Here is a 105438-nt window from a genome sequence, read left to right on the forward strand (position 1 = left end):
CTTTCTTTCTTTCTTTCTTTCTTTCTTTCTTTCTTTCTTTCTTTCTTTCTTTCTTTCTTTCTTTCTTTCTTTCTTTCTTTCTTTCTTTCTTTCTTTCCCATCTTCTTTTCCTCCCTCCACCCTTAATTGAAAAAGAAAAAAATCTTTCTACAAGAAAGTGAGTAGCATGTTTCATTATAATTCCTCTGGCAGTGTAGTTGATCAGAGCACTGGAATCTATTACATTCTCATATCACTTTCCACTGTATTCAATGATTCAGACATTTAGCATTTTGTGATCTCATAGTTCCTGATAACAGAATAAAATGCAAAATAAATAAGAACTTTATTGTGTCTACATCCTCAGCTCTGTATCAGATTCTTTTGGACTGATGAGAAAGACCTCCCAAACTGGAGATTCTTTATCTTTTTGGGATTCTAGAGTCTTTTTGTAAGATCCAGTAAAGCCTATGAACCCCTTATCATAATCATATTTTTAAATGTATAAGATAAAATACAGAATATTAGAAAGGAAGCCAAAGGTAAGTGAAAATAAAGGTAATTTTTTTCCTTTCCAAGTTCACAAATCCTTTGAAATGATCAATTCATAGACTCCAGGTTAAGAATCCTTGCTTTATGCCATAGGCATGTATCTATGGTATACATACTAACAACTAGTTATTTGTATATTGTCTCTCTTATCAGAATATGACCTCCTGAGGGACTATTTCTTTTTCTTTGTATCCTAAGTGAGTACCAGAGTCAATAGCAGAGCTAATTTGATTTTTTGTTCAGTGATTTTCAGTTGTGTTCCAGTCTTTGTGACCTCATTTAGGGTTTTCTTGGCAAAGATCCTAGAGTGGTTTGCCATTTCCTTCTCCAGTTCATTGGCAAATAGGGTTGAGTGACTTTTCAAAGGTCACACAGCTAGTAAGTGTGTAAGGGTGAATTTAAACTCAGGTTTTCTTGACTCTAGGCCTGGTACTCTATGCATTGCTTCATCTAGCTGCCCTGTTAATTTGATTCTCTCTCTCTCTCTCTCTCCATCTATATATTGCTTTAAAATTTACAAGGCAGTTTATAAGTATCATCTCATTATATCATCACAACAACCCTGGAAGGTAAGTGCTGTTTCCCTCCCCCCATTTTGCGGATGAGAAAATGCAGCAAACAAAGGTTAAGTGACTTACCCTTTGATCACATAGCTAGTACATGTCTCAGACAAGATTTGAAACTAGGTCTCTCTGACTCAAGGCCCAGTGCTCTATCCATTTCCCAGTTGCCTATATCAGATTAGCCATAATTCTGGGGTTTGTAATAAGAAAAGGAGGAAAGAGCATTCACAACCATCCCCCCACTCCCATCTGTGGCATGAGGGTTGAAGGGAAAGTGGGGGAAGGCTATCTTCCCCATCTGGACAGTGTGAGGACCAAGAGGTATCTTAACCCCTAAGCTTCTCTTCAAAGTTACCAGTGGTCTTATAATTGCTTAATCAAATGGCATTATGTTTTTTGATGTCTCTGCAATCTTTGACTCAGCTGAACATCCTTTTCTCTTGGTATACCTTTCTGTCTAGGTTTTGGTGATGTGACTCTTTCTCTCCTGTTTTGTCTTCTACCTGACTGCTCCTTTTCTGTCTTCTCTGCTTTCTGTCTTCCTCTCAGTGGTTCCCAAACTTTTTTGGCCCACCGCCCCCTTTCCAGAAAAAATATTACTTAGCACCCCGTGTCACATACTATCACCACCCCCTTACACTTATTCACCACCCCCAAATGTACCTGTGGCCATCACTGCCTCCCTGGATCACTGCAGCACCCACCAGGGGGCTCTGGCATTCACTTTGGAAATCACTGGTCTAGATCATTAGCAGTGGGTGCCTCCCAAATCTCTGGGCTGGGGCTTTACCTCTTCTCTTTTCTTATTCTGTTTCACTTGGGGCTCTCATGAATTCTCTTAGTTTCAACTATCATCTCTATGCTGATAATTCTCAAATCTATTTGGCTAGTCCTTAACTCTCTTCTAGTCTAGTTGATTATGAAGTTCTTTCCTGTCCAATGTCCTGTGGTTCTAACGGCCTCCTAAGTCCTTCTTCATTGTTTTCGGCCATCTTCTTCCTTTTCTTTTTTTATTTTTGAAATTAAATTAGATTATTCTTCTGTCTTGGAACTGATACTAAGTATTGGGTCCAAGGCAGAAGAGTGGTAAGGGCTAGGCAGTGGGGGTTAAATGACATACCCACGGTCACATAGTTAAGAATTGTCTGAGGTCACATTTGAACCCAGCTCCTCTGACTCCAGGCATGGCATTCTATCCAATAAACTACCTAGCTTCCCCTTCTTATTCATTTTTAAAAGAATGTTTTTGGGTCCATGGGGACATGATTGGGGATGTAGACTCCAAGTGATCACCCTAATGCAAATATTAATAATATGGAAATAGGTCTTGATCAATGACACATGTAAAACCCAGTGGAATTGCGTTTTGACTAAGGAAGGGGGGGTGGGAGGAGGAGAGAGAAAGAACATGATTCATGTAACCATGGAAAAATTTTCTAAATTTCTAAATTAAATAAAGCTTTTCAATTAAAAAGTAAAAAAAAATATATAAAAGAATGTTTTAATTTTATTTTTTCTCAATTACATGTAAAACAATGTTAATATTAAAAAATACCCCCCCCTCCCACTTTCCGTGTTAGAATCAATACTATATATAGGCTTTAGGGCAGAAGGGCGGTAAAGATTAGGCAGTCCGAGTGACTTGCCCAGGGTCACACAGCTAGGAAGTGTCTGAGGCCAGATTTGAACCGAGGACCTCCCGTCTCTAGGCCTGGCTCTCAATCCACTGAGCCCTTACTTCTCATGTTTTATAAATTTAAAACAATTTCCCAAACTCTTTCCCTCCCGACGTCCTCTTTTAGCACTTTTCTATTGGTCTCCGTTCAGGTGGTAAGGACCCGGCAACCCCATTCAAATCCTGGGTGGCCTTGAAAGCCTTCCCTTCACAGTGTTGGCACGTGGATCAAATACTAGATGGCCATAGGCAGCACTCGCTATCACGTGACTAGATTTCCCCCAATAAGGGCCAAGTCTAAGGCAGCTCCTTGAGTCCTTTGGGACCGGCGTCGCGCCTTGGCGCCTCCACGGAGAGCAGGAGCCGGGATGGACCTCTTGAAGCCAGGGACCCCGGAGGGGGCAGCATTTCTCCACACTAAAGCTTGGCTGCTGGGGCTTAGAACGCTTGTCCAGACCCTTGAGATCCCTCGGCGCTCCCTCCCCAGCTCCTCCGCCGAGCCAACCAAGCTCTTCGGAGCTGCCTGCCCTCGCGATGCTGCCACACACATCTCCACCGGGATCTGCCCCAGACTGGCGGGGCGGACTGCCGCATCCGCGGATTAGCAGCCAGTTTGGGAGTGTGCGTGTTCCCTAAGGTAAGGGACCACCTCAGATTTCCTCCACTACAAAAGAAACGCTTGAAACACGCAACAGTAACAGGCAACAGCTCTTTAACACTTCAAGAACGATGACCGGATTTACTCTGATCTCCCACCTCCCCGGAGACATGAGTGCTAAGTAGTCACAAGCCAAGCCGCGGATGGGGATGGTAATGAGGATGGCTAGCATTTTTAGGTCTCTAAAGTATGCTCCTCAAAATAACCCTGAGAAGTAGGCGCTACTCTTATCCCCAATTTAGGGATGTAGAAACTGAGTTTGTGAGAAGGCAAGGGATTTGCCCAGGGTCACACAACTAATAAAGATCTTGGGCAGGATTTGAACTCAGGCCAGTATACTATCTATTATAGATATCATATATCTATAATGCCAACTAGCTGCTTACCTCAGAAATGCACATTGAAAAACAAAACATGAAAGAGTAAGCCCTGTTATTTTATTCTCCTGGGAGGCTGATCTGTAAAAACATATTAAAAAACCATGAAACATTCTCTGGGACAGCTGAGTTGCTTTGCCTTTGCTTTTACTCTCCTGTCTGAATATCCCCCTCAAGGTTCATGTCTTCTGGAAAAGCAGGGCATGGCTTGGACTCTCCTTTCCAGGGGTGCCTTCTCTCTTCTTCTTTTTTTTTAAAGCCTTACTTTCCATTTTAGAATCAATACTGTGAATCAGTCCCAAGGCAGAAGAGTGGTAAGGGCTAATCAATGGGGGTTAAGTGACTTGCCCAGGATCACACAACTAGGAAGTATCTGAGGCCAGATGTGAACCTAGGACTTCCTGTCTCTAGACCTGGCTTTCAATCCATAAAGCCACCTAGCAGTCCCCTACATCTCTCCTCTAAGAAGCATCATAGTAACTGCAGAATATTTGTATCATTTCACAGCTACTTCAGCACTGCATTCATATTTCTATTTTCCTGTAGCCCCTCTAACATTTGCCGTTTCCTGATGGGTGTGTTAATTGGAAATTTTGGGGTCCTTGAACTACATTTCCCATGAGCCCACTGGCTTCCTGTCTTACGCAGTGAGGTAGACTGAGGTAAAAGCTGAGGAGCTGGGGTTGGACTCTCTTTGCTCTCTATCTACCTTGATGGTGGCAGGCAATGGCGGGCCTTTTAAACTGATTAAGCTAGCATGGCATATGGTTTTAATTTCTAGAGACTACTAATGAATCTTTAAAAAACCCATAGTAATTTTTGTTATCCTTTTTATATTAATTTTATTTCTTACATGGTTATGAGGTGGAAATTCAGTTTGCTCTAATCTGCTTTTCTCATTCTGTCTTCACCAATTTTTTTGTACATTAGCCCTTTGATTTTATGTAATCAAAATTGTCTCTCTTATCTTTATGATCTCTGCTATCTACCTTGTTTAATTAAGACATTTTCCATTGTCTAAGTTGTAAAAAGTATCGCCTTCCATTCTTCTGTCATTTCTTTTTTAAAATAATATTTTATTTCCCCCAATTGCCTATAAATTTTTTTTAATGTTAATTTAAAAGTTTCGAGTCCCAAATTCTCTTCATTCTCTTTACCCTTCCTCCTTCCCTCTCCCCTCTTCCTCAGATAGTAAGCAATAGGATATAGATTTTATATGTAAAACATTTTCCTATATTAGTCATTTTGTGGAAGAGATATAAACAAAAAATGGTAGGAAGAAAGTGAAATATAGTATTTTTCATTCTGCATTCATGACTCCATTAGTTCTTTCTCAGAAGGCAGATGGCATTTTTCTTTATGAGTTACTGGGATTATCTTAGATCACTGCATTCCTGGGAATAACTAGGTCATTCACAGTTGCTCACCAAGAAATATTGCTGTCACTGTGTACAATGTTGTTCTGGTTCTGCTCACTTCATTTTACATCAGTCCATGTAATTCTTCCCAGATTTTTCCAAAATCATCTTGCTTATCATTTCTTATAGCACAATAATGCCATTACAATCATACCTCAACTTGTTCAGCCATTTGCCAATTGATGGATAACCCCTCAACTCCCAATTGCTTGCTACCACAAAAAGAGCTTCAATAAGTATTTTTGTACAAACATGCCCTTTTCCCATTTTTATGAGTTCTTCTCTCTCATCCACCTCTAAATGATTTGGCCTTTCAGGTCTCTTTTTTGCATTTATTATGGTACATAGTGTAAAATGTTGGTCTAAAGCTAATTTATTATTTATTATCTTTTTTTGCATTTATTATGGTACATAGTGTAAAATGTTGGTCTAAAGCTGATTTCTGCCAACTTGCTTTTAGTTTTTTTTTTTCAGAAATTCTTATTAAAAAACAAAAAGGAGTCCTTCTCTTAATTCATATCCATTCTGGAGGAGTTCACACATTCAAAGAATGATTGTGGGGTGAAAGGACTCACTGGAATATGAGAGAGTTGACTTTCTAGCAACCACAGACTGTACTTATTTCCTCTTTGAGGAGAGTCCAAACTATGACAGGGCACTATATATTTGGTGTGGGGAAGTACTTACCTGTGGGAAAGAAGGACATACTAGACCGTGGGGGCAGGAGTGATGTGTTTGCCCCATTGGCAACCTCAAGCTTGGTTATTTTCTGAGGGAATTTCAAGCCACAGGGTGCTCCTAAAGTTTAGAGGATTTTTAGGACCCTGTATTAAAATGATAAACACCATTAAGGGAGAAATGGGCTTATATATGGTTTGTTGTAAGTCTCAACATGATTTCTGTATTGCTTATGGGCTACTGGGAATTCTTGGTGTTTCCACATAATCTGTAGGATTAAATAAAAGTTGTCCAGTATGCTATAAATACATATTACCTTTAGTGCTTATATGGGATCTAGGGATTGCTTTTTCCTCACATCTGTGGAAGCTCAGACCTATGTTCAGATTTTTCCAGAGTTATATGAGTTGGTTACCCTCAAGGTCTGTTCTGAGCCATGTGAGCCCAGAAGGAGGGGTGTGTAGCCCTAGGTTTCATGTGTACATGCTGTCTACTGACATCATTCCTTGAACCCTGAGTTATTAATGCTGTCTCTCTCTCTCTCTTCTCAAATTGTCATGTACTTACTTATGTACATAAATGTTGCATTCCTTCAACTCCCTTCTCTATCCATCCCTCAACAGTATAAAAAATCTCTGAGGGCAGAAATGATATCCCCTTTTACATGTCTGTATTCCCTGCACAATGCCTTGCACACTGCAGGCACTCAATAAATTCCTGCACTGCTGAATTCTTAGACCTCTAAGTCACACTTTACAGAGTAATCTTCTTATCATCCAGAAAGCCCTCCCATCCCTTATCCTGGGTCCCTGTCTTCTTGAGCTGTAATTCCTCTATCTCTCTCTACAGAGGAAGCATCCAAAGAATGAGAACAGAGGTGGGGGGCTATGGGTATAGAATGCTGCATCCTCAGACAGCTATTCTTCTTATTAGTTTTGCATAACTGTTTTTCTTTGTTGCAAGGGAGATTTCACTTGGGGGTGGAGTGGGGCTATTGTAGGGGCAAGGTGGTGTATTCAGAAATGTCTCCTAAAAATAAAAGGCATCCGGAAAGAGAGGTGGAAAGAAAGAATAGATTCATTCATTACATTTCTTGTGTTGCATCGCTTTGATTTTATTTTTTTAGACAGAGGCATCATGAGCCACAGTAGGTCCCTGCCCCTCCCCCCCAATTAAAAAAAAATCATCTAGCAGGCTTCCTGAAGGGTTAAATTGTTGTTGTTTTTGTCCTGTTTGCAATTAAAATAAACACAAAACTTTTCAAGGTAACACAGGGGCAGAAAGTATTTTTTTAAACCTTTATTTTCTGTCTTAGTGACAACTCTAAGACAGAAGGGCAAGGGCTAGACAACTGGGGTTAAGTGACTTGCCCAGGGTCACACAGCTTAGGAAGTATTTGAGGCCAGATTTGAACCTAGGTCCTCTTGACTCCAGGCCTGGTTCTCTATCCACTGAGCCACTTAGCTGCCCCTACAAGAAATATTTTTAAGGCTTACCATGAACATAGCTTTGTGAGCTTAAACTTGGACACTAATCAGTCTCTTATCTAGGTCACTAAGGAGTCTCTCTGGCCTCCAAGGCTTTCTAGCTCTGGTAGCCTCAGGATCCTCTGGGAGTCACTGCCCCCAAATGGATGAGAGGTCCCTCCTGATGCTGGGTCACAATGCAACTGACTTAAAAGTTTCACAAGTTGCAAAAACCTTAGGAAAATCTATCACATGCGTAGGGGTGAATGTCTTATCAGGCTAGGAGTCAAAAACACACAAAACACAAACACACAAATCCACATATATGGTGTGGTATCCTGAAGCTCCCTCCCAAAAGAACCTTATAATAAGCACTTGGCATGCGGGGACAGAAACAGATGAGGCATCATGGGAGAGCTCAGATCTCAGCATCCCCAAAGCACCCAGGCCCATCACCTCCATGGAAAAGACTATAATTTCTGACAGCTCTCAGGGTGTTGTCTGTCTAGTGATACTGGCCCAGGCCAAAAAACTTCAAGAAATGTAGAGTTTATTTTGGGAGTTGGGAGGAACCTTAAAAATCATTTAATCTAGGGGCTGTGAACTTGTTTTAAAAAATATTTCACTCTTATTGGTTTCCTTTATCTGATTTTTATTTTATTCATTTAAAAACATTCTTCTGAAAAGGGGTCCATAGGCTTCTCTAGAATGACTACCAGATGGGATCTAGGACACACAAAAAATTAAGGACCTTTATAACGTGTCCAGCTTCTTAACTTTTAAGGGGTCGGACCTGAGGAATCTGAAGAAGTCCAAGGAGGCCATGAGATTGTAGAATCATGAGATTTAGAGATGGAAAGTTAGAGGTCATTGAGTTGAACTCCCTCATTAGAGAAGGGAGACTAATTCACCCAACATCACAGAGGTACCAAGGGGCAGGTAGAATTTGAATCCAGATCTTTTGACTCTCATTTTGCCACAATGCATCTGGAAGCTGACATTTGCTCAAAGTCATAAGGGTAAGGATTGGAGCCCAGGCCTGTTGACCTCCAGATTTTGATTTTTTTTCCCTTCTATTATAGGAATTTTTGTCATTCCAGACCACTGAACGTAGTGACAGTAGTGAATGATCACACTTTGGGAATCAGAAATGTGTGCAGTTTATCAGAGAATAAGGTCCATGTGGCTAACCAAATCTCTCTCTTCCTCAAAATTTGAATGGATAACCATTCCTGAAAGGGGTTGGTGTTTTTTAAAAATCCAAAATGGAGCAAGGACATAGTCATCCTCCCAGCAAATCAACTCAGCCCCAAAGGCACCTCTATGCATAGAAATACTGCTTAAAACAGAATTCTGAAAATTGACTCTCAACAGTTAGTGTGGTCAGTATGGCGACAAACCAACAGCTGGCCCATGGCTGGGTTCTGCAGCCTAATGAAGGCCTGGGTTGAGTAGCTTGCCCCAAATCTGAACCAGAGCCATGATTTATACCTGGGGTAAGTGGCAGTGGTAGAGGTAGGAATGGGGTCAGGCAGTGAACCAAGCTACTCAAGGGATAGGAAGCCCACCTCAGGACAAGACCACCATGAAAAGCACAGAGTGGGTTTTGATAGACTCTAGAGAGCTGTTGGCACTGTCCAAGTTTTCTCATCCTAGAGCAGAGCTCTGGTCACCCAGCCCACTTTACACTTCTGTTGAGGAATAAGGAGATGGCTGCCAATTTAGTCTTAAGGAGAAAGGGAAACAGAACAAATGGGGGAAAGGACTTTTCTGAATGAATATTCCACCAAATCCTATCTCTGGAATGCCTTAGTCTTAGGGCAGGGAAATTCCTTTTCATAAATTATCAATGTGGTTATCAGTTCAGCTGTCTGATTAATGGAGTCACACTGGGCCAGGGGACAAGCAACACACTATCATTCAATCCTAGAAATTAATTTGTGTTCAATGAATTGCTTAAGTCCCCTCCAAGGCAAGATGCCATAGGAGGATCTGGTCTGGATGACCACTCAATAAAGTTGAGTTTCTGTTCCCTGAGGGAAATGGCCCCAGGGAGGCTACATTCCAGGAGAATGTAAGCTTCTTGAGGGCAGGACTGTTTTGTATTTTATATGATATCCAGTGCCTTGCACATAGTAGATGTTTAAAGTATTTGTTGAGTGGAGCTAATAGAAAATAGGAAAAAGAGAGAAGGGAAAAGCCAGGGATGCATGGAAAGTCATTATATCTATATTCCATGCAGTTGTGAGTGCTTCCAAATTGTATACTTTTAATTTCTTGATGGGAGTTTGGGGAGAGAGCTAATGCATTTGTGGAAAAGAGTTTCTGTGAGAAAGTAGGGCAGGAATTGCACCCCAGGCAGACCTCTTGGAAAAAGAAGACCATCTTCTAGGAGTTATTTTAAGAAATGTCCCTAAATATTGTCCCTACACTCTTGGGGACAGATTCTGGGATTTCTCTCTTATAAGCCTCTTGGAAGGGTGGGGAAAGTAGAAGCGGGAATAGAGATCACAGGAACCTAGACGTTGAGTTGGAAGAGACCTCAGAGACCATTTAGTTCAACCACATCATTTTTATGTGTGTCCAGGGAGATTTTTAAGGGATATGCCCAAGGGCACACAGTTAATAGGATTTGAACTCAAGTCCTCTACCTCCAGACCCCCAACTCACAAACTCTGAGTGATGTTCCCATCACTCGGCTATAGTTAAAACAGTGATAAGGAACACTATATGCTTTCCTTTTTGGGGGAGAAGTGCTATTGGCTATTTAATCCTCTTGTCTTGGAAAGCAATTACCAGAACCTGGAAAACATATTGGCTGTTTGATCCCATCTCCAGGGTTGGACCCAACATGGTGGGAACCATAGAACCTCTGAGGACAGAGAAGGTCCTTTCCCACCCCCTGGTCCCAACCTTGGCCTCCCTCCAGAAAAAAGGCACAGAAGAGAGCAATTGGGATAATTAGAAATGGTCATGGGGATTCTTGGGCTGATATTCCCCAACAGGGCCCAGTATACCTTGCATCTATTCCCTCTCCCTCCCCCCCAATCCACATAGTCCCCTAGACCTGAAGTTAGCCTGGAGCTGAGTAGCTGACCCATCAGCTGATGGCTGATGAGGGGCAGAATGGAGAGATATTAAGGGATGTGCCTGGATCCCCTGAGGAGAAAGACAGGGACAGAGGTGTGAGAAGGGCTGGTGAAGAATGAAGTGACTAAGGCCATCCCCAGAGAAGCTAAAGGCAGCATTCCCTCAAGAGAGGGATCCTAAATGGGGCTTGTGGGTCAAAGTCAGGTTGACTTTGGCATCTGTCAGACCTTTTCTTGTCCGTAGAAGAATTGACCATACCCCTTTCCATTAGCCTGAGACTGGGAGACCTAGAGACCATCTCATGTGAATTTGAGTGGGCTCCAGAACCTCAGGCATGGGCAAGACATGTCACGTGTAGCTTTTCCCCAGACCCCATCCCATCCCAATAGAGATATCAAAATGGACCCAGCCCAATGAAGAAAAAGCAATTTTCAAGAAGGTATAAGACCTGGGAATATAGGAGGAGGTGGAGAGAAGGTGGAGGGAATGAGGGAAGGGGATGCCAAGCCCACTCATGAGGTCAAGGCACCACATGCCACCACTTGAAGGCGAAGGGCTTCCGGCAGACATTGGTACCACAGTGGACCTCGCCCATTAATTTGTGATAGGAGGAAATGTCATCGATGAAGGTACAGGTGAAACCCAGGGGCTGCAGAATCGAGCATATATGAGCCTCCAGGCAGCACTGTTCCTCAATCAGGGGCCCAAAAGGCTTGGGGATCCCCAGGTCCTTGTCAAGCACAATCATATTCACCTGTATGGGGAGAAGGAGGTACACATTTGTTTTTTGTAGGGAGAGAAGGCACGACGGAGAGTGTGAGTGTTGATGGGACCCAGCAGGGTAGGGAAGAAGCCAAAGTGGATGTCAGTAATGGAACAAAGGATGAACTTGGAGTTATAATTCTTAAGCTGTGGGATATGGGATCAGAGAAAGTCATTTAATTTCTCTGAGCCTCGACTCCTCTTTTGTAAGACGGAAATAAGAAAATGGGATTTTGGAATGAGAAGAGTTCATCTAATTTAGACCACTCATTTACAGATGAGGTCCAAAGAAGTTAAATGGCTTGTCTAAGGGCCCACAGGTGGTAAAGGTAAGATTTGAACCCAGATCTTCTGACTAAAAATCCAGTCTCTAATCAAAGGGTTGTTGTGGGGGAAGTACTTTATGAGTCACTAAGCACCAAAGAAACTTGAATTATCATTTTCTCAGATAATCCAGAAAATAAGAGGGCATGATAATGATAGCTAGCATTTATACGGCACTTTAAGGTTTATGAAGCACTTAACAAATGACCGTATCAGATGTCTGGACCAATCTGAAAAGCAGAGAATGTAATGTGATAGTGGTGACAAGATGGATGCTTGCCCCACTAGACAGGTGGAGGCTCATTCCCAGAGGCTGTCATTGTGGTTTCTCTTCCCTTGTGGATTTTAAAATTAATATGCAAAGAACTAATTATTATATTTTTATAAAGTTTTATTAATAATAAACTAACATAAAAGGTTAACTAAAAAAGGTACTAACCAGCCCACTCCCAAGAGCAAAAGAGAGAGAGGGAGGAGTTACAGCCAACCATAAAACAATAATGTGACCATGCAAACATGGAGGCGCAGGAGAGCTTAAAGGGAATTTTGGGAAATACTAAGGGACTTTTGGGGGATGCAGTCCAAGGTTCAAAATCTCCATTTATACACTCCTCATCCTCACTTTGATTGAGGTCATCGAATCATAGCTTCAGGATTGGATAGCACCTCAGAGCCCATCTACTCCAACCCCTTCATCTTATAGATAAGGAAATGGGGATCCAGAAAGGATCAGAGATTCAAAGCTGGATGGGCCCTTAGAGGTTATTTAGTCCAACTACCTCACTTTATAGATGAGAAAGAGGTTAAAGTCGAGGCAAGTTAATTTGTCTAAGTTGACACAATGGTGGAGGTAGGTCTTGAAACCAGCTTCTCTGACTTCAGAGCCAATTTCCTTTTTAGTATTATCATGGTGCCTCACTGATCAACAAAATGGGTTCCATTCCAGGCCTCAGGCACAGGCCTTCTGTTCTAAACAGACTGGGCTAGGGACTGGTCTTCAGAGGATCTTCCTCATGTTTAAAGAAAAGATCTTTTCAAGTCAGGAAGACTTGAGTTCAAATCCAGTCCCAGAAATTTACTAATTGTGTGATCCTGAGCATGTCACTTACCCACTGTCCACTTCAGTTTCCTCATCTTTAAAATTGGGATAATAATAGCACTTAACTCTAGGGTTGTTGTGAGGAAAAAATGAGATATTTATGAAGGGGATTGTGAAGCTTAAAGCAGTATATGCATGCTGATTATTATCACTGTCATCTTCATCACCAGAGTGCCATACTGGGCATGAGGGCACAGGACCTCAGGAGATGGAATAGAGTCTAGAAATAATAGGGTTGAGGGAGGAAAGAAAGGATAGGCAGAATTTCTGGAAGTCTAGTAGGTATAGCAGATCTTTAGAGACAGGAAGAAAGGCCACTTGTTAGGGATACTGAGGAAAGAGTGGCCATTTGTGGAAAGGCTGCCTTGATGTCTTCTGAAATTGCTTCTCAATTTGAGATCCTATCCTGCATTTCAGAACATCCATCAATCATGACCTTTCAATATTGTGAGAAGTTCTCAGCTCTGCCATTAACGAATTTTGTGACCTTGGGCAAATGACTTACCCACTCTGAAATGGGTCAATTCCCTTCTCTCTCCTTCCATCTCTTCCTTTTCGGTGTCCAGGCAAGAGTACCTCTGTTGTTTAAGTTCTGCTGTGATCTGAGCATAATACACTACCTATATCCCAGGGTGGTGAGGAACGTGAAGGCTGAAATAATATCTGGATGTGAATTGTTACTTATTTTCCTAAAGGGCAGGTCTAATTGTGCCACTCACGTCAAACCTGACTAGAAAGCCACCATGTAAAGGATAAGAGAAGAGACACTTACCAAAGCTGGCATTTCTTAGCCAAGTACCATGATTATCTGAATCTCCCATGCAGGTAGAGAGCACAGAGGAGACTGGGTGGTTGGGGGGAAGAGTAAAGGATAGTTTCAGTGTTGTGAGTATATTTTAGCTCAAAGGCAGCTCAGTGTATCTCACTAATCCCAAATTCAACAAACTCTTGTGGCTCCCAGTTACCTCCATGAGCAAATATAGAATTCATTGGATTTTTTAAAAAACCTTTACCTTTCATCTTAGAATTGTGTGGGAGTGAACAGAGTCCTGGATTGGAAGTGGAAAACCTGGATTTGAATTTCAGCTCCACTACTTACTAAAGATGTGACCTTGGACAAATCATCCAACTCCTTGGGGTCTCAGTTTCCTCATCTGTAAAACGAGGGTTTTGGTGGCTTCAGAAGTCCTGTCTGATTCTAGAGTTTAGGAATTCTGATTAACGCCTTCCCCCGTCTTGTGGCTTAGAGGGGGTGATGAGGAAGGGGACTGAGTTGCTTACCATGTTGGGGAAATAAGCCAAGGCTTGGCCTTCTTCGTTCAATTTGAACAGAGCTGGGATGTCAATGATATCCTTCTCTGTCAACCCTAGTTCCTTTTTCAGGATGTCCCGGTTCCAATCCAGGCAGCGCTGAGGAGAAATTGGGGTGAGAAAAGTAGGGGTAGAAATATAATTTGACAGTTAGGATAATGGCAGTGCTCACCTCTCCAAGCATTTCTAGAGCCCCAAGGTGGCCACCATGGGCAAGTCATGTCCAATCTTTGGGCCTCAATTTCCTGATTCATAAAATGAGGGGATCAGACTAGTTAGCTCCTTCTAGTTCTAGTTCTAGGATCCTATGGTCGGAAGTCCTATATGACCCAACCTCTAAAAGAGGTCTCTGAATGAGAGTTTAAGGGCCACTAGGACCCTGATATTGTCTTCAGTGTCTCTCTTCTTTCTGATTTCTATTACTCTCAGCTGGGAATGAGAAGAAAGAGAGACTATCAAACAAAGAAATGACAGTCTTAAATAATCTCTCTCTCTCTCTCTCTCTCTCTCTCTCTCTCTCTCTCTCTCTCTCTCCCTCCCTCCTCTTCCATTAATAATTAATATGCCAACTATTTTGTCAGGTAACCTACTGTTGTAATTGTTTTGGGGGATTGTGTTTATTGGGAAGTGTCTGTCATATAGTGTCAAAAGGAATGAATAAATTCTTAAAAGAAATGAGAGTCAATATAAAATGAATTGAAAGAAAAGACACAAGAGTCTTCAGGTAGTCACAACAAAGTTAAATTTGGAAACTCTGTACCATCCATGCAAAAGTTTGCAAATGAACATGAAGTTTAATAGCTTGAAGCTACACTAAGATTTTTAGTACAACCGTGACTGCTTCTCACATCTGGATGTGGCCCCTGGCGCAATTCTAAGAGCAAACTCTAGGCCCACTCACAAAAATATATCATTGCCTGCTTCTAGTATGTTCCCACCCTTCTATGGACCAAGGAATGCTTGTGTCATCCTTTACTTTCATACCCCTGATGAGTTGGCAAGGTCTGGGTAAAGCCCTGAGCGCTATGCTATCCCTCTCTTTGGATAACAGTTCATATTCTTTAGCCATTTATCTACGGGGAGTGGCTGCTAGTGCTATACATCTGTGTTCATTCCTTTTATACACTGGCTCTCAGACTTTCATCAGTGATGCAGGTATTCCTGGCCCCAAACCCCACCATTTGGATTTCTCTTTTTATTATCTTCATTGGCATTTGTGGGCAAATCTTTTTAAAAAATGGATAGAATTAGAATTAGCCTATTCTTCTTGCCATTCCTGATGGCTAAGCCATATAGGATCTGGGGCTGGTCCTGAGAGGCAGCCAACAGCCATTTATCTGGGCTCCAGGCTCCTGCCCTTACCTGGGCGTACAGGTTCTGCTGCACAAGATTCTCATTGGACAAGATCTTATTGATGGTAATCCGTTTGTTGCTCATGCCCCCCAAGCCTGCAGAGGGAGAAAAGACAGGACAGTCCTGGCTTGAGGCTCCTGGCACAATCCCAAATATCAGGTTCTTCTGTTATCTTAGTATCTAAGTGAGTCTCTGTCTCTCTGCCTCTCTCTCCAAGGCAGAAGAGTGGTTAGGGCTTGGCAAATGAGATTAAGTGACTTGCTCAGGGTTATAGAGCTAGGAAGCCATATTTGAACCCTGGTCCTTCTTGACTCTAGACCTTGCACTCTATCCACTGTGCCACCTAGTGGTCTCTAATCTTGAGCAAATTGGAGTTCAATTCCATTTCCTTTGCTAGTCTCCTAATAGCTGTATGACTTTGGGCAAGTTATTTGGCATTTCCGTGTCTCAGTGTTCAACATTTACTAATCTTCTACTATGGGTAAGACGTTGTTAGGTGCTGGGGATACAAAGCCAAAAGAAAAACAGTTCTTGCCCTCTAGGAGCTTACATTCTGGAGGAAAGATATACCATTTAAATATCTATATAGATATACCATTTAAATATCTATATAGAACATAGAGGAGAGAAGAAAGGGCTCCTATCAGGGTCCTCTGAAAGGTTCCTATTAGAGGGGGCTCCTTGGTTGAATCTTGGAAGACAGTTGAGGATTCAAAGAGGTGATGGTCAGGAAAGAATACCTTCCAAGGATGTGGTATAGCCAAGACAAAGGCATAAAGGTGGGAAACAACATACTCAGTTCAAGGAAAAGCAAGTAGGACAGTTTGGCTAGAAATGGAGAATAATATGAAATATTCTTGTCAGATTATGAAGGTCTTAAAATGCCAAGCTGAGGAGGCATTTTATGCCAGAGGCAATAGGGAGCCACTGGAGCTTTCAGACCTTAGCTTTTGGGAGATTATTTTGGCTTTGTGGATGATAGATCAGAGAGGGGAAAGTGGGGAGTCCAATTAGGAGACTATCACAATATCACAATAGTTAAGGAAAGAGGTGATAGGTTTCTGAACTAGGGTGTTGCCTATGTAAGTGTATTGCTCCACTTACATAGGCAACACCCTATGGATGGACACAAAAGATGCTGTGGAGTAGAATCAACTAGGCACGTTGACTGGAAATGTGGGGGTTGAGGAGGGTAAGGAGTTGAAGATAACTCTGAGGTTGGGAACATGGATGACAAGAAGAAGGATGGCAAGAGAAATGGTGAAGTTTGAGGGAGGGAAAGGTAATGAGTCTAATACTGGACATACTTATGGGATTTTCAGAGGAAATCTATAGTGGGCAGTTGGAGATGGATGACTAGAGTTCAAGGAACTCCGCCAAGGATGGTCCCAAGCCCGGCTGAAAAAGGAGGAGGGTTGGGCGCGAGGCTAGCAACCTCACCCTGTAAAAATCTCACTTGCTATAGAAACTGCAACCTCATTGAACCAACAAAACCAACGATCGCCTAGTCTGGAAGATTGCTCTCCAACAGAGTCCATGACGTGTGCTGGCAAAAGCCAACAAACTCCAGGTCTTTGTTGACGGGTGCCTGCGTCACATCTTGGACATTGGATGGCATGAGGGGATCTCCAATGCCAGACTCTGGGGGAGGGGGGGGAATAGTTCGGTGTCCCATCAGTCAGAACGCTATGAAAATCGGAGGACAGCGTTGCCGGACAGGCACTGCCAAAGCAGACCTGGCGGAGATATGCTGAGAACGAGACAGGGACCGTCGGAGTGACATGGGCCCAGTTGGGGGAAGTTGCCCAGAACAGAGTCCGTTGGCGTGAGATGGTTGCGGCCCTATGCTCCTCTCGGAGTCAATAGGAATAATAATAATAATAAAAATACAGAGGTTGGAAAGTCTCTGTTCTACTTCCAGAACAGAGACAATAATTGACTTCATGGGTGCTGATAAGATCACAGGACGGAGTCTTGTGAGATTGTTTGGGGATGGAACATGGATGATGATCCAGTAAAGAGATCATAGCTGGACAAGGAGTAATAATCCTGGATAATCCCACAGGACTTCTATGGGTGTCAAATGAAATAATGGATGTAAAGCATTTTGTAAACCAAGGAGCTAATAAATGTCATGATACTTTCTATTGTTTTGTAACCACCCCTGTGGGCTTAGCAAAGTGCCATGCATTCAGACCTTATCTCAGGGTGATAGTGATTAGGAACACCAAAATTTCTATCCTCCTTAGCTTCGTGGTCCATCTACCCTAGGACCTCTTTTGGATGGATTCACCAAGGGATGGCTTGCAGGGAGCTCTAAGAATCAACTATTGGAGACATCCTTCAGTACATCTTAGTTTATATCTCAGTGACACTTTATCCCATGGCTAGTCTTTCCTTTTACTCAAATGCTTCCCCTTGTCTCTCATTAAAAGCCTCTGTCCTCCCTCCAGGGCCCTTTAGCCACTTACCTTTGAACAAGATAGATTCTCCATGCCCCTCTTTCTGCTTTTGCCGGAAGAGTTTGTAGCAGGCAGAGGTACTGGCCATGAGTAACCGGAATTCCTGAAGGAGAGGACACCCAGGAGTGCCATGGAGCAGGAGGGAAGGAGACAAAGGATGAGAGTTAGGAGGAATAGCCTAATATTTCACCCTTCTCTAAGGGTCTCGGATCCCCTTTCATTCCTCAGCATATCTCTAGGGGGTAGGAAATCAGCAGAGAGATGATCCTCCCCTTTTCACAGGGAAGGAAATGCATGGCAGAGAGAGGGGATTTAGTCTTTTTAGGGGAAGATCACTGAAGAAGAGGGCACATAATCTATTTCTCTCGCCTCTCAATTCAAGGTAAGATAGATCTCTTTGAAAGACTATCTGAGGATAGAACCTTTTTGACCCTTTTCTCCTATGAGAGCAATGCAGGCCTGGATTTGGACTCAGAATATAAAGCATTTGTGGATAGGGTAGAAGACCTTCCCTCATAGAGGTCAGCCAGATGGAGAGCCAGGCCTAGAGACAGGTGGTCCTGGGTTCAAATCTGGCCTCAGACACTTCCTAGCTGTGTGACCCTGGGCAAGTCACTGAACCCTCATTGCCTAGTCCTTTACTGTTCTTCTGCCTTAGAACCAATACGTAGTATTGATTCTCAGTTGGAAGGTAAGCATTTAAAAAATAAATAAAAAATAAAAGATAAAATAAAAATAAAAAAATAAAAAAGAAGACCCTTCCTCCTATAGGTGGGCCAATTCCAGAAGGCCAGGTAGACTTTAGGAACCTAGGCCTTAGCCTTGGCTACTCTTTCTCTCAAAAAAAAAAAAAAAAAAGATCAGGCAGGATTGATTCTGATCTAGGGCACTAAGCAAATCTCTCATGATACAGTGATAAGAAGACTAACTCTGGAAGTAGGTAATTTGGTTTCGAATTCTACCCCTTATGTGTACTGCCTGTGTCAGAGCTTGGACCTGTCTCTTGGGCCTTAGTTTCCTCATCTGTAAAAATGAAGGGCTTGGACCATCTGCGTTGCCAAGGTTTCTTCCAGTGTTAGACCTAAGATGTGATGAATAATGATAATTCATGTGATATATATTGCTTTAAGGGATGCAAAACTCTTTCCTTGAAAGATCCTTTTGTGTGTGTGTATGTGTGTGTGTGTGTGTGTGTGTGTGCCATTATTCCCATTTTGCAGATGAGGAAACAGAATCTTAAGAGGATTAAATAGTTTAACCCATAGCCATGCAGTTAGGAAATGTCACAACTGGGCCTGAAACCTAGGTCTTTGGGGCACAAATTCAGAACCTTGGGATCATACGTCTGGAGCCAGAAGGACCTTAGAATAATCATCCCCCTCTCCTTTTAGCAGATGAGGAAACAGACCCTGAGGAATGATATTGCTCCATGTCGCATGGATAGTACATAGCAGAATCTGGATTTGAACTCAGGTCTTGGGACTCCAAAGTCAGTGCTCTCATCATGCTGCTTTTCCAAGGGTGGCATGAGCAAGCTTCTACCACAAACATCCAGCCACGTTCCTTCTTCCTCCCCTTCCCTGGGACACTGTCCCATGTTGACCAAAGCCAGCAGTGAGCCCCTAGGCTTTGATGAGCCTCTTGTCCCTGCTCACCTTCTTGCCTGGGATGGGGACGAAGGTCATAAATTCATCCACGTGGCCAACGATCAGCCAGTCCGAATACAGCTCCACAGGTGCCTGCACTAACTGGGCCTGGAGGAAATCTCTCACCACCTTTGTCATCCTCCTCCCTCCAGACCTGAGGATGGGAAGGTCGACAAAAAAGAAAGGCTTCAGAAAGACACCGGCGGGTTCCCTCCTCGCCCCTTCTCCTTCAAAGAGCCTGGACAATTCTTATCTGATTATAGCGCAGACTTATATACAAGTCTCAGAGTCTTAATCTTCAATAGCATAAATAGTAACTAATAAATCTTTTGGGACACCCTGGAGTGCCTTGAAAGTTTACAAAGCACTTTATTTTCAGTAATCCTGTGACGCAGATAAGTTGATATTCTGTTTCTCTCCACTCCTCCCATTTTACAAATGGGGAAAATGAGGCTCAGAGGAGACAAGCGACTTGCTCAAGGTCACACAGACTAGTAAATAGCTGTGTGGTTACATAGCTAGCAGGTATCAAAGTCAGAATTATACTAAGCTCTAGCTGTGTGTTCTTCAGTTGTGTCCAACTTTTCGTGACTCCATTTAGGTTTTTTCTTAATAAGATATTGGAATGGTTTACCATCGCCTTCTCCAGTTCATTTTACAGATGAGGAAACTGAGGCAAATAGGGTTAACTGACTTGTCCAGGGTCACCCAGCTGAACTCAGATCTTTCTGACTCTTAGACTGGCACTCCGTCCTACCTAGCAGTCACAGACTGACTTAGAAAACACAAATTAACAATATCTATATTGTACTATATTTTTATTTGTTATAGTACACATTTTTCATGTACACTTTAATATCTAGTTCAGGTCTTGAGTTTGACACTATTGATGAAGTGTTGAATTTGAAGCAAGGAAGACCTGAGTTCATATTCTATCTCAGCTGGTTGACCAGGGGAAAATCACTTATTAATGAGAATCATCATTTACAAAGTCTTTAAAGTCACATAGCTAGAAAGTATTAGAGGTGAAATTGGAATACAGGGCATCCTGACTCTGGACCGATATCCCTTCCACATCACAACTTTTTCCATTGTGGTTTTGATATATGGTGGGTTGGTATAAGAAACTCAATAGGAATTTTTTAGGAGTTTTGTGGAAGTGGCAGATGACAATAAGTTACTGTAAGCAGCCCATAAAAGAAAAAGAAAAAGATTCTGACTTCTTCTCTGGTATGAAGGGAGGGCCAAACATTTTTACATAGATTTTCTGGATCTGTCCCATCCCTAACCCCTGTGATGTGGAAGGGATAACCGTGCTTATAGACTGATTGATTCTTGTTCCATTTGTTAGGTTATTCTCTGCAACTTGTTTTCTCCATTGATATTACTTTACTGCCCTACAGGAATAAAGTGGGCATATCAAATTGTCTTTTTCCTTAAGTTTCTCAGATACTAGTCCAAAGATTAAGGGTCTTTTTTTTTTTTGCCTTGAGAGGGGCGAGACATTTAGAGATTTAATAATTATTTTACCAATAAGAGATTTAGAGGCAGCTAAGTGGCACAGTGGAATCCAGTCTTAGACACTTACTAGCTGTGTGACCCTGGGCAAGTCACTTAATCTCTACTTGCCTCAAAATAGGGAGAATATCTCTTGGGATTATTGTGAGGGTTTAATACAATAATACTTATAAAGCACTTAGCACAGTACCTGGCACATAACAGGTGCTATATAAATATTTACTCCTTTCCCTTCTCTTTATTTATTTATTAAAAGATCATTACCTTCTATCTTAAAATTGATACCAAGTATTGGTTCTAACGCAGAAGAGCAGTAAGAGCCAACGAGTGGAAGTTGGGTGATTTGCCTGCTAGGATGTGTTTTTGAATCCAGATTTGAACCCAGGACCTCTTGTTTCTAGGCCATTCTCTATCCCCTGAGCCATCCAGCTGCCCCCTTTCCCTTTTCTATAAGAGGATGCTACATTGATGGCAGCCATCAGTCATATCTCCTTGGGCTTAGCCGAGCACCCAGAATGGTCCCTTAATTCTAAATCTAAATCTAGTGTCCCTTCCATTATTCCAAAAACAGAGAATTCTCTCTTGAAATGGGGAGCCGAGTCAAAGCCATTGTGGAAGAATTATCCATCCCCTGGCTTCCATTCTGCTCATCTGAATGCCAGGATGGGATTGGAGATGATGAAATTAGTGAACTTGTCTCTTCCTATCCCTCCAACCACATCTTATGGCTCTCAGAAATCTCTTTCCAAAAGGCACAGAGTTCTTTCATCTCATCTTCTCTATTTCCTCTGCATCCTCTCAGGGAGGAAATGACTTAAAGAATCAAAACAAACACCAAAATAAATTCACTCTAAAGTGTTAGGGACTTAATGTGGACATGCAAATTCATATTACTAGCTATGTGCCCCTGGGCAAGTCATAGCCTTATTTGTCTCAGTTTCCTCATCTGTGAGATGAACTAGAGAAGGAAGTGACAAATCACTACAGTATCTTTGCCAAGAAAATTCCAAATGGGGTCATAAAGGGTCAGATAAGGCTGAAAAATGACTAAGCAACAAAGTAATATTATATAGGATAATAATATGTTAAGATGTGGTATATATATGAGATGCTGTTTTATTATATGTAATATATAATTTAATGTATAATAATATATTATGATGTGGTGATATAAGCATAGATGATCTAGAACAATAATAAATTATATAGTAAATTATATAAATATTTGAAATAAAATAATGTGGTATATTATATAAACACACCTCATGTAGAATAATAATATATTATATGGTGTAATATAAGCATATATAATATGGGATAATCTTATGTAGTATTTCATATAAACATGCATTATATAGAAGAATATATAGAATGTATATAGAATACATATAGAATATATAGAACATATAGAAGAATGCATTATATAGAATATATAGACTATATAGAACAGTGATGGGCAAACTTTTAAAAGAGGGGGCCAAAGGAAAGGAAATGCTCATCTGTCAGTCTATTTCTAAGACAACTCTTTCGAAGTTTTATTGTATTGTATCCTACTCGTATTCGTCAGGTTAGGAATAATGTCGCACAGCCGGATAGAATACTTCAGGGGGCCGCATCTGGCCTGCAGGCCGTAGTTTGCCCATCGCTGATATAGAATATATAGAATACATATAGAATATATATATAGAAGAATGCATTATATGGAAGAATATATAGAATATATAGAAGATTGCATTATATAGAAGAATAATCTATTATGGATTATATTATAAAATGTATGTAGAATAATATATTCTGTGGTATGTTATATACACATATATTTTAGGGGATAACAATAGTACCTATTGAGGAGCATCTATCCCAGGAAATCTGCATTTAGAATATAAGATCCATGATAACAGGACTGTTTTGGCTTCTTTACTGTATCTTGCAAACAGTACACAATAAATGTTTGCAGAATGGCTGAAAGTGCAGACCCCAGGAAGAGAAGGCAGAGCTTATCCCAAAGGACTGAGTGGTAGAATTCCATGCATCATCAGTGGATGTTTTGGGGTGTGGGTCAGAGGACCCTTCCCAGTGATTCTTGAATCACACTGTGTAGGCAACAACCTACTTGACCTCTGTGTAAAGCTTTGCTGGCAGAAGGGCTTTCTTACAGAGGGAAGCTGCTGCCAATGAGAATTCTTCCCAAGGGGTACTCCTTCCCGTTCACCGTCACAGGGGGGCTGACTTCCAGGTTCCCAAAAGAATCCAAGCTGGTGACTTCCTCAAAGAGGGGCTCCCGGGTCACATAGCCAAAATCTGGACCCTGCGCAGATAGCACACACCGTTAGCATTCTCTGTCTACCAAACATCCACTATTCTCCTGGCCCAATGTTTGCCCAATCCAGTCAACACTCAGTTATCCATTGTGTGCTCAATGGATTTGCCAAGGTTTGCTCATCTCCACTGTTCAGTGGAATTCCAATTCTCTAACAGAGGGGATGTGCAAGGAAGACTTGGGGGTGAGTTATAGATGGGATGAGTGTGACATTGAGTGTCCATAACAGGCTTTTTTTTTAAACCCTTACCTTCTATTTTAGAGTCAATACTGTGTATTGGTCCCAAGGTAGAAGAGCAGACAATGGGGCTTAAGTGTCTTGCCCAAGGATCATCTAACTAGGAAGTGTCTGAGGCCACATTTGAACCCAGGACTTCCCCTCTCCAGGCTTGGCTCTCTATCCCCTGACCCACCTAGCTGTCCCCATTCTGATTGAATTTTGCTGACTACTCTTCAGCTTAAACTCCTACAATACGAGGGTCAGAATTAAACACAGTAATTCTGATGTGCTCTGATCCTGGCACAATCAACTCCTGTATTCTGGGCACTTTGCTTCTCTTAATAAAGTTTAAGAATACATTCTCTTTCTTGGCTGCCAAATTATTCTGATGACTCACGCTGAACTTGTAGTCTGCTAAGACCTAGCTTCATATCCGATCTCTGCTACCTCTTACTTGTGTGATCTTGGGCAGGCAGCTTAAACCCTCTGGGCCTTAATTTCTTCATCTGTAAAATGAGTATGTTTCATTAGAAAATGTCTAAGGTCCACTCCGGTTTTCAATTCTATGATCCCATTCATTTTTCTGAGCCATGGTTTGGAATAATGGATCTGGAGTCAAAGAACTTGGTTTGAAATCCTTGCTCTCCCACCTTGTTGCCTGGGTGACTTACGGCAAGTCACCGTATCAGGAACTCGGTTTCTTTATCTGTAAAATGAAGGGGATTGGACCAGAAGACCTTTTAGCCCTTTCCCAGCACTAATTCTATGATCTCTAGTGTTCCTTCTATTGTAACTCTATCCATCAAGGATTGATTGCTCTTGCGAGCTGTCCTATAAACAATGCCATCATTGGGCCAGAGGCCAAGTTCTAGTTCCCTCTACTGTTGTCGGTCCCTAGTGACAAAAGGCAGGGAGGAATTTGGAACTCTGACAGTCATGTCACAATTCTCCAGGAATAGTCACTCCTGGGGTTGCAGACAAATAATTAAAGCTTAGCACGCTCTCGCCTTGAAAATCCTAGTTGGCTGGGTGGGCAAGGTGGGGGCCCTGGTGTCTGGGGCAGCTGGGGAGCTTTATGAGAATGGGACCAGGTATGTAGCACAAAGCCAACAAAGTCAGCCTGGCCTGAGCCACTGGGGATGATGACAGCATTGAGCCCTTGGCCTTGGACCATGCTAAGGACTCTAGAAACAAATGGAGAGAGAGGAGGAGGACAGTTGGTGAAGTGTTGGTCCCTTGTCTCCAACACTACTGGGCTCTTGGTGCTGTTGGGTGCTGGAGCTCGATGAGGGGTAACGGTGTAGTGAAGGGTGCTGGGCTTAGAGAAAGGAAAATCTGGGTTCAAATCCCACCTCAGATACTTACTAGGGATATAATTCTAGGTAAATTACTTTATTCTACCTAGGTCTTAACTATAAAATAAAGGCATTAAACTCTATGGTCCCTTCCAGCTCTAAATTCATGATCTATTTGTATGTGTGTGTGCTTAGATTAATGTCTTTTTGTGTTATCGACCCCTTTGACAGTCTGGTGAAACTTAGAGTTTTTCTCAGAATATTTTCTTGGTTTTTAAAAAAAAAAATCATGATTTAAGGAAATTATAAATTTCAGTTAGAGATGAAAATAAGTGGTAACTTTTTTCTCATGTAAGATTATGGACCCCTTAGAATCTATCAGAGGGTCTGAGGACCCACATTAAGAACTATGTATAGGGCAGCTAGGTGGCTGCTAGTGGGTAGAGTGCCAGTCCTGGGGTCAGGAGGACCTGGGTTTAAATCTGGCCTCAGACACTTCCTAGCTGTGTGACTCTGGGTAAATAATTTAATCTCATTTGCCTAGCTCTTGCCCTTTTTTCTTAGAATTGTTACTAGGAGAGAAGGCAAGGGTTTAACATTTTAAAAAAGGATCTTGTGCAAAAGGGTTCTCAAGGAAAGTACGCTATCCACATCCAAAGAAAAAACTGTGAGAGTAGAAACATAAAAGAAAAACATTTGCTTGATCTCATGATTTGATGGCAATATGATTGGGGATGTAGACTCTAAACGATCACCTTAATGCAAATATTAATAATATGGAAATAGGTCTTTATTTTTTAAACCCTTAACTTCTGTATATTGATTCATAGGTGGAAGAGTGGTAAGGGTGGGCCATGGGGGTCAAGTGACTTGCCCAGGGTCACACAGCTGGGAAGTGGCTGAGGTCAGATTTGAACCTAGGACCTCCCATCTCTAGGCCTGACTCTCAATCCACTGAATTACCCAGCTGCCCCTGGAAATAGGTCTTGATCAATGACACATGTAAAACCCAGTGGAGTTGCTCGTTGGCTATGGGAGGGGGGAGGAAGAAGGGGAGGGAAAGAACATGAATCATGGAACCATGGAAAAAATTTCAAATTAACTAATAAAATAAATAAAAGAAGAAAAGGATTCTCAAGAATGAGACCCTCAAAAAACAAAACAAAGCATGAAAAATATTACCTATCTGATTTATGGATAAGTGAAGAATTCATGAATAAAAAACATAAAGGGCAAAAAAAAAATGAGCCCCTCTTGGTGCTGAGAGATATTTAGAGAATGTTCCTAAGGACAGAGCTCTATGCTGCTATTTGCTTTCATGGACTACTCTGAGCCTTATTATTTCCATCTCCAAAATGGGCATTTTGGACTTAGTGATCTCTAAAATCCTCTTTTACACTGAAAATCCGTGGTGGCATTTGTGATCTTTTGGACTCACAACCACAGCTAGAATTTTCATAGCACTTTAAAGTTTAAAAAGCAATAGTTCTTTTGATCCTCATGAAGGCCCTGGTAGGGTGATACTCATTTTACAGAAAGGACAACTGAGGTTAGAAGTCACATAGCTAAAAAGTATAGGACGTGGGATTCCCAGGCAGGCACGTATATCAATGTCCTTGCCCTTAGTGATGGTACCTGGGCTGGACCATGGCATGAGGCTCTTCCCAGAAGCAAGGAGTTGGAGGAGAGCCCCTTCAACTAGAAGTGACTCCGTTTCTCCCTCTGTAATGTGGCTGACCCTATGCCTAAGGAATGGGGTGAGATACAAAATCTTGTTATTAAATATGCAATAGTTTGGGGAAAGGCTATCTGATATCCTTATACTTGAGACCATAAGGCAGCTAGGAAATAATAATAGCAACAAAAATAATGAGACATTGACATAGTGCTTTAAGGTTTGCAGAGGATCTCTTGCTTCACATGAATACCTCAATTTATCTTCATAATGATCCTGGAGACAAGAGTTATAGGTCATAAGATCATCGATTTAGGGCTAGACGGAAAGAAACAAATGCTTGCTAAGAACCTACTCTATGCCAGGCGCTGTGCTAAGTGCTTTATAAATATCTTCTCATTTGATCTGCAACCTGAGATATATGCCATGACTATATCAATTTTACATTTGAGGAAACGGAGGCAGACAGAGGTTAGGTTACTCGCCCAGGATCACACAGCTAGTAAGTTGTCTTAGGTCAGATTCAAACTGAGATCTTCCTGACTCTAGGTCCAGTGCTCTGTGCACTAGGGCACTGCCTAGTTGTCTAAAGGAAGGACCTTTAGACATTTGGTCCAACCCTTTCATTTTTCAGAAGAGGAAATTGAGAACTAGAGAAATGAAGTGATTTGTCCAAAGTCACAGAGGGAACGATGATATGAGGCAGAATTTGAACTTAGGACCTTGGACATAGGATGATAGATTTAGAACTGGAAGGGAGGTCAGCCAGGTTCTGACTTCTCCCTACATCCCATTACCTGAGGCCCTTCCCTGGTCTTACAGAGTTTTCTGACCTCAAATGCTGTGTTTATAGTGAGTGATCATAGAATGTTAGGGCTGGACAAGACCTCAGAGAACCTCAAATCCTCATTTTACAGAGGCAGCAGCTGCAGCCCAGGCAGGTCAGATGACTTTCTAGGTCATATAGCAAGGAAGCCCTGGCACCAGACTCCAGCTCTCCCGACTCCAAGCCTGCTGGCCATTCTTTCTGCTCAGCCAGTTGATTATATAAAGAAAAGGGGCTTGAGAGATTATTTTAGGAATTTAGACCTTAGACCTCTTTGAGTTGTATTCCTTCACTTTACGGATGAGGAAACTGAGGCCCAGACTTGACCCAGATCATATAGGCAGTTAAGTAGCAGGTTGGAATTCACACCCAGCTCTTCTGGAGACTTTTTGACTAAGCTGCCTTACTAATCTGGCTGCTTCTTATAAGTCTTTTGACTCCCAGTGTAATTTGCTTCCTCTTTGGCTCTTTGGGTGAATGGTGAGCCTCCTACCTTTAAACATAGATGATGGGGGCAACTAGTTGGCTCAGTAGATAGAAAGCCAGGCTTAGAGGAATAGGAGGTCCTGGGATCAAATCTGGACTCAGTCTCTTTCTGGCTGTGTGACCCTGGGCAAGTCACTTAACCCCCATTGCCTAGCCCTTACCACTCTTCTGCCTTGGAACCCATACACAGTATTGATTCTAAGATGAAAAGTAAGGGTTTAAAAAAACACACACACCTAGATAAGAAGCCCCAGGGAATCTTACCAGGAGTTCTTTCACTGGGAAGTCTTTTAGGTTCCCATCTCGGGGGGAATCTAGAACCACAGGAAAACCTTTGTGGGGAGCATCAATGTAGCCAAACTCAACTTCATCCTATTTGGGAAGACAAAATGAGCCATCAGATAAGCCTCTGGAAAAAGAAAGGGAACCTGGTCCATCCAGCTAATTCTGTCCATCTTGGTTTGCACTTGCAGGGCAGACACCACTAGGGGGCAGCCAGACCTTACCCTGGGCTAACCTGCATTTGAGGATAGAGCAGAGGATCACCTTGTGGGATTGATCTGAAACTCCATCTACCTACCCACCCATCCATCCATCAACCCATCCATTTACCCACCCATCCATACTTCCATCCATCCATCCATTCATCATCCACCCACCGATCCATCCATCCATCAACCCATCCATCTACCCACCCATCCATCCTTCCATCCATCCTTCCATCCATCCATCCATCCATCCATCCATCCATCCACCCATCTACTCATCCATCCATCCACCTACCCACCCACCCCTCCATCCATCCATCAACCTATCCATCTACCCATCCATCCATCCATCGTACCATCAGCAAACCTTTGTTCAGGAACATGTATCCTGTTCCATGAGTCTCCTTCCCCCCCATAACCTTTTGCTAACTTGTAAGTTGCAGGTAACCTGGGGCTGCTCCATACCTTACCTTCTCTTGTCTCTGTGCCTCTACTCAAGGCATTTCCCTTATGCCTGGAATGAACTCTTTGCTCATATCTCATCTTTATCTGTTTTAATCCCTTCCATTTTTTTCAGAACCCGATTAAGAAGTTCTCTCCTGCAGGGGCTTCCCCTGATCTCACTTTTTCCTCCTTAACCCTTGTGAAGTAATTTCCCTCTTTACCAAATTTTTATTCACACTTTGCTTGGCCCTCTCCTTCCCTCTTTCTCTCTTGTATCATATTTATTTAATAACAACAACAATAGTAGCAAACAAGTCTAATAGCACCTTTTAGGATTCCAAAGCATTTTACATATGTTATCTTATTTAAGCCTTACAACAATCCTGGGAAGTAGATGCCAAATGTTAGTCCCATTTTATAGATGCAGAAACTGAAGCTGAGAGGTCATGTGATTTGCCCAAGGTTATGCAACTAGCAAGAATCTGAGATAGGTTTTGATCTTGGGTCTTCCTGATACCAAATCAAGCACTCTATGTGCTACTCCATCTAATGTTTATTGTTTATGTATTTATAGCTTCCTTACAATCTTATTAGATTGTAAGCTCCTTCTTGAAGATAGGGCCTGTGCCGTATCTAGTCATCTTGTTGATTAAGCTCTGGACTTGTACATCATAAGTGTATAAACAAGGTTTGTACAGATGCATAATGGGGACCACAGTTGGCTTTGAAGAAGGGAGATATGAAAACATGTCTCTCTCTTCTTTGCAGGAAGTAAGAGCTTGAGGGTGGTGCTATGGGCAGCACTAGAAATGCCATCAGACTCAGTTTATATGATACAGTGGTTATTTTTGCAGAGTTGTTTCTTCTCTCTCTCTCTCTCTCTCTCTCTCTCTCTCTCTCTCTCTCATATTCTTTGTTACAAGGATTGATTCCTGGATAGGAGAGAAGAGAGGCATATATTGGGAAATGGAGGGGATGCCAAAACAAAAAATTTGTGGAAAAATTTGTTCACTTGAACTCTTTAGAAACTCCTTGTGTCTTGGGGGTTTGTCTGGTTTGCAGGGGAGCAGCAGGGCATCTGACCTTACTGAGACTGATTAAAAAAACCCAACCCTTACTTTCTATCTTAGTAACAACTCTAATACAAAAGAACAGCAAAGGTTAGGCAATCAGGGTTGAGTGACTTGCCCAGGGTCACGTAGCTAGGAAGTGCCTGAGCCCAGATTTGAATTCAGGTCTTCCTGCCTCCAGGCCTGGCACTCTATCCACTATGCCACCTCATTGCCATTACTGATTTTTCAATATACACAATATCCCCACACCTGCTATGTTCTCCCTTCTCCCCTCTGTCTGCTATTGACTTCTTTGGCTTCCTTTAAGATGGCACTCAAATTGCCTCTTCGACAAGAAGCCTTCCCACCACCCCCTGACCCCTTCTAGTGCTTCCTTTCTTGGATTCCTTTCCAATTACTCTGCATCTAACTTGTATGTCCATGGTGGTTTGTATATTCTCTCCTCTTAGAATGTGAGATCCCTGAGAACAGGACTCCACTTTTGTAGCTAGGCACAGTGGATAGAGTTCCAGACCTGGAGTCAGAAAGACTTCAAAGCTAGTTTTAGATCCTTAGCTGTATGATTCTGGACAAGTCACTTTACCTCTAGGTATCTCAGTTTCCTCTTCTATAAAATAGGGACAATAATAGCATCTGCCTCCTAGGGTTGTTGTGAGGATCAAATGAGATAATAATTGTAAAGCATTTTTCAAAACTTAAAGTGCTGGATAAATATTAGTTATTATGATTAATTATTATTATTACTTTGCATCCTCAGTGTTCAGCACTTAGTGCACAATGAATAAATGTTTCCTGATTGATCACCAGATTTTCCTGAGGGGAACTCTGTGTGTGTGTTTGTGTGTGTGTGAGAGAGAGAGAGAGACAGAGACAGAGACACAGAGACAGAGACAGAGACAGAGAGATGCTTCTATTTCAACTCCATGGCACTTGTTGTTCAGTCATTTCAGTCATATTCTACTCTTCACGACTCTATTTGGGTTTTTCTTGGCAAAGACACTGGAGTGGTTTGCCATTTCCTTCTCCAACTCATTTTATAGATGAGGAAACTGAGGCCAACAGGGTGAAGTGACTTACCCAGGGCCACACAGCAAGGAAGTGTGAGGTTAGATTTGAACTCAGGTCTTTCTGATTCCAGGCCCTGCACTCTATGCACTATGGTGTCACCTAACTAACCACAGCACTTGGTTCTACCATCCATGTCCGTACTTTGTTACCTTAAATAGAAAGAGATTCCTACAGGTCCCTCATTGACTTAGAAGAGCACACTTTACCATTATCTATGTTGTATTATATTTTTTAGTCTGTTTTTTAACCCTTACCTTCCATTTTATAATCAATCAATATCAATTCCAAGGCAAACGAACAGAAAGGCCTAGGCAGTGGGGGTTAAGTGACTTGCTCAGGGTCACACAGCTAGGAGGTGTCTGAGGTCAGATTTGAACCCAGGACCTCCCTGCTCTGGGCCTATCTATCTATCCACTGAGCCACCTAGTGGCCTCTATTGTTTTGCATTATTATTTTTTATTAAATATTTTCAAATAACATTTTAAGCTGATTCACTCTGCTCTTAGAGTTTTGCCCATGAGTTTGACACTTTTCAAAATAGTGCTCCTTGTAAATCAGTCAGTCAATTAACAAACATCTGTTAAATACAGATATTAAATGCCAGGCTCCCAGAACACCAGTGGAGGAGTGGGAAAGCTTCTAAAATGTAGACCAACTCAGCAAACAAGGAATAAGATGGAGATGGATGTAGGGAGGAGGAATCCATTCTAGGCATGGAGACTAGCTTCATCTCCAAATTATTCCAGCTCTAGGATCTAGAGCTTGCACGATCCTAGAAGTCTTTGAGACTCAGGGCCCCAGTGAGACACTGGAGGAAAGGTTTAGCAGAGGCCAAATGGTGTAATAAAGACAGGACCTGTGAGACTATTTAAGGACTGGACTGATTATCAGTAAGAGTCTGGGGGTCATTTCACAGACTTAAAGAATGTTAGAATTGGAAAGTACCGCTTTGGAGATTCAGTCCAAACACATATCTAACCAAGTGTCATAATGGATGGAGAATCAGAAAGACCTGAATTTGAATCCTGCCTCAGACATTTGCTAGCTGTGTGACCCTGGGCAATTACTTAACTTTTCTGTGCCTCAGTTTATTCCCCTATAAAATCAGGATAAAAATAGCATCTACCTGCTTGCCTTTTCATTTGTGGAAGAGGATCTGGAGGGAAGGAGAGAATTTGGAATAAGAAAGAAAAAATGCATGAAAGCTCCCCCCTACCATCTAAAAATCCTTCCCCAACAAAAAAGAATAGCATTTACCTTACCAGAATTGTTGTGAGAATCAAAATGAAGTGACTGGCAAGTATTTTGCCAGTGTTAGAGCTTTTCTATGTATAAATGCTGGTTAGTTACTAATAATGCTCCTGTTTCTGACTCTGTCCCTGCTGGAGCCTTCTTACCTGGATCCAACGATCCCCACGATTCATGTACTGGAAACAGATCTTAAGTTTGCAGCTAGTTTTCTCAATCAGGTTCTTTATCTCCTTCAGGAACAGGTAATTGTCCTTCATGCTGAGCAGTGCCAGAGAGAGCAGGGAGGGGTGAGGAGGGAAGAGCAATGAGGGACCAAGGTTCACTGCAGGGGACAGCTAGATCAGCATGGGTGCTCACGGCTCCCTCTAGTAGGTCTTTAGGGGAAGGACATTCAAGGAAATAACTCAAGTTATTACCTAAACCCAGACACTCAGTTGACATTAACATCAATGACCAAATCAAATATTGAGGAAAATATTCTTAAAGGGGTGACTTTCATCCCCTCCAAGTCCAGGCAAATTTGAAGACATGGATATATTTGCTGGGATCATTTTAGAATGAGGGGGATGGATCTCCCAATATCTAGAGATATCTTTCTTTCAGCCCATAGCATCTATTATCAATCTACAAGCATTAAGTTCCTATGAGATTCTAGGTACTGAGGATACAAATAAAGGGGTATAGTTCTTGTCTTCTCTGAGTATATATTCTACATTATTATTATTAAAAACTCCTCACCTTCCATCTCAGAATCAATAGTGAATTGGTTCCAAGGCAGAAGAGTGGTAAAGGCTAGGCAATGGGGGTTAAGTGACTTGCCCAGAGTCACACAGTTAATAAGTATCTGAGGTCAAATTTGAACCCAGGGCCTCTCATCTCTGGGCCTGGCTCTCAATCCACTGAGCCACATCTCTGCACTCTCTTCTGCATAATTTTTCATTCATCTCTTTCTAGCCAACATGGGTTTGAGGACTCATTCCTTAGGAGGCAGTACAATGATGCTGTATGGGGCAATCCTGTCAATCTCTCCGCCCTTGAGGAATATAACCTGATTGATTACAATGGAGCCTCCATCATTCCTGAAGTGGGGAAAGAGGGGCATCTTGGCTGGGGTCCCCATCATGGCCTCACTTTGATGTTCCATTAAGATGGAGATCTTGCTAATTTCCTAAAGGCTAAGGGATGACCAAAGCTTCCCCTGGATGTCTCAAAGCTTTATCAAATCTCATCTAAGAGTTGCCAGTTGTAGCTGACCCAAAGAACACTCCTGGTGATCCCAGGAGTTGGCCAAGTCCTGGCTGGCTATATCAGCCTGCACCTTACCTGCATACCAGCACTGACACAGGAGGTAACGTGTTTGGGGTCATGATCCATGGAGCAACCCGGAAAGTCACTGTGTCTGTGTAGATTGGAGTCTGGGGAAGTCCCTACAAGAGACAATGGAGAGAGAAGGTTGTCACTACATCATCTGAAAGCAGAGGTCTGAGGGAGAACCATTAGTTCACAAGTGATCAGTCTGAGTACTTTTACCACTCTGCTAGTAAGGTCTATAGTAGCTTAGAATTGAGGATTTCCTCTTCTCTCTATAGGATCATATTCCTGAGAAGAAAAATAACTAGGGTAGGGTGATGGGCATTTCCCCCTAGGGTGCCGAATTTGGAGGGTGGTGATAGTACTTGCAGTCCTTTGGCAGTATAGAAGCAAAAGACCATAGCCTTCTATCAAGGATAAAGCTCCTCCTTCCCTGCATTTTTTTATTTAATAATTTTTATTTTTTAGAAAATTTAACATGGTTACATGATTCATGCTCCTACTTTCCCCTTCACCCCACGACTCCCCCCCCCGCCCCCATAGCCGATGCACATTTCCACTGGTGTCATTGATCATTGATCAAGACCTATTTCCAAATTGTTGATAGTTGCATTGATGTTGCCAGGGTCTCTGACTCTTGCTCAATGGGACAGTGACCAATCTTCCCACTTAGACTAATGGTATGCTAATTGCTCCAGGCACACAAATTTGGGTTAAGGCTTTTCTCCTGGCAACTTGATATATATTGAGGGTGTTCATTTTTTATTTCAGGTTGTCAAGAGGGAAGGATGAGTTATTTAAACTCCCTTTTCTCCCTCCATCCAAATCTTCCTCAATTGAGAAGACCTAGGTTCGAGGAGGTAACTTAGGGTGAGGAATTACAATCAAAATGAGTAAATAGCCTGTGTCCACAGTTATAGGTGAAATCTGAGATCTGGGCATAGTTTTCCTTTCTACAGAGCTAAGTAGCCCATGTGGACAGCCAAGCTTAGGTTGTTGGTACGACATTAATGATTGTAGTCTAGAGGAGAGAGCAGAACTGGATTTGAGTCTTGATAGTCTATACAACTCTGCTCTGTGTAATCTTGAGCAAAATCGCTTCAGCTCTGAGATGAAGTTTTCTTATTTGTCAAATAGGGGACACCCATCCTCCCACTACCTACTCCCAAGGTTATTGGAAACTAGCAAGGATTTGTAAGTCTTCTTTGCAGAGGTGGGGGGCGATGGGTGTGGAATGTTGCATACATTGGTTGGTGTATTGCTTAGTCTGGATTTCCTTTCCCCCCTTCTTTCTTTTTAACTCTGTCATGAGGGATGGCTCTCCGGGTGGGAGAGAGGAGAGGGATATGCTGGGAAAGGAAGGGGAAATTTGTAAACACAAAAGACAATAAAAATTTAAAAATCCTCAAAAATCCTTTAGAAATTGGAGCCATTTCATCTAGGCACAGAGATACATTCGGGACATACATATTGTTTTTTATTAATTTGTCGCTCACCACACAACTGAGCAGATTGTTTGAGAACTAGATATACGCTGACTTAGGGGCATGAGGGCAGGAATTAGACTAGTGCCTTAGAAATGTGTCCAGGTCCAGACAGAGCTCAGAAAAACCCAGCCCAACTGAGGTTTGCTAGAATTAAAGGCAAGCACGGGAGAGTGGGAAAAGGGGTTGGTTTTAGAGTCAGGACACTGACTCTGTATAGTTAGAAAATCTTGTACCCTTGGACTTCATCTCCCAGCATCCCCTTCCTTGTGCCCCCACGTTTGCGTCTTCACGTATTGTTTATAAGTTTGTTGTAAGCCGTGCCCTCTTCCCTCTTCCTCCGGCGTGCGAGGCTGGGAAAGCTGGCTTTTTACTCTAGCTTTTTTACTTTAGTTATATTATTAATAAATCTTATTAAATATAATACTTGGAGTATTTATATATTAATTTTAATTCTCATACTCTGCTGCTTCAGCTGAGTGATCTTGGGCAAGTCATATCCACTGACCCTTCTCTAAAATGGGGAAAATAATTAACTAGATGAGGCTATGGACTTTGTAAACTTAAAAACCCTGTGGAAGAGGGCAGCTAGGTGGCTTGGTGGATTGAGAGTCAGGGCTAGAGATAGGAAGTCTTGGGTTCAAATCTGACCTCACATTTCTTAGCTGCATTACCCTAGGCAAGTCATTTAACCCTTATTGCCTAGACCTTACCTTCTTCTTTCTTGGAACCAATACACACAGTACAAACTCTAAGATGGAAATTAAGGGTTTAAAAAAACACTATGGAAATGGGAGGATAAGAGAGGCAACCTTTCTGGCCAATCATTTTCCTCAGTGGTATAGAGGAAGAAAAAATTGGGAGAGAGAGAGGTCCTGAGTTTAGGTCCTGGATCTGCCACTTACTCTCTGAAGTGACTTTGCACAATTCACCTGTTTCTTCATCCATAATATGGGTTGGACTAAATAGCCTCTAAGGGTCCTTCCTAGCTGTAAAGGTATGAAATGAGTTGGTAAGCATGATTCCAGAGGCCTTGAAACTCAGTGGAGTTAGAGGTCAAGACTGAAGGCAGAAACTGCAGGCACACTTGAAGCCTGCCCCTATTGGCCCTTTCTTGGGAAGGATGGGAATAATGGCATCCTGAATTCCACCATCTTGGAGAATAACCCCAGCTGGCCTTGGGGATCCCTTCTAACCTTGGCTATCTCTCTCCTTTCTTCTTTGAAGTCCTGGGAAGCTCTCCTCTGCTCTCTCTCCCCTCCCCTCCCTCCTTATGGCCCGTGCTCATTCACCTCTATCAGAAGTTCCAACAGGCTGACATGGATGGAGACCAGGCCTGAGAAACTCTCATCGGGGAATCGAAGGCCTTCTACGAAGAATTCCAACTCAGCTTTGCCACCTGTGTACTTCACCACATGGAAAAGCTTCCGCCGGCCGAGGATGTGCATGTAACGCTGGCCGAAGAATGGGTCTGGAAGGGACATTGACTGTTAGCAAGAAAAATATCCAGAGAAACCCAAACAAAGGGGAGACGAGAATTCTTAAATGTTACTGGAATATCTGAGGCAGAAGGAGGAAGAAGAGGGAAGAGAAAAGGGGCTTGCCCTATGGTCGGGAAGTGCAAGCTATCTTTGTCAACATGAGATACCTCCTGGCACAAGACTTCAAGTGCCAGCTTTGTCTCCAAGCTGTTTGACCCTGAGCAGGTCATGATACCTTTGTGGACCTATTTCCTTCTTGGTGAATGAAGGGATTGGGGCCAGAAGAGGTTTTGGAGGGGTGGGAGGGACTTTAGACATCATTTCAACTTCTTGTTTTGTAGAGGAGGAGATGGAGCCCCAGCGAGGTGGTGTAATTTGTCTAAGACTACACAGCCAGTAAACAGGAGAGCTAGGTTTTAAACTCAAGTTCCCTGATTCTAGACCCTGTGTTCTTTTCACTATATCATACTGCCTTGAGCTCTGACATTTACTATAATAAAGCCTTTTTACTCAATCAATTGGCAAACATTCATTAAGCTCCTACTATGTGCTCTAAACAAACCTCTAAGTAATTCTCTTAGTTAGCAAGAGAAGTACCAATGGGTATTGGTAGAGGAAGTGTCCTTACTGGGAGTTTTTTATCCTGACTCTCACTCTCACACTCTCACTTTCTCTCTGTCCATCCATCTAACTTTCTATCCATTTATCTATCTAACCTATCTATCCATCTGTCTCCATCTGTCTGTTTCTTCATCTCTCTTCTTCTCTTTCTGTCTCTTTCTCCATCTGTCTATCTGTTTTTCTGTCTATCCATTTATCTATCTTTCTATCTATCCCTCTAGCTCCATCTTTGTCTGTTTCTCTCTATATCTCTCTCTCTTTCTTTTTTTTAATTAAAAAAAAATAAACCCTCACCTTCCATCTTGGAGTCAATACTGTGTATTGGCTCCAAAGCAGAAGAGTGGTAAGGGTAGGCATTGGGGGTCAAATGACTTGCCCAGGGTCACATGTCTGGGAAGTGTCTGAGGCCAGATTTGAACCTCTACTAAGCTACCCAGCTTCCCCCTCTCTCTCTTTCTTTCTGTCTCTCTCCACCTATCTGTTTTTTGTCTATCTTCCTATCTATCCATCCATCTCCATCTTTCTGTCTGTTTCTCCATCCATCCATCCATCCTCTCTTTCTTTCTGTTTTTCTGTCTATCCATTTATCTATCTAATCTGTCTCTCTCCTTGTCTCTGTGCCTGTCTGTCTTATCTGCCTATCTACTTCTCTGTGAGTATGTATATTTATTCATTTACATCTTTATAAATATGGCCCATTGGTCTATTTAAAAAAATGTGCCAACTACTGAGCTGGGCACTGGGGATACCAACACCAAAATGAGACAGTGCCTGACTTCTAGGGGCTTACATTCTGTTGGGGGATACATCATGTGCACAGCTCGGTAAATAGAGGAAATATACAACAGAAATACACTGTGATTGGAGGTGGAGTGCTTGGCACTGCCAACAACTAGGGCAGTTAGTTGACTAGTAGCAAATAGAGCCAATGGACTTGGAGCTGAGTTCAAATTCTGCCTTAGACACTTACAAACTGTGACCCTGAACAAATCACTTGACCTCTTTGTTTCTCATTTTCTCCATCAGAAAACACGAAGTGAAATAAACATTTATAATTATTATTAGAGCGTTTTTACAAATATTATCTCATATGATTCTCACAATAGTTCTGGGATGTAGGTACTATTATTATTCCCATTTTATAGTTGAGGAACCTACTCACCAACTGCCTGAAATGAATGGGAAAGAACTGTGCTTGGGGCAGCCAGGTAGCACAGTGAATAGTGTCAGGAGGGCTTGGATTCAAGTCTGGCTTCAGACTCTTCCTAGTGGTGTGATTCAGAGCAAGTCGTTTAACCCCAATTGTTTAGCCCTTGCCCCATTCCCCTTAGAACTGATACTAAGACGCAAAGTAAGGGTTTAAATAAAAATAAATAAAATAAAATAAAACGAAGGGCCGGGACTCAGTGACCTTCCAGCTAGACATCTATGAGTTTACAATCCCGTGACATGGGAGAATCAGGAAAAGTTTCTGGTAGGAGATGTCGCCTGAGGTGAAACTTTATGGTAGCCAGGAGTCCTGGGAGGGAGGTAAGAGCAGAGAGCATTCTAGACTTGCTGATTCTCTGTTTTGCCATTTCAAGGTCTAAGGTCTCTTCCTGCTCTGATGCTTGATGATGCTCTAATGCTGCTCCCAGTTGTGACCATCCGGGTTCCAGATTTCTACATTCCATTGTCCTTTTCACCTTGGCCGCCAACTGCCAACTGAATTATTTCACCGGAAAGGTGCTAAGGCCAGGCTAATCCAGGCAATTACCAATCTTGCCATGGGCACAATGGCAGTGCCAGGCTCACTACCCATGCTCTCAGCAACATTTCTAGTGACACTCTGGGGGCCTATCCAACTCCAAAGGTCAGAGGGTGGGGGAGAGAGAAAGCCGAGTCATGCCCACTGTAGACACCAGATCCCCAGCTGAATGACTCTGCTTTTCCTGGGAGAGGCCAAGGATGCCTAGAGAAGAAAGCCAGGCATCGGGCTGGGTAGGGGAGGTAGGGCCGCAGACATTGAATTTCAATCTCTCTGCGGACTTTGCTCCCTCTCATGTGGCCAGCAACAGAGCTCCATGCTGGGGGACAGAGCCTGAGCCTCTTTCAGGGCCCTTGGCCACCGTCCAGGCAGCCATTCATTGGTGGGGACAATCTTGGCATTGTCCGAAGGAGACCAGCCTCCGCCTCTCCGCCAGAGCTTTCCTACTTCTTCCCCTCTGGCTCTCTCTCTCCCAGCAGAGACCAACAATGCTCTTCTGTTGAGCCGCCCAGCGTCATGGGGCCTCTGGCTCGAAGCTGGTGGGGCCAGCTTTGTTCTTCATCGGTCGGCTCTGGTTCCAGGATCACAGCACGGAGGGATGGGCGGCACTTTGGAGATGGCTGAATCCAACCCTCTCATTTTTCAGCTGGGAATGACTTGTCCAGGGCTGCACAGGTAGCAGCAAGAGGGCAGAGCCTGGAGCCAGCTCTTCTGACTCCAAAGCCATTGCTGTTTCTATTGGATGTTAGGCCTCCCATTTCTGGGTGAATGCTAAGCCTGCAAAGGCCAGCTCTTGATTTGGGACTTCCTTGACCACACTGGTACCTATTCTTTCCCCCTCTTGGTTAAGAAATCTCACTGGGGGCAGCTGGGTGGCTAGAGATGGGAGGTCCCAGGTTCAAATCTGACCTTAGACACTTCCTAGCTGTGAGACTTTGGGCAAGTCACTTTACCCCCATAGCCTAGCCCTTACTGCTCTTCTGCCTTGGAACTAATACACAGTATTGATTTTAAGACAGAAGGTAAAGGTTTAAAAAAAAAATCTTATCACATCTATAGTCTAGAATCTCTACCTGGCACCCAGTCAGTCTCATAGCTCTGTGCTCTCTGATGAATCTGAATGAGATTAATTAGGGACCTTCCAGTCTCACGCTACCTCAGGAGTATCTCCTCACAGTGTCTAATAGCATCGAATCAAGCTTACAGAAGATGTTATTATATTGATGGAGGGCTGCCCTCCTAGGGAGCTCCTAAAGAAAAACTAGATAATTTTGTGTTCCTGGTGCTTCCCATGATGATGATAATAATAATAATAATAATAATAACAACAACAACAACTAACATTTATGTAACACTTACTTTGTGCCAGGTACTCTGCTAAGTGCTGGAGGTAGAAAGAAAGGCAAGAACATGATCCCTGCCTTCATTTTTTTTTTTTTTTTGAGTTATACAGTAAGGCTTTATTGTGGGAAAGGAGTGGGGTAGGGGGAGAGCAAGGGAGAGCAAGGGAGGAGCCCAAAACCTGCAGATGGCTAGGGGTCTCCATCTGGCTGGAGAAGGGGGCAGTCTTTTATAGGGTGGTGGTCTGGGATGAGGTCACCTGGGTTGTATAGAAGGAGTTCACATTCGAATGGAGGAGACCGCATGCCAATAACTAGGGACCTACCAAGATAGATACAGAATAGATGTATAATGTCACAGATTTAGAGCTGGAAGGACTTTGGAGGCCATGGAGTCCAACCCCTTATTTTACAGATGAGGAAACTAAGGAAGAGAGGTTAAATTATTTATGCAGGGTCAGTCGCATAGCTAATAACTGTCAAAAGCAAGATTTTAACCCAAATCTTTCTCCTATTTTTAAAAAAAATAGCACTTACCTTTGGTCTTAGAATCTATATTAAGTTATTGGTTCCAAGGCAGAAGCGTGGTAAGGGCTGGGCCAGTGGTTCCCAACCTTTTTTGGCCTACCGCCCCCTTTCCAGAAAAAATATTACTTAGCCCCCTGGAAATTAATTTTAAAAAAATTTTAATAGCAATTAATAGGAAAGATAAATGCACCTGTGGCCATCACCCCCACCCCTGGATTGCTGTAGCACCCACCAGGGGGCGGTGGTGCCCACTTTGGGAATCACTGGGCTGGGCAATTGGGGTTAAGTGACTTGTCTGGGGTTACTCAGCTAGGAAGTATCTGAGGCCAGATTTGAATTCAGGACCTCCTGTCTCCAGGCCTGGCTCTCTATCTACTGAGCTCCCTTCCCCCTCATCCGTCCAATAATGACCCTTCCACTAAACCACCCTGCCTTGATTGGCCAAGACTTGAAATGCTAGGAAATCCCACCCTAAGAAGTAAGGCCATATAGTTCAGGGAATCAGGCTAGTGTTACCCTACTGCCAAGGATTAGGAGAGCTGAGTCCCTTCCACCTTCCCAACCCTCTGCAATAGGGGGCATTTGAGCCCATGACCTAATGGCATCCCGTTGGTGGTACCAAGAATTGCCCAATCCTCATGGCAACCTGGCTCAGAATGGGATAAACATAAACATGTCCAGCCCAGGGTAGACAGTAGTGTCAGCCTGGCACCTAGAGGAATTCCGACACCCTTTGGGGTCAGCACCCTGGGAACTGGCTGGAGCTGAGGGTGCATCAGGAGAGTGACAGGCACCTGGCATTGCCTTCCATATACTCATGGGGCTCCTGTGGTAGAAGCCTGGACTGTCAGAATGTCTGAGCTGGATATGACCTCAGAAAGTACGCAGTCTGACCCACCCTTATTTACAAAGAAGGAAACTGAGACTCAGGAGGAGGGGTCGGGAGGGACTTGTCTGGGACCCCAAGGCTGGTGCCTCTGGTTCTTGGAAGGTTCTCAGAATATTCTTGGAATTAGCTTTTAGTGAATTAGTGGAACTTTCTAGGAGAAGGGGCTTTTCCGTGAAAGGAAGGAAAAAACAAGTGTTTATTAAGCTCCTTCTATGGATGCTAAGCTCTTTAGCAGGATCATCTCATTTGATCCTTCCACAGCTATGCTACTGAGTGCTATTATTATCCTCATTTTAAATGAGGAAATTAAGGCAGATTGAGGTTAAATGACTTGCTCAGGGTCACACTGTCTGAGGTTGGATTTGAACTCAAGTCTTTCTGACTTTAGGACTAATGCTATATAGCAACTCTACTACCTCGCCTCCTTTAGGCCTTTCTAGCTTGCTCTCTCAGCTTTGCTGCTCCTTTGACAAGTACCAGTCTCATGCTGGGGGTGGCAGAGACTGTCTTTCCCCCTAAGCTTAGTCTTTTTATACCATTATGGTAATTAAATATAATGGAAGTCTTTGTAAGTGCTCATCTCCTCCAAAGGAAACCACTGACTTGTACCAGGTCACATCAGAGGCAGATTTCTAGTTCCCTATTCTAAGACTCTTCGCAGCTCTGACATTCTGAGTTCTAAGGCATCTCCCAGATCTTACAATCTGTGTCTAAGCTCCCTCCCAGCTCTAGGTTCTAAGATCCCTCTTACCTCTCTTATTCTGTATTTTAAGGGTCTTTCCAGCTCTGATATTCTGTGTTTTAAGCTCCCTTTCAGTTCTGATGTTCTCTGTTCTAAGGTCTCTCCCAGCTCTGACATTCTCTAAAATCTCTTCCAGCTCTGACATTCTGTGTTCTAAAATCTCTCCCAGCTCTGACATTCTCTGTAAGCAATTTGAAGGCAGGGATCGTCTTTTGTTTCTTTTTATATCTCCAGCTCTTAGCACAGTGCCTGGCACACAGCAGACACTTAATAAAAGCTTATTGAATTGAATTGAAATGAATTATGGAGGTATAAGGAAAGAAAAGTAGAAACTGATTGAGGCAGTGTAGTGGCCTGGGAAAATCCTGAAAGGGAAGGCAGGACATAAATGTGCCAGTCTAGGATCTTCTACTAATATGGTGTGTGACCCCTAGGTAAGTCATTTCCCCTAAGTCTGTATCTCAGTGTGTTCCCCTGGAAAACTAGGTCTTTGAACTAGTTGATTTCTAAGGGACCTCCTAGCTCTGACATTCTGGGTTCTAATTTCTGTCCTAGATCTCACATTCTGGGTTCTAATTTCTGTCCTAGTTCTGATATTCTGGGTTCTAATTTCTGTTCCACATCTATCATTCTGGGTTCTAATTTCTGTTCCAGATCTGACATTTTTTTTTAAAATTTCTGTCCCAGCTCTGATATTCTGGGTTCTAATTTCTGTCCCAGCTCTGACATTCTGGGTTCTAATTTCTGTTCCAGCTCTGACATTCTGGGTTCTAAAGCTCCTCCTAGCTCTGACATTTTATGAGACCTCTCTAGTGAATCAGCCCTTGATTATAGATTGCCCCCTATTTCTTCTTTAGCCCTTTTGCACAAGTATATTGGATTTCTCTAGCTCTGACAGACTGAGCTCCCTGAAGTCAGGACACATGGTCAGTACAGGAGTGGCTTAATAAATGTAAGTTGTTGACTTGTGTGGCTGCCTGTAGAGGGATGTGGGATTGTGAGCACAGGACTGGGACGCTGGGGTCAAACTCACTGTCCACATAGAACACGCCCACTTTGTCAGAGTCACTGATGGAAATGTAGAGAACCATCTCATAGCCGGCTGGGAGCTGACTGGGGCCTCTGGTCCTCAGGATCATTCGAGACATGTCCTTCAGGTCTGTGAGAGACAGGGAGGACAGAGAGGATGTGGTCAGAGTTCCCTGGCCCTTTGCCCTCCACTCTCTCATTCGTCTGGAGGCTGATGCCGTATCGGTTCAGATCAGGATAACTGGGCACAACTATCTCAAGCTGTCCCTCTGATCCCTTTTGGCTTCCAAGAGAAAGGAAAAAATTTAAGATGCCCCCTTTCCTTCCTCGTACCCCAGGGAACATCTTGCATCCACCCAACGGACATTTTGGAGCCATCTTGGATACCTTCTTTGGTGTAGATCTTTTCATCAACGCAATCTTCCTTGGGCAACCAGGGGATCTCCCTGTCGCAGTTCACCAGTAGGATGGCTCCCTGGCCTTCAGGGCCCCAGGTCCAGGATGCCTGTTGACAAAGGAAACCAGGTCAGTATGTGACTAGCAAGCCTTGTTCCTCTTGCCCTGTGGCTAAGTCCCCTATCTCTATATCACACCCATGAACAGGGAGATTTCATAGGATTCAAAGCTGGAAGCACCTTAGAGTCTTCTAGATCAATTTCTTAATTTTATAGCAGAGGAAACTGAGGCCCAGAACAGAAAACATGATCATATAGTAAGCAAGAGAGACTTGATTCAAGTTCTCTGGGATTATCTCCATAACCCATCCTGCTTTTGAGAGGGGTCATCTCTGTGGGCATTCGGTTTGGCTCCAAGGCCCAGAGAGCAGCTACTGGTTGGTTAGAGTAAGAAGGGCAAACCTAGAATCAGTGATCAATTCCAGATCTATTCTTAACACCCTTTGCATGGAAAGACGGCACAGACCAAACTAGAGATCGAGGGCGTCCTAGAAGCAGTGTGGTGAATGAATCAGGAGTCTTGAGATCAAATCCTGGCTCTGACACTAGCTGTGTGACCAGAACTCTGGGCCTCAGTTTCTCCATATATAAAATGGAACTAATGATACACTAATTATTCAACCAAAATATTTATAAAGTTCCTGCAATGTACACAGCACTGTGCTAGGCATACATTGGGGACACAAAGACAAACTGAAACAATTCTTGTTCTTGGGGACCTTACATTCTATTGGAGCATTTAAGTATGCAAAGAATAACTCATGTGTAAGTTTTTTTGGAGGCATTAGTAGCTGGGGGATTAGGAGAAGCCTCAAGTAGGAGGTGGTGATTGATATGAGCTTTGAAGAATATGAAGGATTTTTAAATTTTATTTTTATTTTATTTTTTTTTAAACCCTCACCTTCCATCTTGGAGTGATTACTATGTATTGGTTCCAAGGCAGAAGAGCAGTAAGGGTAGGCAATGGGGGTCAAGTGACTTGCCCAAGGTCACACAGCTGGGAAGTGTCTGAGGCCAGATTTGAACCTAGGACCTCCCGTCTCTAGGCCTGGCTTTCAATCCACTGAGCTATCCAGCTGCCTCCTATGAAGGGTTTTTTTAAAGGTAAAAGAGAAGGGAGTAGTCTCTAGTCTTGAGGAACAGCCATTGGGGAGGAGGGGAAGATGAGAGGGAAGCAAGAAGATTAAGATTGATCTTGTATAATTTCTTTATTGATCTTGTTTTATGAGAAATTGATTTTGTCCTGTAACTGCTTAAGACACGGTTCTTTGTCTTTGAACTTAGATCAGAATTCAGCTGGTCTGTAATGGGTTAGGTTTAGAAATGCAGCTCTCCTTTTAGTCGCTGATCTATTCTTGTCTCAAAGAGAATTTTGCTAACCTTGGGGAATATATGTAAAAGACAGGGAGCTAGATCTGATATCTTCGCACCATCGATATATCCTTCAGGGATGTCTATTTTGCTGTCCAAAAGTCTGGGCTGCTATCTTTCACATGGACTCCAACAAGGAGTTCTTCTTAGTCTCAGGAGAGAAGAAGGGGTCATTGCTAGCTCCCCAGGACCAAACTTCTAACCAATCATGTTGTTCCCTATGCCTCAGCTCTGTAACCAATCATTTTCTATTCAGTCCTATGAGGTCAGCTACCCTGTTCTGTTCTTTGCTCTGTACTCCCCCCCCAAATATATTCAAAGGCCTGTGTTCAAGTCCTGGCTCTGTCAGATACTCTTGACTTTGGGAAAATCATTTATTTTGTGACTTATTTTTGCCATCTGTCAAAATGAGGATTTTAACATATACCTTACCTCACAGGGATATTGTAAGGCTTGTATATGTGAGAAACCTTCATAGACTGTCAACTATAATTAGTAGCTGTCATTACAGCAACATAGTCTCAGAATGTCAGATTTAGCAGGGACTTGAGAATTCTTTCAACTCAACCCCCTTCATTTTGCAAGTAAGAAAAGAGAGTTTCAGAGATGTTAAATGACTTGGCCAGCATCCACAACCAGCTGATAAAGTGACTGAGATTTGAATTTAGGTCTTCTGACTATCTACTATTCTTTTCACAATACCACAAACTTTCTCTTTTAAATTAAAAAAATTAAAAAAAATTTTTTCCATGGTTACATGATTCATGTTGTCTCCTTCCCCTCTTCCCTCCCCCTTCCCAGAGCTGACAAGCAATTCCTCTGGATTATACATGTATTGCAAGTCAAATGCTATTTCCATATTATTCATTTTTGTAATAGAGTCATCTTTTTTTTTTTTTTTTTACTGAGCAGCAGAGACTTTATTTTATAGAAGCTATAATACCAGCTTAGCTCAGATGAGTTATTTTTTAAAGATGAATCTTCATTTCTAGGATGACAGAAAAGTTGAGCCAAGCCATCCATCTAACTGGACTTGTGGTGACTTGAGTAAGATGGGTCCCGATCTCTGGAATGAGAGTCTTTTGTGGAGCTTCGGGACTTGTGTTTGTGCTTCCTTTTCTTAGTCCTCCCTTCAGAATGTTCCTCATGGCAGTGTGAGTGCTTTTCAGAACTCCGGCTTCTGTCCCGGTGCTTGCTCTTCTCTTTTTTTCTTTTTTCTTTCCTGCTAGAGCTGCCTGAGGATTTCTTGTGCCATGACTTTTCCTTCCTTGAGGTCTCTGCATACTCAAGCTGACTTTGGGGGGATACAGGTGAGCCAGTTGGGCAATTATGTCCTTCACATCCTTCTCCATGTCCATCATGTCCTTCACTCCCTTCATGTCCATCATACCCTTCCTGCACTTCACTCCCCTCATGTCCATCCTGTCTTGCAGGTCCATCACACCCTTCACGTCCATCACATCGTCCTTCACGCCCTTCACGTCTCTCAGGACTACTGCCCCTCTCAAGGCCTATAATGGCAGATTTTCCAAAGCCAACACCTTCCTTTTCCTTTCTGGTCTTGTGTTGAGATACTAGGGAAGATGATGTAGGCATCTCCTGTTTATCCATAGTCATTTTAGCATCTCTGTCTTTTTTCTTCCTTTTTTTTTCTTTTTTGTCTTTTTTATATTTTTTCAAAGACATCTCATCTTCGGAAGAGCCAGGAGAACTAGAAGGTGGGGTTTTAATCCCACAGCCCTTCTCTCGAATGGTTCTGGTGATATCATCGAGATTCTTGGAATCCTTAGGGGGTCTATAATTAGCCACGTGGTCTACTCGGATAGTTCTTCCTCTTATCTTGATCCCATTAAAATTGTCAACGGCCAAAATGGTGCTTCTCTGATTCTCATAGCAAAGAAAACAGAATCCTTTGGATTTTCCAGTCTTCTTATCTCGTACAAGATTAATGTTAACAATTTCCCCGTATTGTGAAAACACACAGATGATATCTCCTTCAGTCAATTCATAAGGGAGCCCTCCAAGGAAGATCCAGGCGCTGTCCTTGTACTCTGCGTGCCAGGACACCTTCTCCGCCACTCCGAGCTCCACCTCGCGTTCATTGAGCTCATTGATGAGCTTCACCTTGGTCAAGGCATTCATCTTGAGGAACTACCCAAACGTCTTCTTTCCGGGTTGCCTAGAACACCGCGTCTGCCTAGAGTCATCTTTTAAAACCAAAACCCCAAATCCTATACCCATATAAACAAGTGATAAATCATATGTTTTTCTTCTGTGTTTCTGCTCCCACAGTTCTTTCTCTGGATGTGGAAAACATTCTTTCTCATAAGTCCCTCAGAATTGTCCTGGTTCATTGCATGCTACTAGTAGCAAAGTTGATTACATTTGATCATTCCACAGTTTATCAGTCTCTGTGTACAATGTTCTCTTGGTTCTGCTCATTTCACTCTGCATCAATTCATGGAGGTCTTTCCAGTTCTTATAAAAAACAAGCAGTCCATCATTTCTTATAGCACAATAGTATTACATCACCATCAGATACCACAACTTGTGCAGCCATTTCCCAATCAATAGACACGCTCCCATTTTCCAATTTTTGCCACCACAAAGAGTGAGGCTATTAATATTTTTGTACAACCCTTTTTATTATCTCTTTGGGGTACAAACCTCATAGTGGTATTGCTAGATCAAAGGGCAAGCATTCTTTTAGCGCTCTTTGGGCATAATTCTAAATTGCCTTTCAGAATTCACAACTCCACCAACAATGTATTAGTGTCCCAATTTTGTCACATTCCCTCCAACAATCATTATTTCCTTAAAACTGTCATATTGGCCAATCTGCTAGGTGTAAGGTGGTACCTCAGAGTTGTTTTGATTTGTATTTCTCTAATCAGAAGGGATTTAGAACACTTTTATGTGGTTATTGATAATTTTGATTTCTTCATCTGAAAATTGCCTATTCAATCTCTCTTATTACTTTTTATTATTAAGCAATCAATCAACAAATTAATTTTTTAGCCCTTACCTTCTGTCTTGGAGTCAATACTGTATATTGGCTTCAAGGCAGAAGAGTGGTAAGGGCTAGGCAATGGGAGTTTGACTTGCCCAGGGTCACACAGCCAGGAAGTGTCTGAGGCCAGATTTGAACCCAGGACCTCCTGTCTCTAGGCCTGGCTCTCAATCCACTGAGCCACCCAGCTGCCCCTACTTTTTATTTAAAAAAAAATCCCTTACTTTTCTTCTTAGAATCAATATTGTGTATTGGTTCTAAGGCAGAAGAATGGTAAGGGCTAGGTAATGGGGATTAAGAGACTTGCCCAGGATCACACAACTGGAAAATGTCTGAAGGTATGTTTGAAACCAGGACCACTCATCTCTAGGTCTAGCTTTCAATCTACTGAGCCACGCACCTGCCCCCAATAGAGTATTCTAATTATCTCATTTTACAATGACAAAACTGGAACTCAGAGAGCCTAAGGTTGTATAAGTAACAAGTGAGAGAGGTGGGATTTTGAATTTAGGTCTAGAAGTAAGAGGAATCTCTGGTCCCTTGCCTAGCAAGGAGGCACTTTTAGGGGTGTGAGTTCTCAGCAGTTTTGCAGTAGGGATCAGCCCCCTAGAGAATGGCCCTGCCTGATCTAGCACAGATATCCCTCCCCTGCCTCCGGAAGGCAGGACTATCAGCTGGCTTTCTTTTATTGGGAGCAGAGAAGGCACTGAAGCTGTCAGGGGGAGATTACGAGATAAGAAAGTTCATTAACCACTTGTCTATATGGAGAGATGGTGTCCTGGAGAGGGGGCGTGATATACCCAAGGTCACACAGCACATCCATGAAAGACTTGGCCACAGGCCCTTGCCTCCCACTCCCCATTCAGCAATCCGCCGTGCTTTAGGGTTAGAGAGACAGGCTTTCTTTTAATGTGTTCTGGCTCAAGACCTAGACAATAAGGCTTTTTACAGGGCAGGTTTCTATTTTGGCTGACTCTGGGAGGCACGATTTATTGGGTGCTAAATTGGAAAGGGCAGCACTGTCCTTGGAGGCTGGGCTTCCTTTCATTCCTAACAGTCTTGTGACCTCTTCACTCCTTGGTGTATAGAGGTGGGGAGGGAAGAAAGAGAGAGGACCCTGGGAGAACACTGGATCTGGCTTTTTGGAGATCTGGGATCTAATCCTAGTTCTAATACTGATTTACCTTGGGTCTGTTACTTCTATCCTCTAGACCTGGTTTCTGCCTCTGTAAAATGGGAGCTCCTTGAAGAGAGGGATGAGGCTGGGGACTGATTCTCTTTAGTCTGTTCCTTCCATCTAGTCTATGCCTCTGACCCATTCCCCTAGCACCCACTTTGGGGTGCAGGACTCCTCATGGGTGAGCGTGTCCCTATCTGTCCTGACTCAGACTCAGCGTTCTGTTCTCTGGCCATCTTCATCCCAGGCTGTCCCATTCATTGGGCAACCCTTCCCCTTCTCATTCAGAAGTAACATCTAGAAATAGAAATAATTGCTGGAATTTATGTAGTACTTTAAGGTTTGCAAATCACTCTAGATGTTACTTCCTTTGTCCTTTTTAGAATTTAGAATTACTCCTTGAGGGCAGAGACTCTTTAAAATTGTTTGTTTTTTCTATTTGTAGTCTAGAACAGTAGATAATAAATACTTTTTCATTCATTCATTCATTCATTCATTTCTCCTCCTTCAGCTTAGAAGCTTCTTGAAGCCAGGAACTAGGTCTTTCCTCGACTGCAGACTAGGAATACTGTAAAGGCAAGAACCCTGTTTCCCCATAAATACTTAGATCAAGGCTGTGCCCCTGGACTTATTCAAGGAAGTGAAGGGAAACAACTATTTATTAAGTGCCTACTCTGTGCTAGGCACTGTGCTAAGAATTTGACAAATACGGTATCATCTCATTTGATCCTCACAACAGCTCTGGGAGGTAGGTGCCATTAATGTCCCCATTTTACAGATGAGGAAACTGAGGCAAACAGGTGAAGTGACTCACAAGTAGGAACTCAGTTCAGTCCTTGATGTGAAGGGATGTGTTAGTCACCAGTTGCCTGGGGGATGAAGCCAGCTGTGTTCTCAAGGAACATAGATTCTTTTTTTTTTTTTTTTAAACCCTTACCTTCCGTCTTGGAATCAATACTTTTTATTGGCTCCAAGGCAGAAGAGTGGTAAGGGCTAGGCAATGGGGGTCAAGTGACTTGCCCAGGGTCACACAGCTGGGAAGTGTCTGAGGCCAGATTTGAACCCAGCACCTCCCGTATCTGGGCCTGGCTCTCAATCCACTGAGCTACCCAGATGTCCCCTCTTTTTTTAAATTAAGCAAACTTTTATTGAAGCATTAAGTTTTGTGGTACAGATTTTGAAAATATATTTTAACTGATTCAAGTCCAACACCATGAAGAGAGAAATTATGACACCAAACTTCCCCTCTTGTGATTATACTAGATTAATTTAGAATAATATCCATTCGCCAGCTTTTACTTTTCTATCAGAGGCTTATGTTTTCATGCTTCTATAAATCTGTGCATTTTCCAACTAGTTAGAAAGGGATCTTCAGAATATTAAAAAAAAATCAGACTTCAAGCCAACAAATGTCATCATTGAATCTCTTGGGATAGTGTTGAAGGACAAAATCCACTTGAATTATTGGTCTTCAAAAATATCAAGCACCAGAAAGTATCAGGTGCCACATTACTTACAGATTCCAGAATCAAACTGACCTCGTTGGTAGAATGCTTCTTCAATGAAGCCTTTAGTCAACAACATGCTTAAAATAGAAGTCAAAACACTGTTCCAACCATTTGATTACCAACCAAACAGATTTTAAAATTTAGAAACACTAAAAAAAGTGTTTCATTTGTAAATACGGAAGGAACAAAACACCACTGCTTCAATCTAGAAAGAGTCAAAAACAATGTTGTGAGGACAAGAGGGAAAGAGCAAATTTAAATGAACTTTGCTGGTCTCACAGCTGCTAAAATCCCACAGTCATTTGCTGAAAATGCCAACTCGTGAAAGCCTGCATCTGTATCCATTAATGGCCATTTTTGAACATGCCTTACTTTTAACAAATCGCATTTTACTTCACGGTCTGTCCAGATAACCTAGACAGTTTTCACTCTGTGCAGTCATTCACTTGATGCCAGCAAATCATGGTTAAAGGAATCGCCACATTAATTAAGAGGAACACATGCAAACAAAACCAATGCAATCAAAATTAGAAGGGAAGCAACAAATTGGGAAAAAATCTTTATGACAAAAACTTCTGACAGAGGTCTAATTACTCAAATTTATAAGGAGCTAAATCAATTGTACAAAAAATTCAAGCCATTCCCCAATTGATAAATGGGTAAGGGACATGAATAGGCAGTTTTCAGATAAAGAAATCAAAAGTATCAATAAGCACATGAGAAAATGTTCTAAATCTCTCATAATTAGAGAAATACAAATCAAAACAACTCTGAGGTGCCACCTCACACCTAGCAGATTAGCTAATATGACAGCAAAGGAAAGTGGTGAATGTTGGAGGGGATGTGGCAAAATTGGGACATTAATGCATTGCTGGTGGAGTTGTGAACTGATCCAACCATTCTGGAGGGCAATTTGGAACTATGCCCAAAGGGCTCTAAAAGACTGCCTGCCCTTTGATCCAGCCATACCACTGCTGGGTTTGTACCCCAAAGAGATCATAAGGAAAAAAGACTTGTACAAAAATATTTAGAGCTGTGCTCTTTGTGGTGGCAAAAAATTGGAAAATGAGAGAATGTTCCTCGATTGGGGAATGGTTGAACAAATTGTGCTATCTGTTGGTGATGGAATACTATTGTGCTAAAAGGAATAATGAACTGGAGGAATTCCATGTGAACTGGAAAGACCTCCAAGAACTGATGCAGAGTGAAAGGAGCAGAACCAGGAGAACCTCATACACAGAGATGGATACACTGTGTCACAATTAAATGCAAAGGACTTCTCTACTATGTAAGGGGGAAAAGGGGGTTTTATGAGTTCAATATATTAAAAGGTGGTCGCCAGAGGATTGATAATAGTTCACAGTGAACTATTAAACCCATAGTGAACCCATAAAACCCCCTTTTCCCCCTTTTTTCCCCCTTACAACTAGCAGTAATGCAATGATCCAGGACAATTCTGAGGGATTTATGAGAAAGAACACTATTCACATTCAGAGAAAGACCTGAGGGAGAAACATAGAAGAAAAACAACTGCTTGAACACATGGTCTATGGGGATATGATTGGGGATGGAGACTCTAAACGATCACCCCAGTGCAAATATCAATAATATGGAAATAGCTCTTCATCAATAACACATGTAAAACCCAGTGAATTGCTCATTCGCTACGGGAGGGGGGTGAGAGGAAAGAACATGAATCATGTAACCATGGAAAAATATTCTAAATCAATTAATTAAATATAATTAATAAATTATTTATATAATGTATGTAATAAATTATATAAAATATATAAACCATATAATAAATTATATATAATAACAAATTAAAAAATTTCAATAAAAAAAGAGGAACAACAGTTGAAGTCACAACACTATCAAATACAGCATAATAGTCTCATGCACCACAATATCACAGAACTTTCATTCACAAGATAAAAAGGCATGTCAGTTCTGCTTGGAACAACAAAATCAGGTTAACAGTATATTGCTTACTCACAATTAGGTAAAAGTTATGGTGAATAATCCAGGCTCACCGGCATATCTAGTCTGGTAAATTTCTATATCCTTCACACTAAATCTCCCTATTAAATTTGTTGATTAAAAAAAATCACTAAACCATTTTATTAAGTTATTTGAAGATCTGTGGCTCTACTTTTGGTGCTCTATTAACTGTGGAGTATGGAAATGGCATAGTTAAAGCCTTAATAACTTTGCCAATGCACTCTTATCTTAATCGACACATACTGGAGAAAGCCTTGGTGACCCACACCCCTGCCCTTGCCAATCATACATGAAAGAGACCGCACCAAACCCACCTTGACCTGAATTAAGATCTGAAACAAGGTTTTGTTCCCCACAAAGTGAAAGGCTGGTGTTAACTCAGCGTGACAGTACATTGCTCATTTTATAAAGGGGGAAGGGAGGAGCTTTAAAGAACTAAACATATAGGGAGCAAAAGCAATGGAACATAAATTCTTTTTTTTTTTTAAACCCCTATCTTCTGTTTTAGAATCAATACTGTGTATTGGTTCTAAGGCAGAAGAGCAGTAAGAGCTAAGCAATGGAGGTCTAGTGACTTGCCCAGGGTCACACAGCTAGGAAGTGTTTGAGGCCAGATTTGAACCAAGGACCTCCCATCTTTAGACCTGGCTCTCAATCCACCGAGCCACCCAGCTGCCTCCTGGAACATAGATTCTTTTTTTTTTTTTTTTTAAAACCCTTGTACTTTGGTGTATTGTCTCATAGGTGGAAGATTGGTAAGGGTAGGCAATGGGGGTCAAGTGACTTGCCCAGGGTCACACAGCTGGGAAGTGGCTGAGGCCGGGTTTGAACCTAGGACCTCCTGTCTCTAGGCCTGACTCTCACTCCACTGAGCTACCCAGCTGCCCCCTGGAACATAGATTCTTAAAGAACAAATGAGGTAAAATGTACTGTGGTTTGGGATGGGATAAACTAGAATTACTTACCTTCTTAGGATTATTCTTTTCCACGACTCCATCTCGGTCTGCATCCACATCCAGGGAGATCTCTGGGGAGAAACCACAGCCATTATTGCTCTGTACTTGTCCTGAACAGACAGGCTGGGAGACCTGGAAGTGGATGGGGGGGTGGCCCTCACTTCTCCACTGGGACTAGGAGGGGAAGGAGCTGCATTTCACCTGAATGGTTTCTACTCTCTCTTCCCCTTGCCTCCTCTCTTTCCCAAGCTAAGGCTGGTGGTGGACTTTGTTGGGGTTTTCTAGAGAAGCTTTGATCTGGTCTGAGGATCCACCATGACCTAAACCTTAAACCCTTTCCTCATAACACCCTTGGGATATGGAGAATATACACAATTTTATTCCCATTTTACAGATGAGGAAGCCAAATCTTTGAATCCCCAGCACATAATAGGTGTTTAATAAATGTCTGTTGATTGACTAAATGGAATATGCAAAGGTGGGAATCCATGGGAGTGGGAATGCCCTGTAAAACACTAGGGAAAATCAAGTAACTAATATTATTATTATTTTTTGATTTTTTTATTTAACTAATTAATTTAGAATATTTTTCCATGGTTACAAGATTCATGTTCTTTCTCTCCCCTCTCTCCACCCCCCTCTCATAGCCGCGGGTTTTACATGTGCCATTGATCAAGTCCTGCTTCCATATTATTGATATTTGCACTAGGGTGATCTTTAGAGTCTGCATCCCCAATCATATATACTCATCGACCCATGTGATCAAGGAAATGTTTTCCTTCTGCGAAGTAACTAATATTATTGACTCCTCTAAGGTCACCCAGCTAATCTCAGAATCACAACTTGAACTCGGGTCTCAGGATTTTGAGTCCAGTGCTCTCCTCACCAGACCTCACTTCCCCTCCACCCAGACAAAGTCAGACTATTCAGTGTTTCTGTGATCCTTCCTCTTCCTCCTAGCTGGTATGGTTCGCAAAGCATTTTCCATATATTTTTCACTGGACTGGAGACAGAATTGGAGGGTGTTTCACATGGAGAAAAGTTGGGGTATGTGGAGAGGAGCATAGCTGCCTTCTAGTATTTGAAGGGCAGTCAAGTGAAAGAGGAGATTGACTCTATTCTGCTTGGCCCCGGTGAGGAGAACCAAGTTGCACTGGGAAGAAATTGAGGCAAATCTTGGTTCGATAAGAAAAAATACTCTAATGTTTGTTGTCATCATTTAGTTATTTTCAGTTGTGCCTCACTTTTTGTGATTCCTTTTGGGGTTTTCTTGGCAAAGATCCTGGAGTGGTTTGCCATTTCTTTCTCCACCTCATTTTACAGATGATGAAACTGAGGCCAACAGGGTTAACTGACTTGCCCTAAGGCACACAGCTGAGGCCAGATTTGAACTTAAACAAATCTTCCTGAATCTAGAGCCAGCACTCTATCCGCCGTGTCACTTAGCTGCCCATTTATAGTTAACATTTACAGCTGTCCAAAGGTGGAACTGCTTTGGGAGGTAGTGAGCTCCTCATCCATAGAAACTGTCAAACAATTAGCATTTACTAAGTCCCCTACTATGTGCTCAGACTGGGTCATTCTTTTACTACATCCTGGTCAAGTGGTTCCCTGTGCAGATGTAAATTGAACTTGATGCTTCCTACGGTGATTTCCAGCTCTGAGATTCTCTGCCCACTTTAGTAGGACCTTAGATAATATTCAGTCCAGTCTGCCCCTGCCTGCCACCTGGACCTACAATTTAATAATACTAATAATTCACATTTCTGTAGTACTTTGAGCTCTGAAAACCTTTTTCCTCCCCAAACCCCACTGAAATAGGTAGCCCATTTAACAGATGAGAAAACTGAGACCCAGAGAATTTAATGGAAATCTTTAAGATGCTTAGGAAGGGATTCCTGCTCAGGTACAAATTAGACTACATATCCTTAGAGTTCCTTCTGATTTTGATGGTCAATGATTCTTAGAAGGGAACATAGAGGAAAAGAACCTGGTCATGGGCTCCTGCCCAAGGAACCTCCCAGGAGACTTGCCCTTAAGCTGGGCATGATCTGGAGCCTCCCAACATACAGTAGGGATGGGAGCATTTCTGGGTCAGTCCTGTTGGCAGGGGCTCCCATCTCTGTGGGTGAGGGAAAGGAGGAGGGTCCTGGCACAGGAGGGAAATCGGGTGACTGCCAGCCAAGGAGGGCTCCCTCAGACAAAGAGAGAGATTTCTCCCACAAACAGTTCAGTTCTGCCTCTCTCACTGAGAATTGTGCCATTCAAAGTGGTTTGAGCATAGCCTTCAGAGTCAAGCTTTTCAGGCATATAGAAGAACTATTGTTTGTGACACATTAGAAGGAGTTTTGGATTCGGAGTTTGAGGACATGGGTTCAAATCCTAGCTCAGCCAGGATGGGTAGATATGTGACTTTGGGTCTTGGATTTCCCCATCTAGAAAATGGGAACAAGTCTCAGCACTTTCTATGATGCCTTTACATTCATGAGTGGGTTTTGACTCCAATTGGTGGGCACTAGATTGCTTGCTCACCCATCCCTCATTGCCTGGGATGCTCTTCTTCCTCACCTCACCAGACTCTAGTTTTCCTCCAGACTCTGATCAAGTGCCATCTTCTGTAAGCAAACCTTGCTTCATTACCCTGTCCCCAGGCAGCTGCTAGTGCCTTTCTCATGGATTATTTTCTGTTTATTTTGTATCTAACCTCTACATGGAGAAGCTCTCTTTTCCATCTAGACTGGAGGCTCCTTGAGGGCAGACATTCTTTCCCTTTTGTCTTTCTCTCCTTTGAACCTTAGCTTACAGCCTGGAATAGACTAGGGTTTCAAGACTCTTTGAGGGCCAGCTAAGTTGCACAGTGGATAGAGAGCCAGGTCCGGAATTGGGAAGACTCAGGTTCAATCTGGTCTCAGATATTTCCTCCCTTGTGACCCTAGGCAAGTCACTTAACCTCGTTTGTCTAGCCCTTGCTGTTCTTTTGTTTTAGAATCCATACTAAGACAGAAGGTAAAGGTTTCAAAAAGTGCTTTTTGATAGATTGGCTGAAGTCACTTACTTACCTATAGTCAAATGGGAAGTGGCTGGGCCAAGAATCAAACCCAGGTCTGGAGAGTTTCAGACTACTGATCTGGCCTCTAGTCCCCACTTGGTGGCTTCCCAATAGTCCTTCTTACTGCATTAAGAGAAATCTAGTGTCTAGAATTCCAGATCCTTGTTGCTAGCTGTTTTCAAGGATTTCCAGGGCTGTCACATGGAAGGGAGATTAGACTTATTTTGCTTGGCCCTAGTGAGCAGAACTAGAAGCAGTAGTGGGGCCAGGGAGGAATTGCAGAGAGAGATTTAGCCTTAGCTTAAGGGAAAAGCTTCCCCACTTATTATTAGATCTATCCGAGAGTAGAATGGGTCAGGTCAGGCAGTAGTAGTTCCCTTTCCTGGAGACTTTCAAGGAAAGCCCAAGTGACCACAATTACTGGGGATATCTTATTGTTAGGGAGATTCCCACTCAGGGCTTGGTTTGGCCCCATCACATTCCTTCCAACTAAGAGGTTCTGCTTTCTTTATTTGCATTATTTATTTTTTTAAAATCTTTACTTTCCATCTTTACTATACATTGGTTCCAAGGCAGAAGAGCAGTAAGAGCTAGGCAATGGAGGTTAAGTGATTTGCTCAGGGTCACATACCTAGGAAGTGTCTGTATAGTTAGAAATTCTTGAACCTTTGGACTACATTCACCAGAATTCCTTTCATATCCCAGCATCCTTTTCCCTTTGTCCACATTTGCATCTTTACGTACTGGTTATGAGTTCTGAGGCTCTGTGTGTGTTTCTCTCTCTTTTTTCTTGAGAGCGGGCTGGGTTAGCTAGCTTTCTTACTTTAGTTATTATTAATAAACTTTATAAAATATAATACTTAGAATATTGGATATTAATTTTAATCTCTACATGTCTGAGGCCAGATTTGAATCTAGGACCTCCTGTCTCTAGGCCTGGCTCTCAATCCACTGAGCCACCCAGCTACCCTTTTAAAGTCTTCTTTAAATGCGTGAAACTGAAGTATGGAGTAATGGAATGAATACTGGATTTGAAGGCAGGAGACTCAAGATGAAATCTGGATTTTAGTAGTGTGACCTTGGCCAAGTCATTTTCCATTGCTTTCAACTCCAGTTTTCCCATCTGTAAAATTGAGATGATAATTCTTTGCAATTCCACTCTAAATCATGGGGCTGCTTGGGAGCAAATAACCATAGAAATAGAAGTTATTAATAATAATATGTTTGCTTTATTCAGTTCACTGATATAGTGATATCTGTTTATGCATTCCCCCTTCCCATCCCACTACAAACTTTTTTTTCCTAGTGATCTGATCTTTGGTGGACAATCCCGCCAAAGCTAGAAAGATCTTAGAAGTCTTCAAACAACTCCTTCATTCTACAGATGGAAAAACAGACCTGGAAGAGTTAAGCAACTTCCCAATGTGTCTGAGGTGGGATTCCAACCCCCATTTTCTTGATTCCAGTATTCTAGGGCATTCTGGTAGCCTTGAATCATATTTCTGGAACTCCTTTGACCCTCCTCCTCATCAGAGAGCAATTTTAAAATGTGGATGAGGTCGAAATGCTGGGGGAGTTAGGCACGCCAATCCTCTGGGTGTGTGTTGGAGGTGGTGGTAGGATGAGGTTGGGAGAATCTGGCTTTGGGGCCAGGGAGAGATTTTCCAAAGTCTCTGGCTCCTAGGTCAGCTCCCCAAAATAGTCCAGAGCTATCAGGTGGTACACCCACCGATGGTGGGCAGATTAAGGGGAAATGTCAAGGGGATTGGGTTCAGGGTAATCTGGGGGGTGGAGATGGCATGAGAGGCTGCTGCCTGCCTGCCTCCTGCCTACCTTGGTTCCCCTCTCTTCCCTCCTCAGCCTCAGAACTCTAGCTACTAATACCTTACCATAGGTCCATCCTCCGCCCCCCTCTCCCCCCACCTCCTCCATGGCTTGGTGCCCAGCTTCCTGGGCTGGCAAATTAGAGTGATCATGCTGGGGTGGGTCCCCAGACTTTAGGGGCAGAGGACATGTACATACTAGCAGCTGATAAGTCCCTCTCCATCACCAAAGCTCCCATGTGGCACCTTGAAAAAAGCCTCGGTTCTGAAAGCAGAAGATCTGGGCTCCCAACTTTACTTCTGACACTTATTAATTATTTGTGTGACCGTCAGCAAGTCGAACCACTCTGGGTCTCGGTTTTCCCATATTTAAAATGAGACAATTGGGTTAGATATCATATAAAATTTCTTCCTGCTCTGATTTTAGGAATCTAGGATCTCACTGGGCCTCGGTTTCTCCATCTGTAAAATGAGATATTTGAGCTAGATGCACCTTAGGGTTCCTTTGTACTCTAAATCTCTGGTCCTATGAGCCTCTTCTCTATTTTCATACCATGCTCCCCCTCAGGCTACCTGTTACCCACTAAGTTTTCTGCTGTACTCCAGCGTTGCCTCCATTGGGATAACTAGGTTGGAGGAAGGAATTTGCGGGGAGGAGGTTTGTTATTCAAACTTCTTTTGTCCTAAGACTGAGGCTTCTGTAGAGATAATCCTGCCCACTGTCCCTCTCCTAATAGAAGTGTGTTAAATAGTAGGAAAATCAAGGAATGAATACCAATATTAATCTCTCTGAACCTCAGTTTTCTCAGCTACAAAATGGGAATGAGGAGGAAATGATTAGCAGATAAAGAGCTCACCTTAAAGTCAGGTAAACCTGGGTTCAAGTCCTCCATGGACATATATAGCCAGCCTAGACCACTTCTTCCAGACCAGTTTATCCTGTCTATAGTTTATTTGAATATATCTGCTTGCTTGTTGTCTATTCCATTAGATTGTGAACTCCCTGAGGGCAGGGACTATCTTTTGCCTCTTTTTGAACCTTTAGCACAATGTCTGGCACATAGGCCACTTCATAAATATTTCTGGCTGACCAGCTGCCCACCTATATTAGTTATAGCCAAATTGCTGGTCTGCATTGGAAAAGGAAGTTCCTCACTAGGAGTTCCCTTCACTTGTAAAATCACATTGTGGTCCAAAAAGGGAAAGAAAAAAAGATAATATTTGTCATCCCTCCCTCCTTCCCTTCCTTCCAGGGTAGAGTCCAAAACTGCCTCCCGAGGAATACGTCTTGTTGAGGTTAGAACTGTAGATTCTTACAGCTGGAAGATGATGATCCCAGGAGATCATCCAGCCATTTCTCTAGGTTAAGGACCACCTTCTCTTCCATAGCTTCCTTTCACAGAGGGTCGGATAAGCTGTTGGAACAACTCACAACAGGAAGTGTATGGTTGTGGAAGGAAAAGTAGTTTGGAGCCAGAGGGTCTGGATTCAAATCCTGTCTCTGACCTGGATAGCCTTCAGCAGGGTCTAATGTCTGTTCCCTATGCTCTGCCTGATAGAGCTCTTCCAAGTCCGGTTCACAATAGGGTCACAGTGAGATTAGGTTTCTGAAAGGGCTAGTTCCAGATGTTACCTGAGACAGCTCAGTCCCTATGCCCATTGGGCTGGTCAACACAGAACTAATGGCTACCACCCTGGGATCTCTGGTTACACTCACTCAGACCCCAAGTTTGGCTGCCTCTGTTCCTGTCCTGACCCTGTCCTGTCTCTTTCTCTCTCCCCAAAGTGATCAGCATGAGGAGCTTGAAATACAGGGTGCTTAGCTCAGGGGGAGTCACTGATGGAGCTCTGGCAGAATGCAGGACACCAGGGTTCAGAGCCAAGGAGCACTGGGCACTCCCTGCATTCCTTGGTGAGTCTGCATTATTCAGGAGAAGTCTGCAGAGCTGAAAAACTGCCTGAGCCAAATCTGATTGAAAATGGTGTTAGCTGTCATTAGCTCATTCAATGTTCTTGAATAATCTTAGGGCCTGTGTTTCCTCATCTATAGAACAAGGGGGTTGGAGTAGATGGTCACATCCCAGTGTGATCTTCTACATTCAAACAATTCAAGTTTTGAGGGCCTCCTTAGCTGTGGCATTCTCTGTTCCAAGGTCTCTATCTAGTTCTGACATCCTATGTTCTAAGGTTCCTGACATTCTCAGCTCAAACTCCTTCTAGTTCTGATGTGTATTCTAAGGGGCCTATTGGCTCTGCCAATCTCTGTTCTAAGGTCCTTTTCTAGTTCTGATGTGTATTCTAAGGCATCCACTGGCTCTGACAATCTCTGTACTAAGGTCCTTTTCTAGTTCTGATGTGTATTGTAAGGGGCCTACTGGCTCTGATGATCTCTGTTCTAAGGTCCTTTTCTGATGTGTATTCTAAGGTTCTACCAGCTCTGATATTTTCTGTCCTAAGGCTTCTTTATATATAGTCTTGACATTTTGTATTCTAAGGGTTCTACCACCTCTGATGTTCTCTGTTCTAAGGTCCCTTTCACACCTGAAAATGTATGTTCTAAGGCCCTTGCCAGCTCTAACATTCTATATTCGGAATGTCCATCTTTTAAGGCCTTTCCTCTCACTGAAGGTTGAGAATTCTATGATGCTAAGTGGTGCATATCAACCCTTAGGAGAGTCAGGAGCTCTAGAATATTGGTGGCCACTTACCAATAGCCGTGAGAAAAAGGCCAGCTTGGTCAATGGGCATATTGCCTTCTTCCCCATAATAGCTGACGGTGACCTGGGGATCCACAGTGGGAGAAGGAAAAAAGGAAGGTAGCTGATGACATTCCAGAACACTGTGCAAATCCCCCCACTCCCCCTTCTTAGCCTACCAAGCCTGTTCTCTCCCATCATGCATTTGCTTCTTGTAGGAAACTATATTGGTTAAGCCGAGGATAGATGTTTTCCCTCTTTGGGCCCTCGGCTCAAGATAAAGACACTGTCATAGTCCCTTCTAACTTTGAGATGCCCTCTCCTACTGCTGACCTTGTGGATCCTCCTCCTCTACTCCTGCCCCAAAGCCAACCCTCTACGTCCCTGTACCTTGTCATTGCTGACTTCTGTGCTGGGCTGGCTCATGCTGAGACGGAGGATAGTCCTCGGGGAGAGGGCCCATCGTTGCTTGCCATTGGCTGTGGCCTCCTCAGCTTGGCCGTCAATCACTGCTTCTACCTGTACAGCATCTGTGTGTTTCAGGCTGAAGGTCTTGGCATCAGCAGGGGCTGCACTATAAAAGGGAGAAGGGTTGGGTCATGGAGAGGCTTTCATGTGGCTCTAAGGGGGATCAAATGAGAGATTTAAAAAATCTAGAATCTTAAAATTAGAATAAGCCTTGTAAGGCCAGAGGTGGGAAGGCCCTTAGAACCCAGAATGGCAGAGCTAAGAGGGACCTTAGAACATACAATGTGAGAGGTGGAGAGACCTTAGAACAGAGAATGTCAGAGCTGGGAGAGACCTTAGAACAGAGAAGGTCAGAGCTGGGAGAGACCTTAGAACAGAGAATGTCAGAGCTGGGAGGGACCTTAGGAAAGATCTAATCAAAGCCACTTTTATAGATGAGGGATTTGAGGTTCAGGAAATGGAACTGTGCTTGCCCCAAATCTCCCCACTAATCAGCTTGTGTGCTTCCTTGAAGATTTCTTTTTAAACTCTTACCTTCTTTTAGTTTTACTTTTTTTTTTTTAAACCCTTGTACTTCGGTGTATTGTCTCATAGGTGGAAGATTGGTAAGGGTGGGCAATGGGGGTCAAGTGACTTGCCCAGGGTCACACAGCTGTGTAGTGGCTGAGGCCAGGTTTGAACCTAGGACCTCCTGTCTCTAGGCCTGACTCTCACTCCACTGATCTTACCTTCTTTTAGAATAGAAACTAAATAACAGTTCCAAGACAGAAGAGCAATAAGTGCTAGGTAATGGAGGTTAGGTGACTTGCTCAGAGTCACACAGCTTGGAAATATTTCAGGCCAGAATCGAACCCAGGATCTCCTATCTCCAGGCTGGTTCTCTATCTACTGAGCCACCCTAGCTGCTCCTTCCTTTTGATCTTTAAGGACACTCCTGTGTGCTGTGCTGATACTAAGGTAGCACTTATGCGCCTGAATCAGACTGTTTCCACTCTGGCCAGTCTCCATTGTTTGAAGGGCCACCACTTACACTGCATTTCCTTTAGGCTGTCGCCTGTCTAGTAAGTACATGGACACCAGGGAGAGGGCATCCCACTGTGTCATTATTAGTCACTAACGCCTTGGTGTGAATCAGTTCATCATATCCTTCCCAAATGACAGCTGGCTTAGGGATCAGGGAGAACCAACACTTGGAGAGTTGTCCAGAGAAGGGGGGGAGGAGGGACAGTGGTGGGCTCCAACCCCACATGACAAATTCTATTGATTTTACAGGCTTACAGAAGGTCAGGTCCTGGGGCTGTGACTTGTTTTTTTGTGTGCCTTGTGAAGCTAAATTTGGACAGGAGATAACAGGGGATTATGTGGGCTTCACTTGGGGTTTGTTAGCAAAACACCAACATGCCATCTGGGGTATATGGAAAGGGCACTGATCCACTGGCTTTAAAGGCCTGTGTAATGTGAATCAAAGAGCAAATATTACTGCTAATTCACCAGGTGACCTTGGGTAGGTCACATTCTCAATCAGTTTCTCTCTTTGTAATATAAAGGACCAGACTAGGTTAACTCTGAAACCTCTCCCAGCTCTACTTCACTTGTTCTTGGGTCTGTCACAAACCCGATACTGTCTTCTAATAGCCCTCCAAGCTCTGACATTCTTGATTCTAAGGTCCTTCACCAACTCTGACATTCTGGTTTCTAAAGGTCCTCCCAGCTCTTACATTCTGATTTCTAAAGGTCCTCCTAGTTCTGACATTCTGGGTTCTAAGGGTCCTCCCAACTCTGACATTCTGGTTTCTAAAGGTCCTCCTGGTTCTGACATTCTGGGTTCTAAGGTTTCTCCCAACCCTGACATTCTGGGTTCTAAGGGTCCTCCCAACTCTGACATTCTGGGTTCTAAGGGTCCTCCCAGCTCTTACATTCTGTTTTCTAAGGTCTCTCCCAGCTCTGACATCCTGTGTTCTAAGGTTTCTCCCAACTCTGACATTCTGGGTTCTAAGAGCCCTCCTAGCTCTGACATTCTCATATTTTGTGAGATTTCTCTAGTTGGTGCATTACTAAGAGAGGATACTCACAGAATTTGGGGAGGAGCTTAGAAAAGAATGATCCTCTGAAATTGGGTAAAATAAACCATCTGTAGTCCCCAGAGGTGATTTCCTGAATGACTTGCCCAGGTGCCTAGGGTATCTTTGAAATTCAATTCCTGGAGGGTAAGGTATCTACTGGGAGCAGAGCTTTTCCTGAAAACTCTTTAGAAAGATCTCAGTGGAAAATATCTCTACTCTAAAGAAAGCTACTTAGTTGTATTGTAACAGGATGGAGGTAATATTGTTTCAGGAAAAGAAGGAGGAGGTCTAGTCAGTCACAAACATTTCTTAGTCTCTTGTTATGTGTGGGGACACTGTTCTAAGGACAAGTCTAGGGAAAGGAAATCCCGAGAAGAATGAGTCCATGTTCATCTGACGCTCTATGGGGAGATATACATTATATCTAACAGATTCCAGCATCCCCGTTCCTGAAAACCTGTATCTCCCATTGCAAATTAACAAATTGGCAATCATGCTGAGGAATAAGGCTTGTGGGATCTTAGACTATCAGTGCCAGGAGGGCCTTTAGATCAGAGAATGCCAGAGCTTGAGAGGACCTGAGGACAGAGACTCCTTCCAACTCTGACCCTCTCTATTCTCCAAGATCACTTTCTCCAGTCTCTTCATTTTTACCAGTAAGGAAACTGAGGTCCAATCAGGGGCAGATTCTAAAGTCAAACTCAGCTTTTCCAATTGTTGACTCAAGTTTCTTTCCTGTGAGTTGGTTAGCATAAACTGATTTTTCAAAACTAATATCCTTTGGAAAAATATCGTAAAAAACCAAGTTTCTGGGTATGTAAGGATAAGGATCAGACCCTGGACTATGGGTGACAGCCTCCCCCTCCAATAAACCCCCCTCTAGGAGAAGCTGACTAGGTCCCTGCCCATTTTCTCCCTCCCATCTCTCTTTCTCCTCCCCCCCCCCCCACCTATTGTCATAGGCAGAGTGAAGAACTTGGAATCAAGGAGACCTGGATGGGATGTCAATCATTTCTCTGGCATTTGCCTCCTGTGTTTATGGGTAAGTCACTTCGTTTCTGAGTCTCAGTTTCCCTATCTTTAAAACGAGGATATTAACACTTATAATGACCTCAAGGTTGATCTATTCAAATTTTCAAGTGTTATAGAAACTTCAGTTATTATTATTATTAATAATAAATAATATCATGATTCTCATAATTAATTCTGCTATCCCTCTGCCCAGATGGGGCTTTGAGGGTTAACAGCTCAGCCTCAGAACCGAGATCTCCATTTCCCCAGGCACCAAGCTTGAGCAAACAGCTATTCTAAGAGCAGGCTCCAAATACAAACAACAAAAGAGCCCATTCAACCAGCTGAGGGGGTTCCCAGTTGGCGTCATCTGTGCCAAGGACAGATGCCCTTACTGAGGGGCTGTCCTTACGGGTCACAGGCTAGAAGTCTAGTCATGTTGTAAAGCAGTTATGAGAGGACTAGAGGATGCAACGGCAGGGTGGGGAGGTGTGGGATGTGTGTGGGGATGATTAAACAGAGCACAAGACCAGGAGTTCTTAAACCTACCCCCATACTATCTTTGGTAATCTGGTGACACTCATGGGCTCCTTTTCAGAATCGTATTTTTAAAGGCATCAAATAAAATTCATAGGATTACAAGGAAAGCAATGATATTAAAATAAGTTATCGAGACATGAAAGCACACATACCTACGTATTCCCAGAACCCCAGATTAAGAGAACCGAAGAAGACTAGAGGATCTATGATGCCTTGAGGCCGAATAATATCAATCTAGGCACCATGAGGGTACAGAGGGGAAGGAGGCCCAATCTCTGACCTCGTGGATCTCCACAGTCCCTGCTCTCAGGGAACCTTTAGCCAAATGGAGTGAGTATATAAGATCTAGTCTTTGACCTCCAGGAGTTCTTAGCCTGTTTCTAAGTTAGGCAGTTGCCATAATTTGATAAATGTTAAGAGAATACCAAGGAAGATCTGACTCTGGGAAGGGTTGAAGAAAGTTTCCTGGAGGGTTTTGATCAGGTTTCAGAATGAAAGATCACTGGAGAGAGCACCACCTTGGTTCAGCTTGCTAAGCTATAGACTATGGACCTCTGGGGTTCTAGCTGGGACATACTGGTGAGGTACCCAAATTCCTGTACGATTTCTGGCAGGTCTTTTTGCTCTCCTCACTTGAGAGTGACAGAGCCCAATTCCCTCCCAAAGAGGCGGGATTGGGAGTAGTAGACTGGGGCACAAAGTACTATTCCCGGTTGGCATGGAAGTCATTTCAATAACACCATTTGCCTTGGACCTCATTAATGCCAACCTTTCCTGGCAGCTTAGGGAGTGAGAGGGAGGTAAAGGAAAGTGCTCAGGGTTCCCTGATCCTCTGACTAGTACAAGGGGCCTCATTGGCATCCTTGTAGGGGGCATGAGCTAGTGTTTACAAGGTGACAGCCTTTGCATTCCACCTGTCTCTGGAGCCTGTGGGCAAGAATCTGGCCAGGGTCACAGTAACCCCAGAGAGCTTCAGTGGACGGGGATCTGTGCCACTCTCCAAGCTCCTTCCTGCCCCTTCCTATGTCTTGTTCCTAATCCTCTTCATCACCCCCTCCCTAGTTCACCCGCACCCCACCCTGGCCAAAAACCCCTTATCTTCCATCTTAGAATCAATACTGTGTATTGGTTCCAAGGCAGAAGAACGTTAAGGGCTAAGCGATGGGGATTAAATCACTTGTCCAGGGTCACTCAGCTAGGAAATGTCTGAGGCCAGCTTTGAACCCAGAACCTCCTGTCTCTAGTCTTGGCTCTCAATCCACTGAGTCACCTAGCTTCCCTCTCCTCTTCTAATTTTTAAACATCTTATTTTTAGTCTGAACTTAAGCATGAAATAAAGTGAGCCTTTCCTTATATACAAGAGAACAATAAAAAAAATTGTTCATGGTAATGTAGGTCCCTATGGTGTATGGCAGACTTTTCTTTTTAAGTCTGTATGTTCAACCTGTACTTTCAAAACTATCCTGTTAGTCTGACCTCCTTATATTGTTAAATTTTTTTTTAAAGACGCCTCCATCATTTAAAACATTTTTTTTGCTACCCTATAACTATTCTTCTGAAAACATCATCCCTCTGCTCCTCCTCCCATTGAAGAAAGAAAAGAAAAAAGAAAAGGAAAGGAAAGGAAAGAAAAGAAAAGAAAAGGAAAACAGAGCCCCTGGAACAGATATACAGAATCAAACAAAATCAATTCTGGCATTGGCCATGCCCAAATTTGAACCTTATTCTGAAACCTCAGGCCATTTCCTCTCAGTTACCCTGATTCCTTGGAAGTCAGCCTGATCACCATGGATTTCACTGGAATCATGAATTAATTTGTTTTGTAAAGAACTTTGGCTGAGGCCCAGAGGGAATGTAACTTTTTTTTGAGGCAAAAGGAATGTTTATTAAACAAAATAAAAACAAGATCGAGATAATTTAATAACTTTGCAAAACAAGAAGAGCAAAATAGGATGCAAAGAGATAATATAAAGAGTGTCTTCAAGGAATATATTATAAATAAAAATACTTGAATAACATAATTAGGAGATCATGATGGAAAACTGCCTCAATATATTGGAGGAAGACAACAACATACAGATGGAGACTGAAAGACACTGAAAACAAAAATAAAGAAACCAAAAAAACCCCAAGATGCATCATAGTTGTACTTCAGAATTACAACAATCAGTTTTGCAGGTAATGGGAGGGAGGGATTTTCCATTGTATGGACAATAGAAAAGATAGTGCAGGATTTTTGAGGAAATATAACTTGCCCAAGATAAAAAATATTGGAAGAAGGAGTCCTGAGATTTACCCCAGGCTCGTTCCAGTTTAGTAGCATCTTTACTAAAACATTTGCCCAAAGAACTAAATGGGAGAACCAGGATCAGAGGCTTGAAGATTTAGGGCTCATAGGAACCTTAGAGGGGAAGTCCATCTGCCTCATCTTATAGACGAAGAAACAGAGGCACATACAGGTTAGGTGATGTACATAGCTAGTATTTATCTGAGGCAGGATTTGAATGCTGACCCTTGGACTACAAATCTATGATTTTTCTACTATGACATTCTGCAAGTTCTCCTTCTGCTCTAAGGTCACAGCCTAGTGTATATATGTGTGTATAAAAAGACATATACACATGCATGTATCATATATATGTTCTTAATCTAGGATTTCATGAAGACAGGGGACTCCTGGTGTGGAAAATCCCTCTCCTGATCAACTCATTACCTGCACTGAGAGGTTAAATGACTTTCTCATAGTCATACAAGTAATTTATGTAAGGGGCAAGGCTTCTTGTCTCCAAGATGCACCCTTTGTCCTTGACTGCATCCCACAAGACAAAAAATAACAGGAATAATAGACTTTGGGGCTTACAAAACCCTTTGCTCATACTGTCTCATTTAACCTTTAGTAGTCAAGCTAGCTGTATGATCCTGGGCAAGTCACTTCACCCTGTTTGCCTCAGTTCCTCATCTGTCAAATGAGTTGGAGAAGGAAATGGCAAATCACTCCAGTATCTTGGCCAAGAAAACCCCAAATGGGGCCACCAAGAGTCAGACATAATTAGAATGACTGAACAACAGCAATTCAAGTTCAAAGGAGTTTCCCACATGATAGAAGAAAGAGGGAATAACTGGGAGAAAACCTGTCATGTTCTGGACTCTGTGTTATGTGTTTTAGAAATATCTTACCTGATCCTCACAACAACACTATTTTTTATCCCCATTTTACAGATGAGAAAACTGAGGCAGGCGGCCCTGAAATGTCTTGCCTGAGGTCAGACAGCTAGTAAGTGTCCAAGGGTGGATCTGAACTCAGGTCTTCCTGACTTCAGGCTCAGTGCTGTGTCAACTGTATTATCTAACTGTCTCTGGGGTCTGTTGAAATGACATATACAACAACTCTGGCATGGCAGGCAGTGGAAGCATTATTATACCCATTTTAGAGGTGAGAGAACTAAGCATAAGAGAGAAGGAAGAACTTGCTCAAGGTCATGGCCCAGTTAGTAAATGGCAGAGCTCACATTTGAACCCATCTCTTCTCTTGGCCAGAGCCAAAGCTCTTTCTAGTATGGCACATCAACCTTTAATGAATTTTCATTGGGAAGACATCATAGATTAGTGGAAAGAACCCTGGGTTTGGAGTTAAAGGATCTGGGTTTGAATTCTGACTCTGGCTCAGAACCTGTGTGACCTTGAGCAAGTCATTGGCCTCCAAGATCCCCTTCAGCTTTAAGTCTTTTTTCCTTTATTCTCATCTTGGTCTTAGGTAAATAAATTAAAAAAAAAGACAGACTGTTCTTTTACCTCTGTGTGCTCTAGAGTTTTTCCATCTGTAAAATGAAGTTCACCATTCTTTGGGGTTGTCGTTCGATTGTTTTTTAGTCATGTTTGATTCTTCAAGACCCATTTTGGGATTTTCTTGGCAAAGATATTAGAATAATTTGCCATTTCCTTTTCCAGCTTTTTTTACAGATGAGGAAACCAAGGCAAACAGAGTGAAATGACTTGCTCAGGGTCACACAGTTAAATATCTGAGGCTAGACTTGAAGTTAGGTCTTCCTGACTCCAGGCATGGTGTTCTAACCACTGTGCCTCGTAGCTGTCATTCTTGACCTTCTCTTACTCCCAGGGATGAGATAAAGAGTGTGATGTAGACACAGTTAAATAGCCAGAGCCCTGGCCCAGGGGATGGAATGCTTGTGTTCTAGTCCCAGATTTGCTCCTTAGTTCTCTGTATGATGTGGGCAAGATCTTTCCTGTCTCTGAGCCATTAGGCAGGGGTTCTCTGTCCTAAACAAAGCAGTCTCATCTGTGGTTGCCTTGAACCTTCCCTCCACACAATCCGCTTCCACCAGGGAAAATAAGGTGCCCAGGGGGTTGGAGCAGGGGCTGCTGTCCAGCCTAGACTCCTGTCCCTCAAAGGTAGCCTCCTCCCTCAGGGCCTTGGCATTGCAATTGGACACCTGTCCCTGGTGCCACTCCTGGCAGAAGCCAGCCTTTTTAGGGCTAGACATGCAGGGGTGTTGCCCTGATTTATGGGGGCCATCTGATCACGCCTTGGGACCAAGTTCCCCACGAGCTCTGACAGGTTCCGGGAAGGGTGGGGTGGCTGGGATTGGTTCCAGCTCAAAACAATCCTCTCCGTGCCCCTGAAGTGGCCACGCCACACATATGTGTGCCCTGCTCTGTAGGGTTAGGGTGGGAGGGATGGCCAACTCCAAATCCAGTCATTTCTCAGCTCAGGGCACCAGCCACATAATGTCGGGGCAAAGACGGCACAGATAATCCCAAACTGATGAATGATCCTAAAATAGCACCTCCGATGGATAGTTAGGGATGCTATATGAATATGAACACCCAGAAGACCTGGATTTGAACCCTAGATCAGAAACTTACTAGATGCAGAACCTTGGAAAGGTGGTTGAGCCTCTCCACATCTCAGTCTTTACATCTGTGAAATAGGGATTATAATACTAACACGACTACTTTACAGGGTGTTTGTGAAGATCAAATGTGATATCCCATGCAAAGCACTTTGTACACTATTAATCAGCAAACCTTTAAAGTGCTTTCTATTAGGGGGTGGCTAGGTAGCACAGCTGGATAGAGAGCCAGGCCCGGAGTTGGGAGGACCTGGGTTCAAATTTGACCTTCTGGCTGGGATGCCACCACCTGGGCTGCTATGAGGAACCCAACCACACTGCAGAGAAGTCATTAGTGGACAGGAAGTGTGGCCATAGGCTCCTTCAATTGGCTGCTCATCTTCCCCATTGAGAAGTACCTTAGGGGCTGTGTCAATTAAGCCTTAGGAACTCTAGGAATACTTAGCAATCTAAGACCCCATTCTAGGCCATTCACTGTCCTTAGGAGGAGTCACAGGGTCTGGAGTTTTGAAAGAAATAGCAATATTCATCTTAAAATGACCGAAAGATCCCTATAAGCTATAAGGTTCTATATTCAAGAGTCCACCCTAGCTCAGAAATCCTGTGTTCTAAAGCTCTCCATTCTAAGGTTTTTCCTAGTTTGGAGGTCTTCTGTTCTTAGGTGCTGCCTAGTTCCAAGAGCCCTTTTTCCAACAATCTGTTCTAAAGTCCATTCTAGCTCTAAAGGATTCCAAAACTCCTTCTAGCTCTGATGCTCTATAATATAGAGTCTATATTCTAACATTCTCAGTTCTAAGCTCCCTTCCATGTGGAAGAATCTTCTAACATTTTCTGTTCTAAGGTTGCTTCCAGCTTTAAGGATCTCTATTCTAAAGTCCCTTCCAGCTCTGACATCCTATGTTCTAATATTCTCTGTTCTTGATCCCTTCCAGATTAAAAAAAACCCAAACCAAACCAAAACCTTACCTTTCTTCTTAGAATCATTACTGTGTATTGGTTCCAAGGCAGAAGAATAATAAAAACTAGACAATGGAAGTTAGATGACTTGCCCAAGATCACACAGTTAGAACGTATCTGAGGCTCGATTTGAACCTAGGACCTCCCATCTCTAGGCCTGGATCTCAATTCACTGAACCACCTATCTGCCCCCCAGGCCCTTCCAGTTTGGAGACTCCCTATTCTAAGGTTCCTTTAGCTCTAAGCATCTTGGTTGTAACATTCTCTATTCCAGGGTTCCATTCCAGTTCTAATAGGGTTCCATAACTATGTTTTTTCTAACACCTAAAGAACAGCAGGGCTTTTTCTCCTTAGGGAATGAAGGAATGATGACCTTGGAGGACCTTTGCCTTCTCATTGACTCTTTTGGGGACATGAAGATGGAAGGGGGGGAATGGGGAGAGGTTAAGTCCTGGGTTACTATACCCCACAACCTGCTCAAATTACTAGAGTTTTCCTAACCACCCAAACCCAACTTTCTTCTTTCTTTTCCCACTTTATCCTGCTTCCTCTAGACCTACCTCCCTATATTGTCTGATCTCATTGATTTGACCAGAGAGGAGGAAATGAGAGCACCCATTGGAGCTTCGCCCCCACCTCACCCTTTCCTCCCCCTGGTCCTTTTCCTGGCCCCTCTTCACTCTCCTTGCCTCCAGCTGAGATCTTGGCAGGGCAGTACCAAGAATGCCCAACTGTAAATAAACAGGCGTGTACAGTGACAGCACTGGCTTAGGGGATTAGGAGGCCTGGTGACAGACAGCCCACCCCAAATGCAGCCTTAGTTTAGGGGGTGATAGAGCTTGATAATTAAGAGAAGCTTGCTGACAAGGAGGCAGAGTGAAAAGATGTCTGAGGACCCACGGTCACATTTTGGTTGTACCACTTGTTGGCTGTGTGACTTTGGGGAAGGATTTTTAACCCCTTGGGGCTTCCCCCCATATAATAAGACTAAATAGCCCTTAAGTCTGTTCCAGTCCACATTGGTCACTATGACAGTGCCAACCATTTTCTCCTTCTTGGCTATTCCTTTGGCCTCCATAATACTCTTCTCTCTTGGTTCTTCTACCTCTCTGAGTGTTTCTTCTTAATCTCCTGTCAGAAATGATCATAATCCTCCCATCCATGAAGTGTTGAGTATTCCCAAGGGCTCTGTCCTTGCCCTCTTTGCTTCTCATTCTGTCTCTCCTCTATCACCACTCTCACTGTCATTCTTTTCAGCTCTCATTGGCACAATGACTGTCTTCACCCTCTTCACTTCTCATTCTCTCTTTGACACTCACTCTCTCTCTGAGGCTCCATCACTTACTCTCTCATTCTTATCTGTTTTCACTGGTTCTATGATTGTCTCTGCTAATGACTCCTAAACGTAGTCTCTCTCTAAATTCCAGTAACGTGTCTTCAACTACCGTCTTCACTTGGATATCCCAGAGGTACCTCAACATGTTCATGAGAGAACTCAGTATATGTCCCTAATAACCTCTCCATCCTCTAAACTTCCTTTTTCCTGTTGAAGACGCATTCCTCCAGTCATCCATATTTGCAAGCCTCAGAGCCATCTATGATCTGTCACTCTCCCTGACATCCCTCAACCAAGGGCTGTCATTGACATCTCTATTGTGAGGTTCAAATGAGACAACTTGTGTAAGGCACTCAATAAATTTGAAAGTGCTCTATTATTATTATTAGCCTACAATCACCAGAACTCTCAGTCTGGTGATGATTTCATTTGCTGAGCCTTCTATTGAACGCCTGCTGAGCTTAAACAACGTTCATGGAACAACATAGAAGTATGCTGGTAAATGTTTAATGACCAGGCTCTCCAGGGCGGGAAAGTATACACACATTTATAAGTTTAATCTGTATTAATAACTCTTTCTTAAGTTTACCCAATCAATAAAGCAATAAACCAAGCCCCAATTTGCAGCACTTGCAATTTCTTTTTTTTTTTTTTTAAACCCTTACCTTCCATTTTGGAGTCAATACTGTGTATTGGCTCCAAGGCAGAAGAGTGGTGAGGGCTAGGCAATGGGGGTCAAGTGACTTTCCCAGGGTCACACAGCTGGGAAGTGTCTGAGGCCAGATTTGAACCTAGGACCTCCTGTCTCTAGGCCTGGCTCTTAATCCACTGAGCTACCCAGCTGCCCCCATCACTTGCAATTTCTGAGGTGTAAGTGCTAACACTGAAAAATTTACCAATAGGCAGCTGTTTTCCTGCACACCCATATCCAATCAATTGCCAACTTTTATCAACTCTACCTTCCCATTTCTTACATCTGATCTCTTTTCTTCCTCTTACACCAAAGCTCTCTTATTTATGGACTCGTTACTTCCTGCATGAATCATGGCAGGAGCCTCCTAATTGGTGTCTCTCCCTTTAGCCGTTATTATCTCCATCCCATCTTCCACACACCTGACAAATGGATATTCTTCAGATATATCTGACTATATCATTCTCCTGTTCAATAACAACAAAAAAATTTCAGTAGCTCCTTGTTGCTTCCAGGATAAAATTCAGACTCCTCATATGTTGGCATTTAAAGCCCTTCACCCTTTGGCACTCATCCCACTTTTCTAATCTTATTTCATATTATCCAACATTTACTCTCTGTGCCAGTTAGATTAGTTTGCAAGGTGTTCCCCATAGACCACATTCTCTCTTTGCACAGGTTGTCCTACATGCTTGAAATGCATTCATGGCTCATTTCTTCAGAGAATACCTAGCTATCTTTCAAGCACAGCTCTGGTACCACTTTCTCCACCAGCCTTTTCCCTATCCTTCCCAGTTATTAGCATTTTCTTCCTCTGAAATGATTTTGTGTATATTTTGTATTTATCTGTGTAAACATGGTTTAGTATTTTCAGCCATGTCCATTTCCTACTCTTTGTGACCCCATTTGGGGTTTTCTTGGCAAAAATACTGGAGTGGTTTGCTCTTTCCTTCTCTTGCTCATTTTATAGATGAGGAACTGAAGTATAAACAGGATTAACTTTGACAGTATCTGTCTGAGGCCAGATTTGAATGTAGGAAGATGAATCTTCCTGATTCCAAGCTCAATACTCTATCCACTGTGCCACTTAGTTGCCACTTGTGGTTATCTTCAGTAGAATATAAGTGACTTGAGGGCAGGCATTTTTCTTTTCAAAGAACCAGCTCCTAGCCTTATTTATTAGTTCAGTAGTTTTAAAATTTCAGTTTTATTAATTTCTCCTGTGATTTTTATGATTTCCAACTTAGTTTTTATCTGAAGTTTTAAAATTTGTTTTTTTTCCTCTTTTTTAAAAGTTATATGCCCAATTCATTAATTTCCTCCCTCTCTATTTTGTTCATATAGGCACTCAGAGATATTACATTTCTTCTGAGTACTGCTGACTGTATCTCATACATCTGATATTTTGTCTCCTCATCAGGCACTTTTCTTTGTCCTTTTTATCTCTAATATCTAGTACTGTCTGTCTTTCTTTTTCTTCCTTCCTAATCCTTACCTTCTGTCTTAGAATCAATACAAAGTATTCATTCCAAGGCAGAAGAGTGGCAAGGGCTGGTGACTTGCCCAGGGTCCCAAGGGTGTGTATCTGAATTCAGACTTGAACACAAGACCTCCAGGCCTGTCTCTCCACCTAGCTGCCCCCTTACAGTGCCTTTCACACTTAACAAGGATTTGTTGAACTGAACTGATTTCAGTTAAGGGACTTTCTATAATAACCAAGTACCTCAGTTGTAGGAATTTTGCTCTGGGGCCCTCTCCTATTGGGGAAGGAGCAATGGAGCCTGAATGCCCAGATGCTTTTCATGGCCTGGCCTCCTGGGTTTATTTATTTTAGAGCAGATATCTATTCAGATACAAGTTGGATTAGATACTCTCTGGGCTCCCATCCAAATCTGGGTTTCTGCCATATTGGTCTGGCTGGTCAATCAGTCACCAAGCATTGACTAAGCACTTATTTTTTGCCAGGCACTGTGCTAAGCTCTGGGGATAGAGTTCAAGAGTGTGTTTCTGGGGCTTTCATCATTTACCTCAGAGAAGGCACCTGGTGAGTTTCTCCTCTGGCTGGGATATGTTTATATATATGTCATAGGCAATACTGCCAGGGGAATCGGAACACCTTTCTTCCATCTTATATTCAGGAGACAAGGAGAGGGATGGGGTAGAACAAGGGAATACCTTCCTCTATTTCTTGGAGTCTTGTTCTAGTTATTGCCATCTCTAGCTTGGCCCCTGAAGGCTAGGCTCCCTCTTCTGCCTTTCATATACCTTTATACCCAAAGAAGAAAAGGGTAATGGACCAATTGGGAGTATCTAAGCAACATTCTCCAAGCCTAGGGATTAGTTTAGTGAGAAACAAGTTGGTGGGTGTACCCCAGACTCTGGGGCTCAGTGAGGATGAAGTCTGGGGAGGGATTCTGGCATTCTGGCATTGGTCAGAGTTCAGGAAATATCACTAATGTCATCCCTGTGGGGCTTTGAAACATTAGCTGCAGGGCAGCCCCAGGGGGCCAAGATTCCCAGAATCACATTCTCTCTAGGGGCCAAACTCTGGATCTGAGCTGACCCTTTCCAGAGCCCTCAGCTGAGATGAAGGGAGAAAGAAAAGCTCATCTGAGAACAGGGAGAAAAGGATTGGGGGCAATGTGAGTAAAGAAAGGCCAACCTGGGGTCAGGGAAGTAGCTGAAGGAGAGGAAGAGAATTGGAAAGCTGGGGTGAATGGCCTAAGAGAAAGAGATGAAGTTGGGGCAGGAGTGGGGAAAACTGCAAGAAAGAGACAGGAAAGTGATGGGAAAAGTGGAAAATGATGGAGGAGGAAGAGAGGAATAGTGTGGGAATAGGAGAGGTAGAGAAGAGAGAAAAAAGCAGAGAAGAAACTAGAGAAATCTAAGTAGGAGAATGAGAGAGGCAGAGGGAGGAGAGAGAAGTAGGAGGGAGGGTGCTAGAGAGATAAAAAACTATATATAGGATAAAAAGCTTAGTGGTATGGAGAAGTAAAAGTAAGGGGTGAAAAGGAAATGCACCAAGGCAGAAAGAGGAAGGGGGCAGTTTGAGTGCACAGATTGGTCTGTATTGGGGCAGAGAAAGACTTGTGTAGGGGCAGAGAGGAGTAGGGGAAGGGGGTGAGGAGGGACTGGGATGGGAGCAGAAAGGAGTCAAGGAGGGGTGGAGACTGGGTTAGGGATAGAGGAAACTGGAGGGACTGGGGGGGGGGGGGGGCTGGGATGGGGGTTGAGGATGTATGGGCCCGGGATGGTAGTGGAGAAAAGAGGGGCCAGTCAATAAACATTTATTACACACCTACTATGTGCCAGGCACTGTATTAACGCTGGCATTAAAAAAAAAAAAAAGACAAAAGAGAATCTCTGCTTGGCCAACACCGGTGCAAAGACGAGCAGATGGAGAGGGTGCGGGAAACTGGGCCCGGGAGCCAGAAGAGGGACTGGAGAGTTTGAGACAGTGGAGATAGGAACTAGAGAAAATAGGAGATGGGACAATAGGCCTGGGTGGGAGCGGGGACTAAGGGCTCACGGGAGCAGGCAGGAGTGAGGACGTCCCGGAGGGTGTCTAGGAGGGAGGGGTGAAGAGGGAGCCCAGGGGCAGGTGTTGAGGCAGGCGAGGCGGGGAGGGAAGAGGCCATGCCTAGGCTATCCTCTAACCCGGAGGCCTCCCGGTGTGACTGCAGGTGTCTGGGCGGAGCATTCTCACCTGTAGACATCGACCCAGAGCCGGGTGCCCAGTACACACACCGCCTCTATGCGGTTCCCGAACTGTAGGCGCACAGTCCGTTCCTGCGGCATCTCTGTCCTTGCTCGGGCTGTCGGGTCCTTGGGTGCTGAGCGCTGGAGGCTGGGGGCGCCGCCACCTGCTCCAGGTGAACCAGAGTCAGCAGCTGCCCTCCGGGCGCCGGCGCTAAGACTTATCCCCTGGCAGACCTGGGGCGGGGCCTCCTCCCACCATGCCTCCCTCATTGGTCGCTAGGGGGAGAGGAAGAGAGGGGGCGGAGCTCGAGGAGTCCCGCTAGGCGCTGCCGCCCATCCTCTGCACCCAAGAGGGAGCTTCTCTTGGGAGTTGGAGGGGGGCGTGTGCTCTTACATTCTCCATGGGGCCCCTGCATTTTCACTTCCAGCGCTCCCTCCTTTGCCCCGCCGCACTGCCGCCAACACACACTCATTCACGCTGGCGCCCACATCCTTCCTTCCCTTCACCCTCCCCCTCCATTGTTTCTTCCCCTCCCCCAATAATTGTTCTGTCACAACAAAGTTACATAGAACATTTGCTGACCGGGCAATACCATTCTGAGATCTCTTTCCTAAAGGTGATCAGGGCTAAAGGAAAAGAACCTCTATGGACTAAAAGACTGGTCGCAGCTCTCTGTGGTGGCAAAGAAATGGAAACCGAGGGGCTGCCCATCCGCTGGGGAATGGCTGAATACGTGGTGGCATACGATGGTGAGGGAATACTACTGCGCCGGGACAAATGACGAACGTGGCGGGATGCTGTCGCAGCAATATCGTAGAGTAACTCTCAAGGTCTGAGCTATTCTGCCTTCCATGAATATTCAAAACAACTGCAAAGGACCTAAGAAGGAAGATGCCAGCCTTCTTCAGGGGAAGAACTGATACACACACATAGCTACATCAGATGTAGATCTTATCTAAGTGGGGCAGGAAGGGAGGGAGGCATACTGGAACTCAATGTAACAAAAGTAAATCAAAAAGAATATTTGCTATTTTCTCATCTCCTGACCTATAAAGAGTTAATGGCTGGGGGCAGCTGGGTAGCTCAGTGGATTGAGAGCCAGGCCTAGAGAAGGGAGGTCCTAGGTTCAAATCTGGCCTCAGACACTTCCCAGCTGTGTGACCCTGGGCAAGTCACTTGACCCCCATTGCCTAGCCCTTACCACTCTTCTGCCTTGGAACCAATACACAGTATTGACTCCAAGACAGAAGGTAAGGGTTTAAAAAAAAAAAAAAGAGTTAATGGACAGGGCTGCTAGGTGAACACAGAGTGGGGTCTAGAGATGGGAGGTCCTGGGTTCAAATTTGGCTTCACACACTTCCTAGCTATGTGGCACTGGGCAAATCACTTAAACCCCCATTGCCTAGCTCTTACAGTTCTTCTGCCTTGGAACGGTTAACTTGGAAAAAACACTGACCTATTAAATAGTGAGAAAAACCACTCTTAGATTAAGAAAAGGAGTTTAGCGCTAAAATTAAGCCTCCTGGAAGAGCTGTGCGCTATTACCCCACGCAGAGTCCCAGACTGGCAGCTCCAGTCACCAAACTCCTGGGAGTGCCACCCCACTATATGATAACTCTGAAGAGGGATAGAACTGGGAGGGGGTCTTTTATACCCTCTGGAGATCTTGGTATGGCAAGCCTGCATAGACAAACTGCAAGCAGGCTGCAAAGAGGTCTGCAGCCAGCCTCAAGAGTATCAGGGAGCAGTCAACTATAACAATTACAAAGGAAAGGGTCAAACTAAGAGCTGGGCTTCCGGAGAGAGGACTGTAATACAATCAGAGAAGTTTCTAAAACAAATAAAGGCACTCACCATTTTGACTATGTCCACAGATCCCACCCACACTGGGGTTCCCAAACAGTTTAAGGTCTATAGTTCAACCCCAAACTGGTGTGCCTGGTACTGGGGTTCCTCAAAGGGCAAGGGTAAAATTGAGGTGTCCAGACTTCACATTGACAACACACAATATTGATTCTAAGTTGGAAGGTGAGGGTTAAAAAAAAAAAGAGTGAAAGACTAAAGCATAGTCTATCAGAGTTGGGAGAAATCTTAGTATACAGAATGTCAGAGTTCAACCCTTCCATTATATGCTGAATGATAGCATCTGTAAACGCATTTTAAAGTTTGCAAGGCACTTTACACATATTATCTCATTTTATACTCATAACAACTCAGTGTGAAGCTGCTATTTATTATCCCATTTTATAGGTGAGGAAATTGAGGCACAGAGGAGTTTAAGTGATTTTTCCTAGAGCTACACAGCTAGTAACTATCTCAGGGAGGATGTGAATTCAGGCCATCCTGACTCTAAGGAGAGTGAGATCTGTGGGGATGAAGGGCTCAGATAAGAGAAATTTGTCCAAGTGATCTAGTTATCTAGAGACAAATTAGGACCCAGAACTGCAAGGCTTTTAAATCCTACTGCAATTCCCTTACTCTCATTCTTAGAGCTGGAAGGGACTTTTGAGAATATATATTTCAACTCCCTTATTGCACAGGTGAAGAAATTGAGGTCTAGGAAAATAAAATTCTTTACCTAAGGTTACATAGGTGATGAGCCTCAGGGAAGGGATTTGAACCCAGGTCTGCTGACTCCAAAACCACTCCACTTTCTGCTCTGCCACACTGTCTCTTATACACCCTACACTAGGCTGCCTTACCTAAAGAGTTAACTAGACTAATAAAGAGTTAAGGGTACTTATCTCCTTATAGATTATATGTCATATATTTCTCTTTTCTTTTTTTCACAAAACTCTTATCTACATCTTAGGATCAATACTGTATATTGGTTTCTAGGCAGAGGGAATGGTAAGGACTAGGCATTGGGGTCAAGTGACTTGCCCAGGGTCACACAGCTAGGAAGTGTCTGAGGTCAAATTGATGTGGGCTGGCAGTGGGCAGTAAAGGGGTAGTAATAGAAACAGTCCCTCATACTCTGAAAATTTTGCATTTCTCACTAGTTAGCACTAGTTAAACATCAACTACAACACCTGTAGTTTCAGCATCAGTCAAGCATGAATTTCAAACTGTTCAGTTTTCCTCTCTGTGTACCAGATCAGTTACGCTCTGTGCTAGGCGTCAGCCTTGTACCCATTCTGTTTTTTATTAATTACTTATATTGTTCTTAGAAATAATTAATTACCTATAATGGTCCTCCAATGTACCATATCCTCTCCTCATGTTCCTATTCTGGAAGGGCATCAAGACCTCTTCCTGACAAATGATGATGAGGTGGACAATGGAGAATCATGGAACCTGTGCACTGAGACCTCCAGTCTTGCACATGCTCCTTATTCCCTATGACAGTGATGGCAAACCTTTTAGAGATGGAATGCTGGGCCACCTGCCCCAGAAATTGCAGGGACCCCCCTTTATCCCACACAGGGAGGGAGGAAAGTGCTCCCATTGGGTTGCTGGGCAGAGGGGTGAGTGATGTGAAAAAAATGTCAACAGGCATGGTGGAGAGAGGGAAGGAAGCAGCTCCACCTGAAGCCCTCTGCCTTTCTAGTAACAAACTGGGGTGAGAGAAGGGCAACCACAAGCCCACAGAGAGCACTCTATGTGCCACCTTTGGCAACTGTGCCATAGGTTCACCATCACTGCCCTATGACATACCTCCACCTGAGTTTGGAAAGGGAGATACTAAGCTACCAGATCCCAATAAATATACCAACCCTGATCCATAGTGTGTGGAAGTTGCCACTCCACAAAGGAAACTTCACTCCTTGGAGGAAGCTGCCACTCTACAGCAGAGCTGCTACTCCATACTATCAGCTCCAAAGAGGCTAACCTACTGGTCCCTGGGCTTAACCATTGGCCCTAAGGCTTCCTGATTAGCTCCCAGACTATTCCACTAGCTATTTTACTACCATAAACCACTTCTTTTTTTAAATTTTATTTATTAATTTTATTTTTTAACATTTATTAATATTCGTTTTTAACATGGTTACATGATTCATGCTCCTACTTTCCCCTTCACCCCCCGCACCCTCCCCCCATAGCCGACGCACATTTCCACTGGTTTTATCATGTGTCCTTGATCAAGACCTATTTCCAAATTGTTGATAGTTGCATTGGTGTGGTAGTTTCAAGTCTACATCCCCAATCATGTCCACCCCGACCCATGCGTTCAAGCAGTTGTTTTTCTTATATGTTTCCTCTCCTGCAGTCCACTTCTTCTTCAAATAAAATTATTTTCTTACTTCTGGACTGAACAGAATTTGAGTCTCCCATTTTTGGGGTGAGACTCTGCTACAAACTTAGGTGTGTTTCTCCTACATCAAAATCTGAACTCAGGATCTTCTGTCTCTTGGCCTGGTTCTCAATCCAATGAGCTACCTAGTTGCCCCATCTTTTTCTTTTTCGAAGGATGTGTAGGTGGAGCCAAGATGGCAGCTTAGGAGCACCTAAAGCCATAACCTCTCTGACAATCCTTCCAAACCAATATTTACATTACACTTCAAAGAAAAAAGAAATCCAAACCCAAGAAGAAGAAGAAGTCACAAGACTCTCCTACTGAAAGCAACTTAAAAGATAGGCACGAGTCATCTGTTTTCACAGGAAAAGGGAGAGACATCCTCCCCCACCCAGAGCTGAGACCTGTGATAAGACCAGGCTGACTGTGTGATCCCTTGGCAGAGACTGCAGCCAAGAAAGTTTACTTCTGACCCATCACAAGTGGCCTACGGCTCTAATAACAGCTGGCAGGGAGGAACTTAGGGGGGCTATCAGGCAGGACACTCTCCCCTACCCACCACACCAAAACCTGCAAAAAGACCAGACTGTCTGTGTGAGACCTAGGCAGAGATTGTCGCCATTAGGGGTTCCTTTCTGACCCACCACATGTGGTCCAAGGCTATAACAAGGACTGGCAGCAAGGAACGAAGTGGGCCACCTGGCTGGACACCCTCTGTCCACTGAATACAGTGAAAAATTTGCCCCAGGGCAGACCAGATCAGCAGTTTAGCTCAGTGGGTTGAATCTAGTATGCTAGCAAAGGATTGAGAAAAGACAAGATTTGGCCTCAGGGCAGAACAGCTCAAACTCTCTGGTTTAGTAAATCAACAGAGGGGCAAGTCTCTATAGTCCATAGGGTGGAAGAAAAAAAAGTAAATAAAATGAGTAAAAAAAAAGTAAATAAAATGAGTAAACAAGAGAGGGGGGAAAAGCTACAATTGAAAGTTTCTATGGGAGTAAGAATCAAAGAACAGAACCAGTAGATGAGGATGAGATCCAGGAAACATCAAGCAAAGCCTCAAAAAACCCCAGGAAATTGGATGCAGGCTATGGAGGAGCTCATAAAGAAATTTAAAGATAAAATAAGACAAGTTGAAGAAAAGTGGCAAAAGGAAAATAGTAACCTGAAAAGCAAAATAGGTCATCTGGAAACAGAGGCACAGGCATTGAAAGCCAGAATTGACCTGCTGGAAAATGATACAAAAAATCAGAAGAGAAGCATGCCTTGAAAGGAAAAATGGATCAAAAGGAAAAGGAGAATCAAAAGGTTGTGGAAGGAATTCAGTCTTTAAAAATTAGAATTGGGCAATTAGAAAGCAATGACCTTATGAGACACCAAGACATATTTAAAAAAAAAACAAAATCAAAAGAATGAAAAAATTGAAGATGAAATGAGACACCTCATTGAGAAAACAATTGACCTGGAGAATACATCCAGGAGAGACAATTCAAAGAAAGTATAGATTTCTGGATTTATTCAATCAGAAACTATCTTGTGAGTCTCCACCCACTGGCACCCTACTCCTCTTTTTAGGATTAAAAGAACTTTTATTGATTTTTTTTAATGTCATAGTCTTTTCAGGATATAATATTCCTCCTTCACTCTCTTGTAACCAAAAAGCAAAACCCAATTGGGCAAAAGCATCCACATCAGATGTTTCAAGCATCTTTTCACACCTTTCTCCAAAGAGGAAGGTAGCCAATCTTATCAGCTATACTCTGCGGACAAGATTGCTCATTTATATTTGGTATTTTTCAAACTGCCACCACCCACATCCTGCTTCCTGGAAAGAGGAACTGAGTCTCAAAGTTTCTTGAATCAAGTTTTCTGGCAGGCCAACCTCCATCACTTCTTTCTAGGAGGGAGGATCCCAATGACACTGGTAGCCAGGAGAAAGCTCTGAATAGGAGTGGGGGAACAGAGCACACTCTGAGCAGTGGTTAAGCAGGTGATGTATTTCTCAAGTCTTTCCTGTTCCTCAGTCCACTGCCTCCAATCCCAGACTCCCCAGAGTTGGAATGAACCTCAGAAACCATCTACACTAACCTGTATGGAAAATTGGTAGAGATGTCAAAAGCAAGGATCGCAAGCAAAGATAGCTCTCAACCGGAGTCAGAACAAGATTAAAATGCAATTGGGAAATGTTTAACAAAATTAATATGTAATATAACATAGATAATGAAATTGTAGGGTCTTTTATGTGGCCTGATGGCATCTGTTTTTGAGTTTGACACCACTATGCCACAATATGCCAGACGAGTGGTCATTCATGTTCCATTTGAAGCCCTCAAGTGATGGGGAGCTCACTACCTCCTGAAACAGTCCATTCCACTTTTGGTCTTTTCTGATTATTAGCAATTTTTTCCTTTTATTAGCTCTAAATTTGCCTCTCTTTCCCTATTGCCAGTTCTGTGTTCTGACTGATAACCACTTTTAGAATCCTAGAATTTCAGAGGTGGAAAGATCATTTTCTCTAGTCATCCCCCCAACCCAGGAATTTTCTTTAATGGATCTCTGACAGGTGGTCAGCTTGTTGATTGGTTTGTACTGAATGCCATTGGAAGGAGATTAAAATATCACTTGTCCCGAGAATGGGGGCAAAATGCCAAGAGTGGGAAGTCAGTGTGGAGGGCAGGAGCTCAGTCAGGGAGATAGGGGCTCAGTGAGGGAAAAGGGGGCTCAGCATGAGTAACTGGGATCAGTGGGAAGATAGGGTTCAGTCAGGGCATTGGACTTAGTACAAAGATAGGGTGCTCAGCCAGAACTAGGAGATAGAAGTTCAGTGAGGAGAATAGGGGCTCAGTGAAAGATGGAGGGTCACAGTGAGGAGAAGAAAGCTCAGTATGGAGATAGTTCAGGCTCAGTGAGGGGATCAAAGTTCACCAAAGGGAATGTGAAGTTCAATGTGGGGATAAGGTATCCAAAAGAAATATTCAGGCAGAGGGAAGAGATGGGAGCTCATTGAAGATCCTGGGATCCAGTAAGGAGATGGGGGTCAGAAATGGGGCTGGGGGGATCAGCACCAGGGGAAGAGATCAGGAAGAGAGTTCTATCTTCTGCTTATTCATCCTAAGGCCAGCTCTGTGATATCATGGGGGCAACTTGTTGAAAAGGAGTGTGACAGGTGGAGACTCTGGATACTGTTGGGTGGGGAGACAGGCTGGAATGTGGGAAGAAGAATGACCCTGTCCAGAGCTACAGTCCAGCCAAGGCATACCAGAAACTTAGTGTGGGTCTCATGATTGCCAAGGGCGTGAATTCTAAAGACTTTAGTAATGGGGTGTGATAGTGGAGTACTGTCTGCTGATTGGGTCTAAATGAATGTCCTTTCTCCAATTAGGAGAAAGCAGAGTCCTTTGGGACTGGGAAGTTCCCAGAGTGGCTCTCATCTTAATACTTTATCCCAAATTGTGGAATGTTACAGCCAGAAGAGACCTGAAATATCCAGCTTATAGCACAGTGACTGGAACATCAAAGTGCTTAATTAATGTGTGTTGATTGATTTATTTAGCTCAATTCTCTCATTTTACAGAAGAGAAAACTGAGGTCCAGGATAGAAAGTCACTTACTTTAGGTACCACAGGCAATAAGTGGTAGAATCCAAAGGTAACTTGGACAAGAAAATATATGTAACTTTTGTTTCAGAGACTTTCAGATGCCCCAAAGGACGAGGGTGCCCATTTGTCTAGTTTATTGTCTTTACTCAGATGATATAGAAAAACACCCTGTGTGTGGTCACTAGCTCTCTTTTTTAACTAGGTAAACTACAAAACTCAGAGAAAAAACTTTTTTTTATAAGACATTGAAATCAAATAGAACTCCCATCAGAACTTGCAGGGAAAAAATTATAATTGTCAATTAATAACCCTTCCCCTCAGATCTTTATAGCCTCAATCACTTATATTCATTTACTAGGATTGTGCTTCTAGGAGATTATTGCTTTTGGTGACGCTGCCTCTTTCTCCTCTCTACAACTCTCAGCTGCTAACTAGTACCATTCCTTCTGCAGGGACTTTGCCTGCAATTTACCCAAACTCTCAGCAGGTGGCACTGCTAATACTTTTCCCAGAAGTGTGTGTCCTTTTTATGGTCTTTGGTTCAGTGCTATGGCACTGGAGTATTTCAGAATTTCTCTGTTATAGAGATTTAGTATCTCCTTGTCCTACAGTTAAAGTAATGATTATTATAATGAAATGATTTAATGATGATTTACAATAAAAGTAAATGCTGATGCTGGCTAGTATAGAGTAGTTCTCAATGGTTAGGATCCTGGAGGCAGAAAGACTTGAGTTCAAATCTAGCCTCAGACTCTTCCTAGCTATGTGACCTTGGGCAAGAAATTAACCTCTATTTGCCTCAGTTTCTTATTCTGTGAAATGGGCATGATGGGCAAGACATAACCTCTATTTGCCTCAGTTTCCTATTCTGTAAAATGGGCAGGATAAAAGCACCTCCATCCCGAGATTGTTGTAAGGACAAAATGAGATAATAATTGTATAATGCTTAGCATAATGTCTGGAATAGAATAAGCACTATATAAATATTACATACATTACATATATTATATATATACACACAGACATATATATCTATATATATCTACATATAATTTTCAGTTGTTATTTGTTCTGATTCTCTGTGACTCCATTTGGAGTTTTCTCAGCAAAGATAGTGAAGTGGTTTGCCCTTTCTTTCTTCAGTTCATTTTGCAGATGGGGAAACTGAGGCCAAAAGGATTAAGTATCTTATCCAGGATCACTCAGCTAGTAAGTATTTGAGGCCTGATTTGAACTCATAGAAATGAGTCTTCTTGACTCCAGGCCTGGCATTCTATTCACTGAGCCATCCAGCTACTCCAGGACGCACATACTGCTATATATGTTAGCTATTGTTGTTGTTATTGTTGTCTGCCAGGTAAGAGATCCTTTCCTCTGGAGCCTACCTATCCTTTATGCTAGAAGAGAGGAAGGAGGGGAAAAATGAATTGTCTTTGCTGGAGATAGTACTACGGATGTGAAGAGGTTCTGCTGTCTTTGGAGTCAAAAGACTTGGGCTTGAATGCTAGTTCTGCTACTTATCAGCTGGGTTACCTTGGAAAAGTTACTTGGGAATCCCTTAGTTTTCTCATCTGTAAAATGAGGGAGGTACGGATTGGGCCATATGAGCTCTGAAGCCTCTCCCTATTCCAGGATTCTGTGACTCTCAGAAGGATTAGAAGAGATGATCTCTAAAGTCCCTTTGAAATCTATGATTCTAAGAACCTGGCTTCTTACCATGTTCCAATCTCTGACTAGCAAGTATATTCTTGTCCATTATTATTCCACAAATATTTACTAAGCACTAAGGTGCAAGGTCTTATGGGTGATAAACTAAATAATGTGTGGAGCTAACAGTTTAACAGGGGGAAGGACAGATCAAATACAGGCAATATGTGGTCAGTGCCAGATGTGAGGAAAGGAATCATGATATTAAAGACCTCTGAAACCTTAGAGATCATGGAATCCAGCCTCCTCATTTTACAGAGGAAGAAACTGAGACTTAGGGATATTAAATGGCTCCAGGTCACACAGTAAGTCAGAGAAAGAAAAGAATTTAAACCATATTCTTTCTCTCTCTCTCTTCCTCCCTCTCTCCCTTTCTCTCCCTCTCTTTCTCCCTCCCTTTCTTCCTCCCTCCCTCTCTCTCTGTGTCTGTCTCTCTCCCTCTCTCCCTCTCTCCCTCTTTACTTTCTGTCTTAGAATCAAATATTAAAGGACCACTAAGTGGCTCAGTAGATAAAGAGCCAGGCTTGGAGACATTTGGAACCACTACTTAGTAATGATTCTAGGGTACTGTTAGAATTTCTTTATCAGGAAGTTCCTTCTACTATGGTGGCAAGCTGGAGAGAGAGAGTGGCCTTTATTAAGTTTTGACTTCATTTATTTACACTTCAGAATTAGGCAATAGCTATAAATCTGGGCTTAGTGAATTGTTTTGCTAATTATCTAGGCTTAAGAAAATGTTAATAATACAGATTAAATTTAAAAGCATGTGCATACTTTTTTTTTGGTAGAGAGCCTGGTTGTTAAATATTTACCACCACACTGCTTAATTTCTCTATAAACTCTGAGCTCCAAAAAATAATTCAGAAGAAGGATCAAGGAATTAAGTTATTTCCAGATTGGTGGCCTGCTGATTGTAAGTTAGAATAATAACAGTAATAGCTGGCATTTAGATAGTGGCTCTTTAAAGATTGCAAGATACTTTACATTCATTATCTCATTTGGGTTTCACAACACACCTACCTATTCCATTGAACTCATTCAGTCCCTATTCTTATGCCTATGTACTCCTCTAAAAATTAATATTGGTACAGGGTATTTCCTCACCAGAGGTTTCTTTCATTGATGAAATCACAGATTATTTCACTTTATTCCACTCAATTTCAATCAATCAGGATATATTAAGCAAATCTAGAATCCAAGGACACAACAACAGCAAAAGCTACAAGACCCTTTTTGAGTTGAGTTCAGTTGAACCACAAAAGATTACCTAACTATTAGGCTATCAATAAAGTCATGAAAAAGGAACTAGATCTGTGGCCCAAAGTTACTAATCAGAGTCAACCAGATGCTTTGGTTTGGAGATTGAATCTTGCTGATTTCATTGGGGCTCAGAAACACAACCCAGCATCCTCAAAGAGATCTATGGATGCTCTAAAAAGAAGACCCTAATAATCTAGGCCAGTGATGGGCAAACTTTTTAAAGAGGGAGCCAATGGAAAGGAAATGCTCATCTGTCAGTCTGTTTCTAAGGCAACTCTTTTGAAGTTTCATCGTATTGTATCCTACTCGTATTCGTCAGATGTGTGGCATTTCAGGGGGCCGCATCTGGCCAGTGGGCCATAGTTTGGCCATCACTGGTCTAGGCAGATGCTGGCCTCCTAGCCTTCCTATCTCTTAATTTATGCTCCATCTCTAGGCTCTTGGTATTTCCTCTGGCTGTTAAGAAGGCATGGGAGTAGCTAGGTGGCTTGGTGGATTGAGAGCCAGGCCTAGAGACAAGAAATTCTGGGTTCAAATCTGGCTTCAGATGCGTCCTAGCTGTATGACCCTGGGCAAGTCATCTGATCCTCATTACTAACCCTTACTGCTCTTCTGTCTTAGAACCAATACTTAGTATATATAGATTCTGAGACAGAAGGTAAGGGTTTAAAAAGAAAAAAAAATACTTACTTTTAAAAAAGAAAAAAGAAGGCACACTTTCCTTCTTCCTTATTTCCTACCAGTTCCTTTATCTAAAGGGTCTAAAATCTCATTTTCTATAGGAAGTCTTTCCTAACTTTTCTTAATTATATATATTTCGAGACTCATTTCACACAAAAGAGCCCCCACCCCGCCCTGCCAGAACTTCGCAGATGCGCAGAAGTTACAAATTATGTCATATAAAAACACAAAAGGTCTCATTGGCTTCAGAACAGACCAAGGCCAAGGCTGAATTTTTCTTTCTTTTCTTTTTTTTTTTAAACCCTTGTACTTCGGTGCATTGTCTCATAGGTGGAAGATTGGTAAGGGTGGGCAATGGGGGTCAAGTGACTTGCCCAGGGTCACACAGCTGGGAAGTGGCTGAGGCTGGGTTTGAACCTAGGACCTCCTGTCTCTAGGCCTGACTCTCACTCCACTGAGCTACCCAGCTGCCCCTCAAGGCTGAATTTTGACTGAGTTCTTATCAGAAAACCAAGTCAGGGAATATTTTTCTCAGGGTTGGATTGCCCCTGCTAAGGTTTTGGCCTTGGCTATACCAGGCAGCTGCATTCCTGGCCAAAGGGGAAGAGTGTTAACCTTTTAACTTCTGGTTAGCTAGGAACTTAAAGCTTTACAATAAGGCCACAATACTTTTCAACAAGAAATCACAAGGATCACAAAAGGTCAAAAGAGGAGGAGTCTCAGATTTTTATCTATTCTCTTATTGACTTCCCACATATTTCCCCCTTTTCTTTAAATTAAAATGATTTACTACACAGGAAAACTTTTAATAATGAAAGGAGTCATGAATTAGTTATAATCATCAGCTATAGCTGGATCTGATAGGATTTACAAATTTAACTCTTTATTTATGGCTCTCTACTGGTAATGATCGGATGGGCACAGATAGGCTGTAACAAGTTGCCAAGGATGACATGCTCTAGGAGTAAGAGTCATCTTCTTTAAGGATGAAAAGGGTTGGTCTTGTAGTGAAAAGTGATAGATAACAGATGGACAGCCCAAATACTGTTGGTGGCCACAGAATGTTGAAACCCAAAAATGAGACCCTCCTAGGTAGAAGGAATTGAACACACTAATGGGATGGAGACTCCGCACCCATCTCACAGCATCCCAGAATTTCAGAGTTGGAAGGGATCCATAGGGACCATCAGGCCCACTTCCCTAAAGAATCCCCTTTATAGTATAGTGGAAAAACATAGGCATTTACTTTGCTAGGAGAAAATTTGTCAGAAGAAAAAGAAAGCAGGCTGGGATTGTGGCATAAGAGTATAAGACTTGTATATAGAAGATCTAGTTTCAAATCTTGGCATTGTCATTAACTAGCTGTGTGACCTGAGGCAAGTAATTTCAGCCTACCCAGCCTCTCTTTCTTCACCTGAAAAATTGGTATGGTCATACTTGCACAACGTACCTCATAGGGTTGTTGGGGGAAGTAAAGGGGATGATAGCTTTCAGGTGCTATTATTAGGGAAAGAAAGATGTCTTTGCAATCCATGCTATGTTATTGATTGTGTGATTATTTTTGTCATTAGGGGCCAGGGGGAAGTTTCTTGGAAAGAGAAAAAATGTTGTAACAAGCTTTTTAAGTTTATCAAATTTTCTTCCTTTATTTCACCCTCACAGTAATCTTGTGATCTTTATCTGAGGTCCAGAAAAGAGGAAATGAGTTGTTCACAATGACACAGCTCTGATGATTAGATATTCTGCCACCTGAGCCTCTGACTCTGCCATAAAATCATCACTTTACAGAGGAAAATGTCTCACCTAATGAAATGTACTGTGGTATAGAAATCAGGTGGTGCCATCGTGAAGAGAGTACTGAGCCCAGAGTCAGAAAGACTCCTCTTCCTGAGTTCAAGGGTAATCTTAGACACTAACTGTATGATCCTGGGCAAATCACTGAATTCTCTTTGCCTCAGTTTCCTCATCTGTAACTGGAGAAGGAAATGGCAAACCACTTCAGTATCTGACAAGAAAACCTCAAATGAGTTCATGAAGAGTCATACACAACTGAAAAGACTGAACATCAAAACTTAGTATGGTGCTTGACATGTAGTAAATGCTTAATAAATCTTTGTGGACTTGATTTGCTCAAGGTCACCCAGGTAATAAATGTAATAAATCCCATTTTGAACAAAGCTTTTGCCACTAAAGCCCATGCTCTTTCTATTGTACCTGATCCATTACTCCCCAAGGTAGTTGGTCTTTTCTACTTTCAGGTACCTCTCATGGTTAGGAAATCTTTTTATAGAGGCTATATATCTGAAGCCTGAAACTTTCCCTGGGAACTTCTAAAGGGCAGGCTGTCTTGTTTTTATCTTTGTAGAACTAAGGGGCTCAGTGGATAGAGCTCTGGGTCTGGAGTCAGGAAGTCCTGAGTTCAAATTCAGCCTGATACTTTCTAGCTGTGTGACCATGGGCATGCCATTGGACTTTCTAGCTGTGTGACTGTGGGCATTTCATTGGTCAGTCATCTAAATGTATGTAAGAGATTGACTTGACAAACCTTCAAAATTGAGGAAAGGATTTATTTTTGAGCAAATGTCCTGGAGAAATTTGGTTGTAGAGAGAAAATGGTTTCTTTTAGTTCAACTAATGGAACAAGTTAGATATTTCTGAACTTTAATTAAAAACAATTTCTGTTCAACTAAAACATTATTAAAAGAAAAATCATAAACCATGAGAAATATTTGTGGCAAATATGAGAGGAAAACCTGACACTTAAAATCTATAAGGAACTGTTGACAAGGCATAGCAATAATTCCCTTTCCATAATGGGTAAATGGTCAAAGGATATAAATAGATAATTAAAAACCCTTACCTTCTGTCTTAGAATCAAAACTGGGTATTGGTTTCAAGACAGAAGAGCAATAAGGGCTAGATGATGGGAGTTGTGACATGTCTAAGGCAGTGATGGTGAACCTTTTAGAGGAGCAGGTGATGTGAGAAACATCCTCAGGAGAGGAGGAGGGGAGCATCCTGGCCCTGAGTCCCTCTAGCTTTCTAGTAATGAATTCTGGTGAACTCTGTGCTGGGGTAACAACAGGCATGCCCACAGAGAGGACTCTGAATGCCCACTCTGGCATACATGCCATAAGTTTGCCACCACGGGTAGGGTCATACAATTAGGAAGTGTATGATTTGAACCCAGGACCTCCTGTCTCTGAGCCTACCTATCCACCAGCAATGCACTGAGCCACCTTGCTGCCTCAAACAGACAATTTTTAAAACAGGAAATGTATATTGTTAATAACCACTTGAGAAAACATCAAATCTTATTAATAACAAAAAATGCAAAGTAAAACAATTTTAAAGCACCAATTTGTACCCATTGAATTGGGGAAAAAAAGAAAAGCCAGAAAACTCAGTGTGGATGGAGTTGTGGTAAAGGAGGGATGCTCATTCATTGCTGGAAGAAGAGCAAATTTAAAGAGTTTTTCCTAAATGCTGTCAGGTAGCACATTGTAGAGGTTACAAAGATAATTTTGACCCAGTAATTCTTTTGTAAGGAATATAACCTAGTGTTGTTAACAAAATTAAAAAAAAAGGCATTATCTAGAGATTTTTCAAGAAGCATTATACACATTTGCAAAAACCCACAAGCAGGGGGCAGCTGGGTAGCTCAGTGGAGTGAGAGCCAGGCCTAGAGATGGAAGGTCCTAGGTTCAAACCTGGCCTCAGCCACTTCCCAGCTGTGTGACCCTGGGCAAGTCACTTGACCCCCATTGCCCACCCTTACCACTCTTTCACCTATGAGACAATACACCAAAAGTACAAGGGTTTAAAAAAAAAACAATCCATAAGCAATTCCAATATTCAGTAATAGGGGAATGGTTAAATACATGGGAGTTCATGAATGTCATTGAATACTATGAAGCAATTAAGATGGATAAGGGTGTTCGTTACAAAGAAATTTGGAAAGATCTTTATAGAGTAATAAAGAAAAAGGAAAAAACAAAAACAAACCACAGCACCAGAGGAATGGAGGCCATGAAGCCTACAGGCTGAAGAGTAAAGGAAAATGAATGAACAAAGAATCTTGATGGAAATTTAGAGAGAAAAATGTGAAAAGAAAAGTTATCATACTTTATGCCCTGGAATCAATTACCTTAAATGTAAATTGTTATCAAGCAATGGAAAGAGTGGCTGACCTAGATTCAGGAAGACTCATCTTCCTGAGTTCAAGTCTTGCCTGCTTTAGATACTTCCTAACTGTGTGACCCTGGGCAAGTCACTTCATCTCATTTGCCTCAATTTTCTCATCTGTCAAATGAGTTAGAGTAGGAAATGGCAAACCACTCTAGTATCTTTGCCAAGAAAACCCCAAATGGGGTTACAAAGAATTGGACATGGCCGAAACAACTGAACAACAATGTTAACTCTCTAATAAAACCTTTAATTTAGAAATTTAGCCCCATCCTGGACAAGGAAAATCAGCTTCATAAGTATAGCATCAGGGTGATGTGGTAGATAGTAGTTCCTTCCTTTCACAGCCAAATTCCAAGAAAAATTGGCTAATCTCATTGTCTTCACTTCCTCATCTTCTACTCATTTCTCAGCCCCTTGTAAACTGACTCCAATATTCCTGCTGAGATTGTTCTTTTTAAGGTTCCAAAATCTCTTAGCTGCTAAATTCAATAGCCTTTTCTTAGTCATCCCTGATCTCTCTGTAGCATTTAACACTATTATTGACCATGCCCTTTTCCTCCTCACCTGGGTTTTTGCAGCATTGCTTTTTCCTGGTTCCCCTCCTACCTCTCCGATTGTTTCTTCTCAGTTTCCTTAGCTATATCATCAGCCATATTCCTGCTGCCTCTGCATGGATATACTTCCAGGTTCTACTTTATTCTCTTTTTTCTCTCTCCAGTAATTATCTTCTCAATACAGCTGATTCCTACATTTACATACCCAGCTCTCATCTCTTTCTTGTGTTCTAGGTCAATACCATCAATATCCCCTAAAAGGTATCTCAAACTCTTTGTGTTAGAAGGAAGGAAGGAAAGAAGGAAGAAATAAAGGAAGGAGAGAAGGGAGAAAGGGAGGAAAGAAGGAAGGAAGGCAGGGAGGCAGGGAGGAAGAAAGGAAAGGAAGAAGGAGGAAAAAAGGAAAGAAGGAAGATTATATTAAATGCTTCTTATGTGCCAGGCATTACGCTAAGCACCTTATAAATATCATCTCATTGGATAGTATTTTTGATAATATAAATATCTCATTATCTCACAACAACCCTAGGAAGTAGGTGTTATTATTACTCCCATTTTACAGTTGAGGAAACTAAGCTAAATGTTAAGTGACTTGTTTAGGGTCACACAGCTAGTAAATGTCTGAGGTCAAATTTGAACCCAGGCCTTCCTGGCTCTATTCATTGTACCATTCAGCTGAACTCATTATATGTCCCCAACTCCACCTAAGCTCCTGATCTTCCTAACTTCCCTATTTCTGTTGAGGGCAACACCATTGTTTTAATCGTCCAGGTTCATCAGTTTGGGGTCATCCTCCTTTATCTGCTTTCCCTTACCTTTTATGTCCACGTTTTAGGGATTCTCCATCCATGACATTTGTTACATTAGTCCTGTGACCGCCACCCTGCTTTGGACTGTTGCCACCTCTCCTGGAACTCCTTAGTGGCTCTGCCTGAATCCTACTTCTCTGCCCTCTAATTCATCCTCTAAACACCTGCCAAGTTGATATTCCTAAAGCACATCTCTGGTCGTGCCATTCCTTTGCTTAAGGAGCTTGGGTCTCCCTATTAGCTCTAGAATAAAATATGAACTCTATTGTTTGGCATTTAAAGCCTTTTGAATCTTGTTTCAATCCGTCTTGCCAGACAGATTTTAGAGTGTTTCCTCCAATGTCTAGAATTCTCTCATTTCACCTCTGTCTCTTGACAAATTGGATTCTTTCCTAAAAAAGGGCAGGCAGGTGGGTGAATGGAGAGAAGATCAGGTCATATGAGGACTTATCAAAGGAACAAGGAATATTTGGAGCAACATTTCTCAAACTTTTTAGTCTTGGGACCCCTTTACCCTCTTAAAAATGAGTGATGACCCCCCAAAACTTTTGTTTTATTTATATTTATCACATTAGAAATTAAAATGTCTTTGCATTATTATGAAAATGGTTTAACCTCACAGACTTTCTGAAAGAATTTCGGGGACTTCCCAAGTGGCTCTGTGAGAACCACTGGTTTAGAGGAGAATCAAGAAAACTCGGGAGTGATATAGTAGTCTTCTTCAGACATTTGAAGGGACTGGCTTGAAGAACGAGGCCATGGGTGGAAGGCTCAGAGATGTAGAAATCAGTAGGGGCTACCTGGAGAGGGGTACCTCTTTTAAGGCAGCCTGGGTCAGAATGAGTGTTTTTTCTCTGTTTGGTTCTCACTGGAGGTCGTTGTACATAGGATGGATGACCAGTTGTCAGGGATGTTGGTGAGACCATCGTAGTTGAGATGTCAGTTGGCTCAGATGGCCACTGAGATCTTGTCTAACTTGGAAATTCTGGGATTCTTTGGTTCTAAGAATCTTTGAACTTCTAACTTAAAGGAGTAGAAAAATCCCTCCATGATTGGGTTGTTCCAAGGCAGGGACCACAAGGTGGCGGCACATCCCCATCCTTCAAGCAAAGGATGCTCTTGGTAATCCCCAAATAGTCACTTAAACCATTCTCATTAGCAGCATCATAGGCTACTTGGGTTTTTGTCATATTAGCCAATCTAATAGGTGTGGGGTAGTTTCTCAGAGTTGTTTTAATTTTAATTTCTCTTTTCAAGAGTAGTTTAGAGGATTTTTTCATTTAATTATAAATGACTTCGATTTCTTTATCTGAAAACTGCCTGTTATGACCATTTGTCAATTGGAGAATGACTTTTGCTTTTATAAATTTGACTCAGTTTGTATATATTTGAGAAATCAGACTTTTATCAGAGATAATTACTGTAAATTTTTTTCCTCCAGCAGAAAGCTTTCCTTTTAATTGTAGTTGCATTTGTTTTGTTTGTACAAATTCTTTTAAATTTAATATATTCAAATTTATTCATTTTACCTGTTATAATGTTGTCTATATTTCTTGTTTGGTCCTAAATTCTTCCCTTATCCATAGATATGACAGGGAAACTCTTCTGTGTTCCCCTCACCCTTAATCTCTTCCACTAATCCACCATTCTATTTCTCAGCCAGTACCAGATTGTTTTGAAGATTACTGCTTTGTAATACAGTTTGAGATCTGGGACTCTTAAGCTACCTTCCTTCACCTTCCCTCCTCCCCTTGATTCCCTTAATATTATTGAACTTTTGTTCTTCTAGATGAATTTTAAAATTATTTTTCTACCTCTATAAAATAGTTTTGGGGCAGTTTGATTGATACGGCATTGGATAAGTAGATTAGTTTAGGTTAAATTGTCATTTTTCTTATATTTGCTTGGTCTACCCATGAGCAGTTAATATTTTCTCAATTGTTCAGATCTGACTTTATTTGTGTGGAAAGAAAGTGTTTTGTAATTAAGTTCACACAGTTCCTGGGTTTATCTTGACAAATAGACACCCAAGTATCTTATATTATCCATCATTAATTTATTTAATTTATTACTTTTTTAATTTTTATTTTTCAGAAAATGTTTCCATGGTTCCATGATTCATGTTCTTACTCTCCCCTCCACCCTCTCTAACACCCCCCACCCCAGTTGATGCACATTTCCACTGGTTTTAACATATCCATCATTAATTTAAATGGAATTTCTTTTTCTATATCTTGCTGCTAGGCTTTCTTTGTTAATGACATAGAGAAATATCAATTATTTACATGGGTTTATCCCAGGTGGACTTTATTTTAGTGGTCTCAAACATCTGGGTGACCCCTGCAGAGAAAGCAGACATACCCATTATTCAGGTCAGAAATGACTTTTAGGAATGGGGTGCCATTGTGGACAGGTTGCTAGAATCATGAGATGGGTTCAAGTCTAGCTTCAGAAACTTACTAGTTAGGGAGACTATGACAAGTCATAACTTCTCCGGAATCTGTTTCCTAATCTGTAAATTATATGTAAATCACACTCACCCTCCCTATCTCACCCACAGTTGTTGGGAGGGAGGTACTTTGTAAACCTTTAAAAGACTTATGGAAATGTGAGCTGCTATCAATGTAATCACTTTTGAAATTCTGGGTGGAGAAGAATTAAATTAAAATTAAAATTCAGTTTGACCTGGGCTGCTTCTGAGTGACTTCAGGTCTCCTGGTCTATCATCATTTATCCTTCCACCTTGGAGTCAATACTGTATATTGGCTCCAAGGCAGAAGAGTGGTAAAGGTAGGCAATGGGGGTCAAGTGACTTGCCCAGGGTCACACAGCTGGGAAGTGTCTGAGGCCAGATTTGAACCTAGGACCTCCTGTCTCTAGGCCTGGCTCTCAATCCACTGAGCTACCCAGCTGCCCCCCTCCTCTGAGTAGTTTTCTCACTCCTGGGGAGGGGCTACACTGAATATTTTCACTCTGCATGGGTCTCCCTTGTGATCAGTGGCACACATTTGTGACTCAGCAGTCGGGGGATGGCAATAGTATTTGTGGTCAAGGAACAGAGTATCTTTTTGTTCAAAGTTTACAGACTCCATAGAACTGAAACCCACAATCTTAGTTTCGGCAACTCTGGGGTCTAACCACTGACCTAACCAGCCAAGATAGTGTTCATACACAAACAGGCATGCATACACATACACCCAGTCATACAAAGTCATACAGACACACATTCTCTTATATTCACAGACTTAGATATAATCATCCATATATGTGTAGGAACTACTATGCACAATATCATAGGGTTTAGAACTGGAAGTGACTTCAGAGATGATCTAATTTCACCCTAAAGGCAGCTGTGGCTCACTGATTAAGGGCATTGGACCTAGAGTTAGGAAGATCTGAGTTCAAATCCATGCTTAGAATGATCCAGGACAATTCTGAGGGACTTATGAGAAAGATGCTATCCATATTCAGAGGAAGAACCGTGGGAGCAGAAACACAGAAGAAAAACAGCTGCCTGATCACATGGGTCTATGGGGATATGATGGGGGATGGAGACTCTAAACAATCACTCTAATGCAAATATTAGTGATATGGAAATAGGTCTTGATTAATGACACATGTAAAACCCAGTGGAATTGCTCGTTGGCTACGGGAGTGGGGAGGAAGGAGAGTAGAGAAGGAACATGAATCATGTAACCATGTAAAAACATTCTAAATTAATTAATAAAAACAAACAAACAAAATCAAATCCAGGCTTAGAACCTTACCAGCTATGTGTCCCTGGGCAAATTACTTAACCTCTACCTCAGTCTCCTCATTTTTCAAATGGGCAATAGCACCTCCCTCTTGAGGATCAAATGAGATATTTGTAAAGTGCTTAGCATAGTGCCTGGCACATAGTAGGTCTTTTGTTCCTGGCAAATCACTTAACTTCTCAGCGCCACGGTCCACTTCTCTAAGGCTATAAGTTGCAGCGAAAGTATCCACCTGCATTGGTCAGAGGCTTTGAGTTCAAAAGCTGGTTCTGTCACTCATTGCCTTTTTGACCTTGGGCAGGTCCTTTTTTATTCTTTTTTTTTTTTTTTTAAACCCTTGTACTTTGGTGTATTGTCTCATAGGTGGAAGAGTGGTAAGGGTGGGCAATGGGGGTCAAGTGACTTGCCCAGGGTCACACAGCTGGGAAGTGGCTGAGGCCGGGTTTGAACCTAGGACCTCCTGTCTCTAGGCCTGACTCTCACTCCACTGAGCTACCCAGCTGCCCCCAGGCAGGTCCTTTTTTAAATTAAAAAAAAATTTTTTTTTATTAAAACCCTTACCTTCTGTCTTGGAGTCAATACTGTATATTGGCTCTACAAAAGAAGAGTGGTAAAGGGTAGGCAATGGAGGTCAAGTGACTTACCCAGGGTCACATAGCTGGGAAGTGACTGAGGTCAGATTTGAACCTAGGACCTCCCATCTCTAGGCCTGGCTCTCAATCCACTGAGCTACCCAGCTGCCCCCTTGGGCAGGTCCTTTAATCTCACCAGCCTTAGTTTCCTCATTTAAAAAGCAAGAGAATTGATCTAGATGACCTCTAAGATCCTGTCTACCTCTGAATCTTGATTCTTTGACTAACTGCAACTCATTTTCCACATCTACAAGTAAAAGAGCTGGACCAGATCAGAGGGTCTCAACCTTTATCCATTCCCACTGTCCCTTGGCTCTCAGGAACCCTTCACATTGCCCTCATTCAAAAGAAAAGGAAATAAATTCTGGCATTAATCAAGCACATGCACATAAGAAAGAAAGGAATGATTTTCCTATGGAGGAAACTTTATTTGGTAGATAATTTTTTAGTATCATAAAATTATTCTATATTTATCAGGATGTAGTCAAATAAATGAGACCCTGGTGTCTCTTTCTTGGAAACCACAGTTTGATTCTTGGCATAGTTTTTGAAGGAGATCCCCATGGATCACATTGTTTCTTGTTCTGAATGTGACTGAAAGCAGGAATGAGAATCTAGATTCATAGGAGTGAATTATTATATATGGAATTAAAGCTGTGCGAGAATGTTTAGCACCCTCTCTCTCTCCCTGCTCTGTCTCTCTGCCTCTTTTTCCATATGTATACACACAGAGAACATATGCAGATATAATAAAGAATACATATGTATACATATGGTAATATATAATAAATATATTATTAATTTTTAAGAGACCTTTACCTTCTGTCTTAGAATCAATACTCTGTATTGGTTCCAAGGCAGAAGAGGGGTAAAGGGTTTAGAAAAAATTGCACAGAAAGGGTTTGGAATGTTGGAGAGAGGATTGATTGACAATGAAGGCAGATAATCTTTTGTAAGGGTGAAGGGGGCCAGAAGGGAGAAGCCATCAGCTCCTTGATCTGTCAGTTGGGGTTACTCTGAAGGTTAGCTAATGAACACTCTTGGCTAACCGTAGTAACACCATCCTAGGGTTACCCTTTCTGAATACCCCTTGTAAGAAAACTTTCTTACAAGGGCTAGGCAATATGGGTTAAGTGACTTGCCCAGGGTCACACAGGAAGTGTCTGAGGCCAGATTTGAACCCCAGACCTCCCATGACTAGTCCTGGTTCTCTATCCACAACTAGCTAGCTTCTCCCAGGATCTTAATTTTTAAAATATTTATATATGTACAGACTGCTTTTCCTGATAGAATGCACACTCCTAGAAGTCAGGGATTGCCTCATTTCTTTCTCTGTATTTCCGTGCCGGTGCATTGTAGCTAATATGATTACTGACGGACCAATGGATCACCTATCGATAAGTTTGGATCATCAGAATCTATAGCTGAAATCTGGATGATGGAGGAAATATGAGAGGTGGAGTGAGGGTGGGTTGGCACAAGGAGGAGGAAGCTGAGATGGGCAGGAATCTTTAGGAAGGCAGCAAACAGCTCAAATTCCCCCAGTGAGAGTCAGGGGCCAGAGAATTGGGTGTGACTGCTGGCTTCTTTTCTTTGGTCCATTAAAACAGAAGCAGGAAGAAACTCCCCTGGTTCTCTGTCCCTGGGAATCACCATGATCTTTCAGGTGAAGTCCTTGCTTCCAGACCAGGTCTTCATGTGACCTTTAGAGGAATTGCCATCAAATCCAGGCCCCTCATTTTTGGTGTAAAAGCCTCCTAAGGATCTGACTTCCCCCACCTTTTCCCAGAGCCCATCCTGTTCTCTCTTTGCATAGCATAGGGCAACTGACTCACTCCCTATTCCACAGAGTAGGTTCCTTGAGCAGTCCTTCATAGCTGTCATTCAAGCAATTCCTCACAACTCACCTCTTCCAGGAAGCTTTCCTGGACTAAATGGCAGAGAGGGAGTGTGTCCTCCAAAACCCTTTCCTGTCAAAACATGTGTCATTCCCTCCATTCCTCCCTCCCTTCTTCCTTGCATAGAGTAATTGTGCCATGGAACCATAACATGTCAGAGTTGGGGAGGACTTTAGAAAGTAGGATATCAAATCTGAAAGGAGCAGAGAATGCCAGAGCTGGGAGTGTCTTTAGAACAGGGAATGTTGGAGCCAGAAGGGGATTTAGGGAATGTCAGAGAAGAGAGGGAACTTAGAACACAGAATGTCAGAGCTAGGAGAGGCTTTAGGTAATGTCAAAGCTGGGAGGGACCTTAGATCAGAGAATGCTGCAGGTGAGAGGGAACTTAGAACACAGAATGTCAGAGATGAGAGGGAACTGAGAATAGAGACTTTCAGTGTGGGAAAGACCTTAGAATAGAGAATGTCCAAGCTCGGAGGGGCCTTAGAACAGAACTTAGAGGAGAAGAGGATCCTAGAATCCAACCATCTCTTATATTTGAGGAAATAGGGTCAGATGAAGTCAACTAATTCAACACATTGAATCAGTGAAAGGGCTGTGATTAGGACCTAGGTTTTCTGATTTTCTGGACTATTCTTTCTAGATTCCAGTTGGATTTTATGGAAATGGGTGACTAGAGATAAAGGTGTGGAGGCTGTCTATTCCTTGGGTCAAGTTCATTATCTCACCGGCCTCTTCATATGCAGTTGAGCTATGAACCTTTCTAAAGCATGGGGAATATTTCCTTTAAGATCTGAAGTACTCTCCCTTCCATGTTTCTGGTTTTATTCCAAGACCTTCAGCCTATCTTCCATCTGATGAGGGCTCACTATTATATTAGTCCATACCAGCTTTGGTGAACCTTTTAGAGATCGCATACCCCAACCGCACCTTCAAACTGCCTGTGAGCCCCCCGCATTACTCCAGACAGCAGAGAGAGGAAGTGCTTGCATTGGACAGAGGGGTGGTGGGGTGGGACATGTGAAAATTGTCCTCAGGCATTGTGGAGAGAGGGAATGGAGCAGCCCCTTCTGGCACACCAGGGCATGTTGCCATACCTTCACCAATATGGGATACTGTAACATGCTCAAGGGGTGCAATAGCTTTCCTTCCAATTTACCCTGTGTTTGTTTTGTATTTGCAAAGTTATCTTATTGGACTGTGAGCTCCTTGAAGGCAGAGATTACTCTTTTTTTGCCTTTCTCTGTTTCCGCAGCACTTTGTGCTTGACTCACCCAGCAAATAGTTAAGAAATAAATGCTTTCTGGGGCAGGTAGGTGGCTCAGTGGATGGAGAGCCATGCCTGGAAATGGGAGGTCCTGGGTTCAAATGTGACCTCAGATATTTCCTAGCTATGTGACCCTGGGTGAGTCACTTAATCCCAATTGCCTAGGTTCTTCTGCCTTGGAACAATACTTAGTATGTTTTCTAAGACAGAAGGTAAGGGTTTGAAAAAAAGAAATCAATGCTTTCTGACTTGTCTTTCACAATCTCTTTGTTTCACTGGTCTTGTTTTCTCTTTCCTTCATTGTCCTTTCTCTTATTGTTGATTCCATTCAGAATGAGCAGGATATAGTCAGTCACCAAGAGGGATCTAGCAGTTGGGGGCAAATAATCTTATCAGTAGGAACTCTGGAAGCTGGAGGTGGTTTTTCACCCCAGGGCCTCTCCTTCCCTCTCCCAAGTTGACATTTCTAATTACTTTTCTTGCTCTTCAAAGAAGAGGGTGTCCTGGAGGGAAGTTCTCAAGACCTCAAGATCTTTGTTCAGTGAGAACTGCAAGGGACAGAAGAGGTCATCTAGGCCATCCACCTCCTTTATACACTTGAGCCTCAGAGAGGTAAAGCAACTTGCCCAAGGTCACTCAGGAAATGTAGCCTAAACAAATATCCTCCATCCTTCTTCCTCTTTTGCATGGGTTGCCTCCTATTCATGAAATGCCCAATCCCTTTGTGTCTGCCTTTTAGTTTCCCTAGTGTGTAATTAATTTCTGTACCCTTGAACTACGATTCCCAGCATCCCACTTTCATCCTTACGTTTTGAAGATAAGGTTTCTGTAACTACATCTCTCCTCTCTTTTCTCTGGCTTTTGCAATCCTGATAAACTTGTCTTTACTCAGGCTATACTTTTCCTCTACTTCAAGTGATTATTAATAAATCTTATAAAATATAATACTTGGAGTTATTAGATATTAATTTTAATCTTACACCAGCATCCTCCCAGGCTCCTCTGAGATTCCACTTTTTATAAGAGGTTCTTCCCAGTTCTTCCAGCTGCTATGCTTTTCTCCTGGAGCTGACCATGTCAACTAATTTATCTATTCTGTATGTATTACTGAGATCCTCTGTATTTTGTAGTACATAATTATCTGCATGTTGTTTCCCCCATTAGAATGTAAGCTCCTTGAGGGCAGGGAACCTATTTTTGTCTTTGTTTTTATCTTCAGTGCTTGGTGCAGGATAAATGCTTAGTCAATGATTGTTTACTAACTGACTCCTCCCTTTGTGACACCAAGGGGAAGATGGGATCAGTATTGCCACCCTCAGTTTGATCATAGATTGTAAGGAACTCCGGAGTTAGAGGCAGGAGATACGTGGTTCTAGATCCCATATCGGATACTGACTAGCTGGGAGGCCTTGGAGAAGTCAATGAACCTCTTGAAGCCTTGGCTTGCCTGTCTGTGAAATGGGGATGACTCTGCCAGCCTCACAGGGTTGTGGTGATGAAAGTACTTTGTATACCTTAAAATGTCATTACTGTTGGCACTTTTGCCATGACTGTCATAATTGCTGTCACCCTGATTGTCATCATCCACCAAAAGCATTAACCTAATTGTACCAGGCTTTATACTAAGCATGGTGGAAAGAGCTTTGGCTCAGGAAACATTGGCGGAGTGAGGTATCAAACTCAGGTCTTGTGACTCAAGTGGCTTCCTTTCTTTGGGCCTTAGTCTCCTATGTAACTGGAGAGGTGAGGCTAGGTGATTCCTAGCATCCCTCCAATCCTCAAAACTGACATTGCTTCCAGCCTTAACATTTTGCGTTCTAAGGACCCTTCCAGATTCAACATTCTATGTGCTGAGGCCTCTTTTAACGCTAATATTCTATGTTCTAATGTAGGGACAATTCTGATATTCTACGTTCTAAGATCTCTCCCAGTTCTAATAGTCTGTGTTTTAAGACCTCTTCTAGTTTTAACATGGCATGTTCTAAGGTCCTTCCATCTCTGTTATTTTTTGTTCTAAAACCCCTTCCAGGTCTAATGTGTATGTTCTAAGGTCCCTTTTAGTTCTGATGATGTTTATTGGAGAAACATTGGTGGTAAAATAGTTAGCATAGCTGCCTTCTAAGCAGCTAGCCCTGGATTTGATTTTCAGTCAATGTCTATTATGAGAGGCAGCAATGGTGCTTTCCAATAATGGACAGATTGTTGAACTAATACTCAGGAAAATCTGAGTCCAAATTCTGCCTCAGAACCTTATTGAGCTTTGTGACCTTTGGAAAGTCACCTAACCACTTTGTGCCTCAGTTTCCTAATTTATGAAATAAGGGGTTTGGATTACTAAATATATAAGAGTTTGATCATCAAAATTAGCATATCTCAAGTCAAATGACTTTTTAGCAGCTTTATTTACAAAATAGAGGGAAAGAGTGAAAGTAGAGAAATGAGAAAGAGGGCTTAATGAGCTAGACCATTTGCTCTGGCCCTGAGTTTACTCTAGCAGGGCTCCAGAAGTCCCAGCCAGAGGGCCTAGGGGTAAATTAAGCAAGAGTTCCAGCCACACAGTCTCCTCCTCCAAGATGGGGGAGAGGGCTTCTCTGGACACTAGTCCGTCCAGGAGCCAGAAAGGAGTCAGCCTTTTTACTCACTTACGTGTCAGTCCTAAAGGAGGATCCAAGAGCAGTTTGAAATCCCAAGCCAGAGTTCCTCCAAAGCCAAATTTGGAGGAGAAAAAGCTGGTCACGGGAAGTTGCAACTACTTTTAAAGACCCTTCTTTGCATCACTTCCTGTGCCTTCCTTCCACTTTACATGGACCAATTGCAGTTTTAGAATTTTCTTATGACTGCGCAAAGGGCAGTCATTTGTTTCTGAGTTGTCACCCATTTTAGCACCTGGGTTGCAGAATTCCCCTCACTTAAGGAAATGTGGGGGTGTATACACTTCTGGCGATTAAATATAAAAATGGGCAGGGGAGAATTAATCCTAGCTTCCCAATCCCCTCTGTGATCCTTTGGGAGACTAGTCTCCCCAATGGATCATTTGACATAATCATCTTGTACTCCTAAAAATCTTCTAACTACAGGTGCATACAATATTGCACCTTCTAAGAGGAAACTAGAATAGTTAGAGATGAGAGGGAAATAGAAGAGAGTGAGGGCAAAACCAATATTTGCTAGTAACATTCACAAAAATCCAAGTAGGGGGCAGTCCCTTTTGGCATAAGAGTTTACATTCAGAATAACTGTGTTCAATCCCCTTCAGTTAGGTCAATTGCACTCCAAAGTTCATTCTGGATCTTCTTGACTCAGTGTAGGTTTCTGCAAGCATCTTTCTTCAAACAGTTCATTTTCTGGATTCAAGGAGTTAGCAAGCTTCTTTCCTTGAAATTTTTCTTCAAATAAAATTTTAAATCTTGGATTTTGTGAAAATTATTCAGAAGTCCACTCAAATTAAAATCTATGATCCCATGACTCCTCTTCCTTTGATGTTTGTGTTCTGGAGTTCCTCCCATTCCCAAAATTCTAAGTTCTAGGGCCCCTTCCAACTCTACTGTTCTGTATTCTAAGGTCTTTCCTTAGAGACTCAGTGACTCAGTTTATTTATTCTGTTTTAGTCTAGTATATTCAGGGTATCTAACAAAGAGGACAATATAGGTCTTGCCATTTATTCATAAGTATTTGTTAAATGGCTATTATGTACAAAGTACTATGTTAGACTTAGGGAATATAACATTTATGGTCTAGGATACTGGTGGAACTGGGGAGGTGTTAGTTAACCACTACCCCCCTTCCCCTTCTACAATGTCATCTAAGACTTTTTGAACTCAACAAGACTTTTATAAACCTTAGTGAGCTATGTAAAATTTTCTTCCCTTCTCCTCCCCTCCTCTCCCCTTCCCTCCCCTTCCCTCCCCTCTCCTCCCCT

General features: G+C 42.6%; 2 protein-coding genes across 2 annotated transcripts; both read right to left on the reverse strand.

The window, feature by feature from the left end:
- Positions 1-7314: 7314 nt before the first annotated feature.
- On the reverse strand, positions 7315-77030 carry PADI2 (peptidyl arginine deiminase 2). Its single transcript, XM_044667803.1, has 16 exons — positions 76939-77030; positions 61686-61869; positions 61308-61380; positions 53737-53798; positions 43637-43754; positions 43254-43379; positions 36165-36343; positions 33401-33504; positions 32224-32335; positions 28018-28125; positions 23088-23239; positions 19423-19567; positions 17777-17870; positions 15315-15400; positions 13923-14051; positions 7315-11210 (listed from the first exon to the last, which is right to left on the reverse strand). Exons 1-16 carry the CDS (start codon positions 77028-77030, stop codon positions 10977-10979), a joined length of 1998 nt encoding a protein of 665 aa, XP_044523738.1. The 3' UTR covers positions 7315-10976.
- LOC123240345 (RNA-binding motif protein, X-linked 2-like) lies at positions 45963-47315 on the reverse strand. The gene has a single exon (XM_044667804.1). The coding sequence runs from the start codon at positions 47215-47217 to the stop codon at positions 46099-46101; it is 1119 nt and encodes a 372-aa protein (XP_044523739.1). The 5' UTR covers positions 47218-47315; the 3' UTR covers positions 45963-46098.
- Positions 77031-105438: the final 28408 nt, after the last annotated feature.

This window comes from Gracilinanus agilis, chromosome 3 (genome assembly GCF_016433145.1).
Source record: "Gracilinanus agilis isolate LMUSP501 chromosome 3, AgileGrace, whole genome shotgun sequence".
Classification (NCBI taxonomy): Eukaryota; Metazoa; Chordata; class Mammalia; order Didelphimorphia; family Didelphidae; genus Gracilinanus; species Gracilinanus agilis.

What these genes read in the sequence shown, in the direction of transcription:
- LOC123240345 (XM_044667804.1), bottom strand. Translation starts at nt 47,217, where the DNA reads ATGAATGCCTTGACCAAGGTGAAGCTCATCAATGAGCTCAATGAACGC.
- PADI2 (XM_044667803.1), bottom strand. Translation starts at nt 77,030, where the DNA reads ATGCCGCAGGAACGGACTGTGCGCCTACAGTTCGGGAACCGCATAGAG. An exon ending in CAGAAGTCAGCAATGACAAG is followed by an intron (nt 61,381 to 61,685) that starts GTACAGGGACGT and finishes GTGGATCCCCAG; the next exon opens with GTCACCGTCAGCTATTATGG. An exon ending in AGAATCTATCTTGTTCAAAG is followed by an intron (nt 15,401 to 17,776) that starts GTAAGTGGCTAA and finishes CTCCCTCTGCAG; the next exon opens with GCTTGGGGGGCATGAGCAAC.